Genomic DNA, 138,625 nt, shown 5'->3' with positions numbered 1-138,625 from the left:
AACTCCCCAATGTTTTTTTCTGGGCACGAGGGGGGTAGCCCGTTTTTAAAAATTTTAAATTTTTTTTTTTAAAATTTTTTGGTTCAAAATTTCAGACAATTTTGGAATTTGATTTACCAACCCCATAAAAAAAGGGTTTAAAATTTTTGGGGAATTAACTCAAGTAAAAATTTTAAATACACTTTATTTTGTGTATATTTTGATTAAATAACTCTTGTTTAATATGCATTTAGGATATTGTTTAATATAGTATAGGTAAAGTAAATAAATTTTATATTGTTTCCGTTGTTTTCTGATCATTTTATTATTTTGTTGAGTATATTAAAGGGAGACACAGGCAAAAGTTTCATTTCTTCGTTTTGTATTTTTCATTCATTATTCTGTAAATGTCATCAAAACTAATACACTAGGCAGTCACAGGAACAAAACTTTTCTCCTTATAAAGAATAAAATGGTGGTTTCCTAACTTGACCCACGTGGGTCAGGTTAGAGCATTAAGATTTCATAATAGTTGTCACAGTGAACTCTGGAAACGTTAAAGAACATGTAAAATGAACTACTTAGACTTGTTTCAATCATACAATATCCAAAATATCTGCTATTGTAACATCCAGGCTTTGTTCAAGTCAAATGACTTGTTTTAAAAACCACTCAGTGATTCAGTCGGCGTCTAAATTTCATACAACATATAATTATAAACAGATTTACACTTTAAAACCAAAATTTAAAGAATTTATATCGAAATCAATGCTGGTACTTAAAAATATCATTCTAGTGTGATTTGAGTTCATAAACTCAGGGAGTCTCTTAAACAGTCTCAAAGAAAAGTAAAATTTAAATACCATCTATCTGTCTATATACAATTGTGACTTAACTATATATGAGCCGTGTCATGACAAAACCAACATAATGGGTATACAAACCCGATCGCTTACAAACCCTATAACAAGTAGAGAAACTGATATAGCGAACAGCATGGGTCCTGATCAGACTGCGCGGATGTGCAGGCTGGTCTGGATCCATGCTGGTCGCAAACGCACTATGTTGGTTTTGTCGTGACGCGGCTCATATATATAACTGTATGAAGCAATAATATCTAACCAATTGCAAATAAACATATTTGGTACTTTAAATTTTTGATGTAAATAAAATAAGAATCACTGTAAATCAATTATAATCGCATGTAAATCATATAAAATTTTATTTTATTTTTTGTATTAGATTTATATTGAATCATAATGCTACAAAATAAACTTGAATTTGATGCATTCAAATCCTTAAAATAAATATCATACTTTAAAAAAATATCCATATCCAAAGTTTTTTCTGGTATCAACAATTTTCCGTCTTATTCATGCAGCCATAGAAACGTAAATTTAAAAAAAATGCTGCCTAAAAATCTTCCGTTGGCACTCCATATTTTTTTTACAAAAAAATCTGACACAAGTCTTAATCCAGTTTACTCAGGTCATTATTTTCATTACACCTCAATTTGTCAACACACATCGATTCTATCATGCTTACCATATTTGGCAGTAGGTATAGTAGACACTACGTCAATAGTAATATTTTTAGGCAATTTACTTTCTAATAATTTAGATGTTTTAGGATTATCTGGTTATTTACTTTTTGTTGTTATTTTGATGCAGCACAGGTCAATTCCGAGCTGTATGTCCCTAGATTAGCGGATAAATATTAAATTTATATATCAAGCGTTTAAAATCCCCGTATTTGTACATGCTATATTCAAGAAGATACTATTCTCATATATATCGACCCTATTTCATTGGAGAAAGGATTTATTCCGCTTATTTTGATATAATTTACGTATTTTATTTTTACAAATTTACCTACAGCTATCTGCCGTTATTTATATCATATATGTTTTATGTTCTTGTTTGTATTACAAATATTAGATTTAAATGATTTATACACCGTGATAAGTTTGTTTTCATGTGTTTGGAAAACTCAAAAACTGCAATAGTACTTATAAAAAACCATGATCTAATCCTGCACTTTTATACCCCGAAGTATTCACTTTCCAACTATTGTTATACTTACATTAAAAATAAATACAACACTTATTTGTTATTTGTTATAAATTTCTATCTCTAATCATCTATTTCCGATTACTCACAATGGAAAATACTTTGGAAAGATGACATACGTCCGGAGGTACGCCCCTTTTAATAACTATGATATGAAGTTATATAATTATACTGTTATCTCATTGTCATATAAAAGTTAACAGTGGTCATATAAAGCATAAACAGTTAGGCAAAATATAAAATAATATATATGTAAAATGGCTGATACTACCGTTACATTAGCAACATATAATTTGGTTTTGACTGGGAGTAGCAGTTGTTTGTCAATTCTTGGAGGAATTGTTATATTTTATACATACTACAAATTGCAGGCAATACGTAACTTTACTCGGACATTGCTCGTTTACCTAACATTAGCGGACGTTCTCGTGTCTGTCGGACATTTAATCGCGGTAATACGGTATTCATGTGTATACAGTGGAACTCCAAAAACAGAAAATTGCACTGCCAATAAAACAACCGAATATGAGGCTATATGTATTGGACAAAGTGTTTTGACAACTTTCTCTAGCTTGGCGTCGTTTCTATGGACGAGCGTGATAGCAATACATATCTGGTCGTCTGTTGTAATAAAAACGCACAAAACCGAGGCGCATTACATGCACGTGATATACCACGTGGTTTGCTGGTTTACACCTTGTAAGTATGAGTAAATATAAAGGCTATGTAAAGCTTATAAAACTGCAAGCTTTAAACGTTTATTTTCATGTTTATATTATGTTTATTTACGGCTTTGCAAATTAAAGATTTATTTTGTATTGCTGATAAATCTAAGTAATTTGTGCGATACATGTTTTATAAATTTGTTGTACAAAGACTTCCTTTTGAGTGAATAAACGGTTGTTAATAGTTATATAATCATCGCACATATTATAACCTGCAAACAAAATTAATTTTACATTTTCATGTTTAAATGTTGAATTCTGCTTAAGCCAATGCTAGGGTCTTTCCATCAAAACGAGCATGCAACATTTTCAATTTTGTCGTTTTGGGCGTTCTTTAGGGATACCGTTTTCTCTATTTCATTTTACATCTTTATCTGTTAATGTATTATCATCTACCTTGACCTACATTCAATTACTTCCTGAGACCTAAGGCATTAAATAACTTTAATAGGAACATTAAAAATACATGTTAAAATACATGTCATGCTCCATTTTTACAGTAATAATAGTGTCGATATTGTTACACAAGGACTATCTGGGTGAAGATTACTGCTACGGTACCGGGGTATGGTGTGGTATTAAAAGTAACCTACCACAGGGTGAAATAGAAAAATGGATGTACATTGCCGATATCGGCTGGCAGCTGGCCTGCTATCTCTTCACGTGCTTCCTGTATATTCATCTCAAATTTTATCTTGTAAGTTCTTTAAACAAATCTCTGTTGACAGTTTATTTTATAAATTGATCTTCTTTGAAAAAAATAACAACAACAATTACAACAACAACAACAACAAAACAAGCACAAAACAATTACTACTAGAGTTCAGTTTAAAGGCAAATAGTGTCACTGAAATACATTATTATTTAATTCTCGGAAAACGTGTTTTTAAAATGTTTTAATGATGCTTTTAAAGCAAGTTAGATGTTAAAGTAATACTGAACATGTAGTTCTGTGTCATAAAGGTAGCAAACTGTAAATAAAGTAGTGTTTTGACTGCCATACAAAATACTAACTCACTATAATTATATCAATTGCCATTTGAGCAAAAGATAGTTTATCTACATGGCAAATAAATATTTTTTGGAAACTATAACAAGTTTTTGAGAAATAAAAATGACAGCACAGCATATCTGAGACATAATGGGCCTTTAAATGAAGTACATGTATTTTTGATGATATCATATTTTATATTTTATCAACCAACATCATATGTAATCGTATAATATTTAATAACATACAGTTTCATATCTATGATAATGCCATATCATATTATACATATAGTGTAATACATGTATCATATAAATAAAAATGAAATCACGTTATGATTACTTTGACTGTACATAGCAAAATATAAAACTACAAATGTTGTACAGAGATCAGGTACAAAACGTACATACGGTTACATGTACATTCTAATATTGCTTTAAAGCATTCATCAACTTTGTTAACATTTTGTTGTATTATTTTTGTAGAAATTACACCGCAGACCAATAAAATTGAAGTCAATAACAGATAAACTACGGAATGAGGATGTCAATTTTGTCGCTGTGTGGATGGTGATTTATCTTCTGAGACTTTGGGGCTTTGCTCGATTCTTTATAACAACGTATTCGGATCAAAATACATTGCAGCAACATAACATGAGCAGATTTCTGAATTTTTTGCTTATAATGCAAAGTTACGGAGACAGTGGTCAAGGGTTTTGGAACTTTATTCTATTTTGTGTTTTTGACAAGCCAGTGAGAAGATATTTAAACACGTGGCTTTTTCGAAATTCAGAGGAACCTGAAAGACGGCGGTTACTGAGAGACACATAAATCAACACATAAATCAACACTACAATGTAGTTATAGAGTGCTTTATCATTCTGTAAAGTTACAGAAAAACACAACATTAATTTAACGTAAACACATAACTGTATAAGCTCACCAATAGTTAAAATATGAATATACATGTACATGTTTTGGTCCCTTTCCCATTTTTTGTGGAAAACGGCAAAGAGGGTGCACTTCTTTTGCGTGTTTTATTTTTCTCCACCTCAAACATAGAAATAATACCAGATCAGTATATTATACATTGTATCTTTATATGGTATTTGTTATATTTTATTAAGAAATAAAACTTAGATATGATTAAGAAAGGACCATAATGATAGACCACATTATTATAAAATGAATATTATAAGATTGATTTTTCCCTAAAATTAAGCTCATCATTTTCCTTCGAAGGTATAATACTGGTTATAGTATCTGCCATATGCTGCTGCATTTCCGGTCGGATTATCCGTCCAAGGAAACCCGCCCGTAGGTATGTTGTTGTATTTTATAAATATATTTTTTTGTAATTTCGTTTTTTGTTTTTTTTTTACTTTTCTTTGAGCTTCATTATTTTTAAATTCATTAAGTTGAAATCGTGAACTCACGAAGTTGAAATCATAAAATTGAAAACGTAAATTCATCAAGTTGAATCCGTGGAGTTGAAATCGTGAATTCATGAAACTGAAATCGTGAATTAATTAATTTTGTATGTTGAAATCAAGATTTCATGAAGTTGAAATGTCACCACCTTTCTTTCGGTCATACCTGTGCCACTTTTGCAACTCTTTAAAATGTTATAGCACGGTCGTGCATGTATTAAGACGTTACGTTGTACTAACAGTGTCAAGACAAGGCGATACACTTTAAATGCATTAATGAAAATGACTTTTTACCTTAAAATTTCTTACTTTGGATATGTGATAATTTGATAAATTGATTATTACATGTATATCCATGAAGCATAATTACTATTTATCATTAATATATTAACTTTTATTCAATTCAATTCAATTCAATATTTTATTCGGCAAAAACATATAAATGTTCATCGCCAATATAACATATATACAATGGCGGTACAAATACAAAGAGAAAAGCATGAATTCATATTAATTAAATCAGTCGAATTCTTACAATAACAAAACAAAGAGATACTATATATGATCTATAACATACATAAAATAAATCCATATTACACAGTCATATCATGCCTGATAGTTTTCGCGCCAAAGATTAGCATTGTAAACGTATTTTGCAAGTTTATTAATAGTATTACTTTGTTGACAATTTAAAAGAGATTTGAATTTAAACAAATTTGGCCAATGACAATAATAATTAGGTAAAATATTAAGTCTAATCTGTCTGTAAAAAGGACATACTAAGAGGAAATGATACTCATTTTCTATACTATTCATATTACATTTCGTGCATAATCTTAGACTTCTATTAATGTTTCTATATCTCCCTTCTTCTATAGCTAAATTATGAGCAGAACACCGGAATCTAGACAAAGCAATTCTATAGCTATCATATTTTACACAACTTAAATATTTTTCTAATTCAAAACTGGATTTAAATAAACAGTAAGTATCAAGTTTAGGAGATTCTTTGAGCTCTGAAAACCATTGCGGTAGATATTGGTCATAAATAGTTCTTATTACTGTTTGAATTTGTAAGTTAGTGATTTCTGTATTATCCCATAAATAAGAGTATCCTAAATTATCTAATAATTGTTTAACACTTACAGACCAATTATTAACTAATATTCCATGATCATCACGCATATTAAATACTTTAAAAACTAAAGAATTCGGGGTTTTCATAATTCTGAACCAATATTTTATCATTCTGATTTTACGACATATAATCATCGGAACTCGTCCAAATTCACTGTAAATCGCAGAACTGGCAGTCTGTTGACGAACTTTTAAAAAGTTTTTTAAAAATTTTAAATGAATTTTTTCTATATCGGGTGCCTTATGTAAACCCCAAATTTCACATCCATAATTCAGAATCGAAGTGATCATGGAATCAAATAACTTAATTTTGTCTTTAATGTCTAGTGATACAGTTTCAAATAGTGAAGTAAGCGCAAACAGAGCATTCATAGCTTGTCTAGACAATGACTTTAGCGCCTGGAAAAAACTTCCATTAGCAGACAGAGTAACACCTATCGAACTTGTTGAATAAAATAATAGTATGCTGACCTGTGGCTCACTTAATATTATTTTATTCAGCTCGTTAAATAAATTCAATATTGAACCGTCACTCATATAATGTACTTTGTTCTCGCGTAAAAACAACCCCAAAATTGTACGTTTTTTACCCTCTTTTCGGTATCCTATGTTTTATCACCTACTGATAACATTTTACAAAACATATACAATAAATTTAAATCATCAGGAAAAGTAAAACATATATTTCAAGTCTTAGCTGTATACACATACTTGTAAATTTATATTTATTATACATGTATATTGGATCGTAAAACAATTTTAACTAGGCCAGGACCAAAAGTGTGATATTTTCTTAGAGGAGATGGAGAAATCAGTGAAATACATAATTTTCTTATTTCTTACTGTTATTCATAGGTAAGATGTTATCATCTCATTTATACATTATCATATTTGTAATGTTATCATCTTATGTAAACATTATTATTCTAATATTTGTAATGTTATCATCTTGTGTATTCATTATCATTTTAATATTTGTAATGTTATCATCTTATGTATACATTATTATTTTAATATTTGTAATGTTATCATCTTATGTATACATTATTATTTTAATATTTGTAATGTTATCATCTTATGTATACATTATTATTTTAATATTTGTAATGTTATCATCTTATGTATACATTATTATTTTAATATTTGTAATGTTATCATCTTATGTATACATTATTATTTTAATATTTGTAATTCGAGAGAATTCTTTAAGTTGATTAACAAATTCGAATACTTTTTTATTTGATTCAAATTTCAAGATTTGCATTTCTTAATTATAGCAATGAGATTTTCATAGATATATGAATTAATGATAATGAAGTAAAAATGATTACTATTTTCATTAAAGCAACACATCTTTATTTTTTGTTATTTTTTCTGAAAACTGTTCTCATATGTCGTTGGAAAAATAAATCATGACATAAGGATCTTACTGTCCACAAAAATACATGCTGTACATGTATAATAATATTATTATATACACGAACAGAATGACCGTATCATAGTAACCGAATATGGTCATCACAAGACTGCATACAAATTGATGAGTTATTCTCAGTTCGACTTTAAATATCCATTGTATAATTTCAATTTTCAATATAGTTCTCTTTATTTAGATCCTGTTTTATTTTTTTACATGACGGGGCTGTGATAAATAGGCTTAGAAAAATAACGTTTGTACATAAGCTTACTCTGTTTTTCCAGAAGAGTAAGATAAAACGAAAAACTGAAAAGCGTTGCAACGCTTTTCACACAAATCGGACTGAATAAACAAACATGCGATTTTCGATTTTTTTTCTGAGTATATTTCTTTATCTGTCTGTTTTAACAACCCCTGCTGATCTATTTAAGAAATTCAAATTTTATGTTATTAGGCTTTGGAGCTCAGTGGAGTTCATTTTAGTGTTATTAAGATATTTGTTTAAAATCGATTGATATTATGTTAAAGATTTTAAAAACAATCTTAACCACTTTCAATTCCACTTCAACGACAAACCGATTGTGATTTATTGTGGGGTTAAAACATGATTGTAACCCTAGAAGGTTTCGAATATCTTTATGGAATCATACGTCATACAGTTTAACATCGATTAGTTGATTTTATAATCAGACGAATTTGGTGCTACTACAACTGTGTAAATGTGGTTAATGAGCCACAGGTATATATATTATTCAGTTTAAGCGCTTGAGTTTAAACTCTTTATTTTTACACTATACGTCACAGTATTTTTGCAATGACCTGTATATTTGGCTCCTCCTCCTAACAAGTCATTCAATCTCGTTCGCGCATGCTTAGTAGACTGGGTATATAAACCGAGCACGCTTCTGCAAATTCCTTTTCGATCCAGTCTCCGAGCTCCAGAAGCTGCCGTGAACTAACACGGAAAAATATTGGAGAAAAAATTATGTAGGCCCCCCTAGCGGTTCTGAACAAACATGGCAAAAAGACTTCATTTTTGTGTTTTTAAAGTAGCCGAAGGTACTGTAGAGTTGCTTTTCTTTATTATCTTTAATACTGTGTTAAAGTTATCTAACAAACCAATTTTTCAAATTTTATTACGACCACGAGATTTAGACAATCTAGATCTATTACCGATACTGTAGGCTTAAGGGCAGAGAAAGGTCTGAGAAAAAGTGATCCTACTAAAGACATTGTTGATACTATTTTGCAATACTGCAGTAGGTTTATTTAGCCTAATAAAAACAAATATTATTTGATCGCGTCATCACTAGACTTTATGACGTAACAAATACCTTGTGACTAGACGTGGAGTATACAGTGTAATAAATGCCCTGACAGTATTGTGTTAATGTTTATAAAGTATTGATAAAGAAACTTTATCTACCCATAAATTATGTTGAATGATTGTCCAGGTAGATCTATCCTTTTATATGTAGGGATGCTTCATAATGGTTAGTAATGTCATTCGTAGACATTATAAGTCGTGATAACGTAATACGTTAACCTTGTATTTGTTGTAAACTCAGCATTTTAATTCTGATTTTATTCTACTTTCTTTTACAAATTGCTGGAACCATGCCAAACGACAACCTAACCTGTCACAAGTTTTCTGGCTGTCAAGGTTTCTTTGAAGAGACTGGTCAACATTATGTTCTAGACAATGGCACCAGAACAGAACACAGAAGTCGGTAGAACCAGCAGAAGTTGTGATGCCTAAATCAAGCTAATTGTTGATACAGATTAACCGATAGACAGGTGACGTCACTGTTTTTAAATACAAATTATAGTTAAAATTTAATCTATGCTGTTTGTGACAAAAATGACATTATCAATTAAATACACATATATTCCTTATTACAGAAGAGTTCTTCAAAAATGCAGAATATTAACAAAATGTCGGTATTTAACATAAAATATTCTTAAAAGCAACTGTCACAACTGTAAGAAAATGTTTTAAACTTGGGCGGATACCTTGGAGTGATGGAATTTTTGTAATTTTGCACATTAGTAATTATCTATTACTGTGTCAAATAATACGATAATTTAAAAAAAAATAATAAATATTTCCAGTACTGTCATGTCAAAAATCTCTTCAGTCGAGTACCTTTAAGTTATAAGACATCAAGGACCTTTAATTCATAAAATGGCAATAATAATAAAATATTGGGGGGAGACAGGAAAAAGAAAAGTCAATTAATGATTTAAAATGGGAAAACATGTGACTATTGATACACTTACATCTAGTCATCACAATATTATTCTTTAACTTTTTGAACATTTCCCCTGTCTTCCAGAGATGTAAAATTATGTCTATATTACAATACATTCGAGTTAACATGAACTAGATCTACGCTCTTGGTTTTGCTCTTAAATATAGTTTAAATCTAGGGAATATGCCTATTTGGACATTAAATCTGCATTCATCCTTTGCGGGAACATTAATTGTAAATAAACATTTGCCATTTTATTGGTCGGGTTGCACAATTTTCATTTTCAAAGTCAAGCAATAATTTCTAAAATTTTATAGATATCGTTCAAATCGCAGTAGTTTAAACCTATGACTTTCTGTCATTAGGTTAGGGTTTTCTTACATTATAACATGTGACGTTTAGTTAAGTATTTACATATTAAGCGACTGAAATCGACGCCGAAAACTAAGCCATCCGAATTCCTCAGCATAATTTGCACAAATTCATGGTCTTGAGTGTGAGCATCAGTTTTGAGTTTTATTACTAAATGCAAAAAAAAAAAAAGTATTAATAATTATTATAATATTAATAATAATAAGAATGACAATAATGATGCAATGGTATGGATGCTATTGCTCAACGGTTTCGTCGTATCAATTTTAATGAGTTAAGGTTAAATAAGTTTTTGAATTTTATATTAAATGCGATCATTGGTAATTAAAGGCATGGCTTATGGGGAGAATAGCATTTCTTGAGAAATTTTTCTTTTAAGAATTCATACCAAGTGGAATTGTTGCATGTATACATCTGTTAGGAAACGATGTGAAAAATAAAAATAATATAATTAATACTGCTGAGAAATATGAAATTGTCAAATAGACAAAATATATGGATCCATGAAGAATAAATGAACGTGTGATGAAATTTGCTTTCATCTAATATTGTTTATCTTAGAAGTAAACACTAAAAAAAAAAAAAAAAAAAAAAAAAAAAAAAAAAATGTATTGCTGATTCAATGACACGTTTTCAATGGTCAAGGTTATTCCGGGAATAGTCATTATGGCTATTCCCGGATTAACCACAACAGGCATCTAGGCTTCCCTCCAATACCATTGAAGATCCTGTTTCATATTTTTTTCATGGTTTTTATTTCATAAATATGATGCTCAAATTAAGATCTGTCAATATTGTAAGTTCCAATAAGTATTATTTATAACGATATTACATAATTTAACATTTCATATAAATAAAGGGAGGTAATTAGAAATGTATTTCCTGTAATAAAGTCAAATTTTCCAATAAGAAATGAATGCATATAATTTATTGATTAAATATAATATGCACAAATGTTTGCAGTACACATTTTACATATTCTTCGATGTTTGAAAATTGTTTTATTTGCATAATTATATAGTATATATAATACATATTATGATATATATTTTTTTTTTTTCAAGTGTGGTATACACTCAGTAACAATATCAATTACAAAACATACAGGATCTTTAAGCATTTCTTCAGATATTCAACCGGAAGTAGAAAGATTAGTTAATTATCAATTAGTTCGTCACCCTCGGGCTACAGAAAATCTGGAATTGAGTGATATGTTTATTTTCGGTTCTGTTTTAATATAGCCACCCTCAGTCTTACATAAACTGATATAAATGGCATACCTGCTTTTGCAACAATACGCACGTCACTAACGTTGTTGCATTTGCCTCAATTACCGAATGTAAACTATAAAGCCTTGTTTATAATACAAAGCAATTCATTGTGTGACAGTAGCATATCGAGGTTGAAGAATACTAGTTTGGACTAGAAATTAAACGTAAACTTACTTAGAAAATCTAAAAAAATTACTTAAGACATATTTATGCCTTCAGTTTGAAGAAATTCTCTACTTTTCGTCACGTGTTACTGACAATATCCAAATTTCCATCTTGAAACAACTTACATGTACATGTAAAAAGTACATGTTTGACTATAATGATATATTTATTAATTAACTATAGGCAAAATGTCCGTTTTTTAACCGCACACAAATGATCTAGATTCTAGAGTGTATTGGTACGTTTAATAGCATCGCTTAAACGACAAAATAGAAAAGGAAACGTATTGATGATATACAATTGTATCTTTAATAGATATCCCAATACAAATGATAAAGCTTCAATGGCTGTACTTTCATGCCATTTAAATCTAAAACAGCATGCCTCTAGATTCATGCAAATTTTCATGAAAATTAAAAAAAAAAAAAAAAAAAATTCATGTTGGATACAGCACTTACAACCTATGTTATTCAGCAAAATAAAAGATGTCAAAATATGCAAAATAACCCTCATTGCTTTAGTAACGCAGTAGAAATATGGTGGAAAATACTGCAAAACATATTGCATATTATAAAGATATTACTTCAGTTTTGAATCTTTTATTGTTCTTAAAAATCATGTACTTTTCTTTTGTTTGATTTTCTTGAAATATTTTGATTTCATCTGGGGGAGTGCAGCTTTAATGTAAATTGCATTAAATTTATAAGCATATGTTTTTAATAACATTAAACCCAACTCACTCAGAATAGGCTATGTATCCAGTTGTACATGTAGTTAACTAAAAGGTAGATAGCCGTCAAATATTCGTTCAACTCGTATGATTCTTGTACAATATATGTTTATAGTAGTATTTTAAGTGAACTTGATAACAGGGTGTTTCTAACTAAGGAAGGCACTGCTTTCAAAATTATAAAGAGAAACAAAAGGTTTTGCCAATTGCCCGTAATGATATATTGGGCCGGCAGTCCGCCTTTGGAATTAAATTTGCAGTGTATATAATCAATATAATTATGGGTGCAGTTTACCCACATTTAAATGTATTTGTGATACCGTCGATGGATTACAATGCAGTAATTTAACTTCACTTAATAATTAATATATCACCCTGGAAAAAGAAGATGAATAAAAAAAAAATAAAAAAATTCATAATGGGTGCAGTTTACCCAGATATATTTTATAATGGGTGCAGTTTACCCAGATATATTTCTATCAGATTATCATATTGAACATGGGTGCAGTTTACCCAGTATATTTTATTATGGGTGCAGTTTACTCAGATATATTTTTATTATGGGTGTAGTTTACCCAGATTTATTTCTATTATCATATGGGTGCAGTTTACCTAGATATATTTCTATCAGATTGAACATGGGTGCAGTTTACCCAGACTTATTGCACTTTTTGTTTTGGGTGCAGTTTACCCAGATATATTTTTATTATGGGTGCAGTTTACCCAGTTATATTTCCTAATTTTGAACATATATGGGTGCAAATTACACAAGGATATTCATGGAATTTTGAACATTTATAGCTGCATTTTCCCAAATACAATAATGTAATTTTGTACATTTATTGGTGAATTTTGGCAAGTATTGGTACATTTTTTTCATTGCAAATAATTCACGTAAAAAATTACCAATTAGAAATAATATGTTATAAAATTGTATCGTTGTAAAGAACAAATTCGTTATAACAATAACATGTTTAAAATAGGTTTTCCGGTGACCCAATTCCTTGCATGGTTGGTTGGCTCATCTCTAGTAAAGACACTTTTCATTAGTTTTTCGTTTTGTGTGGCATGTGCTCTTGTATGTGAAGTTTTTGTGTGACATGTGCATTTCATTTCATAGAGCCTACAATTTAGTATCTTCTTATTTAAATCTACCTGCATATTTGCTTGAACATTACGGTGTGATTCAAATGGGTTCTTCTTCGTCAGCGACTGCTGATGAAGAAGAAATTTTCTTTTAAGCCTAGATAAATTCAAATTTTCCTATGGTTGTGCAACATCTTTCCAAGCACTTAATTAATTCAGTCTCAGATTTGTTTGCGAAATTCTTATAGATATATGGCTGTTCTCTTTGGTGGAACGTATCTATAGTGACATACAAAATAGTACAAACTTTATTAGAAATAGGGATTGTTGATAAAGTCTTAAAACCCCATGATCTTTTTGAGTAGATGGTGCCATTAACTCCTGTCTGGTCACAATACTACGTTAATTTATTAAATTTCGTTCGTGGTGTATGCTTAAACACACCAGTATCTGCAATTAAATCGTCATGACTGAGTCATTTATTTTGGTTTATGTTAGCCCGCTGTTGGCGGAAGGCTCTCTCAATTCTTCGAGACCCTTTTGGCGAAAATCTAACATAAAATTACAGGTTTTTGCAATCGATGACGAAGCAAAACCTATTTTATAATATTCTATTTAATATAAAGGTTCAAACTCTATTAACGTTATGTTACTTAATGACCAGTCATGACGGAAATTTTATGCCAACCATAAATAAAATAAGTTAAACATATATGTTGCATTTATTATCATTTGTTCCTTTAAAGTGACTATGTTGGAAAAATAATATTCAGTTTAAGCGCTTGAGTTTAAACTCTTTATTTTTACACTATACGTCACAGTATTTTTGCAATGACCTGTATATTTGGCTCCTCCTCCTAACAAGTCATTCAATCTCATTCGCGCATGCTTAGTAAACTAGGTATATAAACCGAGCACGTTTCTGCAAAATCCTTTTCCATCCAGTCTCCGAGCTCCCAGAAGCTGCCGTGAACTAACACGGAAAAATACCCACCCGCCCTTCCCATTTGCCTTGCTGTTGTCTCTTTTTTCTGTTTTTCAGGTAATAATGACCGCCGCGATACTTAGCCCTTCTTCGTCATGGCTGGAATTATCATTTCAACAATCAATATTTGTTTTGCGACATCCGGAAATTTACCAACGTCGACTGCCAGACCCCTATCATTTGAATCCGACGTCGGTTCAAAATTTACATTTAACTGGCCTGTACATAACCATAAACATTTCGAACACCTGTGGAATGCAACTGACTTTCGGATATTTGTAGAATAGTCATTAGATAACCTGTAACCGATGTCGGTACAAAACAAAACACTGTTAATTAACTTAACCCATGTGTAAATAAAACACATATTGTCTTTAAAAAAGTATTGATATAATGGTTATTATCATATCATTACATTGTTATACATGGTTTCAAGCAAGTTTACTTACATTATATATCACACTACTATTTATTTAAAATAATAATTTTTCTTATAAAGAACGTTTCTCTTTATTGAGCTGTATGTATTTTGTATTTTATATGTTTACTGGCATATCTGAGCAGGTCCGTTGTTCTATATTCCGAGGGATAGTCTGAGGAGGTTTCCTCCGTGCATGCCAACGGATGCTACGGTTCCTCTTAAAAAAAGGGGTTTTACGTAGGCGGCCAGTATTCCTAAGACGAATATACGATCAAACCTGTTGAGTAATTGTTCTGGTTTGGAATGTCCTAGACATTCTATGGCAGTTTTGATCGTGATATGCTTGATAAATGTATTTATATATACAAATGGCTGTAATTTATATATACAAATGGCTGTATCAGTCTTTTCAAAATTTAACTAATTTCTATTGATAATATTTATAAAACATATTTTATAAGCTTCGGATATCAAGTATTTATCATATCTGGCATTGTCAGCACATTGTCTCTTTTTCGAAACATAATTTTAATTGATTATATCTGAATAAACATATTAAGCTACCGAAGCATATATAAGCAATATATAAAATGTCACTTCCGACTGTTAGGATATGAGTATTAGTCATATAATATAATAATTGATATACATGTAATTGTTAATATTATTCTATAACAGATTGTCTGGAATATTTAATGCTCTTATTCAGCGTCGATATGGCGAAAATCTAACATAAAATTACAGGTTTTTGCAATCGATGACGAAGCAAAACCTATTTTATAATATTCTATTTAATATAAAGGTTCAAACTCTATTAACGTTATGTTACTTAATGACCAGTCATGACGGAAATTTTATGCCAACCATAAATAAAATAAGTTAAACATATATGTTGCATTTATTATCATTTGTTCCTTTAAAGTGACTATGTTGGAAAAATAATTGATATTTCACATGTCCAAATAATAAAAAAGGGATTTTTTTTGAATTTATAAAACTTAACAATTACCTTCAAATATTCGATAGTTGTTTTTTTTTAAAGAGATAATTTAAAGGGCGGAAGTATAAATCTTCGTGCGTTATAAGTTTGTATGCTTATTAGGACGGCTGTCAAAATTGGTTAAACTAAGTTTTTGAATGTAAATATACCTCCCGGCTTCAAGTTTTAAATTTTATTGAATATATATCCCAGTTTGCATACTTACAATACATTTTGACTGCTTGATTTATTATGGTTAAACAATGAGTTGGCAATTTTGAAGCGGGTCCCCAATTATATATAATCTGTAAGTGATATATATATATTTACATAGAAATATTTACATAGAAATATTTATATTTAGCCACTGCAAATCCACCATCACAAAATGATGGTTTCAGAACAGCTTTATATACTGTCACAAACTGCATTACACATTGGAACTGTCTCAATTAGCAGTGGCTTTGCTTTCATGACTGTTCTGCTAGACGCTGTGCCGTAATTGGTCTGGTATATCAATTTGGTGGTATGTGTGTATTAATTTTCTCATTTCTATAATAATTTATATTATATATACTTGCATCTTTATTTGATCCCACGAAGGGGAAAGTACAACTGTATTTGAATTTAATTATCTCCCTTTATATATACTTTATCTGTCTAAATTCATTGTATCTTACGGATCTACTTGATCTTGCGGATACAGTTGACTTTCGGAAATAGATATTATATAGCTCTCCTGTCCTAATCAGTAAAGAAGACAGTAAATTGTCATTGTTGATTTGTGAGATATGATAAACAGAGAGAAAAAAACTATATATGTGAATGTTGAGTCAGTTCCAATGTGTAGTGTTGTTAGTGGCAGTATTTAAAGTTGTTCCATCTTTTTTTTGAAATGGTGATAGAGCAGTGGCTTTGATTGCATCACTGTTCTTCCGTAATTGGTCTAGCATAACGTTTTGGTGCTATATTAATTCTCTCATTTCTATATAAATTATAATTAGATAAAAATAAGACTGTGTTGTCACTGTGTTGTCCTGAATATCGACACAAATATTAACTCCTTTTTAAATATGATTAGAACACACATGCTCCCACTCCGCCCACACTTTATTTGCTATCACATTGGCATATTTACATATTGATACATATTTTATCAATTAGTAATATACATGTTTGTAATAACAGTATTACAACAATAAGTTTCATACAAATTATGACTGGGGAAACTCATTAGACAAGTATTTTATGCGTCACCGTGACCTTGACCTAATGATTTTTAAAAATCTTTGCCTTTCCGTCTCAACTTAGTGCCACTGTGCCCATGACCCTTGGTCTATTGACCTTAAAATTAAAAAAGTCTTTTACAAGGCATGACAAATTTAAACACTAAATCTTAGGACTGCAGGCCAAAGATTTCTCCAGTTATTGTTCGGACATGTTTTAGGGATTTAACTCACTACAGCAATGAATCAGTACCTCTAGACGCTTGCAGAAATCATGATCACAAAGTAGAAAAATATCGCTTTTTAGCCATTTTTTTTCTTCATTTATAACCGCATATAAATCGGTACGAAGAGATGAATTAGACGTTTTAAAATGCATTATGCATGACGGAGGGATCGTGGCCACTGTGACCTTCACCGTTGACATTATGACCTTTAAAGCTTTAATGTCATTACCAAGTTACATAAACCGCGGATTATTTCTTCTGTACATAATGAGCCATCAACAAAGGGGAAACGTACATACGGACCGACCTCATCACAAGACACTTCTAAACATGCAATAATTCAAAATTACCTTTTAATAACTAGTAGAAAAGAGTGGTATAATTTAAGAAAAGGCACACAGTACTTCGGACCTCATAGCATTATAGTGACCTCCCAGTCAGCTCGTAACATTGAAAGGACCTCAGTCTTCGAGTACGGACACAGGACATGTCACCAGTCATGCCCTTAATGTGTTAATTCAAGACAAACTGGTGGTGATTTACCGCAGTGCAATTTCCACGGAGTATTAGTGAGAACCTTAGTGTACAGTAACCTAAGACAATATGAAAAGGAGGTAGCCCTGACAAAGGCTGTGGGTGCCAAGCAAAGGGCCTGCCTTTCCAATCGTCACTCTCTGTTCGATTACACTTTCCCCGTTTTTGTTTATCTCCTTTTCTAGAAGATCCCTGGTATCACCTGGAAAAATAGCACTGAAATTGAAAATATTTGTCAGAAGCAAAATGCAAATAAATCAGTATTCTAACTTCCATATAAATTACTAATTCATTGTAACTCTACTGATTGCTAAGAAGCAACAGAACAAATAAAAGGTAAGTCTAATTGACTAGTAAGGTATAACAGGACACCAAAATTATAAAGCTTTTGAGAAATATAAATAAAAGCATTTCTGTTGCAGAATGGGCCTTTTAATATTAAGATATATTTATTATTTTATGGTATTATAGATGTAGTGGAGAAGGTGCGTCTGCCGGGGATATTGTAGGATATGTTTTTGGAGGACTATTTGGACTTTTTACATTGTTTGGTCTGTGTTCGTATTGTATGAACCGATGTGAGGAACGACAACAGATTCATCCTCACAATCAGTACGCAGATTTTAATTATTCTTAACTCAATTCACTAAACATTTACGGAAAGGATATAAAAAAGATCAAAGGTTTTAAGTCGTGACAATGAAAACCTCTTCTAATAGAAAAATGATATGGATTTAACTTTTAAGATAAAAACAAATCTTTAAAATGTTCCTTATTATTAATTTGTATTCATCTTTTATATTGATAATTGCGATATTGATAAAAAGTTTTTTCGTAACAGTACTATTCCATTTTTGCCGTGCCGACAATATTTATACTTGCCATTCATTGCCTTTGTTACAATTTTTCCCAACAAATTGGAAATACAAATGTACATGTTATAAAGAAAGCATAGAAATTATATAAGAAATAAAGACGTGGTAATATTTACTCCGTTATTTTCTTTGTATTCAATGTATATCGTTATGATATGATATGATATGATGATTTGATATGATAACAGTTGTTTGACTATTATCACAATTAATGTATTTCAGGCAGACAATTCAAGTTGAACCGACTGTACCAGTGGATTACACTAACAGATAAAGTTGTAGTGTAAAATTGTTGTTGTTGTTGTTACTTCTACTCTACTGTTGATTTGGTCGCTTTATTGTTGTAGTGAAATTTATATGACTACATGTATTTACATTAAAATTGTGTCTCTCATCTTTCTATCCTTTCCAAATGAAGGCATTTCATTGTTGTTGTTACTATTGTTGCTGTTGTTGTACTATTTTTAAAAATAAGAACATTGACAATAAATATGTACTCTCTCTGTTTATCTATACATGTATAACTTTATATGTTGTACTGACTTTATTCAGTTTTATTCTGCATATAATAAGATATATGTTTTAGTTAGTTGTTGGTGTGCAAAGTTTCCCTCCACCAACTGAATATGGTTGTCAGTTGGACCACTCTACAAACAAATTTATACAACAACCAGATGATGTTGTAGAATTGCTGTGTAACTTGGTCTGTTTGTTCTAATAGTTGTTTTGTTGTGTGAACGAACAAAAATGGGGACAAGCATTCCCATGCCAAGATGGTTTACAGTGATATAATGTGTACTAGTGTGATTATTGATATGCCACATGAGAGATTTATTCTATTGTTAAAAAGCATACTTGAAAAAAATCTAATTCTTTAGAAAAGTGCCAACTTTGTTTCCTTAATTTCAAATCATGTTTTAATCATAGGAACTCGGGAACATGACCGTATATTGCGGCGCAAATTTCTGAACCTGTACCGGCTTAACTTATTGTTTGTCCGACCTTTGATTATCATTTCATATTATCCGAGTGAATATCGTCAGATTTTGCCTCTTTTTAAAGTACACTGTAGCAGATCTAGTTAAAATGATATTTACACTCGGATAATTCGAAACGATAGATATAGGGTTAGCATTTAAATTTTAAAAGCCGTTACATGATAGGAAATATAATCCGCAATTTGTGGTCCAGTTCCCGAGTTCTTATGGTTTTAATGTCATTAAATTTTGCTGTCTATACTTTACATGTATATCTATAACCTTTATTAGTTTATTAGGGTACTTATAAGGATAAGGAAGTTATGGCATATCATGATGGTATTGCAGTTACCTCTACCAAAACCTCTTATTTCACAGTAACATAAGTAACATAAATATTCCTTTAGTTGTCATATACATTTGAGAAAGTCATAATAAAATGTAACTTTTATAAATTTTCAGATATTTTCTAACGTTTATCGTGAAAAAAACTTGATTTGACCTTCTAAAAAGTTTATGATAAGGTGAAAATTTGATACACTTTAACCAAAAGATAATAAGCAGTCAATATTTATCAAAATAAAAGCAATGCTGTTGAATTATGTTGAAGTTTACTATGTACTACATTCAAATCATGATCAGATACATGCATGGTAGAATCGTCAGCATAAAGATCTATTTTATCATTTGTTGTAGCTACAGCGATATCATTAATATCTAATAAAGATAAAAGAGGGTCAATAATGGATCCCTGAGGAACTCCAGAAGGTACAAGCCTGCTATTGAACATGGTACGCCAACTTTAACAACTTGCGTTCTATTTGACTGATAAAATTTGAAAAGATGGACACTTTTATCTGAAAAATTATAAAGTTTTAACTTATGTAATAAAATTTCATGGTCGATAAGATCAAAAGCTTTCCTTAGATCTAAAAGTACAGTTTTAATAGTTCCAACATATTTACCAGGATCTATATCTGTTAACCATATGCTTCTAATAGCCGAATTAGTGCTGTGTGACATGATTTGTACTGTCTAATAGTGTATTGACACTATAATAATAACAGAACCGTCATAGGTCAATTTTTAGCGATTGTACTGTATATTAATTTATCAGTGAATTCATTGATATACTAGTAATTATCATGTACACACTATTAAATCAAATTAATTTTATAGGAATAGAACAAAATAAAAGTATAAAATAAAACAAAACCAAAAACAAAACAGCAACAGCCGCCCCCTTTCCCGCCCGCCCCCCCCCCCTAAAAAAACACACGGTCCCTTCTTTAAAATAAAAAGCAAACATTTCCTGAAGAATGTTTGTAATATAGCCGGTCCTAATTGACTAAAATACTAGTATTCTTTGTTTATGATCCCCCAAGAAGTCAAAGTTAACTTGTAGCGTGCTATTGTCTCGTCTTCAAGTTAATGCGTGTTTATTTTCTTGTATTTGTCTTTTATTGGCCGTTTTATTGCAGTCATTTTGTCTTCTCTCCACAGTGTCTCGTGATGTGTTTCGTTTGCATGAAACATATCAAAGATCTTGGAAGCTTTTTCTTATCTAATGAAACAGGAACTCTGTGATGTTTTATTAATATTTCTGGATATTGTATGACTTATTTCATCTTCTAACGCAAGGTGGATAAACAACAACATTCGTTTTTAACTTGATTTAATACAGATATAAAATAATTTTTAACATGTTTATCTCAATATTTTGTTTACGGTGGTTCTGCTAACAGATTTAGGCAAAAATCTGGAAAAGTTATCTCTCCCAGCACCGGCTTAAACGGTATTCAATATTCAACACTAACGTACTGGAGTCAATGATCACAGCCCCAGAATTATGTTGCAAATATAAATGTTTACTAGTATATGGCTACCAGCTTGTAATAGTTTTCTGATGTGATATGTAGAATAGATCATTGTATGTATAATAGACCAAACATTTATCATCAGTTAGCCTTATTTGTCCGTCAGTGATGCATTGTCCATTCTTTTAACCCATCTATCTCTCGCGCCACGGTAGCCATACCTTGTTTTAATATCATTTGTGTTCGTGTCAAGTATCAATTCAGCATGGTTTAAGCCTCCCAATGGATACTTTCAGTATCATGGTCTGGCACGATATTCCTGATATGTATTAGCATCAAAGAGATCTTTGGGCTTTATTCTTGATAAATAACTAGACGGAACATCGTTGGTGGTTTCTGTGTTTATATTAAGGTGCAATTACTTTGCCGTATCTTTCTCTTGGCTAGATATTTCAATGTTAAAAATTTTCACGTAACGTTTACAACCAACTCATGTAGGAACAAAAATCTAAAGCTGAATATTCTATAAATTGATCGCAGAAATTGATAAATGGCGATATTTTCTTTAGAACACATTAACTATTTTTGTTTAAATATGGATTCAAGTTTAATGTAAATCTTTAACTTTTGGATGGCCGCACACCATACTATAATCGTGCAAACCATATGAGCCAATTCGTTTATTTGAGGCTTATTGCGCAAAACGTATCATTTCTATCCGATATTTTCATGTTGTATAATCTCCAGATTATCCTCCTTAATAAACGTATTTTATAATGATCATATTTTCAAATAAACATTCATGGAGGTGTATTTGATATATTCAAGAACTATTATATACAAATCGGCAGGAAACTGGTCTGGTATGACACCATGTATATCGCAAGTACTATAATTTCGAGTAGCTTAAACGTCAAAGTCTCCTTTACTTACCTCCCTTTATTCATACATATTATTTATCCCTTAAATTCTAATGGCATGACAAAATAAAAAAAAAAACATCTTAAAATGCAACCCAAAGCCTATAGTTCCACTGTTGCGTGTCTTTTTATCATCTGCCTTTACTTGCGTGTTTTATTAATGCAACAGTGTCTTTGAATTGTCGATTTATTAGTGACATTTTGTTCTACCACAGCGAAAAGACCACAGTGTTTCGTGAGGAAGCATTTCTACGACCTAATACATCAATGATATGGGCAGTTTTCTTATCTAATGTAATACGAACTCTGTGATGTTTTATTAATTTTTTTCTATATCTTTTACGACTCGTTTTATTTGATAATGCGATCATGTACAACAACAGTTAGACTTGATACCAGTGTAACTTGATTTTGTAATATTAAGAATGTTAAGTTACGTTCTTTATATTGTTAAATTTCTGCTGTATTAAGATCAATTATTAAAATTGAATGAATAAAAAATAAATATGGTTTATTTGTAAAATAATAAATCAAACATTTAGCCTGCCGGTGGCAACTGCTTCTACTCATGCGACGGCTTTTTAGTCAGAAGACATTTTGACATATTCCCTAAAATTATGAATTGTTTTGTCCAGATCGAAAGATGGAAGAGTCAATTCAAGATATTTAGCGTTGTTAGGGCTAAGAATAATGGTACATGGCTCCGCGTCTCCTTTCCCTTGAATTTGAAAAAATGTTAGTATCTCTGTGGAGAAGTATTTCTACATTGAGATTTATATTATCTTCCGATTCTTGATTAAACATTAAACTTTCTGAATTGTTTCAACTGATTTGTCGAACTTTTAACAGTCCATTCAAAGCTTAAGGGATTTTAATGTCAAAATACCAAAGATGGGCTACAACATATATAGAGCCTAGTCAGATTATACGGTTGTGTAATACTGGTGGCAAGGGCTTATCAGCTGATAACAGCATGTTGAGAGTGGACGTGGTAATAATATCATTATCTCTTACACGGATGTATTCTATCAAGGGGGTCAATAATACAACTGCTGTTTTAGTTAGTAGATTGTGGCTATGGAAGTCACTGGTTGCTGAGGAAAGTCACTAACTGCTATGTATTCCGATGGTTGCTAAGGAAGTCAATGCTTGAAAAAATCGGAGGTTTAAGTATATTCAAACAGTTGCTATGGAAGTCAGTTGTTGCTTTTGAAAGTCAGTGGTTGCTATTAAGTCACTTGTCGCTAAGGAAAGTCACTCGTTGCTATGGAAATTTAATGGTCAACGGTCGATATAGAAAGTCAGTGGTTGCTATTTAAGTTATTGATTGCTTTAAAGTTACTGGTTACCATGGAAAACCAATGGTTGCCCTTGAAGTCACTAGTTGCTATAGGTAGTCAATGGTTGCTATGGAAGTCGATGGTTACAATGGAAAATACCGGTTGCTATGGAAGTCTTTTGTTGTCAAGGAAACAAACGTCAACTCTCAAACAAGTTGTTTTCAAAGCCAATGGTTGCCGTTGAAGTCACTTGTTGCTATGAAAAGTCAATTGTTGCTTGGGAATTTCACTGGTTTTATGGTAAGTCATTAATTGATATGCATGTCACTGGTTGTTCTGGAAAGTCAATGATTGCTATGGAAGTCACTTCTTGCTATTGGCATTTATGTCACTGATTTACATGTAGGATCACTGGTTGCTTTGTAGGACACTATTTGCTATCGAAAGTCAATGATTGCTCCGGAAGACATAGGCTGCTATGGTAAGTCAATGGTTGCTATTGAAGTCACTGGTTGATATACATATAAGGAGCATTTATGAGCCAGGGCGGGCCCTTCTGGATGGAGCCGATTTAGACCTCGTGGCTATAATTTATACTAACTTGGTACAAGTCAACAATATAATGTTTAATGCCAAATATCTTAACTCTTGTTCGCTTTTACTTTATACAAATAAGGAAAATCCATGACTCTCTCCCACCGGAAGTGGCTAATTTAGAATTAAGGGATATAATTTGAACAGACTTGGTAGAGGTCCACAAGAAAGTTTTTCATGTCAAAATCAACAGGGTCTTTTTAATAATTTATCCTGTTTTGCCAGTGTACCTTAATACAAGATAACATATACAAGTATTTTGTTTATCTCGTTTTTTAGTTTTCCTTTATTGTTTAACATGTAAGTGTATTCACTTCGCAGACAGATAAAGTTGTTGAGAGAAACCAAATTTATGAAAAACGACAACAACAACAATTACAACAAAACTAAATAAATAAATTGTGTCTTTAATTTATTTTTCTTGATAAGCGATATGCAGTGATAATATGGATATGGTATTATTAATGATATGGATTATATTTCACTTATGAAATTTAGTAATTCATCTTTACAATATAATAAATATACGTATTAATCATGTTGTTATAAACAATGAAGAAATGTCGTTGTAAAATCCCTCGATAGTTTGTAACAGATGATTGTGTTTGATTTATGAGAAAATTTAATTCAATAACATTATTGTTGAAATCAATGAACTTCACTGACTCTAACAGCCACAGGGGGGAATGAATTTTTATCATTTCATTTTTTTCTCTCACGATAATGAACAAAAGTAATGTCACTTAAGAAACTCTTAATTGATTAAAAAAATAGTTTTTTTTGTTTTAAATATTTTTTTAGCAATATTCATTCTTTTTCCTGGAAACAATTTATTTGTTGCTTTATAAAATCGTGTCTTTACATTTTTATAGCCCAATGTTCCGTGCCAATTTGTCATTTTGCACAGTTTTAGCGTCCCTGTGGAATAACGGTTTCATGATATGCCAAGAAGCCGCTAATATGTTTTAGCATCAAAGAGATCCACTGTTTACTTGATATGTGTTGAGAGTGATTATCTCGTCGTTGTTGTTGTTTTTGTTGTTGTTGTTGTTGTTGCTGCTGCTGTTGTTGTTTCAATACATGCAGTTTTTCTGCTGGCTAATTCATGGAATAAATCTTAAAGCTATTGATATATATATAAGTATTCCATTGTTAATATTTTATGTGGATGAATGAATGAACGAACGAACGAACGAACGAACGAACGAACGAACGAACGAATGATGATGAACGACCATTAAAATCAATAATAATGTAATTTTTTGAAAATGTTTAAAAATATAACAATTATTATAAAAAAAGTTTTTTAATTATTAACATGATATAATTGTGTAAAAATATAATGCACATTAAAGCGAATCATCTTTAATAGTGCGTGTCATTTCTCGATCAAGTGTCAGACTTTGATTGGAAAAATTGATATCAGATATAATTCAAAATGTATGCTACAGTGCTCACTCGATTTTCAAAGAGTCACTAATTTGAGAAATGAATTAAAGAAATTGTTGTAATTTTCTCGCTTATCATCACATATATCGGAGAGATCTGACAAGTCGTAACCCCATATGTCAAGCCCTTTGTCATATTTCACTTTTATTTCAATAATTCAAACACCGTAAAATAGATTGAGGCAGTTTAGTGCCGACAGAATGTTGTTGTTTTATGTAATAAACATAAATAATGGGGCAATAGGTCGTGGCAGCTGCCATTCTCTTCAGTGCTGATGTTTTATATCGAAAATCCTCATTACTGATAATTGGTGAACTGCTCAAAAAGTGATTAATGGTCAACTCATAGTTATTCTCTTTCTTTGAAACAATTTGCCGGTTTTTGGATTGTTGCTCTTTATAGAAAATACTCATTATTAAAATTCATTTAAATACATGTAGATTCATAAAAATTAGAGGTTGATAAACAACATTATGTACCGGTTCATGTGTGTATGTGTGTGTGGGGTGACGGGTTGTGCCACGGGCGCCAAACGAAATCATGGAAAAAAACGACACTTTGTCGTATATTCGTGTGTTTTGTATTTCGCTCCACGGTGTTTCGTTCTGCGAATCACCAATACCTGATGACACAAATTAGCCACAATATATACAAGTTCCTGGGAAATCCTGTATAGATGCATAAAGTCAAAATAGGTATTAAGTCAAGATCATGAGTTTAATATGATGAATAATTTGTGCCATGTCGTATTTTTGCTCCGTAAGGGCGCCAGAGAGAAAAACAACAAGAAAATACGACAGAGTAACAACTTCTTTTTACCATCGCTCCGCGGGCTCTAGGGCAAAACACAAACATATGTTTGTCGTTATTTTGTGATCTCATCTTTCGTCTTCGGGGTGCAAGAGGAAATCACGAAAAAATATAAATACGACACATTGGCCAGTAGTGACCACCACTTTGTCGTCCTTTCTCTCTGAGGGCACCAAGCAAACAGTGTTTACTTTGTTGTATTTTCTTGATTTCATATGGCGCTTTGCTGAGCGGAAAGATGGCACAAAGCAGTCACAATAGTTTAAAGTTTATACGTATTAAAGTTATTTCGTTATTTCGCCAATTAGGACTTATAGAGTCTGTCAAAGAATAATATATTCCAAATGACACTGCACCGTTACCGGGACTCGGCAATTAGGACTCATAGAGTCTATCAAAAAAAGATATATTCCAAATGATACTGTACCGTTACCGGGACTCGGCAATTAGGACTTATACCGTCTGTCAAAGAATGATATATTCCAAATGATACTGCACCGTTACCGGGACTCGGCAATTAGGACTTATAGAGTCTATCAAAAAATGATATATTCCAAATGATACTGCACCGTTACCGGGACTCGGCAATTAGGACTTATAGAGTCTATCAAAAAATGATATATTCCAAATGATACTGTATCGTTACCGGGACTCGGCAATTAGGACTTATAGAGTCTATCAAAAAATGATATATTCCAATTTCCAAATGATACTGTACCGTTACCGGGACTCGGCAATTAGGACTTATACAGTCTGTCAAAGAATGATATATTCCAAATGATACTGCACCGTTACCGGGACTCGGCAATTAGGACTTAAAGAGTCTATCAAAGAATGATATATTCCAAATGATACTGCACCGTTACCGGGACTCGGAAATTAGGACTTATACAGTCGATCAAAAATGATATATTCCAAATGATACTGTACCGTTACCGGGACTCGGCAATTAGGACTTATAGAGTCTGTCAAAGAATGATATATTCCAAATGATACTGTACCGTTACCGGGACTCGGCAATTAGGACTTATAGAGTCTATCAAAAAATGATATATTCCAAATGATACTGCACCGTTACCGGGACTCGGCAATTAGGACTTATACAGTCTATCAAAAATGATATATTCCAAATGATACTGTACCGTTACCGGGACTCGGCAATTAGGACTTATACAGTCTATCAAAAATGATATATTCCAAATGATACTGTACCGTTACCGGGACTCGGCAATTAGGACTTATAGAGTCTGTCAAAGAATGATATATTCCAAATGATACTGCACCGTTACCGGGACTCGGCAATTAGGACTTATACAGTCTGTCAAAGAATGATATATTCCAAATGATACTGTACAGTTACCCGGACTCGGCAATTAGGACTTATAGAGTCTATCAAAAATGCTATGTTCCAAATGATACTGTACCGTTACCGGGACTTGGCAATTAGGACTTATACAGTCTGTCAAAGAATGATATATTCCAAATGATACTGCACCGTTACCGGGACTCGGCAATTAGGACTTATACAGTCTGTCAAAGAATGATATATTCCAAATGATACTGTACCGTTACCGGGACTCGGCAATTAGGACTTATACAGTCTATCAAAAATGATATATTCCAAATGATACTGCACCGTTACCGGGACTCGGCAATTAGGACTTATACAGTCTGTCAAAAAATGATATATTCCAAATGATACTGTACCGTTACCGGGACTCGGCAATTAGGACTTATACAGTCTGTCAAAGAATGATATATTCCAAATGATACTGTACCGTTACCGGGACTCGGCAATTAGGACTTATAGAGTCCATGTCAAAGAATGATATATTCCAAATGATACTGCACCGTTACCGGGACTCGGCAATTAGGACTTATACAGTCTATCAAAAATGATATAATCCAAATGATACTGTACCGTTACCGGGACTCGGCAATTAGGACTTATACAGTCTATCAAAAATGATATAATCCAAATGATACTGCACCGTTACCGGGACTTGGCAATTAGGACTTATACAGTCTATCAAAGAATGATATATATTCCAAATGATACTGTACCGTTACCGGGACTCGGCAATTAGGACTTATAGAGTCCATCAAAGTGATATATTCCAAATGATACTGTACCGTTACCGGGACTCGGCAATTAGGACTTTAGAGTCTGTCAAAGAATGATATATTCCAAATGATACTGTACCGTTACCGGGACTCGGCAATTAGGACTTTAGAGTCTGTCAAAGAATGATATATTCCAAATGATACTGTACCGTTCCCGGGACTCGGCAATTAGGACTTTAGAGTCTGTCAAAGAATGATATATTCCAAATGATACTGTACCGTTACCGGGACTCGGCAATTAGGACTTATACAGTCTGTCAAAGAATGATATATTCCAAATGATACTGCACCGTTATGTGCAAGTTGTACTGGTACGGAATATTGTTCTTTTACAAATGTTTGTATTTTTTTTTATTTGTGTTTCAACTTTGTATAAATAATTTGTTTTGATATGATTAATTTTATTCTATACTTTCTATTTCAATATTAATGCTGTCACTTGTTATATATATTCATGTGAATATTGTTCTTTTGTTATTTATATAGTTCATTGTAATAACAAAAATATGTTCATATGCTCAATAAAATATTGAATATTGAATTGAATTGTTACCGGGACTCGACAATTAGGACTTATAGAGTCTGTCAAAGAATGGAAACAACAAAAATAAGAAGAAAAGTAAACTGATTGCATCATGTAGAGGAGTTATTCAAAGTATTATTTGTCAGTTCAAAGATTCTGTAGTTTGTTTTATTTGGACTATGCAAGAACGCTACAGGCTGGGAGTAAAGAATTTCTAACTTTATTTGAACGAATAGTTGACACCGGATTAACGACTAAGCAGCCACCATCAAAACTTGTCCCTTGATGCTGTCACAAATGCATTATGGTCCACAATTTATGGGGCGCCGAAGGAATGATTCAATGATTACATTTTCTTCTAGCATACAGCGTGTAGTCTAGGCGTCATAGATACGGTCCTCAATGGCCAAGAAAAACAACACAAATTAGAAACAGAAAAATAAAAGACAAAGTCAGTGTTGCTTTGAAATGGAATTTTTATTCATTTCTACCACATAACATTTGACACAAACAACAAAATGCACACTTATAAAAATGTCCTCGTCTAATACAAAACCTTGTAAGTTATTTATAGATAATTTCTCATTCTATTTTTAGATTCTCGTTCTAAACATATTCTCAGAGTGTACACATAAACAAAAATATTTAAATCCTTTTATCCAAGGATGAACAAATTTAACATTAAACAAAGATGGTTAAAAGTCTTTGACCATATTTAAGTTTTCTCCCTCTCTTCAGCATACAAAAGATACCCATAACGGTTGAAGGGGTATAATGTACTGCAAAATACTGGACACTGATATGTCGTCACTACATCGTTAATCAACACCACATTTAAATTTGTTTCAAAACAAGGTTAACTTAAAAAAAATTACGTGAACTCATACGCATTCTACCATTAAACTATGGATGTGGTATAAAACAAATCGCACATTGTTTTAAATTGTAACCAAAACTGAATAAAAGGGATGGGCATCTTTTACTTTTGCAGCAGCTTTAGAAACCCATGCACATGCCTATGATATAACGTGGTTTTTTTTCAAGACAAAAAGTCCCTGTCAAATAGGTATGGCAAATACAAATTAAATTAATGCTAAATAAGAGAAAGAAATAATTTACATCTATACAAAATGTGATTTGATAATGATTAAACATATATTGCGTCTTGTTTTATTTCATTTTTTTTTCCAATGAGAAAGAAATTAAATGAATGTGTATTTATAAATGGTTAGCCATTAAGTTATATTCAGAATTAGGTAATAATGGCTTTGTATCTAATAACATCTGACTGTGCGGTAGGCCAAATTTCCCATCTTTTAACGAAGTCGTATGACTCACATTGTAGTATACAAATATCTTATATATGTTACCGAAAAAAGTGAAGAATCGTACATGAAGAAAAAAATCAACTTAAATACATAGTATCATTTTCTGTATAAAATTAACAAATACTGTCCATGGATTAACAGAACACAATGAAATAAAGATATGATTTAAAACCGATTAATCCAAGATTGCAAATAAGTTGGCCCATGTTTTGAAAATTTTCATATGGTTGCAAATTTATCTAATAATATATTCGGAGTTATAATCTATACCAAATAATCATACAGCAAATCAAAAAGTAAATGTAATATCTGTATAATTATGTTACATCATTATTTGCTGTCCTAATCTATAAATAACATATAAACATTGTAAGTTATCTCTAAGTGTATATGTGTCTATAACTGTTTTTTATATAAAAATATTAGTTAGGGGTGACTTGGCTGCATGGTATTGTGTTCAGTTTTATACACGATAGTAAACCAATTTAAAAAAAGACTATATTCCTCCACATTTTTGTCAAACTTACGCAATTGAAGATTCCAAAAGATAAAAATAGTACAAATCTTTTGTTTGCAGATATAAGTAAGCAAATTACCAAACCTACCTCGATCTGAATACAAGACCTAATGATTGCAAAATTATAAATCATACATTTTTCACCAAGTTATCAGCCATCTTTCGAATATACTTATAAAAACCTGATGAGGAAAAAGAAACAAGTTTATATTTTTAATAATTTAGAAAAGCTTTTTACTATTTAATTCTGTAACAAATTTGGTTTAAAATGAATGATAACCCTTTCTTTATCTACGAACTATAATTTTGCTCTCGTCGTATACAACAAATGATAATAGTTCCTTCTAACGGTCAAATGATAAGCATTAATACAAGCATTGCGTAGTTATATTTGAAAACAGGACTAGAATTGTTTAAGATTGCGTGAAGCAATCGCGTTGGATTAATTTTGTACACATGTGATTTGCGTATGAATCACTCAAAAATAATGAGTATCAACTATAATTACTTTAAGTCCCACCTCGACCTATCTCATGTCATCCATCCTTTTCTTATTCCAGTGTAAAATCTTTCCTGGGATATTATATGTATTGTAACGTCAACCACTCAAAAACTGTAAACAAAACATATTGTCGTATATTTATAAAGATTAACATGTAGTTGCTTTACCCTGAACCTCACAAAAGCCTTTGCTTGTTTGGTACAAGTTAAGATATCGAGTAGATCTACCTTAGTGGCACCACGCTGCTTGACCGTTATCTTTTAGTTTTGTGTCAATTTCGAGAAAAATTTAATAACATTAAAATATAAGCAGATGACATTTTAGCAGACAACATTAATTCCAAACATGTAAAGAGTTAATTTTTAGATTAAAAATGGTCAGAAATGTAAGGAATAATAAAATGAGTCGTGGTGGGTCTTAAAACATTTTAGTATATGCATGTATAATTATAAAGACCCGTTAAATCATCTAAATGAGACATAGTGAAAACACATATATGTTTAAATATGACTTCGACAAAAATGAAAAATGGAAAAAATAAAATAAATAATACATTGTATATAGGCGTATTTATATAATATATATTAACTGTACAAAAGAGATAAAAGAACACATCGTTGAACTATCTGACCTGAACAATGATGAAATAAAGTATTAAAGATATTTAACAAAATAAACCAACATTGTTTTTATACTTAGGACTTTCTGTGTCAATAATCTAATTCGGCTATCTAAACATTTTAATGAAAAAGTGATAAAGGTAACAAGATAAAACTAGAGTTGTTTAGGACTTATATATCAGTATTCTGATTCATATTTGTTAAGAAATCAAAATTATGGTTTGCTCACATACATTAGCCGTTTATATTTAAAAGCTGATGAAGAAAATAACATTTAAAAATATCTCTGCTTAATCTATATTGATCAGCTCAAAACTCTGTCGAAAACAACATCGAAAAAGAAACTGATTTGAAAACGTAAAGAAATGTTTAATGTGTATTATACCAGGTAAATGATAATGACTTGTCCTAAGATTAATAGAGTAGCCGTATTGATACATCGTAGCCATCTAAAACATTGTTTATTTTGTTGAACTATCATTAGCTCACTATTTGGCATATAGTTCTGGCAAGACTAAATAACCTCTGTAAGTAAATTTGGCAAGGCACTGATATTATCTCCCTTTAACTTAATTTACTAAATTATTTGCGTTCGGTATTATTTTTATCATTATCGTTAGTCATTTGAAGTAATATTGCCGAATGTCTTATATGTTATAAGGTATATTCCAGTATTTATCTAAAAATCTCTCAACACTTATGACTGGATTTCTGCTAGCAAGTTACTTGGGTCTATAGTGCAAAAAAAAAACTCACAGTTAAACAAAAACCTTTTAAAATGGCAAGCATTTGTGTTCAACACAATCCATCAACAATACATCATTCCACATATCTATTTTAAACATCTGAATCATGCAACAAGTATGCGTGTGTATGTCTGCACATAACTCCTTGTATCTAATGTGGGGATCAATGATCGATTGGAAATCCATCAATCATCATTAACAATGTCAGTTAACACATTATTTTTTGACAGGTATACAGACATCTGTAAGTCACATGTTTGTTTCCCGAGGTTTTTAATACATTATTGAATAACTCATCTAAATATAGTCCAAACAAACTTTACATTTATATTTGCTTGAACAAAGTTGGACGAATAACCACCCTTGTTGCAGTCCTCATTGAATGTCTAAATATACAACTACGCTGTTAATGCTGTAATGATCGTTTTTTGTTTTTGGTTTGATAAATTCCCCGCAGTATATTTCAGTGGCTGCACCATTATAAATAATGCCGTAACATTTTTGACAAACAAAAACTACAGTGGGCGTCACTCGTCCTTTTCTGTCTTTTTAGGGTCCATACTATTTGGCGCAGCAAAACTTTTGTCCATTATTTTTAACATTTCGTTAAGATAGTTCTGTACTGAAGTTAGTGCAGCAACCACTGCTGGTGACCCAAAACCGTGTGTTATTAAACTGAAATGTGAAAGGTGTCTTTGAATGTTGGGTTCCAAGATTAGCTGAGGTCGAGTATTTCCTAGAGGTGATCTGTCCTGATTTAACAAGTCCATAAGTTCTTTCAATATTTGTCTGAAATGAACAAAAAATACAGAAGTATAGTAAAGTAAAGAAGTAAAGTAAATTATAGTAATGTAAAGAAGTAAAGTAAAGTAAAGAAATGCTATAAAATTCAACTGTTACAAGTTAACATTATAAGACATTAGCTCTATTGGCAGGGAATCGTATCTGTAATATAGGGGTTGCTTGTTCGATCATTTGGCAAGGCGAAATTTCTGCGTAAAAACTGGATTTATCTGGGAAAGTTCAATTGACTGACTGCCGAGGTATGATCAAAATTGTGTTTTTAAACATTGACATAAAAAATAACAGATAAACTAACAAACGATAAGAGTCATATTATCATGTCATGCTGTATGATGGACAAGTTATGCCCGACTTCATCTGTTATATCTTGTCACCAGGTCACTGACTACATCTGTTATACCTGGTCACCAGGTCACCATGACTAAATACCAGGTCACTATGACTACATATGTTATATCTTGTCACCAGGTCACTATGACTACATCTGTTACATCTTGTCACCAGGTCACTATGTCTACATATGCTATGTCTTGTCACCAGGCCACTATGACTTCATCTGTTATATCTTGTCACCAAGTCACTGACTACATCTGTTATATCTTGTAAACCAGGTCTCTATGATTACATCTGTTATGTCTTGTCACCAAGTCATAATGACTACATCTGTTATGTCTTGTTACCAGGTCACTATGACTACATCTGTTATGTCTTGTCACCAAGTCATAATGACTACATCTGTTATGTCTTGTCACCAGGTCACTATGACTACATCAGTTATAGCTTGTCACCAGGTCACTGACTACACCTGTTATATCTTGTAAACCAGGTCACTATGACTACATCTGTTAAGTCTTGTTACCAGGTTCCTATGACTACATCTGTTATGTCTTGTCACCAGGTCACTATGACTACATCAGTTATAGCTTGTCACCAGGTCACTGACTACATCTGTTATGTCTTGTCACCAGGTCACTGACTACATCTGTTATATCCTGTCACCAGGTCACTATGACTACATCTGTTAAGTCTTGTCACCAGGTCACTATGACTTCATCTGTTATATCTTGTCACCAGGTCACTGACTACATCTGTTATATCTTGTAAACCATGTCACTGTGACTACATCTGTTATGTCTTGTCACCAGGTCACTATGACTTCATCTGTTATGTCTTGACACCAGGTCACTACACTGACTACATCTGTTATATCTTGTCACCAGGTCACTATGACTACATCTGTTATGTCTTGTCACCAGGTCACTATGACTACATCTGTTATATCTTGTCACCAGGTCACTATGACTACATCTGTTATGTCTTGTCACCAGGTCACTATGACTTCATCTGTTATATCTTGTCACCAGGTCACTGACTACATCTGTTATATCTTGTAAACCATGTCACTATGACTACATCTGTTATGTCTTGTTACCAGGTCACTATGACTACATCTGTTATATCTTGTCACCAGGTCACTATGACTTCATCTGTTATATCTTGTCACCAGGTCACTGACTACATCTGTTATATCTTGTAAACCATGTCACTATGACTACATCTGTTACATCTTGTCACCAAGTCATAATGACTACATCTGTTATGTCTTGTTACCAGGTCACTATGACTACATCAGTTATATCTTGTCACCGAGTCACTGATTACATCTGTTATATACTTGTCATCAGGTCACTATGATTACATCTGCTATATCTTGTCATCAGGCCACTATGACTTCATCTGTTATATCTTGTCACCAGGTCACTGACTACATCTGTTATATCTTGTAAACCATGTCACTATGACTACATCTGTTATATCTTGTCACCAAGTCATAATGACTACATCTGTTATGTCTTGTTACCAGGTCACTATGACTACATCAGTTATATCTTGTCACCGAGTCACTGATTACATCTGTTATATACTTGTCATCAGGTCACTATGATTACATCTGCTATATCTTGTCATCAGGCCACTATGACTTCATCTGTTATATCTTGTCACCAGGTCACTATGACTACATCTGTTATGTCTTGTCATTAGCGTACTATGACTTCATCTTCTATTTTTTGTCACCAGGTCACTATGACAACATCTGTTATATCGTGTCACCAGGTCACTATCATCTTTTAAAAATTGCTCGACTTATGGGGAACATACCCCTGTGTTACATACCCCAACCATATTTTAAATTAAACTCAGTACATACTTAGTTGCAAGAATCATATTTTTCCTGGTCATTTGGTCGGTAGGGTCCGAATACTGCCGAGTGTTGTATTCTGCACACTGACGAGAGGGAAATTCTGTTTCACATAAATAGCCAAAATCACGTGCAAGACGAATTGCTTCCCCTGAAAAGAAAGAATATGAACTTTTTATTGTCCAAAATAAAATGAGCATGACATATTCTTTTCTCTTAGAAATATTAAACGGCTGGTGGTTTTTAGTATTATTTAAAACTTGATTTACAAACATTTGATATTAAATTAACGTAACAAAGATATAAGTGTAGACGAGTATTAGGAAATGTACTAGTTTAAAGCGTATATGTATGTTTTCTCTAATTTATCTAATAATATCTTCACTGTTATAATGTCTATAACTTTTTTTAAAGTACTTGTGTAGAACATATCGGACATAAACATAAAATATGTCTTCGATTTCATCTTAAATCAAATCAATCATTATGCCCATAAATAAGTGTTTTGCTAGCATTTTAAACGAAAATTTCAACGGAATAAAACTCTTCAATTTCAGTTTTAATATAACGATAAAATCTCGTATTTCTTTTTTGAGAAAAAAAATCGAGTCCAACAAAACCAACGTTAATTCAAAATGAAATCACAACGTTGCGTAATAACTTCAAGTAGTTATATCATAATCGAGTAAAATCCAAACAAATTGTTCCTTTGATCCTTTAAGAGAATACTTTCACAAGCTAATATATTTAGTAATTAAACAAGCAGGGGATATTTGATAACACATGCTTCTGTACTGCTGAAAATAGTGCGATGCGCAAGCATTTTTATCACATGGAGATGCTTCCAGTGGAAAAAATAGTTCTTTTAAATCCAAATTTTCAATAGAGGATTGTCTTTCAAATAAAGTGTAGGTACACTATTTACGCTAGTAAAAGACCGTCTGGAGAAGTGTGAACGCCTACTGAGTTCTTGCAAGATGCTACCCAGAAATAACGCTCACGTGAAATAATATCAGATTGTAATTTTATAGAGTCATAAGCGGCGCAGCATGGTGGCCAAGAGGGTACATAAAATTCCCTTTGAACATATATCCTGCGTACAAATGCGTATTAACAAGCCATATATATTGTGCTAAGCGGTTGAACATGATGAGGGAAATGATTTGCTAAATTGCGCCAGATTTGAATATAATTGCTATACGCATGAGCGCGCGACGCGGCGAGAAATATGAAAATGTCTTAATTAAACATTTAGACTTACAATAATTGGAATGCAGATGTGTACGCCGATTTAATATTTGAAACCAGGCTTAAGTAAAATATTTAATCGTTTTACGTGCTCACGATTTTACGATTTCTTTAAATAGTAAATTTTGTGTTTTTATGATTTAATACATGTATTTGATTTATGCTAGAAAAATAATTCATTTTCTGGAAAAAAAACAACAACAAACAAAACAAGCTAGGTTTTACACACACGTAAAATGGCTGTGAAGGAATGGTTAACTGTGCAAAGCAACACGAAGTGTCAAGTTCTAAATCAACAGGCATATTAAAGTATTCGTTCTAGGCGATAGGCTCCATAAAAGAAATATATTTGCAGGAAAGGTGTATTGTATAGGCCAAACCCCTTTAATAATTTAAAGTTTAGAAGCCTTGATATTTTTTTTTCAAAATAGTGTCTATGTTAATCCACTCGTCCGTGTCATATTTTAAAAACTAAATTCGGTATGTACGTAAGGTGAACATAGTTGTTTTTTTAATTAGATTCTGGAATGTCAATGTTTATTGTAGCGAGGTTTTGGTTAAGTTAGGAAAGGACAACAAATATAGATAGATGGATTTGCTATGAAAACACTACCCCACATACAGCAACAAAAATCTCCATACACCAACTGTTTATCAAAGAATGAATGTACTAATACAAATAAACAAAAAGTTCCTCGTCCTATTCAAGTGTCACACGTAACTTAACAATGACTGATAACTCAGAATGAGGACCCGAATTTCTTACGCCAGATAAATAGGCCTTCATTTAGAAATAAATTACACGTTTGGCGGGCCATTATTTATATTAGATTGAAAAAGCTGTCAATCGGAAAATAGGAAGGTTAAACCGATGTCTCATACAGGTACAAAGTATGTATATGGCGATAGCTATTAAGGTGGACAGCGCCGTAAAAGGATTGGTCATTTAAAAGGCCACTGAAAATGACGTTTAACAATCGATTACGTCACACAAGTTACATTAAAGTCGCATAAAAAGTCTTTCAATAAAGAAAATTATAAACATTGGGCAGAGGAAGGCTGTAAAATGTTGGAAAGTAAGACTACCACTAGTGTAATAAAAACCGAGAAGTTTAAAGTGACTCATTGTTAGGTCACCGCAGTAGTACTAAATTTATTGCACTTCGAAATTAACATCGGTCCTTTACCCATATCAAACATATACCAATAGCAAGAATTAAAGTTACAACTTGTGTATTAGTTTAAAAAGGACGCTTTACTATTGCTTAAGTCTAAAAAAAAGAAGTATATTATTTCCAGTTCTGTGCTGAATTACCTAAAAATCGTTAATATTAATCATTTTTAATTAAGGTCATTTTGATTGGTCCTGCATCCTCCATCAATATGCATTGATGTTTTGACCTGTTTTAGACCAGAAAATGTAATGTAGTACCTTCGACTAGAGACCAGAAAATGTAATGTAGTACCTTCGACTAGAGACCAGAAAATGTAATGTAGTACCTTCGACTAGAGACCAGAAAATGTAATGTAGTACCTTCGACTAGAGACCAGAAAATGTAATGTAGTACCTTCGACTAGAGACCAGAAAATGTAATGTAGCACTTTCTACTAGAGACCAGAAAATGTAATGTAGTACCTTCGACTAGAGACCAGAAAATGTAATGTAGTACTTTCTACTAGAGACCAGAAAATGTAATGTAGTACCTTCGACTAGAGATGTCAGTAACGTAACATTTGCAGCTTTTCTTCGACCAGCGGGTAAATTCATGCCCATTTTGTCTAATTTTTCACGTAACGATCTTCCTCCATTCTTTGACTTTGCTCTGCAAGTACAATATCATAAAACCAAGTTAAACCAATTGAAAGCAACATAATAAACAACAATCAGACTTGTGGAATTTGTTAATATGAATAAGAAATTCAGAAACGAAATGTTATATATACTTGAACGAAAAGTCAAATTCTAGAATGTGATTGGTTGATTCTCGGCAGAGATTAAAATTGTCCAGTGGAAAAAAAAAACGTTATTTGAGACTGGTACTTAGCGGACAGCGGTCTCTTCAAATAAATATGTTGTAAAAAATCTAAGTATAACACCGTGATAATAAGGGGACCATTTCCATATAAAGCCTTTCAATTTCAACCATTAAATTAAATTAAGACATTTTTTCTAATAACAAGAAGAGAACGACTATTTCACCACTAATTATTATCAGCTATGTTTGCATTTTGAGAAGACTTGCAGATTTTGCCATGAGTTCATATTATAAAGTCTTGCAGCCACAATACTGATCTATTCAGTATCATTCAGACGTTTCTATTGTAAGAACTATACCAATTACCGGACACCCAGACGAAAGGAATTCGACACAGAATCCGCTCAAGTTTTCCAAACTAACAGAGAAGACGTGAAATATATCATTTCATAGAATAAAAAAAACAATAGAGAAATTTGTAACTAATCGTTACAAGCTGTAATTTTGTGGTAGTTAATCAATAAAAGAGAGCTAAAGGATTGACGGTGTCGAAGTGTGTGAATTTACGCGAAGCAGACGACACATTGCACAAAGCTAACTCGACGTGAGATTGTATATAAACTTTGAGACATATGATTCCCTATTGTTCATCCCCTGGCCTCCCTTTATTGTGGGCCTGTATGGGACAATGGGAGCGCAAAGACCGAGGCACGGATGCTAATCGAGCCACGCCCCTACGATTAATTACAGGGCAGAAAAGTTATCCGATTTACAAGAGAAAAAAACGGAGAAAATGCAAGAGAAAATGCTACATTTCTTAAAAAGAAAACCCCACTGCAATTAATTCCATTCTAAACTGGGACATTCGTCAGAATGAGTCTTATTTAAGGCTAAGATAATTACATGTAGCTCCCTTTTCAAATATAAAATGTCTCTTGTATATGTTCATAAAACAAACAGAAATATGCACTTTATTGACAAAGAAACAGCAGAAATGTATAGCTGAACTTGAACAATAATAGTGAACTATCTTAAACAATGATTGATAAACAAATGTAAGAAAGAAATACGCAGAAAAAATAAATGCATCACATACTCGAATTGCGTATAATCACAAACATGCTAACACATTTGCAATGGTCATATTGTGGTGATTAAAATCATCACAACAAATGTTATATGTACCTACGTTTATAAGGGACGAATAAAAAGATGTATCGCTGGTGTATGAATTAATTCGTTTAAGCGTCTGACATTAAACAGTAAGACAGATCGATTGGCAAACACTTAACAATCAGATCGAAATAAACGTTTTAATCGAAAAATTCGAAAATGTTCAATCGAAACATGAAGACGAGAAAACGGAAAATGCTAATTAAGATTTGTTTTGAGATTTAAAATACACAAAGTAAGGTCGTGGACAAAATAGTTGTCAACGAATTAAACAAACAAAAGTCGCAATGTTTTATCCAACTAAGTTTGTATCAGCACCTATATCTATCAGGTTATCAGCGTTGATGTCTCAGACGTTAACATTGCTCGAGTCAAGAAGGCTTTAAATTTGTGTAATATCAAGTTAGATGTCAAACTTGGTCTACATCTTTTGAACATGTTCCAGTTACAAAGAGAGAACTTCGCTTGATTGAAATTGATCTCTTGTCCAGATCCATAAAAACTATTACTTATTTAAACAAGTCAAATTTGTTTCTCTTAATTCTTCCCCGGGGTGGAATATTGTCTTACAAAGCCATATTGAAGACTTCATGTAATTATTTTAAATTACAATGCCAAGAAGAAACAAAATGCCAGTATTCTGACGAATGAAGGAAGGTTCGTTGTGGACAACCTTGTAAAAACAACGTTATCATAGTTGTAAAAACGTCAGAGTTTCGTTTTGTTCGATTTGTACGTACTTTTACCTGAATATAGGGTGTGATGTTGAATGTTTCATTAGCAGTGCACGGAGGCCCCGGGAAATTTTGAGATTTAATTGAATATAATTACATAGGAAAAATGTTCCTGCGTTTCTCAAATTTGCAGTATGCGAGCCGACGTTCACTACTTTAATCATTCAAACAATGATTCTGCAAATAACTTGTTACCAAATTTAACACGTTCCTGTAGGCTTTAGCAAAAGGTCTGTAAAAAGCAATTTAATTTTGCACGTGAAAGGTGTTAACTTGACAGAACAACTCGTGCAATGAGCATATACTGCGAAACAATCTATATATTTTTGCAGATATCAAACTTGAAAAGTTGGAAGAAAACGCTATAGAAAGTAAATACAATTTGTGTTATTTGACTATTTGATTTTAATTCGAATTTCTGCACTAAAGATTTTAAACAAATCTCAAGAACTTGAGATTACGCTTATCACAAAAATATTTGTGCTGTTATTATCATTTTTATTTCATAGCAAGAAAAATGTTGACCTTATAGTTCATCAAAGTACACACTTAATGACATTTAAACCCAATTATATATTACGATGAGTGTCATAGTGAACATATACTGACCATTTATGTAAAAGGTCATCTCTAAAACTACAATAAAATCCAAACGTTTTAGACATATTCCCGATGTGACTAAATTATATATGATCCTTGAATTCGGAGTGATTGCTCATATTTCTCTAATTATTAAAACCCTTTCAGTTGCCCATGAATCAATGTTAAAATAAACACTCAGACCCATTAACATTAACATTTTAATGAAATTGCTAGAAATTGATATTATCTTAACAAATGCGAGGGTCCGTACAAGACGCTGTTAAAATACCGCACGAATAGAAGGACATTTAACACCGCAAATAACTGGCTAATAAATACAAAAAGAGTATTAAAGCGTTCAAATACCAGTCGGCCTGGCGAGTCTTCAAATTTGTTCATATTGAAAAGCCGGTGATCAAAGCTTCACCATGGGGTACCGCATGCCTACAATACCAGTTCAAAGCGTGGAAAATTTTAATGAAGTAAAATCAGTAGTCGTTGGTTTAAGGAAAACTGTCAGTATTGAAATAGTAACGAAGCACTCTCTTTATGGTAATAGTACACTAAATGTGTAGGGACATTAAGGGCAGATAAGTGTGTAGTGTTCTAACATCAGACTCCGTCTGTCACCTGCCGACAACGTAGAATGAAACAAACTTGGCAATTACAAATACTTGAAGAAATCACTCAAGCCTTACAAATCACTAAAATGTGTCTTTATCCAGACTTGGACATCAGTATATGATAAATATAAACAAGTTACGATATTACATAAGAGGTAAAAAAAATGACCGTCATTTTATAACCTATAATACAAGCAAGTTTGTAGAATCATTAAAACAGTTACCTTTAATATTGATAGTTGAAAAATGTTTCATACACTTGTTTCAGGAACTGTATGCTTACAATTTATACGAACTAAATAAATGTAATTTTGCCAAACAATTTTGCAAGTGACCAATTAAAGAGGAGTAAAATACCTATAAAGAATATAAACAAATATTGAATAAGACTAAAGTTTAAGTAAAACAGCAAAAAGGGTTCTGATTAACGATTGTCGGGATTATTATTGATTGTCGTATATATTATAAACAACAACGACTTTTTTTAAAACTTCACGTGAATTTACTTAAAATGATGAATTATGATGTTATGATATTATTTTTTCTGAAGTTTGGAAGGCTTTAAGATATTAGATATTTATATAAGTGCATAAATAAGTGCACAAGGTGACCAATCATAATAACATTCCATATTTAGAGCTTCCATCATGTTTAAACCTACAACTTTAACCTATTTGTGTGAACCACGTCAAATAATATAATATTATCAGTCCATCATTTCACACTGTTAAGACACGTTTCGAAAATTATGACCATTTCAATTTTGTTACCGTGTTACCTAACTTATGATTATGTAATAAATTGCAAGTGTGAATAGATCGCAAGAGAGCCTCGTGAAAACTGCTTTGTTTATCAGATCAGATGTATCTATTTCTGCCACTGAATATATTTATTCTGCAAGTCGGGTTATGTCTGGAATGTCACAATAAAAAGATGCTGTATTGTTGATAAAACAAACTTCTCACTTATTTAACCTTCCCAATCTGCATCGGCAATCTTGCAAGTAATAATAAAAATCTTAATGATGAAAGTATTGAATAATCCATATACATTGCAAAAGTATTTTGTATAGATTTAAATGTTTCATAGCAGAATAAAATAGTGGGGGTCTCCACTATTCTTCCTTTGATGTGTTTAATTAAATCTTGTATTAATTGTTTCACCGATGCAGTCAAAGATACGATAAGACAGGTGTTAGCAAGCTAATCTCTCGCTTCTCACAGTTTTATACAACCGTATTTCTATTGTAAAATGACATTTATTTTGTTATAACATTTCCAAAACTATTATTTTATTAAATGCACCCATTGTAAAGTAGTAGCCATTAAAAAGATCTATCAGTATAAACATGCAAACAGTGGAGTATTAAACTAGAGATTATGAATGAAATAGAAAAGCAAAAATAGAACTTATATGTTGACATAATAATGTGTTACATCTGTGGTAAGTGCGGGTTTCGGAAATACTTCAAACAGCAGTCAAAACTGATGTTCAAATTACTATAGGGTATGCTTTGTAGGAGCACATTTGTCTCGGAGCACATTTGTCTTACGTAAGACCGATGCGGTCGCATTTGTCCCACATGAGACAAATGGGACCTCAAATGTCTACCCAAAAAAACTCATTTGTGTGACAAATGTGCTCCGATCAAGTTTTTTAAGGGACAAGAAAGCACATTTGTCTCATGTGTTTTTAAGGGACAAGAAAGCACATTTGTCTCATGTCATTTTTTATGAATTATTTGTCACATATTTCCCCACGGCAGAAATTCTTTTTTAGAATCGAGGTTCGCCGTTTTACCTCAAGTGTAATCATCAATAGGTTTGCTTATGCTTTCTTTATGAAAACCTACAGTGAACTATTAATTATAATATCTCTAATTCAAGAAATTGATTGACTTAACCTGAAGGCGTACACTGAAACATACTAAATCCCGTTCACGATGGTACAATGGTGACAGCGCGATGGCACGATGGTACGTTGATGAAAAAGCGATGGTGCGATGGTGAAAACACAATGGTATAAACGTTAAACAACGATTGTACGATGGTTAAACGGTGAAACAACGATTGTATGATGGTGAAACAACGAAGGCTCGATGATGAAAACGTGATGGTACTTTGATGAAAGACGACGTTACAATGGTGAAAATACGATGGTACGATATGATGAAACTGCGATGGCATGATGATGAAAACGCGATATTATTTTCTCTATCGTGTCATCGCATCATCGTGATTTCATCATCGTGCCATCGTGTTTTAATCATCGTACCATCGTACCATCTCAATTTCACCTTTGTTTCATTGTGCATAGCTGTTCAGGGAGACAAAAATGTTACTTATGTCCAAACGGAACACCATAATCGGTTGATAATGAATGATACAATATCGTGACTCGTTTTGCATCTCGCCGAAATCTTGCGTCTCGCGAAATCTTGCGTCTCGCTTCGCATCCCGTTCGTCGACGCGAGACAAGAAATTGATTCCAGGTCATATACCGCTAAGTAGTATTCCCTTTATAGTCTACATAAAATCACTTAAAGGCCCATTATGCCTGAGAAATGCTTTTATTTGTATTCATCAAGAGCTTTTTATTTTTGGTATACTTTTTTAGCTCCAAAAAGTTACTCATTGGCTAATTATCTGAAGCATTTTTCATCTGCTGCTTTTTTTTGGTTTGTACAGTTGAAGTGATGTAGAATTTTGTATTGAAGTCAAAATACTACATTGTTTACATTTTTCTACTGTTATGACGCATTATTTCACATTTATCGCGAATTTCTTTGGGTTACAAGCATCTAACTTCTTCAGAAATCATTATTTGAATATTAATAAATTCATACTTGCCCTATCTAAAGAAGTAAAAATTTATTCATTTCTGAAATCTCTTGGTACGGGATACTTCGACATTGCGAGATCTCCTGTTACAATATCGTGCCTCGCTTAGTGTCTCATCGGAATGTCGCGTCCCGCCCGATTCTGAGTGGCCCGATATTCCATAATTATGGCATTCCCGGATTATTTTAGGAACTCCTGCATGTTGTAAGTGCCTTTTTAATGGCGAAACTGAAAGCTGCAATTCTTGGAAAATGACGACTTTTTATACATATATTTCTGATGAAAACGAAAAACGTGTGTAATGGTCTTCTTATTTTTCCATGGATCATTTAAGGGCCTCCGTGGCCGAGTGATTTCGAAAAACCACTTGCCCCTAACCGCTGTAGGTTCGACACATACACGGGGCGTCGAACTATTCATGCGAGGATCCCGGTCAGGGTCCAAATGCGCAATACATATGCGCGTGCGCACGTAATAGCTATCGCGTGCGCACGTAATAGTATCGCGTGGCCACGGAAAAGCTATTGTGTGCGCACGTAATAAATAAGAAAATTCTATGTCCCCTTTATGCCACCGTAGATACTACCTTGTTTTTGCTAAGAATATTTCTAGTGCCATAAATCATCTATAAAACTTTAAGCATTGAAAATAGACGTATCACAATTGATAACGATAAGAATAGACTTGCTGCATATGTGTTTAGGTTCTGGATGCTGCACTTGTAGAAATTTTCATTGTGACATGCAGAACAGGGATATTCTTTAATTTAATATATGACTCCTATGCAGAGGCAGGAAGTTTTTGACTGACCGGAAGTGACCTCAAAACGGTATTATAAATACAGAAAACACAGAACAATGGCTGGTAGCCGTTATACAGATGGATAAAATTATTACATTTTATGAATTTTATTGAAAAAATGTGAGACAAATGTGCTTTTAGTGTCCTTTCTATTGTGTGTCGAACACATCCGTCTCATTTCTAATTTGTCACAAATATGAATGTTTACGAACACATCGGTCACACTTCGTGAGACAAATGTGCTCCGAGACAAATGTGCTCCTACAATGCTTTGCATGGTAACCGATTTGCAACCACGACTTAAAGGCTCTCAAAATTTCCAACTGATGACCACTTCTATTTATGGTCTGTGGAAGATGACAATTTATTCAGCAGCAAACACAAAACTGAATGCAACAACGTTTTTCGGTTGTGTTTTCCCTAAAATTCAAGGGAGGGGTTGGGGTGAAATGATATGATATACTCGGTTTACATGAGTCACTTATACAAAAATCTTATGAGGAAAATGAAAATATAAAGTTTTAACCAATTTAAAATCCAGTGGCAAACTGTTACACAAAATATTATCACAAATGTATTCGTTTTAAAAGACATGCATTAGGCCCACACATTGATACAGATACATCGTTACTTTGTAATGAGAGGAAAAACAAGACTTATTTACTAAACGAAACTCAAGACAGTGAAAATAACGACAAGAAAATTGCAATAGCCGTAAAGCGGAAAAATACAGAATAAAGGAAACGAAGATTTAATTGCATTGGGCTCACGTCTGAGGTCATTTTTGAAAAGGGGCATACCTTGCCAGTCAATCAACATAGTTAAAAAGGTATCAAATTCTAGAGGGAAGGTGACAAGGGCTCTTGAGAAGAGCAGAATTATCACTCCATAAACTAACGCCAATTTCTTGATATAGTATTCTATTTTTACAAGGGTGCACGATACCATTGACGGTGACTTCGGCATCAGAATATCTCTTATACAGTGCAGTTGTTTCGCATTTCTCTGTGTCGCCAAGATTTATGTTATCCGTCCGTTCTGTAATGACTACTCTATCCCATTAGTCACCTTATTAAGTTATATTTGATTTCAAGTGGATTTTGACCTTACAGGATCTCTCGAAATTTGTCACAAAGTTCGATTCACGAGCACGTTTTAAGTTTAAGAATGCGAAAAAACTGTTAGCTAAACTTTATCCTGGCAATAATGCATATGTACAGAAATGTCACTGTTTATACTGTTTTAAGAATTGAGTGTGGGCATTCACAAACAAAACTATCAACCTTAATTTATACACTCTAAGATTGTGCGGCCACACAAATTTAAAATCGTTCAAAATATGTATATAAAGAGTTGTGATTACTAGAATAAAGTACATGTATCATACGTAATATATTCTGAATCAATTTATCAAAAGTTCTAAAATGAAAGTTCACTCATGTATGGTTGTGTTTATGGTTATGTAACCATTATTTCCATTTTTATCTTTCATTTTGTGTAAAACAGATTATATGTAGAAGAAATGATTTTTGTTTCCTGTTCCTCTGATTTCCTAACATTATTATTATTTCATATTTCCACATTCAATTTTCGTTTTACAGAGAACACAAATACAACATAAGGCATTTAATAATTCAAAATGCAGACATTTTACAACTTCCACTCGTAATATAGAGTAACTTCTTCTTTAAGCTTTGAAAAATTAATTCTGATAAACTCTTTCAAGACAAAATCAGTTCACTTAGTTTTACATTCAGGCTAATGTGTTTCTGTTAATTTACTTGTTCAAAAACTAATGGTTCTACGTTATTGTTCGGTAAAGAAACCAACCAACAAACAAACAAAACAAAAAAAAACAACACACAAATTTATGATTTTGAAATTTAAAAATGCATTAAAAGTTAAGCAATGATAATCTTATGTTTAGTCTATTGCGATTGCATAATCCCCGTGGTTTGTATTCGGCCAGCGTGTGCTGATCTAAATGCTAGTGTTAAAATAACTGAAAGGGGACAGTCATATTGCAGACGCCGAAGCATCGGTTTAATGTAAAATAGACATAATTTGTTAGCCTTATTAATAACTGACCTATCTGACCTTTTTAACATTTGAATCATATGCAAGCTGTTGCCTTTGTGATGCCTTTCTGATCACATATAGGCCAAATGTAAATAATCAGATGAAAACTTTAAACATTCCCTTGAATTGTCAATAAAATCGAAATCAAACATGAGTAATATTGTACAAAATATGCATGCTCGCATTAAAAACATATACAGTCACACGCAATAGTTAAGATGGTTAGTATTAGAATCTTTAAAGGGATACAAATTCAAAACAGCTTATACAACTGTAAAAATAATATTACCTTCGCAAAACTCCACCTAGTAACGATGCATTGAGACATTCAGGGGGAGACAATCTTCGTTGGACCTCGGCTACTGTGACTTTATATTTTGAGGTTGAGCTTAGGAGAGAAAGACGTCCTGGAACAGAACAGAACACATCTGTGGGGGCGCCACCAGTCAATGAAGAGGTGATCATTAGTTGTTTGCCGTTTTCTAACTTAGGTCGAATACCTGCAATAAATGCGTGCATATTTCAGAATTATGTCAAAAAGTGATATATGTATGCCTGTAAAATTCACTAATATTTACCAGTAATCTAGTGTGTCCATTCAGAAAAACAACGAAAAACAAAAGTAATCATTTCAGGACTACACGTATAACCAAATACGAAAGCGCCTTCAGTCACACTTGTTAACTATACAGTTATGACCACAGAATGGAAGACGTTGTCACTTTGGGAATACAGACAACAATTTATCTCCAGTTTGTAAAGATGATAAAAACATTTTATCATTGAGTAAACATAAGTAAAATAACCAAATATTTATGCAGTTTTAGCTATCATATTTAATAACTTCGTTATTGTGAGTATACATGTATTTCGTGATATATACGCACCAATTAACGGATATAGCGAAATATTAATCCACATTTGATAGCAGCATTATTATAATATTTTCTCATTGAAATAGTTATCCACCTTTTAGCACAATTGCAAGTGTTTTGCAATTGTAAAAAAGGTCACATTTTTTCAGCCGTTTTCATGAATTCTAAACAATAAGATATTAAAGCAATAAAGTAAAATCATTTATTTTATTTAGACAAAGTAATAAGGATAAAGTCACATTAATTAGGCGACGAAATGAAATATTTATTCATTTAGACGACATATTGTACTATTTAGGCAACACATTGTTTAATAAAATAACTGCATAATCAGAAAAGAAATATTTAGATCGTTATTTAAATATTTCGACACTACAGACTAAATTAAGTAAAAATAAATAAATATTTTCTTAAATATTGAATCTGTTCAGCAGCTTTCTTTGCACAAGTAAGAAAACAACATATATTTCTACTTTAGATATTGTACAAATAAAACGTCAAACACTTCAGAATTCATCAGTATATAAATTCAAAGAAAAACAAACTTGATAAACATTTTTACAAAGATTATCTTAATATGTTCCGGTCATAGTGGGATAATAGAATGACTTTTTTTTATCGTATATACGTGTATTGTGTTAGTTTGAGTTTGTTTAACAAGTTCAAATTATTTTGATACTGAATTCTTCAATTAAATACATTTCCATGATTGTTATTTGTATCAGAATTTATTGAAAAGCATTTAAAGATAACATACTAAAATTGTAACTAGTTATTGATTTGGTATGGTAGGTCTATTGTTATTGATAGTTGAAATTTCTCTTCGAGACCTGGGACTACTATATTAAATATATTATATTGTTAATGATTGTCCTTGCTAATCGTGAAAGCGGTTCCTCACACTAATGCACACTAGACATTGTTGCAGTGTACCAAGACTATATCAACACTGAATATAATAAGAGATTAGCCAAACGTTATATACCGGTGCTGAATTTTTTACTGACAGAAGCAAAATGAAATGGTATATGGAATTTACGAAACGATACCATTACAGCGTAACACATCAATTAACCAGTAACAACAATAAAGATTATAAAAGAAACGTAAAGATCAATCATCTGTTCAGTACACAATAAACCCAACGGCCCTAATACCACACAACTCTTCAAAACACTCTCACTACCACTTCAAATTGCTGTCAGATCAGTTTCATATTTTTGGATCATTATGACAACAAGTTTGTCGCGGAAGTGTGAATCCGACAGATCAAATTAAACGCTGCTTCCCAAAGATAATAATTTGTAGAATTAAGTGCTGATCGAGCTGTCGAGCTCCGTTGTCCAATCTGAGATCTCAATTTGCTCTCATTAGATTTTAAATTGGTGCTAATATGGAAATACGGAACTAATTCAATTGCCTCCGTGCTTTCTCTTGCGAATTCCCATTCCATTTTTCTGATTTTTTTTCGGCGTAAGAAGGTTACGACGGAACAATGCGATTAGATGAGAGTCGAAGGATGCTCGTTGTAAATCACAGGAAAGGACTAGATTCTACCAGGAAAATCGATGCAAAGGACCAAGTCTGATTCAATGCTCTAACACCTGACACGGCTCAAAACTAATTATGCAAATTTTGTCGGCGTGATTGATGTTCCTAAATACCTGAAATATTATTTTCTTTTGTTCTAAGCTGCGTTAGCGGTAATTTCACCGTAGTTTAGGGTGTCAGTGTGTCTGTTTGGGAGTTATGATTTATTTTGAATTACGCTTTTATATTTTGTTACTGTGTTATTAGGTAAGGACCTTTTACATTAACTGGCATTGTGTAGTGTCCAGAATACTGATGAGTTTTTCATTTGTCGGGTTTAGGATAGTTATTTTTATCGGCTACGTGATTTACATCTATTTTATCAGTAATTATGTGACTGGGGACTTTACTCTAGCCAAATGACTGAACCAAAAATGTATTTTCACGGGAATAAAATATTCAGTATGCAAACGTAGCTATTTGTTTTACCTAAAAAGCCAAAAAAACGCGTAAATTGTGTCCCATATTAAACGGTCAAATATAAATCTATTTTTTCTGTATCAAAATTTATGGTGATAATCAAATAATTTTGAAAAAAAAATATCACAAAAATAAAATTTGAATCATATACACGTTAATTATTACGATTCCATGTGACAGTGAATTGTTTAAAGGATACAATTTCATTATACAATTATAATGAGGCAGGTGTTAAGAACGCAAGTAAATTTCAAAGAAAGTATATATTATTTGGCTGTTGCATATGTGCATAAGTATTTTATGCATGTGTTTAAAGTGGGATTTTCCTCTAAAGTCACACAAAATCTTGTAAAAATACAATGGCATCCTACATTTTTTCTAGACTTGTTTTAATACATGAGCCATTTTATATCAAAGTATATACATTCGTATCTCTTTTTTTTCAAAACGTAATCATCATGTAATTATCCATCAGACATATATACATGTTTGTCTATGTATCGAGAGCAGGGGTCATAAAATACATTCTTAAACCAAATAAATACTAATATACAGTATTATCATGCACTTGAAATTACGAATGTATTTAAGAGTTGAAAATAGGACAATATTAATGAAAAGGAAAGGGGGATTAAGGTTTGATCAAAGAAATGAAAAGAACAATGTTAAAGACCGAACAGGAAGTGTGAACAGTGTCCGATCCTGTGACTGTACACCTGTTAAAATTTAGACATTTTATCAAAATTTCTTAATCCAACAAATTAATTCAGTCCAGAGGACATTAATATCCTTTAAGTAAACAAAACACATGAATAATCCTTTTACTGAAATAAGATTTTGAGGGCCACACTCCTAACATTGTGTTACTTCATATTATTTGTCAAGACCTTACGAGGTGAATTAAAATCTCGAAATATTGTAAAAGCAAAAACAAAATAAGGACGAAACCTTGTTTTTTTCTGTAAATGTTATGTTTGATGCTAAGACAAGTTTCATGATATTTATATACTAAATAGATAAATATGTTATTTCAAAATAATATCATCAACAACAACAATAATAATAGTATGATGGTGGTGATAATGATAATGAAATACATTAAATATAAAGAAAAAAATTCGAATTCAAATAATTTGTTAAGATATAAATTTCTATCAATGGATTTGTGTATTTTCATATCTTTTAAAGATATCCTATATTTAACATTTCATATAGAAATGGTCATTTGACTGTCGCGAAGGTCCTGACACGAGCTGAAAATTCACATTTATTTGGATAATATCAAAACTTTGATATTTTAATGTATCCTTAAAAAACGTTTCTATTATCTGATAACATAGTTAATGTCCCTTTCCGTCGTATTAGCGACTACAATTATATATATACTTCGTATAGGAAGATTTGCCAAATTTTTGTACACTGTATAAAACCATACTTTAACGCATATGAATAAGTTATAATTCATATACAAAACTTCATTTTACAACGTGTGTAATAGGAATATAAACGAAAACATGCATAACCTCCATAAACTTTTTCATAGTGCTATTTGATAAAGAAAATAACCTGTTTTGTGGTTTTTTAATATTGTTCTTGTTCGGAGGCCAAAATGTGGTTCTAGACACACATAAAATAATATAGTGTCTGATGTAGCAACTTGAGTGCAGGCTGCAAACATTGATTTTATAAGTTCGATTTAATAAACTACAATTGTGTTACGTTTAACATACGATATAAAAGGTGAAAGTGTCTGACTATAGAGAGAACAAAGCAAATATAAAATTTAAAATTATTTCCCCATGGTTCCTATATAGTTAAAAGATACAAAAGAGTAATTTCTCCTCTTTTCAGAAATGAAACAATGTGAAAAGGTAATGTATGCAAAAATTATAGAGGTTTTTAGTTACACATTTATAAATATATATTTGTAGCCGAATAAAAAAAAGATCCAAATAGGTTTAGATATGCAAGATGATATTGCTGTTTATATCATTTGAACCCCACTCCCCTCAAAGAGAACAAAGACCCCAAAACAAAGTAAAACTCAAAAGACGCCAGTTAGCTGTCATAAGAGATTCTCTCAATGAATCAGTATCAAAACATTCAAAAACAAGTGTTTAGACCTATTTCTCTTAATATCTGATGTGTACTAATACTTTTTAGAGTGGAGCAAATTAAATTCTGATTTAAAATGACGAACTAAATTAAGATACGAAAAGTGACATCTCGTTTACAAGATAACATCAAATATGAATTTATAAGCTCGTATTAAAGACCTCATCCATGACGTTTTTATTTCCTCCATTTCAGATGACAATAGTCGCTTTCAGCGCTATTTTATAGCGGTTGACAAATACACTACCGTCTATAAATACCTACCCATTATCAAGAAAACTAATTTCAAAGCGTAATGTCCAAAACAAACATCACCATTGAAAGCCATGCGAATAGTACGCATATATTAATTGTTACTTATTACATTTCTTGGTAGTATTATTATCCATTACATTTGTTCCATAGATGGTGCTTTAAAAATTGTTGTTTTAATCATTACTATTACTTTTGGCAAGAAACGGTCAGAAGCTAAATACTGGCAAACAACAAAACAACAATAAGCACAAACTGATTAACATAATATAAAAATTCCAATTAAAAATCAATGATCTTCCGGTTGGTGTAAATGAAATATTTCAAAAGAAAAAGTAGTTATGCAGTGCAAATTTACCGCAATAATAAATGCCAATGTTTATTGGGTCGAATATGTAATGTATTCGATAATAAACGAAGATCCTGTGAAACAAAACAGAACTATAATTTTATAAGCCAAAACATATACCACAGATTGTGTAATAAAGGACAAGAAACATGTAAGTAAAAAAATCGAATTAGACGAAAGAAGTGCATGCTTCATGTGTTTTGTTAGCGTCTTTTTATGCCGGATGTGCTGAACTAATCAGTTTGATTTGCCAAGTCCGTTATTGTTGTCGTGCAGTATGAAGAAGGCCATAAAAACTACACTAATGTTAATGAAGACAAGCAAGTAGGACAGGCGAAAATAACTTATATGTGGAATGCATGTAAAGGCAGATAGGCAGAAGTTAACATATGCTTTGTTGAGCAAATAAACATCACGGACGTCCGTTTGTAGTAAAATGAACTGTTCTAACGGAAATCGGACAAAAATGCATACAAAGTGACAGAAGAAATTCTTGTTTGAAGTTTAATGTACTTTAATTGTTCCAGCTAAAAGGAAATTACGTGACTCATTGTTTCTTGATCAACTCGATTATTACGCTTAGTTTATGAGGTTGCTATTCATTGCGTCCATAGCAATTATGACGTTTTCGGTAAAGAAAAAGCAACAACTTAAGTAAAATAAGATAATATTTCAGCTAGAGAAAAAAATTATTTAAGCACCAAAATTATCAAAACATTGAATACCTTGTCCAAATGCCTTAAATAAGAAAAATAAATAAAAAAAATCACTGTATGTTTTGAAAATAAAGTGACAACATGCAAATGTAAAGTTCATTCAGATTATATGTCAAGTTAATATTATTTGTGAGATGCTCTGGGCAATTATAGTAAGATCATATGGTTGCCTACGGGGGAGAGCCTTTGGCAAGATGACTTGTCTTGATTTTTGTCTGATATACACAAAACGTTGTGAACGTCATATAACTTCAGGCAATATCTATTCGCTCTAAATATGAAGACAGTTGACTTGTAATCATTTTGTTAACTTACGGACATTGCATTTAGGAAAGAGTTGGACAAACATAATGTTTTTAAGTTTAGTTATATTTTCGACCTTGTGGAAATATACATGTTCTTACAGTGTTTTAGCATTGAAAACTGTGTTTGCGATGCCAATTAATTGAAACTTGGATTTTCTTTGCGCATTTTCTTAGCAAAATGAACATATGTGTAGAATTTCTGAGGGATACCAGTTTATTTTTGGATTTGTATTTTATGCTTTTAAGTTAAAGCATATGGAAAGTTATTGTGACGTCATTGCGATTGTGGATATTTGATTTATGCTAGTGTGCTGCGCCAATATCAGAAATTAGATACATTAATTGTGTTATGAAATAAGATAGCTAATATACAGATGTGTTTGATTTTACTCAAAATATATTGAACTCTTGTTTTAATTTTTCGTTAGTTTATCGTGAGTCTGTAACAACTGAAATACCTTGTCATGTTCATAACATACATGCACATATAACTAACGCCTTTTTTCTCTTCAAAATTATGTGTTTCGTTTAATATGAAGTGTGTGGTGTTGTTTGTTTTTTAAATTCCTCGAAAATTTCCCCGATAATTTAATATCAAAGATAATGTAAGTTTAATTGTAGAAATCAACTCCAGTTTAAATTTTAAATTGCATTGTTTTTTGTCTGATATACACAAAACGTTGTGAACGTCATATAACTTCAGGCAATATCTATTCGCTCTAAATATGAAGACAGTTGACTTGTAATCATCAAAAACGTTTCGACCCAAAAGTCTCCATCACGTATCAAAGATAACAAAGTTTTGAACAGGAGAGAACGTAATAAATTAATACGGGTAATTTACAGCTCTTTTATTTTGTTGTAATTTACAGCTCTTTTATTTTGTTGTAATTTACAGCTCTTTTATTTTGTTGTAATTTACAGCTCTTTTATTTTGTAGTAATTTACAACTCTTTTTATTTTGTTGTAATTTACAGTTATTTTTGTTCGGGTGCATGACCTTTATAAATATTATTTTTATTATTAATCTATTTATGTAACTCTTATGCTTACCTTTTCTTATGACTGACTGATTTTGGTCCAAATATCCCCCAGTATCGTCCATACCCTGAAAAACACACAAGATATACTAATGTGCTGAAATTACAACAAAAAACATTAACAACAAAATCATTATATTTTTTTTCAAAGTGAGGATAACTTTCATTCTTTAACTTTAAGCTGTTTGAAAAGATAAGACGTTTTATATAGTTTTTTAATTGCATACAAAAATCGTCTCCAATAAAGAGACATGTTTGAAAATCTAGATAATTAAAATGAAGATTTTCACCATACGAGTACTAGTATATACATGTAATTGATTAATGATTATTTATACACAAGGGGAAATATTTGGTCGCATTTTATACATATGTGTGTGTGTGTGTGTGTTGACCATTTAATTACATTATATGAGATGAACAATATCGGCTAACTTCTTTATGTTCATATCATACTTCTAGAGTTTTAAACATTTTCTATTGTTATTCTCTTCATTTAGATTTTGTTCTATAAATTGCACGCTTAACTTATACTAGCATTACAAGTCAAAACAATACACACTTAAAAAGTTTTTTTAATTTATTTTTGTATGGTGTCCACGTACACCAAACCTTCTAAAATAAATCCAGTGGGACAAGTTTTGTCTCATCATAGTATTGGTCATTTTCCTTATGCATAATTCAAAGCCGACGATTGCACAATAATTTTCAGTAACACTTTAGTCTCGTACTTGGAAAATTGTAATACAAACTAACCCTCAATGTTTTAATTTTAAAATATAAAATGTGGAAGCTATAACTTTTTGTGTGCTGTTTTGTTTTTTAGATTTTCTTTTCGCCGATTGTAATACATGTTAATATTAATTTTAAGGACATAGAAACTACATTTACTTTGTTTTTACTTTACATATTATTATACATGAGTAAGTTACATGTACTGAAATAAAGCGGATTCTATCTCGAGGGACAAAGAATGGCGCCAAACGTATGACCAGTATCGTTAAATTGTCGTCCCCGTTTTCTAGATCATGTCAACTGTATCGGTTTAAAGCAACTCTCTTTAAACGATGAATATGATAAGGAATATGACGTTAACGTGGAAAATTAGTTATATAAAAAGTCTACTGTATTTTTGTTCATATTTGGCTTTATGTATATATATATGTCATGCTGTATTAATTCATAAGAAAACAAACTTGATAAAATATCTATGTCGGGAAAAGAAAATATAAAATATGTTTTCTGTTAACATAAAATATTATATACAGACTACACAATAATTTGAACCAACATAAAACATATGTTACGAATTCCAAAAACATGAAGTGTTCTTTTTGAGAGTGTATGGATTCACATTTCAAAGAAGTCCAAAATGTGTGGCGTTATACAAACAAAGAAAACGTTGCACTACCCTTTACGAACGTTCGTCCCCACCAAACAATGTATGTCATGAACTGTAAAACAGCCTTTGTTTCATTATGAATAAAGAGATCAAAACATCGTCATTACAGCCTTATTAATATTGTAGCATTCTGGCCATTATAAATCATTTCAATTAATTATAAAAATGCACGTTGAAATAAAGTATAATGTCAGATTTATTACCGGCGATTCTTTTTACGAGAATGAGCCGAGGCATTTCAAACTTGCCACCGTTCAAACGACAAACCAGCTCTCTCGTTTAATATGTATTCTTATTAAATATGACATTGGCAAAAAAGTAACGTTGAATCGGAGCAGAACACGCGGTTAAGTTTGATGGATCGAAATGTACATTACCGTCATCGCCATGACAACGTGAACGTGAATGTCATTTTCGTCTCGTGCAGTCGTTTGTCAAAGCTGACGGAAAATATAACAAGGTTCGGTAAACCAAATGACACAGCTTGGCTTAACTGAGCAGTCTGTTTTTATTTGTTTATACACTACCACCATATGTAATAATATCTATTTATCTATGGAACATGTTTCCGTGTTGCTGTTTTCGCGGTTAGAGAGCCGTGGCATGTAATGTGCATTTTTCTTTTCCAGGAAACATACTGGCGAGACTTTGTTCTTCTTGGAACTTGTAAATCGGACACGCCACATTTCAATTACAACTGCTCCTACCCTGTTTTCAACCAATAATTACTTAATCTTTAGTCACCGTTTTCTTTGAAATACTGAACATATTGGCAATCATATTTTTTCAGTTAACTACGTGAATCTTTCTTGAAGATAAAAACAAGAAGTCAACCTTGACAGTAGTAATTAGTACCATAAAAAGACTTGCAAATATTACTGATCAATTCGGTTTATACTCAAACCAATAAACCGACCATACGGTGGTACAGTACATTAAAAACAATCATTTCAAACGTTCAACACGACTGTAATTTATGATCAATGTCAACTACGAGGAATGTTTTATCTGATATTGGAAAAATCGGAATTTTTTCTTTTTCCAAATTTCGGACTGACTGAAAAGGGGTTGCACTTTTTCAGCTTTGTTCAACAAATTGTATCTATTCACAAGAAATACAGGTTGCAATAAAACACGTTTAACTTTTCTTAATTTCCACTTTTCTTTAAAGAAAACAATTGAAAATATTAGTCACATAATAAATCATAAAAATTTGCCCCACTGGTTTGTTTTGTTTCGTTTGTTTTTGTGTATTTTTTAATAATATATCCCTACAAAAATATGAAAAGGCATCTCTTAATTTTTAAAATAATTTTCTTAAATTATTTATTAAAACTATTTAGTAAAATGATTTTTATGATTACAATCAATTGTACTTGAATGAAATATTGCTCTTGAAACTCGTATGTATTATAGAACATTACAGTAATATAATACAGTTAAATGATGTTACTAATTTACTTAAATATTTAAGTTCCTGTAACAATGTACAGTACTACTTTATCATAGTCAGCGTAAATGGCATGATAAAATACGTGAGATGAGAACATTATACATAATTTATGAACCAAAATATTCAAACATGTTGCATAATAAAGTATCTCAAAGCTACAAGCATATCCAAATATCTTTTAATCACATCATGAAATAAGGCATTTAATGAATATCTACATGAGTGCATTTAACATTAAAATAATATTTCCTTTGAAAAATATTCATTTTTGCTAGTTCAATTTCTATAATCGTTTAAATGAGCTCCTATTGTCTTAATACTCTTAGGATGTTTTAGAACAATGAAATAAATTAGTGGAGTTTGATACAGAAAAAGTAACATAGACATGACATTATTATCTCTTCTTTAATCCTCTTATGTCGCCTGAAGAAGATATACTGAAGGTGTTTACATGTATTAATATATTCAGCGTTCACATTGCAAACATTTTTACGTTATAAAAGGACAAAAGTGAGCTTTCCAACGTTATTCCTTAAGCGTTGCAATGGCATAACATTAAAATTTAAGTCGCTCGGCCACCGGCGCCCGGAAATATCATTACCAGTAAAATAAACCACAATGCTGTAATGCTGCTTCATGCCATTTCTAATAATCCTTCTTGAAAGTTTTCCTTATAAGTGTATAGATAGATAGTGCAAAAAACTACAACTGGATAACAATTATCCCATGTCTGTAGATCTCGAATGATAATATTAATAATTTTCAACCGCAGTGCCTATCTACTGCGATCTACCCGGATCCTCCACACAAGCGTGTTTTAATCAGTTTTTAGCATTTACTACATAATTTCACCTCAGCTTTGAAAAAGAGGTATTTTGTACAATTTACATCTTTATTCAAATTGATCTGTACTGTAAAATAATAGTCGTTGTTTATATGTTATATCAATATTTTTTTCTGAAGATATTTTCAGCTTCCACTTCACAGATAAAATCCAGCGAAATAACGCATATGCGCTTACATATTACTGTAATCAAACTTTTTAGATTAAGTAAATTTAACAATTTAATCATTCATATGTTTAAATCCATAAAAAACTGTCATAAAATATCATATTAGGTCAATTTGATGGCAAAAACATTTACTATAAATATGAGATATTGTGATGGGTATCTTAATTCTGTTTTATGTTTCTATCAAGTCACGTGATTGTCACGCAACATAACATTTATTACACATTACGTTTTCAAAGCATAGCGATAATAAAATAACAAGCTCAGCGCAAAACATACAATCGCCATTGAAGTACGTTAGCAATACATATTTTGTTTAGATCTAAACAGCTAAAATAAACGCTTTTACAATATGTAAATCATTAATATTGAACATTTATTATCACTTTCGTGCCCTGTTATTTTAGAACGATTGTATTACGCTGTGAGACTTTCATAATTTGCTAAATCGTCTAGGATTTCCACAAATGATTCTCACATAATCGTATAGCTCACATGGGGGTCAGCAAAAACGTATAATTGCCGCGAAATATCAAAGATTAGTTTACAGGTCAAAACTCCGTTTAATCACGGTAATTGAAAGGCCGGACACTGGATTTTAACGTCGGCAAGATTGGCTATGCTTTAAATCGCTAATGAATTCATGTAAATATTTGATTTTATACACATCTCTTTATGAAAATATTACTTTTGATTCAACTGGATGACCTCAGAATTGTTTATTAACTAACTGTTATTTGTTGCACTTGTTGAACTGCTTATACAGCAGACGACACATTCGGTTTAGTTCAAAACGCAAATGAAACACGATTATATTCTTGGTATTTAAAATTGGGGTATATTTTACTTACTAAAGATTAACAGGATAAAGAGCTTCAGCCGAATTAAAAGTCGTAACATTTTATTAATTACCCCCATCATGATCATATATGCAGTAATTTCGGTGTTACTTCGTAATTAAATCAAGCGGTTCGTACTCGGCACCTGTCGTAATCAGCGCACATATGGAACAGTATGCAGTAAATTATGCAGAAAGCTGTTATCGCGTTTTATTAAATAATAATGTACACCAAAATTTATCTATACCCAAAAATATTCCAAAAATGAATGTTCTATTTCTTACTTTGAATCTTAGATTCATGAATTCGTGATAGAAACAAGAAGAAAATCTTTAAAGACTATATCTTCCGTTCGAAACTTTTCTTTCCGATGCATATTGTAAATTTGACCGTCTGCTATAAAAAACGGTCAATTTTTATTAGCGTATTGATGATGTTAAACATTTGAAGATTATTCTTTGACATGATAAGACATTTAGTGTTCTACTAGGTTTATACGCATATTTTATAGTTTTCTCATGTTAATATTTAAAACTTTTAATTACTACACCTGACACGATCCCGGTTCATTCGTCTTTACCATATGTCCTCGACATTTTCCCACAAATCGCTAGCAAAAACACTGCTTTCGATTATAATCTATGTAGACATATTGTAAAAAGTGAACTGCATTAAATACTCTCATTTTCTCATACATATAAAAATATTTAATGAAATTATTACAATTGGTGTAACACATTACGACGTCAGACATCGCGTGTGGTTAGGCCTAAGAGATCAGCACATATGTTTCTAAGTCCTGCTTCGGTTTCGAAACTAAGAGTATAAACCAATTGCCGTTAGGAACACACAGTCTCTTGACTCAAATTTAAAGAGCTTCATGGATGCTTTACTTAGAGCGCCCCCCCCCCCCGCACACGCACACACTTTTTTTTTTTATCTATTTGCGATTCTTGGCCGGATGTGTTTCAATTTGAACCTGTGGACCTAGTGAATGCTCCGTTACCTACATACCGTTTACGTAAACACGACAATAAAGATTAATCTAATGGTACATCGCCACAGTATACATAACTGCATTTATATGTATGTTTGATATTTATACGATGCATATTATTTACATATGTATGTCTGTATGCCTGTTTCTAAATGAAATATCTTTATATAGTAGGGCTCTTTATTAAGTGTCATCGTTTCTCAAAATACAACAACAACAACAACATCAACAAAAATACCCGTCGTTTGTTAGTGATGTTGTCTTAGTTTTAATTGTTGTTATTGTTTTTTGTAAGGAATTAATGAGATGTTATGTGAGGATATAGATAAAATACAACAATATTTACTTGTAATGCCTTTCACCCTACAGCCCCGTGCCCCGTATTATTTAGTTAGATATGGTAACAGTATCAGGGAATAGCTCTTCACTTTTTCTGTCTATCTTTACTTATGCAACAAATATAAATGATTCCACTTAAACTTCTAAATGTTAAAATATTCATAAAATTAATGATTAAAGAACACCTAAAGCCGGTCATGTTATGTGTTATTTTGGTTTTATGTTGATTGTGGATTCAAGTGATGATAATTTCTTAGAAAAATAATAAACCTAATTACATTGGTGTGGTCAGTTTAGAATATTTGAAATGACACGAGATGAATTTCCATTTAATTGCTTGTCGTGGAATATGACGCTTTATGACACTAATTTAATAATGATCATTCCAGTAACCATACCGCTGTAGCAATCTTTGGAAACTGACAAATAAGTGGTTAAATAAATGACAAGGAACCGTGTGTGGTCAATGCTTTATCACTTGGTCTATTTATAGCGATCACATGATCCGTTTAAGTCGTTTAATCATTTTAAGAGTATGGTAAATTACTGAAAATAAACAATGTAGCAAACATGTAGTCAAATGTGTTTCAAATTTTGTAACCATAAGTATAATCATGTGCTTTTTTGAATTAACACAACCATAACTGATAAAAATGTAACACACAAATTATTGATTTTGCATTTTCGTTTGAAATCAATTGTGAAAAAAAAAGTTTTAAAACTTTTCTGCCCTTGATTAGACAATCCCAGTATGAGGAAACACGCCGGTCGTAACGCCAGTGTGGCTTTAAAGCTCACAATGTAAGTTCAAAATACAAGATGTATCATTCGTTTTCACATACAAGTATACTTTATATGAATTTATATACGTTGCCTTTTATTTTTTATTCAGTCTATGTATTTGCATAGATGAGAAATTTAGTAAAATTAATGACGAAATTCCTGTTGGCTAGTTCCACGAAACTCTTAATTAAATATTTAATATTTTAAAACGAGTCAGTAAACCATTTTTTTTTAAATTTTTATGAATGAAATTCTTCCAAGGCCAATAATATTTACTTTTGCGTTTTGTATATACTATTAACAATAAAAGTAGTTTGCCTTCAGGCTTATTATTGTAAGAAAGGTTTTGTACAGTCTATACAATTGAATGAATATTATATCATACCCGGGGGCCCATTTTGTCTACTTTCCGGAGCGCGACAAACGCCAAAATTGTGTCGCGAAATTTCCTCAGGATATTTTGATTTGTGTGCATCAACCATGGACCAAATAATAATAATAGTGCTCAACATTGTTAATTTTTCTCACTAATGAAAAAATAATGTTTATATGAAAATAAAATGAAAGTACGAGATTCTATTCTTAACGAGTATCAGTTGTTTCACTTGTTCTTACCCAAGAAATTACCACAATATAGCATGGAGCTAAATATATAATATTGTATGTATATCTGTGAAAATAGGGACAGAGAAAAAAATAATACAAATATATATACCCCCCCCCCCCAAAAAAAAAAAAATAAATAAATAAATTTAAATAAAAATAAATAAATAAATTTATAAATAAATAAATAAATAAATAAATAAATAAATAAATAAATAAATAAATAAATAAATAAATAAATAAATAAATAAATAAATAAATAAATAAAAAGAAAAGAGAAGCCAAAATCCAGTTCCTCTATTAACTCGTTTGGTTTAGAAGTAAGAAAAATCTTCCCTTTAGTGTATGAGATGCTATAACGTTATGTAACTAAATCTTTGATAAATTAACCGAAAACTCCCAATCCGCCGATCACATTTCACGATGCAAATGAAAAATCAGTCCCTTGTTAAAAATACCAGTTTAACAACTAGAGATCGAAGCAATTTCCTATGACTGCAAGACAAAATGAAAACGAAATTAAATTAGGCAACTTTCCACAATATCGGGCAAATATCCGGTGAATTGACAGCCAGGCTGTTCTTAAAATGTGCAGAAGGAAACATGTTTTTGGAATATTTGGTAACCGTTTTGTTACACTTTAAATTTTACTTTATTTTTTTTTCCAGAAAATATTTTAGTTATAAATTTCTGGGTTACCTTGCTTTAATGTAGTTGTTTCTGTTTAATAAAAGAGCTGCATTTAATGTTACGTGAACAAGTAGGAATTAATTTGCAGGCTAATTCATCCACATTTCTTTTTCTATCAAAGCGCCTTGTAAAAGAAATTTAATTCTACATCAAAACTAAAGACGTATTGATGTTTATACATAATTTTTGCGTTAATTACATCATGTTTGTGATTTACTTTAGCGTGGTTGCAAAATAAAACGATTTTTATAATAATATTTTATGTTGAAATTATGTTCTTAAGAATACACATACTTTGTTCTTCTCAACATGTATTCTCAACGCCAGTTTATAGCGCTCAATCTTATATATTATGCTGCAGTTCATTCGAATTTTTCTCGCGCTCGAGATCATGATCAACAACATTAAATATATCGCACAATTATTTTAGTAAATATACAAATAAATATTAAAAATGAAAAACAGTTTACTTTACGATGCATATGTATTATTCGTATTTTAATAATTAAAATCACATGGAATAGTAAGCGTTTAAATATTGAAATGGATCAAAATAATAATAATAATTATAAATGACAAGCCAAAAAAAGGGAGAGAGAGCACACAGTCATAAATCGTTATGCATCACTCATCAAATAAAAATCTATTTTCACTCCCCAAAACACATTCCTGTGTGACATGTACACGACATATGACTTTCGAAATAATTAAACTGAATCATCTAAGATTAAAATCTCAACCCCATAACACAACATCTCGGCGAAATTAGGGGTAAAGTACGAATTGATCTAAAATACAAAATCTCCAATGAATCGGGTACCATATTGTTGACATATTAAAATCTTATAAAGCTTTGGCTTTTAAGATACTATGATTAATTTAGCATACATGAGTAAGTAATTATTTTTCTTTCTAGAAATGTAAAAAATATATTATTGACTACGAGTTGTAAATATAATTTTAATGATTATTTGATCATTATTTAGGTTGTTGTTTTAGTATCGTTGTTTTATGTATAGACAGTTTAATTCTAATGACACTATTTATTATAACTAAAGTAGTGTAATAGTATACAGAGTCGGACCTAAACGTTTGTTTTTCATGTACATGTAATTGATTCTATAAATACATTATTGTTAAACTTTCTCACTATTTATTATAAATCCAATAATCAAATATATCATCTATATTCATTCCGTGTAAATCGCGTATTTGATGCTAACGTAAACAGGTAAATTTATATGAAATTCGTTAGATTTTTTTTTCAAAATAAAAAGAAAAATCAAACAACTCACCTGAGTCCCGTCGTCCATCATGTTTCCCCCGTGTAAATTAAGCAGGGAAGGGTCTGTATCCCCATACCCTATAGACAAAGGGGCCCGCGGCACAAGAAGATCAGTGCGACCCATGCCACCATAGTCTCCCCTATTTCTATCATGGGGTTGGAGGCCACCGGCCATATTGTGTATATCGTCTCTATGGCGGAGCACATTTCTATCTTGAAGTTGATGGTAGTGTTGTTGTGGGGCCTGGAACCCACTTAGATGAGAATAGGGGTCTGCATTCACGTGGTGAGGATGAAACTCCACTGGCTGTTGTGAAATTGGGTTATATGGTGGCGGAAAATATGGCGGCTGAAAATCCGACGTCGGCGTATGTGATAGTCTAGGTGCCGGTGGGAAAGACGCCGCCGTTGATACTGTAGCCACCAGCTGTCCGAGTCCCGCATGGGAGCCCAACACATCCCGTCTCTCCTGGAATAAACAACATAATTCTCACGTAAGAAACTTTTTTCAAATCACTGTGTACTAATGAATTCTGATGCCATTTTATCCACTATTGAAAAACTGCCAAAGATATAATGCATTAAATAAATAACACATGAACACATTATTTTTAAATATCCAAATAACGATTGCATAAACAATCCAGTATGAAGTAGAAACGACAACTGTATAACATAACCAGTATTTCGCTGTATACTAACAAGAAAGCCCACGGCGACATTTGGGAGACCAACTAGAAAATGGAGAAGAAAAACTAAAGATCTGCCCGCCGGCGGGGTTTAGACCTCGTTCATTAACGACAGACAGCGAAAACTCTTGAAAACTTGAAAATTGTTAAATATCTCCATTATTACTTGTTAAATATCTCCATTATTACTAATAGGTTTTCTGTGTAACATCCCTAAATGAAAAGAAAGAGAGACGTTCCCGTATTTCCATAAGTCCATTTATTTTCATTAACGAAAGTATCATTATTATTTATGTAAAATGTTAACCAGAAAAACTTTGATCATGTAAAAAATTGTTACATATTATAAATTAGAAGTGTTTATTAACCCGTGAATTCATATGGTTAAAAATGAAATAATTGTCACAACTGACATTTTAAAAAAATCTTAAATAAGATAGTATCTCCGGGTGAGAAAAAATGTAATTAAAAGCCAGTAACGTCAATATTACGAAAGCAATAAATATATACAAAAATGAAGTAAAACATAGATAAATGTACAAGATAACATGATATAGAAAAAAAGATCGATAATAATTAGCAAATATGTCTTAGAATAAAAGACAAATATCCACCTCCGTGCCATTTGTAGTATTTCCATTCTGATCTACAACTAGGCCAAATGCCGTCGGCATTGTTTCGCGTTTATAAAACGTCGGGGAGACCCTATCCAACTCTGTTAACACTCCGTTTGACTTTAGCACACCGTTTTCTATCCCAACGTTTTCATCGGAGACTGAAGTAAGTTGGGTAGAATCAACGGGGCTTAACTCAGCAGTCATCATCGGGGAGCGTCTACCCGCTAGAGGGAGCCACCCGAGGCTTGATCGATCAGTATCCCACTTTATGAACACCAATATCCGCGCTTTAGGCAATGTTTACATTTCATTTAAGTTAAAAAGTAAATCCAGTCAATGTCTTTGCATACGGTTTCCTGATCCGAATAAATCTTGAATCACTAGTTAATCAGAAAAACAAACTTTGTAACAAAAAAGAAATTAAACTTAACGAAAAGTATCCAGAAAAACAGCGGTCAGCAAAAAAAATGATGAAAAGTCCCTGAAGGTATAAACTTTGGTCAACTGGCCGAAGGTCAGCTTTTCAAAGTATCACTGTCAAATGTAGAAAGTAAAAGTGAACATACTATCAAATAGCCAGAAGCGATACAAAGTCGAAAACGACCCGGAGCGATGTTCTATTTCTGATCGTGAAAGGGGCGGAGCGTAGCGCTCTAGCGAGCACTAATTACTCGATTGCGAAAAGAATAGGCTGGAACGCTCGCCTACTTTTGAGCTTAATGTTTCAAACGTAGTTGTGATTGGTGTTTAACGGTGTACTGAACAAATTGTTCGATTATCTAAACATTCACGGTAGTCCACGGAAATGTCATTAAGAATGTAATAACGATGTCTGATTGAGTAAATCCTTGAGAAGTTTTTTTTCTAAAGAAAAACACTCATGATATTGTTTATGTAAGAAAACATGTATAACTATAAACATAGGTCTATCATTTTGGTCAAAAATAAAGTCGACTTTAGTCAGAAAGTATAACTCTTTTTTTAAAAAATAACTTTAATATATATGATTTAAGTTATGATCAAATTAATACTTACAAAAAAATAATTCAATAAAAGAAATTTCAAACATATTTTTGATATCGCAATTCAAATATTCATTTGACAGAATAATAAATTGGTTGGCGGACTACACTAACGTTATGATATACCGTTATTATCACGTGTTCGCGTGGACGGGAAAGGAAACAATAAAAGTATGTTGAGTTCCAACAATGGACGTGTATGGTCAAATGTGTCCTACATAGATGAAATTAATTAAAATTACAATACATTTTACATAAAAAATAATGATACTTTCGTTAATGGACCTATCAATTAAATATCTAATTTTACAAATTCTATCTAAATTTCGGTAGTGTGTGGTCATTTGTAATGTGGTGAATATTTTCAATTGTAACATTATGTAAGTGATGTCTTTTTCATTATTATTATTATCAACAAAGGTCTTTTGACATGATGGGTCTGAAAATACTTTTTTCCAGATTAAATATATCCATTTGATGTACGTCTAAACCAATAACTTGTGTACACAATACCAGTTCTTCTAGTATTATTACTCTCATAGTGAAATTCAAAACCGTTACAACGATCTTCATTTAAATAATCAAATCAGACTTAAAATAGCACAAAAATACTTTTTTTATATTTTATTTTTTCTTAGTATATTGCTATATATTCTTTAGCATATCTTTCTGATTTGTGGTTTTAAAATTGAGATGTAAATTAATTGTAGAATTAACATATAATAACTTAAAAGTAGTTGTATTTGCTGCAGAAGGTCACTGCATATCAGACCTGACGTCAATTCTATAGTAAAACCATGCAAAAAAAAAAAAAAAAATATACTGTCGAAGTTCAAACAATTAGTTTTTTGTTTGTTTCCAATACAGAAATTGAAAACAAGAAAAATAACAAACATAACTTTAAATTAAAAAGTAATTACGAATTCAATTACTTGTAATTAATGAAACAGGATTATCGAAATGCAAAATGCAGTCCCTTGAAACTTGCAAAAATGTCAAAATGCTTCCGGACACAATTATATTTGTGTGTTTCTTGTCCTTTTTTATGGCACAAACATTATTATGCATGCGTACAAATTGAGAAAAGAGAGATATTCAAATTGAAACAACAGAACAAATCTGTATTAAGACACATGAGGGAATTGACACTCAGATATTAGCCACTTTAATTAAGTAATTTTAGGCATCAGATTATTTACTTTGTGTTTCTTTTAGGTAAACAAGTTAGAAATAATTAATGAAAAAAATCTTGAAAATCTTAGAAATTCACACCATTCTAAAAATTATTTTCGCAGGGAGTCACTTTAACGAAAGAGTAATTTTTACATGTGCACCATATTTCTTTCAGATTCGTATACCATACAGGTGATAATATGTATGAAGGCGACTTTAAGTCGAGGTGTCACTGGTATCTAAAAAGGATTTTCACTACTTAAGTAGATCTTATTTTGTAGCAGAGACAATCAAATTGAATTAAGACACATTCTTTTATACAATTATACACAACAAAAGCAACAAAGTAGATGTGTAAATGTTGTTTTAAAAGCAACAAATAAGGTTATATAACTGAAGGTGTTAGTTCCGAAACCAAATACAATAGAAGCTTCCGCCTTTTGTTCTTAATTCGGATAATGTATAAAGTATGACGAAAGTACAAATATTTATATAATATATGGCCATTTACCAGAAGTATAAATTTGTCGTTCAAATGTTAAATATAATTAAAACATCTTAAAGAACGTGCGCATTTAGAACACCTTAATGAAACTTTTCCTTTCCATAAGTACTACAAGAAGGCGCGTGACATTTTTAATTCCAAAATTTCAAGCGACAGATTTTCGCGTAACTCCGTAATAATTATCTTTCTTTGAGGAAAAATTGTTTGCTATATTTTTTCGTTCCTAAAACGTGTAAGATTTTATTCTAGCTGTAATTGTTCTGCTGAAATAACTCAGTTACGTTGTCTAAATTTCAGGTCAAACAAAATTGAGGGATTAAATCTCTAAATTTAGTTGACGTTAATACATATCAGTGGTGGGCATGTTCTAAACAGCCGTTATCTAACAGAATGTAAAGAAATGGCATACTGATTACAAATTGTAAATTAAAAGAAACAATACGTTCTAGGCTATATTATTATTTTAACATCTGACGCAGACAGAGGGAATCTTCAACAGAAAATAACTTTAAAATGATGTTTCAGCATAAAATGGTTAAAAACATACATTTTCATAAGAAAAAAATATATTATAACTTTATTTGTAATTATTGAAATTAAGACTTCAGGTAAAGATATATCTCCGCCCATTGTTTTTGCTTATGCATGTTTACTTTAAAATGTCCATTTACGGAAACCGCTTACTCATTCACGAGCGACTGCTAACAAAAGGCGGTTCAAACAATTCATTTTAAACATGTTTTGTGTTGTTGTTTTTGTTATTGAACCATCTCAAGCAATTTCCCCCAAAGAATATCAGGTTTTTTATTCATTCTTTTCTTCTCTTATTTTGATTTTCTTTTAGACACCTATTATTCTGGTGCCCCTTGTAATGTAATGAGGTGGCTGGCCGGATAAGTAAGGAATTTCTGTGTAGAAATCTAATTTACAAATCAGACTGGAGGTGTAACTACAGTACTACAAGGGCTATTTCCCTATCAAAGAGAAAAAAGGCAAGTACAACAATAATTTAAGCTAGCGAAGATATCATGTTTATAAATACATGCCATTTCTGTACCACGTAATGGAAGATAGCCAAACATCTTCTACAAGTGTTCAATAAAGTCTGTATTTTTATAGAGGTATTCTCGTAAATTTATTTTGTGGAGTTATTTCAAGTTGTATCCATTGTTTTGCTGAATGGCATCCAACCCCAGTGTTAAAATATAATAATATAACAGCGTTATATTCTGTTAACCCAAATGTTAACCCAAATGAACTTATCTCCCTTTTTTGGACATATCTCCCTTTGACATGATGGAAGTCCATATTTAAACTCCTTAGATAAACTTACAATAAAAACATCAATATCTGTATACACTAGTCTATGTAATGAAATCGTATCCATATGACCTTGTGTGACTTAATTGATAATTTATAATAGTCTAAATTCTTGTTTGATTCTTATACGACCCTTTATGTCGATTCGCTGCAACGTCTAAATAAACAGATTTTACAAAATAACCGAATGTGAAGCAGAAGCGTTTTACGTATAATATTCTAATCATCTGGTATCAAATAACGGTCTTGTCCGACAAAACTATAGCATTGTATCGATAGTTCTCGACACCTTTCTTTCATGACGATATTTTTTCATGCTGGGATTTCACGGCGATCACATTAAGTCATGCCGAGAATCCACGGAGAAAATTCGTAATTTTTAAAGACATCAATCGGTGAGAAAGTTTTCTAATTCCGTCATCTAAGATTACACAAATCACCCCGTTTAACATGCCTACCGCTTTGAACATCCGTTTTATACATGTTGTGTAATTAGCAGCTAAAGTAGGTATTTAGGAGTAAATTGGCTCTCACGAGTCCTATTAATTTCAGACGGAATTTATATATGACGCGATGATTCTTTGATGATTGCGTAATCTTGAGAACGAATTCAAATATAACAGAACAATAAACAGTCTCTGCTAAAACGGGTTTTAAAATATGTAATTGAGAGTCTTTAACGTGATTGTCAACACTGCTTATAAATAAATCGTAAATAGACCATTTTAACAGATATATTAATGTGTCGTAGCCTACACCTCTAGCCAAAAGAGCAGTCGGCGGTCTGTTATTTTCTTTAACAGTGACATAATTATATATGACCAGTTAAAAAAAACAACTAAAAAAAACCCTAAAAAACTTCTAGTATTTTTATGGAAAAATTTAAAATCAGAGATACAGCTATCAGTAAATATGCTAACATTCTTTGTCTGGCCAATCCTAATTTTAAGGTTAAATACCACAATCTAATATGGTTAAGAAGAAAAGGGTTACATACCATTAATATTTAAGAGTATTGTTCCCGTTCCTTATGAAAACGAATGGATTAAGTTTCAATAAACTCTTGTCTGGCAGTTTCTGGAATTTTCTTTAAAAGGGATGTAGGCAATAGAAAGTGGATAAGTGATACCACAGACACCCCCCCCCCCCCCTAAAAAAGCACAAAAACACGTTGAGCTTGTGTATATATATGAAGCTTTATTTCACACTCAAATGAACTTTCAACGTTTGATCCTCGTGCTGTTTCCAAGAAAAAAACAAAAACATTATTGGATCCAATCTCATCAATTTAAGCTCGTTTCCATTAAAAAAAATCCATATCAAATGTATATTGTACCGTATATAGCCTCGTTTGCATTACAGAGTCTAAAATATCTGTATCAAATGCATATCGTATTCTATCTAGCCTCGTTTTAATGTTCAGAGACCAAACAATCATATAAAAACATATTGAAGGAACAAAATTCTGTTAAAATGTCTTACAAGGATGGTGTGTGAAATAACACAGCTGCAAAAACTTATATCAGACTCCGCTAGCGAATCGTCCAATATAGGTTTAACAGCTGTATACTCGTCTAGTAGAATTCAATATTGTACTCAACAATGTACATGTATAATAATCTTTTTTATTTTATAGCACGGGTTTATACTCGGTTGTAGAAAGATAGACCTTCATATTTTTCATAAACAAATTACATTTTTTTAATTTGTCCTCTTACTTCAATAGAAAAATGTATCATCGGTATTCAGTTGTTTCTGCTAACACCTATATAGATAACAGCTACTGTAACTTCATTAACAGATAGCGGTAGATAAAAAATCAACGTATTTTTAAATAATCACCGAGAGAACAACGAAAACATGTCTATGATATAATATAGATGTGGTCGCCGGGTGTCCGTATAGTTTCAGTAGGACCTATTGTGTGTCCGGTTAATTCTGTTATATAAACCAACTGGGACATTGTTTAGGATAAGTATCAATTATTTAAAGTGAAAAGACCCAAACACGTTCTATTGGATGATTGTTTCTTTTTTTTTCGGTGGGAATTTTGGACTATTTTTGTTAGTATAGTGGATTTTGGTGTTATGTTTCAAGATGAGACGCACTGGCGACACAGAGCGTAATAATACAATATGGCCGCTAAGCGTTAATCAAGAGTCCATCTCAAAGAGGTGACAATATCCATTTGGTTGTGAAATTTTGACAATAAAATTAATCAAAATGCAGACGGTGAGTAAGATATAGAAACAAAATATAGTAAGTTGAGCACCTGGTTACTTGGAAATTCTGTATACATATATGAGAAAAATAGTGGCAAATTTGGTATCAATATTAACAAAAATGTGTTGAACATACAATGGTTTAATTTGTATTGAAATTTGATAATTATCAGAATTTGGGTTTTGGAAGGGTTAAAAATAAAAGTTGCAAAATTGCGATGTATAACACTTTTTTGACTCGTTATACGTGACCATTAATGTTGCGTTCATCTCATCTATAGACCAACGTGTTCGAGACTGTATGGACCTAACGTAGCATCAGATGGACTTGGATCTGAATGTGTTCCATTCAAAACTTCAAGTATCCAATGGCATAAACGCATTTTAGAAAGGTACAAGTCTGCAACATTTGTTTTTCATCACTCAGTCATTTACACGTAATCAAAGTTCTGATGATGATCAAATTTCAATTAGATGTAAACCATCATGTAGTTTTACATTTCTGCAAATTTTGATATCAAATATGCCAATATTTTGCTTAAATAAGTATACAAAATTCCCTGTAATCAAGTGCGCACTTTATTTTGCAATTCAGTGTTAAACGGGATGATGGGAGGTTATTTATATGAAATATTTATTACACTGTCTACAAATGTGCACAAAGTTTAGCAAGTATCACGTTCAGTATGCATCAATACTTAATGTAGCGTCCGCTACACCCTACCCTAAAATATCTTATATATTTCTAACAATTATGTTAGCAATTTTAACTTAGAATAAATATGTGCTAGTCTGCTAGATAATTATGATGGCTGATTTGGAACGCTTTTGGGCGTCATGTTGTCGCTAGCGACGCATTGTCGGACTTTCGTCTTGTCGTCCTGTCGCTAAAGATGCACGCCAAACGGCCCGCTGTAGTGTGGCGTGTTGTCGCGATGTCACATTGTCGCTCGGCTCAAATCGAAGGATCGGCTTATAAGCCAAGCGACAGGGTGACATTGCAACAACGCACCGCACGTCAATGCGCCGTTTGACGTGCTTCGTTAGAGAAAGGACGACAAGACGGCAGTGCGACAACGCGCCGTTTGGCGCTTATCAATAGCGACAAGACGAAAAGGCGATAACGATATAGGTTGTGTTGTTGCTATCGACAACGCAATCAGCCACCATAGATAATCCACATATGACATTCTGTCATCTTTTATGAATGAGCTGCATACTGGATGACGTCAAATGGTTTAAGATTCTTCTAATATTATAAATTATATCAACTGATATTAAAAACGATAAAATTAAAAACCTGTGGCGTTAGTGTCTTCGAGTTTTATTTTAACATTATATTAAAAGAAAACTATATTAATAAGAACGAAACATATCAATATATGTATTTATTATAGTGCCTTTGTTTTATCGAAGAAAGTATATGTAAAAAAGGACAGCAATTTTCACTGTCAGATTTATACCGGCTATGTATAGTGACAAAACCACGAGTCATGTTAGATGACCCAACATGAGAGCATATGCATGTTGAATATGCACATATATCTTACGTGCACGTTTTGATCTGGCATAAAGATTTCGTGTATCATGTACTTAAAGCACGCAATAATCTACAATGATATATATATTTGATTGTGCTTATCAATTAATATAAGAATATTGTGATTCTTGTTATGAAACTCTATGAGAATAAACTTTTTATGGCGAAAGGCATTTTACCAAGAATATTGAGTGTGGTACATTTATTTTCCAGGAGTATGTCTTTTAATCAATACGAACGATTTTTTCCGGGAATTTATGTTGCGGTGTGGTATAAAATGATGCGCATGTGAAATGAATTATGAAAATTCTATCCAACTTTGAATATGCCAGTGTTGATTACCAATTTTCGGATTTCAAAGCATAACCCTGTCTGTAGAAACACATACTAATAATACGTCTGCAGACATGTCTGCGGACTATTTTATGATATATTGTCTACATACGCCACGATATAATATAATTATTACATCTTTTTACCGTTTATTATTTGTTCAAGCGAACGATGTATAAGTAAGGCCACGCAGTACTTAATATTGTCTTAGACTTTTTTGTTTAACGCTGTCGTAGAAATACAAATACTAATGATGGTTGTTTAATTTCCAGTACAAATGCTCAAACATAGCTTGTAATGAAGTGGCAAATGTACCAAATACATACATTCCAATTATAGTATGGCTTTAACACAGACGCAAGCACATACACACAAAAGAAAAAAATGGCAGCCAATATCAAGTTTCCTTTTATTATTGAACGCTAGTTTCAAATTCACAACCTTTGATACAATTGTTCTTATATTTTATTGTTATAAAAAAAATGAATATGCAACATATACATGTATACATTTACATGAATAGATTATAATGTACTTTGTATGACGAGAGAAAGAAGAATGTATACCTTTTAAAATTTAATAAAATTCGTGTCAAAAGAACTTTTTATATATACAAGAAGCATCAGTCAGTTCGTCTGATATAATTCTAGTACAGATATATTTAAAAACCTGTACACTCACGTAAATCCTGTACAACTCACGTTAAACCTGTACAATCACGTTAAACCCGTACACAGTTATCACGTTTAACCTATACCAATCGCGTTAAACGTGCACAAATCACGTTAAATCTCTATCAATCACGTTTTACCTGTACAAGCACGTTAAACCTTTACCAATCACGTTAAATCTGTAAAATCACGTTAAACCTCTATCAATCACGTTTTACCTGTACAATCACGTTACAACTGTACCGATCACGTTAAGCCTGTACAATCACGTGAAACCTTAACAATCACGTTAAACTTCTACAAGTCACGTTAAACCTGTACAATCACGTTTAACCTCTTCTAATCACATTTTACCTGTACAATCACGTTAAACATGTACAATCATGTTAAATATGTACCGATCACGTTAAACCTGTACAGTCACCAATCACGTTTTCTTGTACAATCACGTTAAACCTTTACAAATCACGTTAAACCTGTACAATCACGTTAAACCTGTACCGATCATGTTAAACTGCTATCAATCACGTTTTACTTGTATAATCACGTTTTACCTTTATAATCACGTTAAACCTGTATAATCACGTTAAACCTGTACCGACCACGTTAAACCTGCACAATCACGTTATGTTCATATTTTTGTGATCGTTTAAAGAATTATTTTCCTGAATTCATTAATAAAACAACAGAATAAAAAGGTCCTTAAACAAAATATTTTCTGCTATTTTCGTAGATTTAGATGATGGTTTCGCGCATACACATTTCACTAGGTCAAAAATCAGTTTTCAATTTTTTGTGCTCAATTGCATGCGTTTATTAAACAATAAAGAATCTACAAATGATAAAGAGCCCAATATAGCAAACGAGAAAATAAATCATATATTATTATTATCAATTATTATGTATATGGATAATATTATATTCTTCTTTATATTCGATTTTATAATAACCTTGCAAATGTAAAGCTGCGTTCTCACTTACTCACGGCAGAGCCCAGGACCATCCCGGTAAGTTTCCGGGACGATCCGGGGTGAAATTATTGTTCCGGTCACACTTACCCCGGCAGCACTACGGTAGTTCCTAACTAACCACCCAGGATGCGCTCCGGATAATGCAGGCAGAGCCCAGGTGAAGCTACGGTTCATGCCGGTGCTTCCCCGGTCGTTCTAGGATGACGCCGGAAGAGCCCCGGTTGACCCGGTAGAACTCTACCGTAGCTCTACCGTAGCTCTACTGGCTATATCATACCCTGGATCATCCCCGGTTTGTGCCGGCAGAGCTACGGTGCTTCTCCGATATAACCCCGGTCGTTCCCAGCAGAGCTAAGGATGAAGCCGGCAAAGCTATACCTTCCTGGATCATTCCGGACCACCCTGGTGATATTAAATATTTTATTCCATCCGGGGTCGAATGCCGAATGTTCCCGGGGCTCTCCCGGGATGTAAGTGAGACTGTAGCTTAAGCCGGGAACATCCGGCATTCGACCCCGGATGGAATAAAATATTTAATAGCACCGGGGTGGTCCGGAATGATCCAGGAAGGTATAGCTTTGCCGGCTTCATCCTTAGCTCTGCCGGGAACGACCGGGGTTATACCGGGGAAGCACCGTGGCTCTGCCGGCACAAACCGGGGATGATCCGGGGTATGATATAGCCGGCAAAGCTACGGTAGAGCCCCGGTATATGCCGGCAGAGCCCCGGTAACTGCAGGCAGAGCCCCGGAGGATAAAGGTAGAGCTACGGTTGATCCCGGTAGAGTCCCGGCAAAGCCCGGATCATTTCAAAAGAATAACGACAATTTGCGATGATTGCACTTGCTTGTATTAAAACCCTTCCCATTTCCCTTCTATCAGGTATGGCATAAGGATTTTTCAGAAAATCATCATGAATTACTATTCTGGAACAATAAATATTATATTAAATAAAAAAAATGTATCAATGTTATCATTTTCGGGCGTTTTCATTCCACCGGGGTTCTACCGGGGCTCTGCCTGGATCGTCCTGGGCTCTGCCGGGGCTCTGCCTGGATCGACCGGGGCTCTGCCTGGGTCAACCGGGGCTCTTCTGGCGTCATCCTGGAACGACCGGGGAAGCACCGGCATGAACCGTAGCTTCACCTGGGCTCTGCCTGGATGATCTGGAGCGCATCCTGGGTAGTTAGTTGGGAACTACCGTAGTGCTGCCGGGGTAAGTGTGACCGCAACAATAATTTCACCCCGGATCGTCCCGGATCATCCCGGTAACTTACCGGGATGGTCCTTGGCTCTGCCGGGAGTAAGTGAGACCGCAGCTTTAACAAAATATTATCTTAATGTATCTATCAAGGAAGTATTTCCATTGAAAATGAAGAGACCTGATCATGGTTGTTCAAAAAAACCCGAGAAGTATTACTTTTTTGATAGTAGAGTGAATTGTATTTTCTACTATGCTATAAAAAATATAAATTACTCAAAAATAGACATAAAAAGATCATTAGTATAATGTGTCTCAGAGTGAAAATTAAGGTTCAACACTGCATTGACAAATAGACATAATTACCCAAACAACTGTAATTTCTTATATTCAATTACACTACGCATGTAATGTATAATGCTGAAACAATGTAGTTTATTATCACTTATAAAAATTGAGATTCCTCGTAGAAAATCTATTGCTCGAACCCAGTTTCAATAGCAAATTTTTGTTCCGCTTACAGTTGAAAGTTAAATGGTAATTATATAAATATACCATATTACAAAAAAAGAAAAATATAGTTTGTTGATTGTAGGTGCATTACTGTCTATAATTGTCTAGTGTGTTAGTATAATCGTGAGCGTTTTCTGTTGATCACTGATTGATAGAGGCGGTAAACTAAAACATTAACGCAATTTCTTAAAGGATTGTTGCATATCAATATACGTTACCTTGCCTACATTATTTTAAAGCTGTTGTCAAAATCGAAGAAAATAAATCTTAGATTTAGATGATACCTTTCAAAGATTAGGACTGAGGAAATCAATTAAAAAAAACGTTAATGTAAACTCTATGTAAAAAACGATTCATTTTGTTTCTTCATTTCGTCATTCAAGATGTTACTTTGCGTTGCTTTCGGCTATCGCTCACGGCGCGATTACGGCCATGCACGGAGAGTTTGCAACCAACTAATTCTTTTTATATTGTTAGGTAGACAGAAAAAAATATTGAATCGAATAAAGTATTTAGTTTTATTTTTCGTTTTTATACATATTGGCTTTGAGTAAATTATATTTCACAAAATATTAGTTAGGCTGAATTACATGTTGTATTTAACATTGTTATTTTCTGAAAAGATGTCAACTTCGAATCTAGTAATGTTGAATTCATATAGTAAAAAATTTAACTGATAATTTCAATTAAACATCTAATCGTAAGTATCATAAGGATTTATGCAATGTCGTCGGCTTCTTTTGGGCTACACGTACATTCAGAAAAAATAAATTTAAATACTAGTATAAAAGTTTTTCCGGAGAAAATTACAAAATTTTTCAAATTGTTTATTTAAAGTAAAAATAGTTAGCAAAGATAATTTGTATGTTTACGGGGCGAATAAAACACATTTTACAGGACCGTTAAAAATAAATCCATTTGATCCCTGAAAGTGGAAGATTAAGGCTGCTATGGTCTATTGTAGAAAAACGTTTAATTTAACAGATCATGGCAAAGTTTGTCGCATATGCGATCACTTGAAATGCATAATTATCATGAAAATCAATGCCTTTCTTATTTATCTAGCTCAAAGAAATTCTTAAAATATCTTTTATACTAAAAAATATGAGAGATCCTTCCAACCGAAGGTGTATTTTTATGTAAAAATGATGTTTTTTTTTATTCAGAAGTTAAAAAATGGATTTCCGTTAATAGGTGTCAAACGAAAGAATCCATTATGATGTACATATCGATCTTCGCTGATCGAGTATCAAATAAAGTTAAAAGGTAGAAGGGGGAATATATCTATTAAGACAAGCTGTATCAGCCGTTTCATATAAACAAGATAAATTTATAACGTCATTAACTTATTTAATATATTTTCTTTTAAATAATAATATCTCCTGAAAATATAAGACATTGATTTTCGGGGATTATTTTCACAAATGTGTTTACAGCAACATAGTACTTATTTTGACACAGCGTTAATATTTCAACAAATTACACTCCGGATCTAATTTTATAGTAGGTACCTTTAAACTTACTTAACTGGCAAAAATTATATTCTGTTTATAATGAAAGTCCTGAAAAGAACTGTAAAAACGTGTATCCTACAGAAAATGGTCATAATTTCTTTAATGTTATCAATTTCTTATATACATGTACATACATATTCTGATTATTATTATTATTATTATTATAATAATAATAATAATAATAATAATAATAATAATAATAATAATAATAATAATAATTATAATAATAATTATAATAATTATGATGATTATAAATGAATAATAATAATAATGTTATTTATTATTATTATTATTATCATTATTATTAATATGACGCCCAAAAGTACTTAGTGGTACGGCCACAAAGGTGACCAGTTAATTTGGGAAAAGTACGCACAAAAAAACAAGTAAAGCTATACAAGGCGTAATGATTTGAAAATAAACATATTAGTATAGTTAAGTATGAACATTAGTAATCCAGACCCAGGAGCTTTATCATCGTTTCTAATGGTTTCCTCCCTTTACAAAAACTCGCTGCATTGGACATTGACAAATGACGTACGCTGTGACCTCTTTATCAATCAACAAGTTCGTTTCTTTTTTGTCATGCAACAGGTGTCTCGTTTAGTCATTGCCCGAGTGACATAAATAATGTAATACACACATAATGGTGCGGCCTAGACTTTATCATTCTAATGACAAAATATACATTACATAATCGGTACAACATATTATCTACACCCGAGCTTTTGTTTTATTATGAACATCTATAAATATCAATATTTGCCTAGCAATACATCTTTTTTCTGTTTAAAACGTTTTCAGTAACGCTAAAACATGAAGGGTGTTTATATTTATAAAACCTAAACATGTATTTTAAAAAGTTCTATGTCACTGATAATTATGCTCAGTTGCAAAAGGAAGTGTGTACCTGGTTACTTGGAAATTCTGTATACATATATGAGAAAAATAGTGGCAAATTTGGTATCAAAATTCGGAAAAATGTGTTGAACATACAATGGTTTAATTTGTATTGAAATTTGATAATTATCAGAATTTTGGTTTTGGAAGGGTTAAAAATAAAAGTTGCAAAATTGAGATGTATAACACTTTTTTGACTCGTTATACGTGACTATTAATGTTGCGTTCATATCAGTGTTTGAGACTGTATGGATCTAACGTAGCATCAGATGGACTTGGATCTGAATGTGTTCCATTCAAAACTTCAAGTATCCAATGGCATAAACGCATTTTAGAAAGGTACAAGTCTGCAACATTTGTTTTTCATCACTCAGTCATTTACACGTAATTACAGTTCTGATAATGATCAAATTTCAATTAAATGTAAACCATCATGTAGTTAATACATTTCTGCAAATTTTGATATCAAATATGCCAATATTTTGCTTAAATAAGTATACAAAATTCAGGTATGTGAAGTTGGCTTGTACATTGTACATCGTAGTTCAGCTAGTAATTCGCCAATATTTGAATTACTAGCTAGTAGATCGGTATTCAGCGTGTAGTTCGGAACAAATACACTAACATACATAATATTTGAATTACTAGCTTGTGGTTGGGTATTCAGCGTGTAGTTCGGAACAAATACACTTACATACATAATATTTGAATTACTAGCTAGTAGATCGGTATTCAGCGTGTAGTTCGGAACAAACACACAAGCATACACAATATTTGAATTACTAGCTAGTAGATCGGTATTCAGCGTGTAGTTCGGAAAAAATACACTTACATACACAATATTTGAATTACTAGCCAGTAGTTGGGTATTCAGCGTGTAGTTCGGAACAAACCCACTTACATACATAATATTTGAATTACTAGCTAGAAGTTGGGTATTCAGCGTGTAGTTCGGACCAAATGCACCAGCATACAAAATATTTGAATAGTTAGTAATTCAAATATTATGTATCTTAGTGTGTTTGTTCCGAACTACACGCTGAATACCCAACTAACAGCTAGTAATTCAATATTATGTATGTAAGTGTGTTTGGTCCGAACTACACGCTGAATACCCAACTAATAGCTATAGTAATTCAATATTATGTATGTTAGTGCGTTTGGTCCGAACTACACGCTGAATACCCAACTACTAGCTAGTAATTCAAAGATTATGTATGTAAGTGTATTTGTTCCGAACTACACGCTGAATATCCAACTACTAGCTAGTAATTCAAATATTGTGTATGTTAGTGTATTTGTTCCGAACTACACGCTGAATACCCAACTACTAGCTAGTAATTCAAATATTATGTATCTTAGTGTGTTTGTTCCGAACTACACGCTGAATACCCAACTAACAGCTAGTAATTCAATATTATGTATGTAAGTGTGTTTGGTCCGAACTACACGCTGAATACCCAACTAATAGCTAGTAATTCAATATTATGTATGTTAGTGCGTTTGGTCCGAACTACACGCTGAATACCCAACTACTAGCTAGTAATTCAAACATTATGTATGTAAGTGTATTTGTTCCGAACTACACGCTGAATACCCAACTACTAGCTAGTAATTCAAATATTGTGTATGTTAGTGTATTTGTTCCGAACTACACGCTGAATACCCAACTACTAGCTAGTAATTCAAATATTGTGTATGTTAGTGTGTTTGTTTCGAACTACACGCTGAATGACCAACTACTAGCTAGTAATTCAAATAGTATGTATCTTAGTGTGTTTGTTTCGAACTACACGCTGAATACCCAACTACTAGCTAGTAATTCAAATATTATGTATGTAAGTGTATTTGTTCCGAACTACACGCTGAATACCCAACTACTAGCTAGTAATTCAAATATTATGTATCTTAGTGTGTTTGTTTCGAACTACACGCTGAATGCCCAAATACTAGCTAGTAATTCAAATAGTATGTATCTTAGTGTGTTTGTTTCGAACTACACGCTGAATGCCCAACTACTAGCTAGTAATTCAAATATTGGCGAATTACTAGCTGAACTACGATGTACAATGTACAAGCCAACTTCACAGACCTACAAAATTCCCTGTAATCAAGTGCGCAATTTATTCTGCATTTATAACGGAGAGTATAATACATTTCGCTCAAAGATATTTATCAACTTTTAGTTCTGGTAATTTTTTTTTTTAATTTCCGAGTACAAAATTAAAAACAGTTTTATAAATAAGTAAATAGCGCGGTTTTTACTGGGCGGCAAAATAAATTTGTCACTATTATGAATGGCAGGCTCGCTAGTGATTTAGTAATTCGGTCCAGAACACTGACACTAAACAAATGGACGCTCGGGAAGTATTAGTTACCCGCCCTTGCAAGGTGTCCAGACGCTTGATTATTTACATTGATCATCCGTTCGACGTGGGCTGTAAACACAAGACCTCTTGACGCCCAGTTTGCAGAAAAGTAAAAGATTCACAGGATATCTGTATCCTTACGCACCCCGGACTATTTGTTTACATAATGATGCAAGAAAAAAATGATCTGGCACGGAAAGGTAATTGATAAGGGATGAAATCCACAAAATCGCTCCAAGGCTAGTGTCAAAGCTGAATATTCTATCATATAAACATTATTGTAAAACACAAACGTTTCCAAAAATCACATCATAATTATCATTAAATAATAGCGTTACTTCAGTAATCAAGCTAAAATCAGTTGAATATTTAATTGATTTCAACTTACATAGATTTATTTTTTACGGTACATTTTGTGGGCTTTAGACGTTAGTATCTAACCATTAAAATTATCTTAGAATCCCATTTAACTTTGTTTATCAAGATTAAACATAAAATAGACAAGGATTTTTAATTACTAATATAAGGTTCATGTATCGCCAATTCTGACTGAGAAATAGTAATATTATCACACAGACACACATATAATGAATGAATCAGAGACATATTATATATGTGTTTTAACGTCTCTGAATGAATGAATGAATAAATAAAAATAAATAAATAAAGAGGACATCATTGGTTTATTAGTCAGTATGTAGAATGAAAAAAGAAGAAATGAATATATAATATATTTTATGAACAAAATTTTAAATTGATAATTTACTAATTGAAAGTAAAGCCTATCAAACTGGCTTATGTATGTAATCATTGGAACTATTCTTACTTAGAATAGCTAAAACGGGTACAAAACGCGTTTTTACTCTCGAAAATATATGGGGTTTTTCTTCGTTTTTTTGCAGAATTATGTATCATCATTTCTAGAATGTTTCTTTATATTTTGAGATTAAAACAGAAAAAAAGTTAAGAGTTGAAAATACGTTTTTATTTTCCGTAAGTGCTTTTAAGTGCGGGAGATTTTCCAGGAAGACATTATTCAGATATTTATTCCAACTCTGAAACATTCGGACCAAATGGCTAACACAGACAAGTTCACCATATTATATAATATATTGCAAACACATTTGTATATTGAAGTTGTTTGTAACATAGTTTGTACAGTATTTATTGTTCTGTTTTATTCTTTTTGTTTATACGCATCCTTTTCCCATTCTATATGTTAAATTCTGCTGAGTTGATGGAGTTTAAATACAGTAAGAAATGTTTAATTAAACTTATTATAAGAGGGAAAAAAATAAGGCCAACATTTTTAAATTCCACGTAAGAAAAAAAATTGCAGTTCTAAATCAATGACAATTAATATTGTTAAGGAGTCGTTAACCTTCGGACATATTCATTGAGATTGTCCAGCATACACATACAGTAGCGTGAGAACTAAAGAGTAAATGTGGGCGGAGTTAAACATACACCAAACGTGTCACCTGCTTGACCCTTTGTTGTAAAAACAACTGCCGTAGGGTGTGTCAATATTGTACGGTGAAATTATCAACGTCAGAACATACATTTTGCAACTGATTCCTTAATGCGGAATATATAGTAAACGATACGTCTAATATAGGTAATCATAAATATAACCACACATTTCATCTAAAAAAATCAGTAATATTTCCAAAACACCCAATTATAGCTTAGATTCCAAAACACCCAACTATAGCTTAGATAAACTGAACGGAAAATATTTACAATGGAAACTGTTAAATTTATACCAATTAAACTTATTTCTAAATATATGATCTCATTGACTGAGGCATCGGATACATGAGTCTTACAACAGTGCTATTCATTATGCAGTTCATGAAGCACCAAGGGCATGTATTTCTATACTACTTTATGCTATTGAATACTATTACACGAAAAAATGAGAACAACATAAAATAATACCCCTAAACGTAAAATTGCCATTAACAGGAAAACATAGATTCCATGGGCAATACGATGCGTCGATTTCTCGAAATGTTGCATTAAAGAGCCACGCAACGCAATTGGTCAAGTAGTTTCAGAAAATGCGACATAATAACACAAATTGCTACAAACTTTTAACATTAAGTTTTTTAGATATAAAATTCCCGGCAGGAAAAATTATTCCTTTTAAGTATAATTACTCTCATTAATAAGGCTTACCATCCATCCTGAAGCCAGCCCATCCATCCATTTATCTACACATCCGCACATTTATAAAACCTGTCTTCCACAGAAAAGCACTTCAACACTTGTATCAGCAACAAATTTCTATTTCACTTGTCAGACTCCCAGCTTTCTACCTCATTTGCATATGCACCGCCTTTATAATTTTATCAATATTCATGTAGAAGGTAAAACCCGCCTACCGCGACGGGAAGTTTAAGGGAGGCTATCAAATTTATGATATTTCCAGTATGGCCCAAATTATGTCCCTTGATGAAAGCTCTGCGAACAGATTGGTTAGCACAACTTGTGCGAAATTTATGACCACTGTGTAACCAACGGCAATGCAAAATTCTTTGATGCAATGAAATTAACATGCATAATACGTGCTAAAACTGTCATATGATATGTAAACACATCAAGCAGATTGGCCTACTGGCATTTTGAGAGAACCCCCTGGTAGAAAACCATGCATCCTCCGTCCTTTAGGGAAATACGCATTATTGTTCTTTTGCATTAATCTAGTTATAACAATAACATATGCATACATATAATTGTAATCATTTTCAATTCATTCTAGTTTCAACGTCCTTTGCGTTTGTTTTTTCCGGGAATTTGAGCACTTTGAGTCTATCTGTTTTTTTTTGTGCAACTATAATTTCATGAACCTAAATTAAATACATGTATCGCATTAATTAAAACAGTGTGTGAGCAACATGTATAAAACACGCTCATTAACTGCACGAAAATCCTTCAAAATGGTGAGTCAAGAAAATATCTTCACATATGAATGGTTTTGCTTTCTAATTTGTATTAATGTTAAGCAACGAAACTCATTTTTACGACTTAAAAGAAGAAAATAATAAATGTAACTACGCGATTTTATACGAGAAATGACTCATTTATTGTTGTTGTTGTTTTAAGAAAGGTAGTAGGGTTTGACCCTGAATTGACTAGCTTGTGATGTGACAGTGAGTACTGGGAGCTTTAATGCAAAACAAACTTGATACATGAAGCTCATTTGTGGCCCGCCACAGGAGGGTGTTTAAAAATGATGTAGGTAACCGCACATCAATGGACACCGTCAACTTGTAGATGTCTGTATGGTGTGACAAAAACGTAACAAAATTAATTAGAAATCACAGTTAAGTTGCCATTGCCACCCTAGAGAGGGCAGAGAGGTTAGCAGATGATGAGTGTAAAAGACAACCTCATAAAAAACAAAGTAAGACACACAAGAGAAGAATCGTTTGAAGGAAAAAGAGAATTATTCAATATTGTTTACACAAAAATAAACGACAAATCTTCAAAGGAAATGTGCCACGAAGACAAACAAAAGTATTGTGTCGGCGAAAAGTCCATGCATTTACGCGCTTGAAAAACAAAATAAGTTTTGTTATTGATCTATACGTTGAGCCTATCAAGTTAGAAAGTATAGGGATACGGAGGCAAAATGCTGATCATATTCCATCAGTTTGATGCGCCAGTACCCCAATCATTTCAAGTTTATTTTTATATAAAGATGGAAATGATTGTCGTCCACTAATAATGAATATATTCACTTATTATCATACAATCAATGGTTTGAAATTAAAAAAAGAAGATATTTTCTGGTCTGTTTTGATAAACTTTTACATAACTTAATACATGTACAAACATTCCTAAATCGAACGATTAATGCAGGAACAAATCAGTGTACAAATGGGGAGAATGAATGACATAAACAGACTTTATAAAGAACAAATTTTATAATGCTATCCGAAAAACAGTGGTGTATAAAACGGATACTAACGGAGACAGACACAATTCACAGCGGCAAGATTACATACCTATTGATTGCCGACCACAAGTGGCACCAAAACCCCTCTTCAGATATTTGATTAGCTACTAAAATAAGAAGATGCATAACAAAAATATACTAAAATAACATAAAAATACACTTAAATATCTTAATTACATCAACGATTATCGTAAAGCAAAAGGTAAAAGTATTATCTACATAGGTATGGCGTTTAAACCAGGAATAAAGTCTCAGGTGAATTTCATATAAATTTACTAAATTAAAACGAGTTCGGTATACATTTGTTTCTTGATAATCGTTGATAAAAGGTGATTAAGTGCGTTTATTTTGCCAAAATTTGTTGCTAAGATTCCAAATAATGCTAGATAGTATGTAATAGTTTGCGCAAATGTTAAAATTATGATCTTGCAAGGCTGATAAGCCATTCGGCTGCTTGTGGGGCGAAAACTTAATAGCTCATTTAAAAAGTACATTGTCAGCTGTCGCGAATGGACTTTACAGGACTGCATACACAATTTTAATATTGTCTAAATTCTCATTTTCCTTCTATTTTTTTAGCTAGCGGATATGTAAATTTTCAGGAAAATGGGAGACCCCTCGAGAGAAGTGAAAATATAATAAAATTTTAAAATGCTTATTTGGGTTGAGTTCGTTCACGAGAGACAACACAAAGTGTGCATTCTCTATGACCCCCTAGCACCGGGTGAATCAGATTTTACTCTAAGACCTCCTAGCACCAGGTGAATCAGACCCCCTAGCACCGGGTGAATCAGATTTTACTCTAAGACCCCCTAGCACCGGTAGAATCAGATTTCTAAGACCCCATAGCACCGGGTGAATCAGAGACCCCCTAGCACCGTGTGAATCAGAGACCCCTAGCACCGGGTGAATCAGATGACCCCCTAGCACCGGGTGAATCTAAGACCCCCTAGCACCGGGTGAATCAGAGACCCCCCTAGCACCGGGTGAAATCAGAGACCCCCTAGCACCGGGTGAATCAGATTTTAATTTCTCAGTGAAAGAACAAGAAAAATAAAACATCTAACATGGACATTAAATACACACGAACTTGTTCAGCTGCATTATACTCAGCTGTTGAGAGTATTAAAATAGAAGGGGCACACACTTTTTTGTTAACGCACAGATGTCAATATATCACACGATACGAAACTGACCGAATTTATACGAGTGTTACTTCTAAATTATAACATGGACGGCCATAGACTAGATTCACTTTAAATATAGAAATATGTGTACTAAATGAACTTGATGTTGATGATGTAATGGAAATGAAGACCACATTATCAGATAATTGTTCAAAACATTTTATTTTGTCAGATCAAATGTAATTAGAAAACTTTCAAAAGCCTTGAAATGTTACCCATTGTAGACTGAGCTGCGTAAATCTGTATATTGTTATAAAAAAAAGGAAACCGCAAAATTTTGCAAAATCAAAGTAAGACTAGTATGATAAAGTTGATTGTTGCGGCATAATTACTTATTCAGATCGAATAGTGCTTATATGTAATACTATAACACATTTATTTCAATTTAACTGAAAACAGGAAAAGTCTTCCTTTTCTACTTAAAAATCATACTTACAGGAAAAAATGTCACGTTGAAACAGATAAATATATTCAAAGTCATGTCGCCGTGTGTGCAACATTTATGTCACTATCCAATTAGCGTCGTAAAACGCTTCAATTTATAGACAAAATACATTTGCTTGCACTCAGCTGATCAGTAAAGAGCAGGTGAAACTCGTGCAAAGCACTAAACTTCACCAGACATACACTCTCTACATTTGTTGCAATTTGCAATAGAAGTTATTGTTATTATAACATAATTTAAGAATATGTATCATTCAACAATAATATAATGCTTTACCGTTTTGTACACATAACGGATTATTTAAGATACATTTTGTTTAGAAACCTAACAGTATATAGGTCTTTAACTGAGAAATATATATACATTTTTTACTACCATGCCGATTATTGGTGCAAAAAGGTCGACGGTATCCAGTTGTAGGAAAAAGCACGGATTTGTGTGTTTTACTCCTTGACAAAAGCTGGTACATCCCAAAATATGTTACACTTCGACTAGACATTGAGATAGGGGATAGTGAGGAAAAATACTACGTAATTTGTACAAAACAAATTGATTTAATGATTATTGTCGCATTTGTTTGCCCATGAATTTCTCGCAGATGCCCGCATATGATTTTAGAGCGCCGCCAGTGTTTAATCTGATAGCAAAAACACCCCTACGTTCTTTCATTATCCTTTCTATCTGTTTTAAAAATAGAAAATAAATAAATGGCACGTGAAGGACGGTAAATAAAAAGAGTTAATAATAATAACTTTATTTATTTACTAAATATCACGAAAATGAAATCTGTCTTTAAATGTACTAAATAACTTTTAATTTAAGTTTCCTTAAATTTTCTGTAGCGGCATTTAAACCCCAACTCAATCTTGAATTTAAAAATTAGAACATAACAGACTACATTTACACGTGATATACCTTAAACTATTTTCCAAATCATCAGGAGTGACGAAATATAAATAAATACTGACATTCTAAGTATGTTTGCAAAATCATGCATCTAGTAAAACAAAAGACATAAAAATGTATTTTGAATGACTTTCTAGGGGTAATGAGTGCAATAGACATCTGGTTTTAGAACAACTCGGTGTCCCCGCCACATTATCATAATGATACAGCGGGATGTTTTTTTCTGAATACAGATGCATGTGTAATTTGACTAATTTCAGTATAAGATATTTTACCTGTATTATGATTTAGTGAAGTTTGGCGGCTTTGCGCCGTCAAGTTGTAGGCCTAAACTTTTTTAAAATTTCTAAAGTTTCTAAAATTTTATAAAACAAATAAAACGGCAGTTAATAAAGTTATATATTCTTTAAATGACAAGAAATGACTTAAGAACTTCATTAAAAGCCGTTCTAATTGTTTTTCAAAAATTCTCAACAACTTAAAAGTTTAGGTCGTAGATCACTAGCTTCATGCTGCTAGGCCGTCAGGCTACTTGGCCGCTTAAAGTTCATACTTTGTATTATTCATGGTATGTAAAATCTCCTAGAGTAGTATAGACAAGTTGTTAAACTTTAAACAATATGCCCATAAAAATAGCCTTGTATTGTTCTGTAAACTGACGTACTAAAACGTATTGTTCATCTAAAGATCTTGAACTAATAATATGAAAGGGCTTGTTTTCTTTATCAAGCCAAAATGTGTTATCAAACTGGTGGTTTTATTCTTAATAGAATAAGACATATAACCAGTGTAATTACTACATCATTTGACTAAGACGTGGAACAGCTATTCTGTTTATGAAACAAAAATATCATCACATATTGATACCGACATAAACTGTTAAAATCTTGATACTTATGCATTCACATGTTGATATTTTTTTAATGTCTTTATAAAAAAAAACAAAGTTTTATTCAATTTGGCATTTTGTCTGGATTTTGCTATTGCCAGAGACATCTACATCTCTGCTATTGCTGATTGTTTCTTTGTCACGATGATACTTATATTCTTTAACATATTTTGTTCAACGAAAGTTTTGTATCCAATATAAACAGTATTTTCTTTTTTAGTAAAGAAAGTGCCATAATAATTGTTTGACATGTACTGTTTAGATGTACCATTGCATACGCATGTTCAATGCTCCAGGACATTTCCCAGTTACCTCCCTAAATCAGATCACATTCAGCTTAAAACTAAACAATTTTTATAAACATTATGATTGTAAGAAATATTTGTCAAAAACTGCAAACAAAATATAGAACGCCCATAAATTAGCATACAATTTCAAAATAAATCAATTTATTACCGACAAATAACGTATTTTATATCTTCATATATATTTTAAACCTTTTTTTTCGTCATGCAATATTAGCATATTTTGCTGGTTTTTTGGCAAAGGAAAAATAAAACCCATGGCTTGCAGGCGACGACAGATTCTACCTATGCAAACATTGCAGACAAAGTTGGCACAACCGTTCTTAACAATCACGATTTGCACTCTACTCGGTAAATATTCTGTCATTTTCCTTAAAATGAGAAATGGTTTAGTCCAGATTGTAAGATAGACAAGTCTGTATGCAGTAAGGGTTAAACAACAAAGTAAAACAATTAAGTATATGACCGAAATGATGATTAAACCTGTTAATAACGATGACAATATTGTGGGTAGGGGCTATATGGAGGACCACAGTGGTCAACAAAAGAAAGTGATAACAAAATCTGATATATATTCTTGCTGTCACAATGACATAACAAATCACCAGGTGGACACTGGACGCGGACATCTACAAATTAAAGGTGAGTGTACTATAATTTTATTACCGTCACAAACTTCCGTTACATTTGTTAAATTGTAAAACACCTTAGATGAAATATATGATCCTATAACTACATGTATAATGTTGTTGTTTTTTTATGTGTTTTTGTTTGTTTGTTTGTTTTTGTTGTCTTTTTTTTGTTCATATGATACATATTTTTCAACAAAAACAAAAGGATTGTCTTTGAAAAAAATAAAAAGCTATACAAAGTAGTTATTATATGATATTTGAAAACACCACTGTTAAATGAATTTACTAACAAATAGCTTATTTGAGTGCTTGAGTCACTATTTAAAATAAGTCAATTGAATGAGTTTATCACTCTATTAAACGGAAGAGAAAGTAACATATTTGATTCACATATAATGGTGTGTCAAACCGTGTCCATTTCGCAATTTATTAACTACAAATACACGAAAAAAGAAAGACAATTAATGCAGATTCTGCTGAAAACAATGGAAAATGCATCGCTGGAGACGTGCTTTATTGGGAGAGAAAAATACAACAAACGGTCCAGACTTTGAAGTACCATCCTTGTGGCCTCAGGCCTTAGATTTAACGCCAGAACAAATACTTTTTTCCCCATTGTTACAGAGTCCATACCGCACTGTCCGATGAACGCCGATTGGCATTCTGAATTGTTAATGGCGGTTCATTGCACGTGCTAAGAAAAAATGAATAAAGCATTTGGGGGAATTTTATCTAAACAGTTGCTTCTTATGTCAGTGAACTGTTTTGAAAATTTGAACACGTTTACTTAGAATATGCAAACTATCTGACATGGAAATTATTGTTACAGTCCCGTCATCACTTTATGATGTTTCAATTTCATTTAAAAACGGTCGAGGAAGGCATTTGCATATTCATTCTTAATTCAATAAAAATCACTTTTAAATTTGAATACAATATGAAGTGGAGTAGGATAATTACAATGTAAATGATTAACCGGTTGACAGCAAATAAATAAATAAATAAATAAATAAATAAATAAATAAATAAATAAATAAATAAATAAATAATAAACGAACGAACGAACACGTTAAAAAGTCGTCAGCGAAAAGCAATTTGTTCAATATCTTTAAAACTCAATAAAAGAATTATTGGATTTCCCATTGTAACGTACACTTAAACATTAGATGTATCATTTATCAGGAGTTTATTTCTTTATTTAATTACTGTCATTGAGTAACAACTTTTATATGAAAACCAATATAGTAATTAAAATCCATTTACTTGAACATCGCGTTATCTATGAATCAAAGGCGAAACATAATACATGATCAAATTTTTATGATTTTTTAAAAGAGCTATCGTTCCAATGGAACCAAATTTTAAAACTATTCGCTTATGAAGATGTTTGGTCAAAGGACAAGAAAACATTTTGCGATAAAAATATCAATTTTTATGATATATAATTAACATCTTTATGTAAGGAAAATAAACTGATACGGAATGAAAGGCACATTTGCAATGGCTGATTATAAAATCAAATCCCCGTTTATTGTTTAATTTTTCTTCCGATAAAACATGTAAAATATTATACTTATATGAAGCTTTTGTCACATACATTTGTTTTCAAATGCACTGTTATTAATAAACAAACATTTCAATTTTTTAAAGGCTTTATAAAATTAAAACCTTTTAAAGGAAAATTTTATTTGAAAACCCCAATTTAAATTTATTTCACAAATTTTTTTTGGTTTATGAAATTTTAACATTTACCTTTGGGGTAGGTGATGTTATTTTTTAAATGAAAAATTTTTGGTGTTCTTGGGTCGGGTTTAGTATTTTTCAATTTAAATTTCATTTTTCAAAAGGGAATTTTTCTTTTGAAATTTAATTTTTTCCAAAATAATTTTTTGACAAAGAACCCAAACATGTTTTCCTCCTTGCAAAAAGTACTTAAAGGGTATTTTTTAACTTCAATGATATAAAAAAATTTAAATTTTGGGGAAATTTTTCGTAAAATAATTTTAAAATTTCCCCCCCAAAACATTAAAAAGAAAAGCCCAAATTCAAATTATCCTTTAAAATTGGAAAAAAAAAAATTTTTTCCTGGGATGGGCCCAAAATTAAAAAACACAAAATTTTGAAAAAAAAGGGTTTTCCACAAAAAAACAAAAAATATTTTAAACAAAAAAAACCGGGGGGGCCCTTGGGGGGAATCAAAACATTGGGGCCCCCCGTGGGGGGGAACCCAAACACCCCCTCGGGGGGGAAAAATAAAATTTTGGACAGTATCAAAATGGCTACTACCGGGCTAATAATTGTTTCCCGATGTGATATGACTTCTGTATCAATATTAAGCCGTCATTTCATTGTTTCTTGTTCATGTCGCAAGCCAGTATTATTATCAATTAATTAGAATTACTGAGTTCAAAGAGCAAATTGACACGGACGTTTGCCATTATGAAAAATCTTTAATAAAATTGCTTTTAAATATACCATGTACAATAACAAATTGGATGCCGCGCTGAAATGTTTTCCCAAAGAAGGTTAGAGCGATCGTAAGGGCCATGTGCTTCTTTTTTTTCCATCTAATTTACAAATAGAGACTCCGCACAGAGCTAGTTACATAATTATTCTCGGGGGCTCCAATAGAAAGGGGTACAAATTTGGCTCGGGCAAAGGTTTTTTTGTAAAATTTGCGGGTTTGCTATTGTTTTTTTGCAGAATTTCATTTTTAAAGTAAAATTTTACAGAGAGGCTAAAGGCTTTTTTTTTTCCCCATTTTTTCCTTTCCCCTATTTACAAATTTTCTTCTTGTTTTCTTTGACGATTTTAAGTGACTTTGTAGACCTTAAATAAAATCTTTTGGTTTTAAATTTTCCCACAATTTTATCATATGTTTTTTTTTTTAAACCACACTTTGGGTACGTGAAAGGGGCATAATAAAGCAATTTTTTTAGAAAATAAAATTTAAAACCAAACAGGGCATTTAAAAAAAAAATTTTGGGTTTTTTCTTTTTGGCGGAGGGTTTTTTTTTTTTTTGCTGATAAAAATTGTTCAAGATTTAAGCAAATTAGTTATGTATCCATTTGTTATTGTTATTAAACTATATTTTTTATTTTTCTTATTGACATGGCTTCGCGTTGTCTTATAAAGAGTCATTATTGTATACTCTCTGTTAAATGGGTATGTATTGTTTCATTCAGAGAATATGATAAGAATTTTGCATTTCTTTTTAAATAAGATATAAGCTACCTTTATGTGTTTTACAAAAACCCATCAAAGTTAGACGATTTAACAACATTATGCTTTCTAAAATAACGCGCAAAAACACCCTTAAACATAGTAACTGTTAGTCAATTCATCTTGATTTCATCTTGATTTCACACTTTCGCGCTTATAATAGCGAAATATTTACATAAGTTTTTTTTAATGTAAATAATGCTAAGAAATTTCGAATAGATAATAGAAATTTAACTGCAAATATAAATCTTTAAAGGTGTAACAACACCTCCCTTGATTATCTTATATTTTAAACATAGTGTCTATATTACCTTTATTCAATTTTGGAAAATAAATTTACTAAAATATGTAGAAATCCTTATACTAAAAATAGTGAAACTGTATTTTCATTTTAATGTAAAGTAATTTCTTGCCTTTATTTTTTTATATTTTTAAGTGAAAAGATGGGACGAGAATGTGATCAAAAAAGTACAAAAGCAGAAATTTTATGACTAGACGAACACGAAGTTTGAACAAATGTAAGAAGATCATGCTTCCCAACACCTCAGAATGTTATATATGATAAAACTTGGTAAAGCGGTGTTGTCTATGAACCTTCACCCGTGCACTAGGTGGCATAAAATATGCCATTTATAGTTTACCTGACTATTGTCAATGTCATTCTGATGCATGTACTTGTCGTGAACATTTGTAGGAATAGTCTGAAACAAAAGATTACTATAAATGTATAACTGTAATATGTAACTATTCAGAAATATTTTGGGAAAAAAGAAAGAAAGTAATTACCATTTGATACATGTTTGTTTGTTTGTTGCTTTATTCATTTATTTGTTTATTTATTTATTTATTAGAACATTATACGATTTTTTATATTAAGCACTGGTACACTTCTGATTGTAATTAATACAAGAACCGTGGGAAACTATATTAAATGTATATTAATGTGCTATTCCCCTAGACTTTCTTATACTTTCTGAACAAATAGTACATAAGGGACACAGTAAAACAAAGAAATCAAAGAATCAACAAGACATCGTAGCAAATACAAATACCTTCTATGTTAAAAATATTATACAAATGTTAAAAAAGATCAGACGGTATGCTCTGTAGGAGCACATTTGTCTCGGAACACATTTGTCTTACGTAAGATCGATGCGGTCGCATTTGTCCCACATGAGACAAATGGGACCTCAAATGTCTACCCCAAAAAACTCATTTGTGTGACAAATGTGCTCCGATCAAGTTTTTTAATGGACAAGAAAGCACATTTGTCTCATGTATTTTAAGGGACAAGAAAGCACATTTGTCTCATGTCATTTTAAATGAATTATTTGTCACATATTTCCCCATGTCAGAAATTCTTTTTTAGAATCGAGGTTCGCCGTTTTTCCTCAAGTGTAATCATTAATATGTTTGCTTATGCTTTCTTTATGAAAGTCTACAGTGAACTATTAATTATAATATCTCTAATTCAAGAAATTGATTGACTTAACCTGAAGGCGTACATTGAAACATACTAAATCCCATTCACGATGATACAATGGTGACAGCGCGATGGCACGATGGTACGTTGATGAAAACGCAATGATGCGCTGGTGAAAACACAATGGTACGAACGTGAAACAACGATTGTAAGATAGTGAAACTACGATTGTACGATGGTGAAACAACGAACACTCGATGATGAAAACGTGATGGTACTATGATGAAAGACGATGTTACGATGATGAAAATACGATGGTACGATATGATGAACTGAAAAGGCACTTACAACATGCATGAGTTCCTAAAATAATCCGAGTAATGTCATAATTATGGAATATCCGGCCACTCAGAATCGGGTGAGACGCGACATTCCGATGAGACACGAAGCGAGGTAACGAAGTTCGGGCCATCGCCTATGAATGTGTTAATCTGAAACGCGATAGTCGATAGTACGATGGTGAAAACACGAAATCACGAAACTACGATGGTGAAAACGCGATAGTGCGATGATGAAAACGCGATAGTACGATGATGAAATCACGACAGTACGATGGTGAAAACGCGATAGTACGATCATGAAAACACGACAGTACGATGATGAAAACGCGATAGTACGATGGTGAAAACGCGATAGTACGATGGTGAAAACGCGATAGTACGATGATGATAACACGACAGTACGATGATGAAAACGCGAAATCACGAAACTACGATGGTGAAAACGCGAAAGTACGATGGTGAAAACACGATAGTTTATCGCGCTTTCATCATTGTAGTATCGTACTGTCGCGTTTTCATCATCGTACTTTCGCGTTTTCATCATCGTGCTTTCGCATTTTCGCCATCGTAGTTTAGTGATTTCGCGTTTTCACCATCGTACTATCGACTATCGCGTTTCAGATCAACACATTCATAGGAAATGGCCCTAACGGCATTCCGTACTTTATGCCACCGTAGATACTACCTTGTTTTTGCTAAGAATATTTCTAGTGCCATAAATCATTTATAAAACTTTAAGCATTGAAAATAAACGTATCACAATTGATAACGATAAGTATACAGTAGACTTGCTGCATATGTGTTTAGGTTCTGGATGCTGCACTTGTAGAAATTTTCATTGTGACGTGCAGAACACGGATATTCTTTAATTTAATATATGACTCCTATGCAGAGACAGGAAGTTTTTGACTGACCGGAAGTGGCCTAAAAACGGTATTAGAAATACAGAAAACATAGAACAATGGCTGGTAGCCGGTATACAATTGGACATCATTATTACCTTTTATGAATTTTATGGAAAAAAATGTGAGACAAATGTGCTTCGAGTGCCCTTTCTATTGTGTGTCGAACACATCTGTCTCATTTCCAATTTGTCGCAAATATGAATGTTTACGAACACATCGGTCACACTTCGTGAGACAAATGTGCTCCGAGACAAATGTGCTCCTACAATGCTCACCAACATTTATAACTGTATTGTACGGTAAAGTTTCCCTGGTTTAAGGCCTCTCTAATAGACCCGACAACTATTTATGATAATACACAGTATTTAAACAGAATGTACTGGTCTAGATCAACGCAAAAGTAAAGCCTATAAATATTAATCTGTCTAATACACATATAATTATCGCCAATGGAAAAGAAATTTGACTTGGGTGACTGAAACACAACAACAACAAAAACAAATAGACAGGTCGAAGGGTCTTAAATTCGTTTCAATTTTTCCGGAGTATTACGAACGTAGTTCACTGAGTTCCATAACAGTACGGAAATAGTGCCACGTGATCTTATTTGAGTAAGCGAATGCGTGATCGCCTGATCATTTCAGATTCAGGTAGAAAAATACAAAGAGTTGAAATGAAATGAACTGAGGTCAAATTGAGAAACAATTTGCAGAGAACCAAAAATGATGTTGACATATAAAAACAAACGTGTTTCTTTACATGGGCGATTCCAAATCGAAATGTAAGGAGAAGAACCATAATAAGTGTACTTACAAGGAGATTTTGTAATATCAAATTCTAATCGCCTAGTGGTATAGGGGTTGAATGTTTGCCTTGTGTTCAAGCAGTTGTTGATGCGAGTCTCTTTTTTTATTAGTATTATTATTATTATTATTATTATTATTATTGCAGCAGCAGCACATAAAACAATACTAGAGTAAATCTTATGATATGTCTTATTTATGTTAAAGATTCTTATATTTATTATTTTAGGTTAAGCAACACTTTATAATAAATATAATATTTCATTTACACAGCGGCGGACAGTAACTGCCAACTATTTCTTTGGAATCAGATGTGTAGTACGAATTATTTTATATAATATGTTGCATTTCAAAGTTTAATGAGGAAGGTGTACCTCGCCAAAAGCTCAAGCTCAAGAACTCTCCTTAAGTAAGCTAAGCGGTGAGCTGAACTTCTTATAAATGTTTAATGTTGAGTAGGGCAAAGACGAAACATTTACTCACTAAAGTATAGGTTATATATGAACTATTGTAATTGTATATGAAATATATTTTTTAACTCCGCTAGCGTGTCCAGCACCCTAAAAGTATGAACTAATCCTGTAATTTCCCAATTACACCAACGCGGCAAAAATACGATTCCTTCCGAAAACTAAATACTGGCAACGGACGTCTGCCAATTTTAAAAGCACTAAAATAGATCCGGTTTCATCGGCTCTAAATGTAAATATTTTTGAAGATTTTGATTCTTATATGTCATATTATTGTTTCCAGTGTGTTAGGACATGGCATTATACATTTAATGATAATTATACTGTTCATATTGTTGACCAGTATTATCACTTTAAACACTACATATAAGGTAAGGCTTTGAATTCAGGGAAAAGGGGCTCTTTTCATGTGGACAATATTGGATTAGCCCTTTGATTTTTACTTTGATTATTTACTATTTATATTAATTGAAAACAAATGATTAATTTAAAGACACCAAATAGCAGTACTAAGACAATCAGCTAAAGTCATTCAGAAAACTGTATTTTCTTTTGAGCCGAAAATTTGTCTTACTCTAATTATTAATTTAGGACCACATATTTACTTTATCTCTTCATTCGTTCTTGATTACATATAATAAATTTTCACAAATTCCACCAGTTTCAGTCATTTTTCACACGTTGTAGTATAGCTATATAGTTAGCAATGAGTCATTCATAAAAGTTTACTCGTACATCTCCTAGTTATGATTATATCTCACCTCACACTGATGGTATATGTCAGCATGGAAAACAAACTACAAGCCATAACCCTTTGTCGTCAGCCCTGCTCGTTCTTACGCATCTCTGACATACTTCATTATTTTTCAAATTTAGTTGATTTTCCAACAAGGCTAGATTGATGTACATAAATAGCAGAACTGTGTGTCATTTTTAAGATGTTTCATCGTTTCATGGTACATTGTCCACCATCATTCACGTTTATAGCTGTAGATAAATAGTTTACTCTGCTGTACCTTTTCTTCCTTCGTGTACGTAGACACACACCCTCTTTTACATGGCAATACATTATTAAATTCACCGAGACCATCAAACTGAATGTAAAATGTTTCCCTTTTTAACAAATTTAGTTTAGTATATTGACATCATATTTTATTTAAGAAATAATATATCCCAAACTGTGATTTTATTGCTCAATAACATCACTGTTTGGAGTTCGGATGCGGGGAATTATATCACGAGGGCGTAGCCCGAGTGATATAATGATGCGCATCTGAACGACAAACAGTGATGTTATCAAGCAATAAAATCACCGATTTGGATATATTATTTCGATTCTAACACGACATCAACAAATAAATGCTGCCGTACATGATAATTAGCTAAATTGCACCTGATTTGTTTCCGTACTTATTGTCAGCGCGTCACATTTTTAGTGGGTACGTCACGTGTATAATGATTACGTCACATGTCTAAATATAGAACGTCAAACAGTGATTTTATAGCAAAATAACACACACTTTTGGTTCTTCTATGTTCAATAGGGAAAAATGCGGGTCGTGTTAGAATAAATGTTAACCGATAACTGTCTAGATTGGTTGGATTTAATTGCAAACAACTTACGAAATGAAGAACTGCTATAAGATTTGTTGATCTACTTTATCAAAAATTACAAATTTGATAATAAAAAGTATCATTAATAAGTTTCAAAATGAACGTTGAACAAAATTTCATTTCGTCAAGAATTCTTCGGAGACTTTTTGATATGACATAACAATGAAATTTAACCAATCAGATGACAGCGCTGTAAAGTGCAAGATTTGTATCGTTGAAAACCAGAATCTAATAGAAATGGAAACAGACGTTCGGGCAAACTTTTTAAATGACGTTGTGTCGTGACATTGCTTGATTACCGTTTTCTGTTTTTACAAACATTTGTTTCGGGTATTTGTTTTCATAATTAATCAGTTTGTATATGTTGGATCATGCCCATCACGACTCCTGCTGATGTTTTAAGCATGTCATGGCATCAGTAATGACACGAAGATATAAAACTAATTAGGAGAGCAACACTTAAAGAGACATCGCTGGTGTTCTATCAAATGAAATAGTTCGTGTTGTTATTGTATTGAAGCCAGTTAATGAATATCAGAAATACATACACACTAGAGTTAACGAGAAAAAAACACATCATCATTTGTTGCCTTGTAATATCACTAACGAAAACAGACAGCTTTTCAAAACGAAACAACAACAACTACTACTTCTACTACTGCAACAACAACAACAACAACAACAACAAGACTAATAATAATAATAATAATAATAATAATAATAATAATAATAATAAAATCTTTGTTTCGAAAAGGTAACATATAAGTGTATAAAGTTAAATTTAAGTTTGCAGTTGTACCATGTTTGTTATAAAATAGACACATGTTTTCTGTTATAACTGCTACCCAAAATGTTCGAAATGGTGAGCTTTTCTAACAAATTCGATTAGTTTTCATTCCTTTGCTTTTTTCAGATAATATTATTACAATTTACTGTATTTATTCTTCACCGTGTAATTTTGAACATAAGACAAATGCAATTTCTATCTACCTTAAAAGCATTGCCCATATTTAAAGCATGTCGTATTTTATTTTGCACCCTTAGAATGACAGTCGGTCACTTTATGTTAACTTTAAAAAATTGAAATCTTTGAAGATATTTATAAATTTTGACATTTCTATAAACTATCCTATTATAAAATCATTAAAATATGTTACTTTCCCTCATCATCGACCGCTGTACTTAACAGTAGCATGACTACTTGAACGATATGTAAATTTACAAACTTAATGTTAGCCCCGAGCTATTTATCCGTTACGGCTGTTATCGGCATATAGTGCAGCCGGTGTTATCAGTTAAATCTCGGTTGGTCAAAGGTAACAATGATGGCAGGCTTGATAAAGGTATATTCTCATCATTTGATAGGAACATATTTCAAGGATGTACATCTTTTTTCCATTGTGTCATACTCATGTACATGTATATGAAGGTTTTCAGTGAAACATGGACTCGAACTTCCTGCATTGGCAATATTCCTCATTCCAAACCGCTTAAACTAAGTTGTAAAATAACAACATAAGTAAATAAAAATCATAAGTTATCAGATACCATAAATGTAACAAGTTTGATTTATAAAGCCACCACACAGAATTATTTAACCTTCTTCATAAGTTAAGTTGGAGTTCCATTTTATATACCTATAATGATACATTATCATCAATTACACATTTCAATATACACTTGTTATTAACAATGTGTATCAGGTTTATTTTCATTTTTCCTCTACGATATCTTTTTATGCTCATATATCTCATTGTTTCATATACATTATATATGGGCTGTCACTCATATATTTTAAATTTTCGCATATATCACGTGATTTGTAAGAGAATATCGTTAAAATTATTCCAAGTCTCAGACATGTTACAAATCTTTTCATGGTTTACATAATTTAACCTTGACATATGATCTCAAAATTCCTCATGGAATTATGCTCTTCTATTTTCTTTGATTTTTAAACGATCAATATTATATTGCTATTTATAAGAACGTTATTGTTGTTCTATGCTCATTGATGTATTGTTGTATACGTAGAATTGTATTTCATTTTTTGATTAGATATATAGAGATTTTAAGTCGTTTATGTCTGTGGTATTCATTATTAACTTTAAACATACCTGACAAAGATAGCAAACAAACCTATTTTTGAACTACAACAATGTCTTTAGAATAACTCTTCAAATTGCGCATCAAAACGACATGTTTTTCATTACATTGCCTAGTTCGGTAATGTTTCATTGTTTATAAAGTACACGTGCCTTGGGCTATTGCCTTAGCACGAGCAGCAATTTGGACACATGATATTATTACTCTAAACATCCGCTAATAGTAATATTAATATAAACATCGATAATAAATAGATGATATTGTTTAGATTACCAGTCAAATATTGCAATCTCAAACATAACACACATCACGATATTTCCGCAATTTTTATATTTTGTCTGAAGCTTTACGAGACACCCATTCACTGTTCTAATTGCAAATTAAATATTTTTAAATGATATATTATAAATTTATAACGCAGCACTTAGAACATTTAAAACATTGTCAATTGATTGACATGCTAATCAATTATTTGGAATGTTTACCAAAATTGTTAATGTGAGAACAAAAAGTGATGTTTTGCAGAAATGAATGATTTTAAGAAATTTTATTTAGTCTATTCGTATTAACCTTGAATCTTTTGTGATTGTTAAGTGTTAATGCATAGTTTCAGGAACATTATTTAAGAAGTTACTGTTTGTTTGCTTTAATTTGCATTAGAGGATTGAATACCTATGACGCATGTAGTGAAACAATAAAACTATTTAACTGATTTTATATATCTTACTTATATCTTGTAACTATTATCAATGACACATGCGGGCTTCCTTTTTATTACATATCAAAATTAACAATAATGCATATTATTTATTTGATCACATACTTGGTACATCTTACTCGTTCCCTGTTCATTTGTTATATTACATGATATAATGTTATTTGAGACTCATAAAGCAAAACAAAATAAACATACATGTGTTTAATCTATTATTGCAAACTAATGTGTAGAGCCTCGTACAAAATTTGCGACATGGTGACAGAGCATTTACTAACAGTACCTGAATGACTATAAATTGTATGTATACAATTTTATGTTGAATAAAATATATGTTATGTTATATGTTATGTTATTAACACTATTTATTAGCACCAATGGTATGTCCATTTGTTTACTAAACACTAGTCATTTACAATGTGCTTATAGTAAATCATTATACATCATCAGAAAATACAGGACGCGTAGCTTCAAAAATTTGAAAGTGACATTTAAGATACTTAAAAAGAAAAAGAAACTATGAATGACAATTAAAGACTCCTTTTCACAGTGTAAAAAAAATCCCACAAACGACATTTCACATAGAAATACCCCAAAACATTGCTTTTTATTCTCATTTAATTTCGGCGTTTTCTTTAAAAGATGTAATGAATAAAATATATTTTAAGTATGCTGCATAGCATATACCTGTATGATACAATTTATTCGGTCAGAGTACGAAGTATTTAAGCAAACTAGTATTGATGCAAACTAATTTTTGAATTATTACTGGATGTACATAAATCATTCAATTTGTTGACTTACATGCTCAATTAAAATAGTTTAATAGTAATTCATTTTGGATATTTGTAGTGTTATATATTTTTTATGTTTATTGTATAATAACGAGACATTTTGGTATGAAGAAATAAACAATGTTAACTTGTGACTAAATGTTTCTATCGAGAGTATTCACGAGTATTTTTACTTACAGTTGGACTGTTTATTTCAATTAAGATATAAAATTGGTATTGAAAAGCTCATTACAAGAAATACATTAACAAATCAATTACGCAACTAACTTAGGGGAATGGGGACCATTGCTCCACGTGATGGCAGTACCAATTCATCGAAACATATGGCTATAAAACTTGCTTTTAATTAAGAATATTTTTTCGTTAACTTTTATTAAAAAATGTTATTTTAAGATAAAACTCTTTCAAGTTTTAAGACAATCTAAAAATTATTTTGATTCATTCAAAACGAACTTGTATTTTCAAATTTGTATTTGGCGTACGGCGCCCTAGGCGGTTCAGGAAGGCGATAAAGCCTTCGAGAACGGTAAGTGATACCCCGGAATGGTATATTTAACCGGCGGTGACAAGCTATGGCGGGAATTATACGCTAATCACAAGTAATCGCTTATTATTCGTTAATGTATTGATGAAATATATACTGAAGATATAATTAATTGAAAAAATCATCAACAACAATTACTCTATCAGATGTGACCATCAAAAACATCACACGTTTCATGTAGTGAGTACACAAGCTTATCACAGCATCGGTCAGCAGATAAATGATCTTACTAAATTATTCAATACTCTACTCTCCTAAGAGAACACCCTTGTTTCCGTATCGAGCACCGCTTATGTCAACCAAAATGGCCGCTTGCGTAAGTACCAGGCTTTGCACTGATTTATGTGATGACATAGCAGTGAGCAAAGTAATATTTTGTGCATTCTCCAGGTGTTTTAGTGGTACAATCTTCTTTTATAGTTCGCATTTTTACGTGTTGTAATTGAATTTAGGTATATAGATATGTCTGTCAACATAAACGCACATGAATAATTAAAAGTTTTTAGTACAAATTACGTTTGTGGTTTTTATTTATATCTTTACAAATTGGCCCATGTTTTGAATAACCTACAGTGTAATTTGGACATGTAGCGTAAGGATCAACATATCATATTTCGAATTATAATCTTTAATCCTTAAAATGATACAGAAACTAAATTGTGAAATTCTGATCAATACAGATCTGAGAACGGGACAAAATGGAAGATCACAGCCTTATGTTGAGTCTGTGTGTGTGATATAATAAAAACTTCAAAATTTCTCCTTTTAGCACAGGCTTGAGCAGAATGGAACCTTCAGTACTTAAAAGACTGCAATCACTATCTCAGAGAAAAATAAGTAACAACATAAAGTAACGAAAAGTATATCGTTTTGTCACCACGTTATATGCAATTGTTGACGAAATGGTTCGCAATTTTACACTATTTTAGCTTTAGTAAGGTATATATCTCATTGAGTTCGTCTTTTTGTCTTCAATAGACGACATTGGCATACATATCATAAGGTTTTCCTGACTTAATCAGGGTCATATTAATATTCTTACACATAAAATTGGACATTTAAAGAAAAAAAATACATCGTGTATTTGTAAATAAATGAATAGGAAAGGGCCTTTCACAAAAATTTGAAGTCATTGAATGACAATATATATATATAGAAAAAATAATAATGTTTAAGAAATAACAAATACCATAATAATAATATTCGCTACCGCTTTCAATGCTGTCTTATCATATCTTCAGCCGAAACTTTAATATACTATATATACAAAATACCCTTATTCATAAGTTCTTCAACGAAACAATCAAAGGAATATATTTTTCTGTAATTTTTGACAAATATTTGATTTTGTCTGGGCAGGAGTAGATAGTATTCTTCAAAAAATATGAAAATTACAGTTTTGCTTATTTTCCCTACAAATATCAACAACAGCGACAATAAATAAATAAATAAACAAACAGAAAGTTTACATCAAAACACAAAATGTTTGAATAAAATGTAAAATCAAATTGTTTGATTTAAATGAGTTTATTTAAATCACGAGATTGCACGAACTCTTAATTGTTTTAATGCCCCGAGACTATATAACACTGCCTAAGTTTTTACATGTATATATAACCTCCTTCAAAAATGTAATGACATCTGTGTATAATTTTCAGTGTAATACGACTGGTGTAGATGCAAATTGGAACATGTCGAACAAGTGTGTTGAGAACTGAATTGTTTCTATGATTGAAAGTACTGAGGCGATATTTTAACGCCGAACATATATGTTCGCTACACAACTTCCCGGACAGGTGAGATATGATAAATTGCTTGAAAATGAACTAATGAATTTTTAGAAAATATAGAAATATTAAAAGATTTTGATTACAGACAGTAAGCAATGACAGTGAAAAATTAAAAGAAAATCAAGAAAGGATTTCTTTGCAACAAACTGGAAACTTGCAATTTAACATTTCTCACCTTAAAGACAATTAATTTTTAACTAAAACAAAACAAACGCAAGCGCTATGTATGATTTCGGGTATACTGCATAGTATGGGTATTACAGAAAGTCATTTAATGTCCTAATATCCTCACAATTATTTGATCTCTATTTAAGCAAAGAATTCTCATATATTAGAATATATTTCATTTTATTGATAATGGAAGATGATATAAATTAATCAATACAAATAACAAATTATAAAAAATAACATGCGATGAAGCTTTATTTCAATAGTACAAACTAAACATACTACCAACTAATGCATCAAAGTTCACTGGATACAGATATAATGTTTATTTTTGATTGATGTTTTCTATAAGGGATTATATGTCTGATTCCGCAAGGTAGTGTCTTATTTCAGGTAGTGAATTATATCAAACATACCAAAATGTATAACATACAATTTCTATTTCATAGATATATCCGAGTTTTAAAAGGATAAATATTTTTAACGAATATTTCAAGAATGAAAATAAGCAGAATAAAAACAAACGAAGATAAATAATAAAAAAAATGTTTATGAATCTGTATACATTTATCTATATGATTATGACTAAGGATCTAACATAATATTTGTGTTAATGGAATTAGGACCACGAGATACACTAAGATAAATGAAAAAGCTTTTATAGTAATACTTATATTTTATAAGCTTCATTAAAAAAATCAACCAAATAACTCTCATGTAGCATTGCTGTTCATCAATTATACATATATGATGGTGTATAGCTATTCCGATATCTAACTATTTGATATTTTACTCTAACCACATCACTCCAAGTTATAAACTATGATTTGGTAATAACATTATCTGTATAATTAAACATAATCAACCACAGAAATAATATGTCTGTGTTTTTGGGCAAGTGTTATACAATATAAATCTAGACATGGTATAGAAAATTAGAAAAAAAATTTGCTGATGCTGTGGTCTACAGAAAACCACGCAGATAGCAGAATAAAATATGATGTTAGATATTATTGAAAGATAATGTGATCTGTTGTTTTGTCAAAAATGAGAATATGAACAAATATGTTACTATTGACAGTGTTTTTATTCGCTCAGATTATGGTTGGAATTTCCAAAGATATGTAAAGATTACAGTAAAGACCGGAATTGGTTTTAGGCCATATCAAATTATTTTTTTTATATTTTATTTTGAAAACCAATTAAATTAGAAGATGTGAATTAGTAGGGTCAATGTACTCATGAACTATAAACATGTATACGGAGAGAATTTGTCAGATATTTTAGGTTCCATATAACTGATACTTCCAACATTTGTAATTGTTTTCTAGCGTCTGATTTAAAATAAAAGTACAAATGAAGTTGATAATTTAGAAGAACATGAACCTGATTAACTGAGAGAGGAAAATGATTGATAAGCAACATTCAGCTCCGTGCTATAATCATCATTAGGCAACGGTTATTATTAACACAAACTGACATTGGAATATTAGCACTGGATAATGGAGTTAGTAATGCAAACAATTTGATGATTTTACAAATCAGTCATGGAGATCAAATATGAGATGCGATGAGATAATGAAAATGATCCCTTCGGGAATATTTAAGCACCATTCATTAAAATTTCTAGCTGAATTTGTAAAAAAATATAACTAAACAGATTCAGAGAGTGTCTTTCGAAACGTTTACTCATTAACAGTGGAACACCTCAGTTTTTGGAAAAAAGAAAACAGACTGATTATTCCTTAAACGGTTATGCAAACAATGTCCATGAAAACCTTTTAAACATTCAGTTTTTTTCCAGTAGAAATGCAAACATAGCTGTAATTCATCGAAATCAGTGTAATGTATCTATGCATTTACACATTATTCTAAGAATTCGTTGAAAAAAATCCATTTCAACTAGTTACAAAGGTATATATTTTATTTATTGATTCAAAATCAATTTCCATTGACCTTATTGCGTTATGATTTCGTTTTAATTTCATGTCTAAATGATCACTTGTGATGGGTCTTGAGCTTTTGTTCATTGTGATTCCATCAAAAGGTTTATTTTTATACCTTTGAATAGATAAATATGAATATTATAACAAAGTCGTTACTTGAGAAATAGTAACAAATTGTTCTATAATATTATCCAATATAGCTAATTATTAAATGATTTGTATAAATTTAATATGTACCTTCTAACGTTACGCCATGCATAAATATTCCATACCGTGTTAGAATTCTATAATTCTTGTTACTTTTATACTGCCTGCAAGAAACAGTGTTAATGAAATGATTTCAGTTGAAGCCTTCATTTATTTTATCTGCCCGTTCAATTAATTGCCAACTTCTAATTTACTAGTTAAATTGAATATCTTGAAGGTGTTTGTACAATATATCAAAAGAGACTAATTCACCATAAGTGTTTCATCATATATTAAATGAGATCCCCTAGGGACGTAAACACGGTAGAGTAAATAATCTTTTAAAAAGCCTTAGAACACCTTCTAGAAAAATCGAACTATTTTTGCCCTAGATTCCAAAAACAAGAAAAACCAGTAATTTACTGATACTGCCGGGAGTTACTGGTCTGTCTAATGCACAGCGCACGGATTTAAGTAGCCAAGGGGTCTGCAATGTTTAGAAATCAACCCACCTGCCAGGAGTTAGCAGCGTCTAATGCCAAGAACGACATCTTGTCATGAGAAAATCCACCCTCTGCGAACCGGTAAGCCACTTTTACTGATTTAGGTGATCTCCAATGATAGAAAAAGTTGTATTTATCCCTAGGATGCTTCCGTGTATTCCGATCAGATAGAACAGTAAAACTCTCCACAGATAAATATTGCCGACTCTACAAATCGAGATGATCTTACAAAAGCTGCTCAAATTGTCAAACACAGATATAGGCTTTCTGTCTCCCTTCCTTGAGTAACATCTCTATCCTAAAGGGCTATTGTTTTAGTAATCCTTAAGCATATATGTGAACTTAGTTATCTTTCAGTAATTGAATGTGATTTTGATTCAAATTTACTTTTTTGTTATTAGTATAACGCCGCCGCTATTGGATGTGATCACTAACGTGTTATAACTGGGAGGCGCTAAGTAGCGAACATGAATCGCGCGCAGAGCTAGGGGCGGTTTACATTAGTTGCTTGTCATAATATACGTTATGCTAACTGTTGACTTTAACACTCGTAGCTATAACCTTATAATATTTCATTAGAACGTAAACAAATAGATGATTATCTAGGTGGTTTCACCCACTTGTTTGTAATGAAATATAGATCCGTCAGAAAAACTACGGTTTATAAGGGTTGAATTGATAGCTTTTCTTGTAAAAATGTTTCTACGTTTAATTTTTCAAAAGTGTCGGCAATCTCTTTCCCTTTTAATATCATTAAGCTTACAATCAAATTAGTTTGAAACAATTAACATCACCAGATAAACGGTTTTAAAATGAAATATATCTCATTAAGCGACTAAGTGTACACTTTTTGATCAATTAATTGCTATAGAAATTTTATCAAATCCCGAGAGAGTGAACTAGAAAAGCAACATAAGTGATACGCGCTTTAATGAAACGATTGATTGTGTAAATTAATAAATTGCATACACTAAATTATTTTATACGTTCTTGCTTTCAATAACAATATTAAGTTGATGTCTGAATTTTCAAAAGAATAAAAAAGACGAGTTAATAGGTCTCTATTGAGATATGTCCATGAATAGCATTTTTTAGGTAAGAAAGCTTACTAAATCTATCGGAATTACTTTGTAAATCACATTAAGTTTTCAGTTTTCTAAAGCTTAATTTGTAAAGGTTGATCGCGAGGGCTCCAGTGTAATATTACCTTCTCTTGACTACTCCATACTCACCCAACAACATGGTCATGAAATTTTAGATATTGTGAACAAGGGGAGGGGGGGGGGGGGGGCATATTCATGAATATAAAATCAACTTGAAAAAATGTGTTTGTTTGATTACACGGAAGATGTTTTCTGTAAATGAAAACCTACAGATAATCTTGACAGTGGTTTTGACATTTGACAGCTGCCTATATATATGGCCGCAATGTTGAAATACTTTAAAACAACTAATATTTTATAAAAACTGTCAAACTAAAACTTAATAATGATAAAGTTTTTTTTGTCTTATGTCATGCAATCTTTTAATAATTTCTTTATCACAACATATTAACAATATAAACATATTATTAATTGATAATTATTTAAACGTGATAGATTGAAAATAATTTTTAATGATAATACTGTAGTACTGACTTTAAAGATAACCACCTTAAACGTTTACATAGTTTTAAAGGCCATAAAATTTGGTATGTCAGCCTCTATACCCTTCCTGAATGTCTACTTTTCCATTAGTGTACATTAACTGATGAATTAACTTCATAATTAAACCGCCACCTAATGTAATATAGAATTTATTATAACAGAATTTCAATTTGCGACAGTTTTAATGATCAGTTAAGATGCGCTTGAACATATCAAACTATTCCTTGGAGCAAACGTTTGAAAACCAATATAAAATTAATTGCTATTTCTTCAATCACAAGTCTTTAGGTCAGCTGTTTCGCCGGGGGTATGTTTAGAATATTTACAAGTAAATATTATCTACTCTGTGTTTAGCGTTGTAACATATCCGCCGAAGGGGCCTGCGTACGTCTTATAGGGACCTGGAGCATTAGATGATATAAACTAAACTTCGTGCAAAATGCACCTTCAGGGACCAACAATTTTCTGATAAACAACTAATTTCCTTTATCTTATTTCATTTTCTAGTTAGCCTCGATCATTACCGTTTGTGTCTCTGTAAAATGTAATTCTTTTAAAAAAAATTCTTCCAATTCCTGTGTAAAAAGATTGCATGAGAATTTCCTAGTAAGAGTTTCAGTGAATTCTTGGAGATTTTCTTGCATCAGGATTAGTGTGTGTTGTGTTCTGTGAGGGATCAATTTTGGATATAAGTGATCTTTTTGTTGCCTTTTATACTGTTCGGATTATGTTTATATACACATGTATTTTGTATTTTTATTGTGTCGATTATTCAAGGAGACGACAACAAGGTTTGAGACAATGAGATAGGCATCATGTTAAAACAACAAAATATGTTCATTTACATAATCAAGTAAACATTCTTATCCGCTATGCACTGCTATTTGAGGACATAAATCCATACTATGAAGGGTGGGAAATTATACAAAAATAGGAAATAAAATAGAATATGACATAAATGAAAATTGTAACAAAAAACCCCCAAAAAAAAACAAACAACAACAACAAAAAAAAAATAGAAGATAAAAAGACATCATCAGCCTTTCGGGAGGATAAATAAAATAGCATTTAAGTATTTTACATTTTTACATTATTACCGTTTTGTAACAATTTATTCTCTATGATATTAAGATATAAGTTTTTTTTTCAAAAGCATATCACAAAATGGTCTTTCGTATATTTAAATCTCTTAAGGTTCATCCGTGTCTTTCCCTCTATTTAAAAAGTGTATATCATATTTTAAAAAATGCGTATTTATTTCAACAGAATAAACAATGAAATATCTCTTATTAAAATAACAAAACTGGAAAATTTCTGCTCACGTTAACATTGAAAATGTGTGTTTTATCACCCCCTCTCTCAATTTATAAGGATGAAACTGGCACATTTAACGGAAACGTTATTACATTAATTTTGAAAATGTTTGTTTTATCAGCCCCTCTCCCAGCTTACCATGTTAAAATTCAAAAAGGGTAAATATTGACACGTTAAGTAGAATATATCTGAACAGCGCTTATTTTCTTATCTTAATATAGCATTGCTATCTAGTAAATGATTTAAATTAACTCGATAGGTAATTCGTCTGAAGAATAAGAACTATTTTATATGGATTAGCGGGTGTAAAGATAAATATCGCTCTATATAAAAATTTGTTCAAAATAAGTAGCATTGTATCATCCGGGATTATTTTTATAAAACAAAAACCTAGATATTTAGTCAAACAAAAAGAAAATAAATAAATAAATAAATAAATAAATAAATAAATAAATAAATAAATAAATAAATAAATGCTGAAAATCTAATCACATTCATATTATGATTTGATGTAGTTAAATCAAGATTCTTAAAAAAGTAATTATAGGTTTTATTTATTTTAAATTCAAATCAGTTTTAAAACAGCTCTGCTGTAATGATTATTGTTTTAGTTTTTGATTTTCCTTTTATATGATATTAATATTTTCGTCAATACTAATAATTCATATACAGCATCTTTTTAAATGTAAATTAAGCATGTTTTGTGTACACACAGAGAAGAAGTGTTATGTTTGAAACTGTACACACTTAGATTAACACATTATAAATACAACGTGTCGTTAAAATTTGGCAGTTTTTTAAGAAAGTACCAAATTAAATTGATGAAGCTTGCCAAACATAAATTTCTGCAGTGAAAGTATTTTACTCAAAGATGAACATAGTGTAAAGTCTTAACTATCTTTATACCAAATACAATGCACGATATCTGACGGGAAAACAAGAAGACAACAATTTAGATCTTTTGGGAAATATGTAAGTTATTTATATACTCTAAACTAAAATCCCTGTAGTAATTTCTGGACGGTTTTCACACGATCTATAAGACAGCAGTTCGTACAGTTTAGTGATATCATTTTCAGATGCTACATGTAAATGATTTTATAAACCTTATAATCATATTTATGTCAACGTTTCAATTTGTTTCATTTTTGTCTGATGAGGTTTTCTCTGCTATTTTCAATAATAACAACTGCGCTTTGAAATTGAAATGTCCATTAAATAGTAAATGACGGACAACATATAATACTATTATGAAAGTAATAAAAAATAACATAAAATGGTGAAATGACCATTTGATAACAAATGACGGAAAATCACACAAAACAATGTTGATATGAACGTTATAATATAACAAAAAGCAAGCCAAAATTTCTGAAAAATATATATAAAATTATAAACACAAATATCCCAAAGGTTAGGTTATAAGAATATTGCTTAAAACTGTATATAAAAATACATACACACACATATCCTGAAGTTTAAAGAATAATCATTTGTATATAGAATTATATACATACACAAACACCCTAGTGATGTTCATAAATTTTATTATGACAATATATGTGGAAGTATATTATATGCTGAGGTATGATCATTTGAAATTGCGTACAAAGCACGTTTTTCTGTTTTAATTGAGAATTATCTCAAAACGATAGTAGTTGTTTTTAACACAGCATTCTGAAATACAATTGCATATCATGTATTATAATTGTTATTATTTTTGTTTTTGTTGTTAAAAGTTTGCCATTTCTACATGGATGTATTTTAGTTATATAGATTAATACACTTTTAAAGCAGTATATAAATGAATAAACGCCCCATAGATATTTTTCATGTGAAATATGCTTGTAATGTTCCCCGGGAGTTATCATAATGCATTTTCGGTTATTTCCGTATGTTTGATACGTGTTACTTACTTCAGTCTGCAAGGCTGTCAACTTTATGATCATCATTGTGTGTGCTATGATTTCGTTACACTTATTGCTTTTTAAAAATGAACGCATAATATTAACTATATTATCAAAGTAACCTGCAGATAATTGCGTCTGCTTTAATAGTAAGATCGATCGTGATCTAAGCACAAATATTTCTTTTAAATGTAAAATAAATGCTAAAATGATCTTTGTATTAAGAAATAAAAATAATGACTGCGAAGTTTCTGTAGAAGTCAACAATTTATATATCAATAAAACGATTAGCTAAATTACTCTAGAGTACAGTACAAGTCCCAGACCCGCATTTTCATTCTTTTTGAGAACGGAGGAAAGCCAATCCAATTTACTTTAATATGAACAATTTTATCGTCAAAAGGCAGCCGGTTACCTGGGGCTATTTTTCCGATTCCCTAATATTACTTTAGTGCTAACAGATTTGAATCACCACCAATGAAGAGATTGAAATTTTCTCTGCTCTCGATGATGGAACAAAAACTGATTGTCGGTCTGAATATCAGATCGGTAATTGCTTCTTGCGCGGCCAAATTTCCGCACATTTCCTGAACTTTAGCGGACCATTATCAATGTGACAAAATTGGAGTCCAGAGCTTCATGAAAACGACAGATTCAATTGAATAATAAATGACCTGAGCAAGATTTAAATAACATAACCAGACTAACAGTGGTAAAAGCCGTATTGTCCGTTTGCCTTGCGTAATTAAGAGGGCGTGGTCATGTCAATTACTGCGTTACTGCAGGTGCTTGTCTGGCGTATAAAAATTAACGTGCAATAAGCTCGGACGTAATTCCCTATTCGGTAACACAGCCATACTATTTCTCACGTTTTATGCTATTTCAGTTAATATTTCTAGAAAGGTGGCCGTAAATATGCCCACAGAACAATACTTTTATATCAATTTTATTCATGTAATGTCATTAATCAACTAATTTCCATTTTACTCCGGGAGGAAATTAAAAAGAAATCGCAAAGAGTTATGAGAATGTAATGTTATAAGATTTAGTATCTTGGGGGACCAATGGCCAGACAATTTTATATTCTGGAAATATTTTCATTATGCATTAAAACTTCTGTATGAGACAAAATGGTACTTTTTATTACATTACGTTTTTCCCTTTTTTTGTTTTTCCGAAATAAACTTCTGAGTTAGCACCCCTTTTCAAGATATTTATAAATTTGTGCGCTTAAGAAAATGCATTTTTCAAAGACTTATTTTATTTAAGAAAGCTAAAGAAATGCAGGAAAGAACTTGTTCAAACATAGAAATATTCGTATTCATTAAAAATAAATCGCAGCTTTACATACAACAGAAACTCAGTATTTATCTACACACAATATTTGAAATGGCATTGTATATTACAATTTTTGATACCTGTTTTACCTATGGAGTCAGTCGCTACAAAATTTAAAATGTCAGTTTTAACTTGTTTCTTCTCCTTTTTTTATCCTAAACGAAACAAAGTTATAAAAGCGTATGAAAAACAGTTGTTTACTTAAATGGTGAGTCAAATATCTGTACACATTTGGAGTAGAATGTAATTGTTATATTGTTATCTCATTTCTTAAGTTGGAATGTTGAATATTTGCTTACATTTTGTACGTTTTTATTAATTTGCTTGTGTTCGTCTCAAGTGTGATACCGATAACCTTGTTGGGCACTAAATAATCCACGCAGTCCTTTTCATAAAGCTCATTCACCACTTCAATAGTGTTTTAAGGTCAACTGGGGTGAGGCGGGGATGTCCTTTCAGCCCAAGGCTGTTCCAACTCAAGAATCATTTTACATCGCTGTCACTTGATTATATTGTTTTCTATAAACTCATGTCATTCAAAAATATTCTTTGTGCGAAAATTTAATCGTATGGTAACGTTTGATGAATTCTGTAGTACGATATGAAGCTGAAAACCCAGCTAAATTTCCGTCAATTAAAGCTTTTAAAAATGCTTCAGATCAAGTTCTATTTATTAAGGATTTTAACACTCTTTTTGGTTCGACAGCTTAAATACAGGCCACTGAATATCATCACAAAACCCCTCGATACTGTGTATAATTTGTAATTTCCAGCATTTATATTTGTTCATAGGGAACAAATTGTTTTTTCTATGTAAACAACTCCTAGACGTTTAAACTGATAATCTTGATAGAAAAATAACAAGGCGATGTGGAAAAAATATTATTCCGTTTTTGAATTTATTCTTTTGAGCGGAAGGAAAAAATTCAACAATGGATTTATTTGGATTTTTTCCACAGAAATAACTATGCCGTGTTTTTTCTTTTTTATGAATAGTCAGTTCATTTTTAATGTTTTCTTTATGAATAATGTACACTTTTATTTTATAAGTGGTTATTAAATGAATATATTAATATAATATAAGATATATTGATTGCAGATCGTGATTGCCCCGCTTTATCAAATACAAAGCAAATAGCATAAAACGACTGATTGCGATATAAATTCATCAGCATCAGAATTGTTCAAACAGACAGGCAATATTATGTTTCTTAAAGACTTAACAGTATTGTTAAGATTCAGACATCAAATACAAATATACAATGATGTCATACATAAAACAATTTTATGTCATAAAGTATGTAAACAGTTTATAATAATATTATAATAAAATAATATTTATAATCAATAATATACACCCTATGATGTCACATTTAAAAACAGCACGTTGATAAAACTATTGTAAAGAAAATTTATAAGAAAATCATAAAAGTAAAAAAATTATCTAATATCTGTTAGCCTCTTTCAGTATATGAACAATCATAAAGTGGGCCATTAAGTTAATATAGGTTAATGAAACAATTATCTTACAAAATGTGTTGATATCATCGGAATCACTGTAATGATGTTAATTTTACATGCGATAAGTTATACCAGGTAAAATAATATTTATAATCTGGATCTATCTAAATACCAGTTATAGTAAGTTCATGTGATAGCAAACTATTTTCAAATCGCCAACAATGTTATTAAGGTGTAAAAGATTTATTTACTAAATATTAATGTATACATAAAATGATTGATTCAATATCTATAAATTATAAAGAGATAACGAAAACCGATTCAGTAATCAAATTCGCAATACTATGAACTTACTTACAAAGCAGCCTGCAACATATCATATTGACAATTCAATGTGTGTTTTTGTTGTTGTTGTTTTTGTTGTTGTTGTTTTTGTTTGTTGTTTTCGTTTTTTGCAATTTGTCACAAACAAGACATTTTCTGCGAAATACGCTTGTATCTTTAACACGTATATCAAAAAATTGAATTATCTATCATGTGATATGTTTAGAGAAATCGAAAGCTGAGAGAGAATTGATAAAGATTTTATCAACACTATTTTTTGAAACATTGAAAATACACTCCTTGCATCTGCAAAGAAAACATTTGGTATACAATAAAAAAAGAAAACAAATATTTCAGATGGTTATAGACAGCCTTGGTTTGATAATTAGACAGCTTTGGTTTGATAATGATTGCAGAAAAGCTAGAACATATATCATAGATGAAAGCGAAAATACCAATGGACAAAAAATAAACGTAACATGTCTGATTTATATTATTCTAGTAAAAATTATAAATACATTATGAGAAAAAGTATTGTCAATTTTAAAAGGGAGCAGAGAAAGAAAATAAGAAACATGAAAAATTCACCGCCTAAAGAATATTGGAATTATATCAGTATACAACAAATGATTGATGTTGATATTTCAGCATTTTATGATTTTTATAGACAGCTAAATACAGATACTCTAGATGCAAATGACAACCAAGAAACAGATTTTCCAAATATTAATTTTGATAATGGGCTTAATGATAGCATAACAATCTCTGAGATACAAAGAGCAATTGACAAACTTAAAAATGGTAAGGCGGCTGGTCTGGATCAAGTACTAAAGAATATATTAAGGGAAGCAGTACTTTACTTCACAAATTGTTTAACTGTCTTCTAAACACTGTTTTTTTGCCAGATTCTTGGTTGACCAATCTATTCAAATAAAGGTAATATTGAAATGCATGAAAACTATAGATCTATTACATATCTTTGTTGTATAGGGAAATTATTTACAAGTATACTAAATGAAAGAGTCACAAACTATTATTTAGAAAGTTATTATTTATTAAATTCAAACCGAGCTGGATTTAGGAAGCATCATTTAACTGATAATATTTTTATTCTCCACATGTTAACAGATTACCTTAAACATAAGAAAACAAAACTTTTTTGTGCTTTTATTGATTTTTAAAAAGCCTTTGACTCTGTATGGAGAGTAGGCGTTTGGTGTCAACTTGTCAAATATTATATTTCTGGAAAGATCTTAAATGTAATGAAGAACATGTACAGTGAAATCGAATCATGCGTATCTGTAAATGGCAAATTTTCCATTTTTTTTCCGTTGCAATAGGGGCTTAAGACAAGGAGAAAATTTGTCAACGGTAATTTTTTCTCTGTACCTTAATGACTTAGAAAATTACATGTTATGTAATAACGATGCTTCAATTATACTAGAGGAAATTAGTTGTTTTGTTATATGCTGACGATACCATTCTTTTTGCTAAAACTGAACAAGATCTTATATCTGTGTTGGACACCTTTTCTAATTGACACCTTTTCTAACTATTGCCAAACCTGGAAATTGAATATAAACTTTGATAAAACAAAAGTAATGGTATTTGGTGATAAAAGAAATAGACATAGGAATATTACGGTAGATAATCACGTTTAAGAGATCGTAGACACGTTTAAATACCTTGGTATAGTTTTTTCTAAGAACAGACAAGTTGCCGTTGCAAAGAAACATATTGTTGATCAAACAAGACGGGCAATGTTTAGTTTATATAAGAAAATAAGAAATCTAGATTTACCTATTGATTTTCAATTAAAGTTAATCGATAACACAATTGTACCAATTTTAACTTATGGATGTGAGGTTTGGGGTTATGGTAAAGAGTACAAATGGTTATCAAATGTCAAGAGCATTTTTGACGAAACAGGTATGAGTTATATTTGGTTAAATCAGAAGTTTTCTGGTTCTAAAAGCTTATTGTTAAAAACCCTTGGTATATCAATGTGTAACCAATATGTGCAAAAATGGCGTAGTGATGTCGATTCATTGACAAAATGCTTAAATTATAAAATGTACAACATTGATCATTGCTTTAAACCGTACCTTTGTTTACTGTCAGACAAATATTTAAAAACGTTTGTTAATTTTTGATTGTGTAACAATCTCCTCCCTATAGAAAGAGGAAAGTATTATTCGAAATGAAAGAAAATGTAGTCTTTTAACTCAAATGATATAGGTGATGAATTCTATTACAATTTTTCATGTAGTTATTTTGAAAACAAACGAAAACGACTCTTTCCACAAATTAATCACCAAACAAAAATATGTTTACGTTTAGGAAAGTCATGAATGAAACAGATCCACAAAAATTAGCAACCTAGTAAGATATGTTTATGCTATACTCGAACACTTTAAAGAACCCGCCTGGCTAGTCACATTGCTTTTTATTTTTAATCTATAAATATTTTCTGTATACAATATCACAGTTAGTTACATTAGATGTTATGAAATATTATAGTTATAAATATTTCTTAACCCTACAATAGTTCATTTAATTTGTATACACAACCTGATTACACATTTAGTAAATTTGTTTATATATTATTGTACACCTCTTAACATATGTAAATATGCTGAGTGTATCAATAAAACTCGAAACTTGAATCATGCTAAATTATTGCTGATTGTCTAATTTGTTACATTGATTATTCAGACATAGGTTCATGAGATCGAGAATTGGTGCTAGTATCAATAAGAAATTATAAATGTACCTTTTACAATAATTTAGTAAAGGTAAATTTCATTCGAATTTCATTACTGACGGAGTTGCAATGTCGTTTTACAATATTGCACTTTTTCTTTGCTTTATTTTGGGCAAAAACAGTCAGTCCTTGTAATTTTTAATAAACACAAGACTATTGGGAAAATATTAACTAGCTGAACACCTTATAGTTAAGCATTGTTTTTTCTGTTTTGTTTAGTCCGGTGTGTAAAAAAATCAACCACCTTGAATTAACGGAGGTGTGGTCCTGCAAGACAATGTATATGCTGCATTATCAATTAACAAATGTGGCTGACAAAGTTTGAAATTTTCTGTCCGTCTACATCATAAGAAACCCATTCATCTATTTAGTTTGACTGGACTGCATCTAATTCATGTACAGCAAGTTTCACCTTGTTTTTGCCAACACAACTTTTGCATTATTGTACCAAGTTCAATGAAAAATTGTCCATAAATTATTATTATACCTGTAAATGTTAATTCTTTTTGTATATAATATGTAGAGAAAATCTTTAGTTGTGATAGATAAAAGAAAAGACATTTTTGAATGAAATTAAACTTTACTCAATTATAGTAAAAATAAAGAGAACCTGACTATTGTACATAGTCAGGTATAGACGGTTGCTAAGCATATATCACTGCCGTCCATGAACATGGTGAATCATACCGGGTCTGCAACATTTTCAAATTGTGCTGAATATTCACTTTATCCTATTCACGAGTAATAAGACTGAATTTCAGCAATAATTCATGTATAACAGGCTATTATAAAATACTCAAATGACTACTTTTACATCCACAGAGACGGGAATATTGTCTGGAGAATATAACAAGTAACATGTCGGTAATATATGCACTTTAAGTAACATGTTTTCATATATATTTTACTCAGTGTTTTAATAAAGGTTTAATGTTGCGCACATGACGGCTTTATATTATTTCCCTATTAGATTGAAATAACTTATGAAATGTTACGTTCTACAGACTTTCAGAACAATACAATGAATTGCGACGCAGTGCTTCGAATTTCAGATAAAATTTGTTGTGTATATAAGTATAATCGTGATAAACCTGTTACAAAATTCAACATAACATAACCACTATGTACACTCTTATTTAAATCATTATCAAAGTTGTTCGTTTTACACACGAGTTAAAAATTATAAATCATTATAGGGATGAATAAATGTTTAATGGAACATTTTATTCAACTCTGACTTTCACTCCTTTGTGACTATCAATCAATGAATTTGAAAAGTTTCAGTCATCAACTTCCTCAAATAATTTGCAAACTTAACCACAGATTCTGTAGATATATAAAGAAAATGAATATGCGTAGAGCATTCAGTAACTACTGGGACATACTGGTATATTAACCCGGCCGTTCTCGTCCTGGCCAACACCAACAAGATCTTTGATCTGTAACCTGTGGACTTAACGAACTATTTTGCTAGTTAAATTGATTCTGACTAACACGAGAGTGGTATACTATCATAATTAGTCATGTGCTAATATTTTATTTGATAAAAAACCAAAAGTATTTTCCCATAATAATAATTTATCGACGGACAAAAGAAAAGCGATACAAACCGTTTATTTGTTTAACTATATATATAATTTTCTGTTATTGCTTGACACTTTTCGTTCTCTTTTTACTCTTTGTATACAATAGTCTTTTAATATATTTATATCGAAAACTATATCGAGGTGTAAATGAGGAACATAACTATTGAGTCAATTAAGAATGTTTTTTTTTCTCGAAATACTACCACATTTGTGCAATTCAATTGTTTTTCAGTATATAAGACTAACAACTAAACATTTATTTTTGTTAAAGAACATTGTTTTTGTTTATGCTTTATAACAATGATGATGATCTCTTAACCCGGTACGTGCACGAATATCCTCTGTAACGTGCAAGACGCTTTTTACAGCTCGGGTTACGTTTCATAGCCTAATTATCATGTATGAAGTTAGCTGCCGATATCCTGACGAGAGTAAGTGACCCTACAAAGAAGGCAGTGGCGACGATAAATGGAACTAGGGTTCACAAGTCCCTAGTATGCAGTGATGGGTTGATCTAACCTTATTATTATTTCTTAGGTTACTGTACGTTTAAGTGCTCGTTGACTTGTTGCTTCCTTGTGCTTACTACTGAACAGACTCGAAATTGTGTCTTTAAGCTAATATCTTCCTTACACAATCGAACTACATGTAATATAGATTCTGTATAAACTCAAGCTTATCACTTTTCACTCATTACTTAGTACTGATTCGTTTCAGGAGTAGTGTGTATTTATAAAATGAAAACTTCCATCAATTAAATTTTGTATAAGCTAACACTTAAAACGACTTTGTGTATAACCCAGAGTCTATGACCTTTACCTTACTATTGCTGATAAAAATAAGTCTACATCAATACGTGGCCGAAAGAATTTTGAATGCATACATTTTTGTTATAACCAATAACTAAAGCAAACGCATGAATATGTTATTGTGTAGTTTAATACATTCTGGATCTTTTTTATGAGTTATTAAAATGCATTATGAAATAAAGGCATTTTGTTATAATTATTATAATTATCTGACATATAAGTATTTTGTATCGATGCATGATTTTGTGTCAAAATTCATCCTTGCAGTTAAAACATAATACAACACATATAATTGAAACGATTCAAATATTCTGAACGATGCATAAAAAATTAAATACCTTGTTCTTTCATTATACTATTGTCGCATTTTATAACAATTATCTATTTCTTCAGCCATTTACAACCACCGACTTTCTATCTTTTTCATCATCAAGATACCTTAAATGCTGCGATACCTTGATAAGAGTTTATATTTTCATCTTCTGCCTTAAGGTGGTATATTATCATCATTAAAATAAGTATACCGTAAAGATGGCTGTAAAAATGTTTATGGTTTTTATTCACGTATCTCATAAGATTGCCGCTTCATTAATTGCCATTCCTCTGAAGTTATTAAAACTCAGATTATAGAGATACAACAAGAGTATGGCTGATAAATAGAAAAACAAAAAACTTAACATCATTGTTGTCATCTCTTATTATTGTGATTGTATTATCAAAAACAGAAAGATTCTTTCTGTAAATGCGAAAAATAAGTTAAATTACAAAGAACAAACGAAATAACGAAATCAAATAAAAAAGTATTTTTTTATCAAAAGCAATATTTCAGCAAAATATATATGCCTGTAAATGAAAACTAAGGAACATTAAAAAACTGATTACTTTTCATTGTTTACCTCCGTCTATAGATTTGTCTGTGATAATGATAAGAAATGCTGACCTAGAACTTATCACGTGGCTTAAAAAAACCTCAAAGCATTGCAATTCTTGGTCATGAATTTACAAGTTTTCAGATGCTTTTGTTTTTAACTGTTTAGACCATTTTGTAATGTCGAGCATTTGATAACTATATTAAATTCAGTTTTTAACGGTATTAAAAGTTTTAATCTTAATAAAAGCAATAGATTAACAAGAGTTTTCTAGGTCATAGCATTTAGAATATATGTATGTATATGGTAAAGGAATTAGTATTAGAACCGTAAAATAAGGAGAGTTTGTTTTGTGTTATACAAAACAATGCCATGTCATAATTTTGACACAACTACTGTTGATATAGAATATTAAAGGTTGGGTCTGCACAATACAAAATGAAATCTCTAAGCTATTTTGTTTATGGCACTGGTTTTGAATTAAATTTTTAGCCGTATTCTATGTGATAGGCAGATTGGTATTGAATTTCTAACTTTAATCAGATATGACATACTTGTCAAGATCTTTGACTTGTCAAAGTTATGATTGAAAACAAAACTCAGATGTATTTTAATTACAGTTTCCGTATGTGAGTAGTAAGTGGGTAGTCATGAAAAGATGTGACAGTGTTCTTATTTTTAAGTGATAAAATGTATAGTACTTTATAAGTCTCTAGTAAAACAAATATTTGATTGATGACTGGTTTTATAATATGTATGCCATTTGTTTTTATCTTGTATTTTATATTGATTGATATATACATATTTGTTATTGAGACTTAAATAAATATGTTAAGAAAACTGTATATTGCCATGTGGTTTTGATGGAATCATGTTAATATACATGTAGATATATTGATATTTATGTTTTATATTCATGATTTACAACATCATTGTCATTTTAACTTAACATATGAATAATGTCATCTGCTGAATGGAAACTTATACGTTGTTGTTTTTTCGCTTAAAGGGAAGCCATTTGTATCCAAATATTCAAGCTTTCACGCAAACAAAACACTTTAAAAATAAAACAAATCAAAGTTTTTAAAATGAATGAAGTACAAAGGTATTTCCATTGTATCGTACGCAATATGGTCTTTTTATGAAAAAAAGGTAAAGCAATATCTCGGAAAAAAACTACAAAAATTTAAAATCTGTACAATTTTACTTTTATACCCATTGATCAAATTCATACAAAATTAAAGAAAATGAATTTAATAAAAATAATTATTGTTGATGTTATTTATTTTCATTTATATCATGATTGAAATAATAATAATGATAATAATCATCATTATCGTTGGCATTATCATAATTATTCTTGTTATTAGTATAAAATGATTATTATTATTGTAGCTACTAGTATCATAATAATTATTGTCGATGTTATAACTATCATTGATATTATTATTATTTTCATCATTAACATGGATATTACGTACATGTTTATGTAAACACAATAAGATTTTTTAATCAAAATATTCAACTCCTCTTATTTTATCAGTGAATAAGGGGATGTAGCAAACATTCTTTTATATAGAGCAAGTTGACCATGATTCGCATAAAGATATCATTAATATTCAGAGCAGGTAGGTTTATTATTTTTTCTGTCAGTGGGATAAACATGAATAAGAATGCTTCATTTTCATGTCTTCTTTAACTGAACGCAGGTTAGAAACATTTCCTCTCTCGCCCAGTCTAAAATATTCCATTATATATAAGATTGCGGTTTCTGCATTAGGCCAAAGCTTTCATTAAAACTTTCCATATTGTAATAAACACCGAAACCGGATATGAAACATGGCGGTGTTTCCGGCAGAGTAAATTGTATCTCTCTATATAATAAGATAATTATCCGCGATTCCTTCATTTTCTTCCTACAAGCGCGACTTCTCTAGTATTAGATAGGACATAATTGATGCTGCAAGAGGCTTTATTAATTTGAGAAAATTATAAGCACATTATATCGACAGAGTGTTACTCAATAGCGTACCACTTTGTGCCCAAGGGTTTCCATGGGGACCTCATGCCATTTGTATACTTAGGGCGGATGTTCCTCCTTGTCGCCTTAGGAGACCTCACCACCTCCGTCTCCATTATTAATTTCTACGTAATTACAGAGTTAAGAAAGCTATGGACTTTACTAGAAAATATAAAGGGATATAGCTAGCAATGATTTATAGACCTAATGTAAACACTGTCAACTAGCTAGTCATATATTTTCAGTGCAGAGCCTTAACTAGCGTTTATAATGAATGAATCCTTTCACTTAATAACTTCTTTTTAAGCAAATACTAAATTAGGCACTCAATTTTTAATCAGTGTATTCTTTTACTGTTTTAAGTATACTTTAGTTCATAATTTGCATCTTTTAATCTGATTTTTTTACGAACAAACAAGCAAGCAAACTAGTTAGTTAGTTAAATAGTAAGTAAGTAAGTTAGTTAGTTAGTTAGTAAGTAAGTTAGTTAGTTAGTTAGTTAGTTAGTTAGTTAGTTAGTTAGTTAGTTAGTTAGTTAGTTAGTTTAACTAACTAACTTATTAACTAACTAACTAACAAGAACGAACTAACTGACACGAAGGAATGAACTAACTGACTAACTAACTAACACGAACGAACTTACTAACACGAATATATACAATGGAAAATTCAAAAACTATTAGCTGAATCCACAGCGATAGTTTTATGTAATTATTTTCGGAAGAAAGGAAGACATTTAGAAAATTTAGAGTATGTTCTGACCTCAGCATATTATTAACAGTCAATATACATTGTTTTCATCTTTTAGATGGCTCAGCAGATAGCATTGTTTGTTCAACTAGTACATTATACTAAAATCGCCCTACAGGCTAAACTGATTCAAATGAGAGATCGTAAATGATAAAAACATTCTTCTGCTATCCTTTTATTGTTACTTTCAATTATATGCTTGACACATTAAACTTTTGTTATTTCACTAAGCACTGTAATCATTATGATTTAAAAGCATTGCTACAGATTGACTTTAGTTTTATACATAAATTTATATTTACTGTGATGGACACATTTCCTACATGTCAAAATAATTTTTTTTGTATTGCAAGTATTGATGTATTTATAGAACAAATTGTTGTGACAGACTGTTTAGTTTACATTTATTGTTATTTCTTAAGTTTATTCCATAGTTATAATATTGATTTTCAAATTGAAACTTATTTGTAGATCATTTTAAAACAAATCTTTCTGTAAATATCAACTTTATTTTTTTTTATCTTAGCACATCGATTTGTATATTAAGCAGTTTGATATGGTGGCTGATTTGTGCCATTCGTGTTTTCGTCCCACGACCCCGCCAAGCGAAAAATCGAGAATAAACAAGTTAAAACGGCGGGGTCGCGGGACGAAAACACGCTAATTGGCGGGGCGCGAGGCAAAGTTAAAAAATAAAACTTAGCCCCGAGGGGGCGGGGGACGAGATTTAAGAAATAAAACGGCGGGGCGCTGAGCGAAAACACGCTAATTAACGCCCCCGCTAATTAGTGTGTTTTCGCTCCGCGCACCCTCCATTTTTACTTGTTAATTATCGACTTTTCGCTTGGCGGGCTCGCAGGACGAAAACACGATTATTAGCGGGGGCGCGCGGCGAAGTTTTATTTATTAAACTTCGCCCCACGCCCTCGCTAATTAGCGTGCTTTCGTCCCGCGACCCAGTCGTTTTATTTCTTAAATTTCGCTCCGCGCCCCCGCGGGACGAAGTTTTATTTATTAAAATTCGCCCCGCACCCTCGCTAATAAGCGTGTTTTCGCTCCGCGTCCCCGTCATTTTGACTTGTTAATTTTCGACTTTTCGCTTGGCGGGGTCGCGGGGCAAAAACACGAATGGCACAAATCAGCCACTATAGTTAGGTACCATAAAGTACAGCATAATTTTGAAATATCTCATTGTTGCCATTGCCTTCTCATTTTAATTGAGAAAAACACCCTGACATGTTTTTTAACTATAATAAATAATGCTTTAATGTTAAATGTCAGACAGATAGGGCAATCAAGTGCATTTATACGATTTTAAATTATGCACAGCATAAAAACGAATGATTACTTGCCATATGACGTCATATGACGTCAATAACCAAATGACGTACGGAAAATTACTTCTACTGAAACGTTTATTTATCAATTCTCTTTTTTTAATTAGCATTTTTAGAATAAAAATAGATATCAAGTCTAAGTGCATTTTTGTTGAACAATGTACGGTTTGAGCTCAAATTCGTAGTCCTGAAGTTACGAGGCATGAGTGATTATAAAAGCAGTGTATTGGAGTTCAGGTAGTGAAGAACATTAAGAATAATGCAATCCTTGTAAATACAACCTAACATTTTCGTTATATATCAAAACTATATGTATGGCAGTTTTATGGTCATTGTAAATGTACGTTTTCGATTGTAAGGGACGGGTTATTCTGACGGGGGTAGTTGGGGAGGGGGGTGGGGCCGGGTTCTATCATAACCATTCTGTACATATATTCGTCTTAAACTTAGTTACTTTACAACACCACTATAATTACTAGGATTATAACAAGACTTCGTTCACTTATTGTACATCTAATTTTTTATTATGTACAAATTTATTTTCTAATTGAATAAATAAACTTAATTTAAACACAAAGTTTGTCAGCGTTTTCTTTATCATTTACTTTTATACCGTATTGCGTTGCAAATTATAGAAACAATTGTTTTAAACGCTTAAGTGACAATTGTTGAGCTGTGGGCATGCTTTATGGACGAAAAACTATCCATTAAAAGTTCAAAAGAAGTTTTGTCAAAGTGGTTATGCCCAAAGGAACAGTAATATAAAAGATATAATGATAGCTAGTCAAGAGTTAAGAAAGATAGCACGTGAGGAAATGAATCCGATGATATATGTTACAAAGCCCCACGGGAATTCGACACACCAGATGACGGGCACGTAGAACGTTTAAACCTAACTTTCATAAGACTAAGGCTGATAATAGAAACAATAAAACTAATCGAATGAAAATTGAGACGGCAATAAATTTTAATGACATGAGTATATTTTCCAGACATAATTGTGAGATTAAATATCTTACAATCTTCTCGCCATTTAGATGGTATCAAAAACGCGCAGAAGGAATAAATGAAATTTAATCATTATATTTCACCTTTTACGTCAGGTTATGTGTAACATAGGAAATAAGAGGGAACTATTATGGATTTTAATTTCTTTTATAAAGATTACTTTTATCAGAAATACAAATTAAAATTTTAATTTCAATATGATAATAGCATTAGTTGCGACTTTTTCTTTACGTTCAGTCATGTATAAAAATAGTTTTCCGCGAAATTCTAAAACGTCTTTAATTGGTTATAAACTGCATTATTTACTATGTCTAGAAGATGAGCACAATTTTCCATAACAATAGATGAATAAAAAGAAGGATTTATGACTCGGAAACAATTTTAGTAAATAATAAAATAGCACCGATACTAACCCTCAAAATATAATGATGTCATTACAAGAAGTTAGAATATAAATCATCATACATCCGATTTTTTACATTTAGCAACTAACAATATAATATTTGTTTTCCTTTAAGCATACGGTAATAGCTAAAATCAATTAATTAATTCAATCATTTTTTATTGCATGTATGTAGAGGATATTCCAGTTTTTTCCTCTAATTTCATCGAGTGGTTAGACAATAAATACAAGAAAAATAATAATTTTCACACCAAGAGATGAAAATAAATCTCGTATTTATTACCATTATCCGTTATGAAGGGATTTTGTTGCTGGAATAAGAAATTACAGTCGAATGTTTTAAAACTGAAAGTTAACTAATTATATTTTTACTAGATCTACTTAAGTCTTGTATACCTGAAACGTATCATGTTCTTTAATACCAAGAACACGTATTTGTCACTTAGTTACAATTTAAATGTACAAGCCGGAACAATACAAAATGAGCTTTAATATCAGTTTCAACTATCTTTTGTTCTCTTTTCAGGACTAATTGACTTCCCTTTACACCATATAGTTGAAGAAGTTATTTGTCTGAAAAGTGTCGAAATCCTTTTCAATTCATCACGATAAATTGACGAAGCGAAAGTAACGCGCATGTTGAAAATAATGATGTTCGGTAAATCGGTCGCTGAGCCCGAAAAAACGGAAGATACTCCGCGAAAAAATGAACCAAATATTAATTTGCAATCCGTCCCCTGATTGGCCGATTAAAAACATAAGACTTCTTCAGGAAGACGCGTGAAGATAATGAGCAAGTTTGTCTTTTGTAGGAACGAATCTTGTGGAATAAATCATCTCAGATTTCTTGTTAGATTTAACACCATGCGACCCCCGTTGACCTCTTCTTCATTACTAGGTCGTGCGAAATATCATCTGCTGCGGACAGACGGTATATTTCTCTTAAACATTAACAACAGTTTCGGATGGAGTTATTTAGACATTGTATGTAAGTAACAGCGAATACGATATCAAAATTAAATTTCAACTAAATTTACAATGATATCCGTTTTTTCTTGTAATTTAATGTCACGACATAGCAGCTCAACAAATATTCCAAGTTCAGTCATATCTTGTCATTTCAGTGCTATCTCGTACACTGGGAGATTCATAAATATGCATGATGTATGTAACGTTATGTTTTATTCATTTCACGCACTTTACATTGAAGTCGTTTGTATATTTAAAAATAAATTAAACGTTCAAAGAAAGGTGGCTGATTTCATTACAATGTATTGTTTTGTAAAATAAACAGTTAACAGTTCTCAATTATTGCAAAATAATCTTAAGAGCTTATGAATATTAACATTTTGTTTCAAAAACAAAGAGTAATATGACACAAATTTTCACAAATAAAAGCTCGAAATTGGTCCTAAATTCGCACTCGGTAAATATGCAATTCCGTAATCATTTTCATATCATACATTTTATAGACGCTGAATAACTTAACTTCATATTGGTCACTATAAGAAAGTAACACTTATTAAGGTAAGGAAAGTCACAGTAATTCCGTTTTAACTAATGCCTGTACCAAATCTCATTTAGTAAACAGTAAAAACGATTATGGGCTAGGTAATCAAAAGCAATCAGCGTAGTCACTTATTGGATGGCAACTTCAAAAAGAGCCGATTTTCTTCAGATTACTTCGTCTTGATTATGTCTGAAGCATTCCGATCAATCCTGGTCAAATGGTATCAGCAATGATATTAACAGCACATTGCCTTTTTCATATAATTGAATTTCGATCAAATTCTTTGCTCATATTCCGAAGTTATATTATACCTTAAGGCGAAGAGTTAATGAAAATTCCCAGCTCGTGTCAAATACAGTCATAAACTTTTCTAAGCTCAAACAGATAGTGGGAGAGAATCGGAGAGCTATGCCCATTTGTTTTCTAGATGATATCGACAAAACCTATAAATTTATATGTTATCTGGCAAATGCATGTGTTCCTATTGAGAGCCCTTGTTCAGTTTTCAAAGAAGGCGGAGATATGGATGGATGAAAATAACACTGAATATAAACAGATATAAATAAAAACTGAAACATTAACGAAATGTTTTTCTTATCTTTTTATATGCAAATAGTAGTGACTTTATGCTTATATAAAACAACACAAGGAATATTGGTCTAGATTGCCCTCATATAAAACAACACAAGGAATATTGGTCTAGATTGTTCTTATATAAAACAATACAAGGAATATTGGTCTAGATTGTCCTTATATAAAACAACACAAGGAATATTGGTCTAGATTGCCCTTATATAAAACAACACAAGGAATATTGGTCTAGATTGCCCTTATATAAAAACAACACAAGGAATATTGGTCTAGATTGCCCTCATATAAAACAACACAAGGAATATGGGTCCAGATTGTTCTTATATAAAACAACACAAGGAATATTGGTCTAGATTGTCCTTATATAAAACAACACAAGGAATATTGGTCTAGATTGCCCTTATATAAAACAATACAAGGAATATTGGTCTAGATTGCCCTTATATAAAACAACACAAGGAATATTGGTCTAGATTGCCCTCATATAAAACAACACAAGGAATATTGGTCTAGATTGTTCTTATATAAAACAACACAAGGAATATGGGTCTAGATTGTTCTTATATAAAACAACACAAGGAATATTGGTCTAGATTGCCCTTATATAAAACAACACAATGGGTATTGGTCTAGATTGCCCTTATATAAAACAACACAAGGAATATTAGTCTAGATTGTCCTTATATAAAACAACACAATGGGTATTGGTCTAGATTGTCCTTATATAAAACAACACAAGGAATATTGGTCTAGATTGTCCTTATATAAAACAACACAAGGAATATGGGTCTAGATTGTCCTTATATAAAACAACACAAGGAATATTGGTCTAGATTGTCCTTATATAAAACAACACAAGGAATATGGGTCTAGATTGTCCTTATATAAAACAACACAAGGAATATTGGTCTAGATTGTCCTTATATAAAAAACACAAGGAATATGGTCTAGATTGCCCTTATATAAAACAACACAAGGGTATTGGTCTAGATTGCCTTATATAAAACAACACAAGGAATATTGGTCTAGATTGTCCTTATATAAAACAACACAAAGAATATGGGTCTAGATTGTCCTTATATAAAACAACACAAGGAATATTGGTCTAGATTGTCATTATATAAAACAACACAAGGAATATTGGTCTAGATTGTCCTTATATAAAACAACACAAGGAATATGGTCTAGATTGCAAAAAAGGAATATTGGTCTAGATTGCCCTTATATAAAACAACACAAGGAATATTGGTCTAGATTGCCCTTATATAAAACAACACAATGGAATATTGGTCTAGATTGCCCTTATATAAAACAACACAAGGAATATTGTTCTAGATTGCCTTATATAAAACAACACAAGGAATATTGGTCTAGATTGCCCTTATATAAAACAACACAAGGAATATTGGTCTAGATTGTCCTTATATAAAACAACACAAGGAATATTGGTCTAGATTGCCCTTATATAAAACAACACAAGGAATATTGGTCTAGATTGTCCTTATATAAAGCAACACAAGAAATATGGGTCTAGATTGCCCTTATATAAAACAACACAAGGAGTATTGGTCTAGATTGCCCTTATGTAAAACAACACAAGGAATATTGGTGTAGATTGCCCTTATATAAAACAACATAAGGAATATTGGTCTAGATTGCCCTTATATAAAAACAACACAAGGAATATTGGTCTAGATTGCCCTTATGTAAAACAACACAAGGAATATTGGTCTAGATTGCCCTTATGTAAAACAACACAAGGAATATTGGTGTAGATTGCCCTTATATAAAACAGCACAAGGAATATTTGTCTAGATTGCCCTTATATAAAACAACACAAGGAATATGGGTCTAGATTGCCCTTATATAAAACAACACAAGGAATATTGGTCTAGATTGCCCTTATATAAAACAACACAAGTAATATTGGTCTAGATTGCCCTTATATAAAACAAGACAAGGAATATTGTTCTAGATTGCCTTATATAAAACAGCACAAGGAATATTGGTCTAGATTGCCCTTATATAAAACAACACAAGAATATTGGTCTAGATTGCCCTTATATAAAACAACACAATGGGTATTGGTCTAGATTGTCCTTATATAAAACAACACAAGGAATATTGGTCTAGATTGCCCTTATATAAAACAACACAAGGAATATTGGTCTAGATTGTCCTTATATAAATCAACACAAGGAATATTGGTGTAGATTGCCCTTATATAAAACAACACAATGGGTATTGGTCTAGATTGTCCTTATATAAATCAACACAAGGAATATTGGTCTAGATTGTCCTTATATAAATCAACACAAGGAATATTGGTCTAGATTGTCCTTATATAAAACAACACAAGGAATATTGGTCTAGATTGCCCTTATATATAGACTACAAGGATAAACGACTACAGAACAACCTATACATAATTACCCTACGTGGAACAAAAACCTTTTTACTGCAACAGTATCGCTTTTATCTTTTTCTAAATTACATCAAATGCAATATGAAATTTAATAAAGTATTGTTACCAAAATACAGTGCACTGTACGCTATATAGTCAGTATAGTTTTGGAAATTTTCACTATAAATGATAAATGGATATTATTATCCATGTTGAAAGATGACCTAGTTCATTAACATACTTAGAATGGGACGGTACGGTATAGATTTGATTAATGAACAACAAATAACAAAACAATAAAGCAGAACCGAATTTGAAGCTTTTACCTTTTTAATTCAATTGATCTTGGGAGTTATGTAAAAGTTTATGAACATAAATCCTGATTAGAGGACGCTCTAGAAAGTACACACGGCAGTGTAAAAATGTCATCGCAAACAAATAAAACGTTTTTGACTAGAAATACAATTATTTTAACATTAAAAATACAGGATGATGTATGAGCAAGTCCATAACATATGGTGTATCACTCTAGGCAACAAATATTTACAAAATATGTTTTATATGAATTATTACAATTGCTTAGAGCATGTTTAATGTTTTTTGTTGTACTCTTTTTGCAAATAAGCAATAATACCGTTCAATACAGTCATCCCTGAGCTATTCAACTCTGTAACTAGGTCAAAACTATTAATTAAACATATCTAGTAAAATATGAGCTATTTATTCAAATAGGGCATAAAATCACGGATCCTTCGTATTTACACATATAATGACTTAAATTTTTAGTTGCTTAATGTTGTTAAATACCAACAGAACGTCCATAACAAATTCTGTCATTTACCTTCAGAATTTATCCATTACTCTTACTCAAATAGTAATAGCAAATTATCTAATAGTAAATTATCAAATAGTAAATTATCAAATAGTAAATTATCAAATAGTAGATTATCTTTTATTTGTTTATCAAACAACTTACTTTTATATTACAATGTATTTTTTCATAATAACGAAACATAAAAAGCAGAAACATACATTACCATTCTAAATTAAACATTGTCAGGGAATACAGAATACAATCATTTTACATACGAAACTTCTAACAAAAGACATGTATATCCTCGCACATAATTAATAAAAATGCAGTACTAAAGTAACATCGATCTAGATTTCGTTTGCTCTGTACTTACGATTCATTTATAAAATTATACCGGTCTTAGCGGGGTTAATTTTCTATACAACACCGGTTTGGAGTTTTGATGTGTATGCGTGGTTAATTTTTTCGGACCTAAAAGACAAACCGGTGTTAAATGGCCGATAAACACCACTTGTTTATGAAGCATGAATGATTGCTAGACCAAATCCATATCGGAGAGTCTAAATTAAAACCGCGTCTAATAGAAAAATCAAGAACTTTTATTGGTCAGAAATTATGAAAATGTTAATTTTAGGAACAATTCTCATCACGCATGTCCCCTAGAATCGTGCACTTAGCCCGCATTGTTCAGTAAGTTTATACTTTATCCTTATACTGAAATGTTGTATTATTTTACTGTTTATGAAACAAATTTATTATTTAATATTCCTCACATTAGTATATGAAATTTTCTTTCGTCAAGAATTAAACATATTCTATTTTGTTAAAGAGATTTATGTTAATGGCATATTAACTTTAAAACATACCGTGGTCTATTATGTATTTCAAACATATAAACGAATTCTTATGTAAATATTTTGATTGAAATGGCGATAAATATATCAAGAAGCAAGTTACTTATATTACAGACATCTTTGTTTATTTTACCACAATAATTGCGAATTTTAACACGCATTACCAGCTCTTTCATCTTACACTGTATTTATGTCGTGGTAATGTATGCTGTAAACACGAAGACAGAAAACAGAACAGTACCACAGGAAATAGAGGCCAAACACGGTTTCTGTTTAGGTTTCCTGCAAAGTATATTGTATTTATAACAGAAAAAAATGATTTGAAAATGAACCTGTAATGCTATTTATATGGTTACAGCATAATAAGTGTGAAAGGGTTGCAGATGATTTTCTGGGTCACAGACTCAAATGTCGAGATCTCATTTACCGTGTACATGTTTGCCAAAATGGTTTCAAACCAATAACACGACAACTCATGGGCCCCTGGTTCACAGACTACATAGATGTATTTGTCTTGGGCTGTAGATAGCCCCTTTGCTTTTGGGGTCCAGGAGTCAAAGGTCAAGGTTACTGTGGCCTTGTATAAGTATACCAGAACAGTTCCCATCTTAATAGTTCTGTTTATATTTCTTTGTTCACTTCATGCTTACTTAACCAGCATTGTTATGCCCCCTTCGTAGAAGAAGGAGCACATTTTTGCAGCATGGTATCGGTCGATCCGCCAGTGTTTTCGATCAATTGTTTTAGAACGCATTGGCCTACTACAGTAAAAATTCATAGGTGCATTGGTCTTGGGAAGTAGATGAGCCCTAACAATTTTTTGGTCAAAGGTCAAGGTCACATTGACCATGTTTGCCAAATTTGTTTACAAATTACTCAGCAGTAATAGGCCCTTGGCCCAAAAACTTTATCGGTTCACTGTCTTGGCCAATACATGACTCCTAATTTGATGTCAAGAGCTCACATGTCAAAGTCACATTGACCTTGTATGTCGAAACGGTTTCCGGCCAATAACTCGACAACTTATTGGCCCTGGGCGCACAAACTTTATCTGTTCACTGTCTTGGCCAATACATGACTCCTACTGAGTTTGATGTCAAGAGCTCACATGTCAAAGTCACATTGACCTTGTATGTCGAAACTGTTTCCGGCCAATAACTCGACAACCTATTGGCCCTGGGCGCACAAACTTCACTTGGACATTAGATGACCCATTTTGACCTTAAGGCTCAACGGTCAAGGTTACAATGGCCTTGTATGTCAAAACGGTTTCAGAAAAACATGCTGACGAGTGGACATGCTTGTGTAACAAACATCTCTTGTTCCGTTATGACCTTGGTGAACACATACTATAGTTAACTAAATAAATAGAAAACACTGAAAGTATCACGTGCTAGAAAACACTTCTTTCTCATTTAACTGTTTTAACCCATTACGTCATATACACGCCTTTTAACGCCTTTTTCACCCCCCCCCTTTTTTGTTGTCTCAAATGGTGAAAAAATGCCTTATTTAGGCCCCCAACACTTGTTTTTGTTTGAGAAATTGTTAAAAAAAGTGACCACTTTTTCGGCGCGGCCCCCCAACCAAAAGATACATCAGGGGGTTGCCAGAAGGGGGATGTGCCCCCTTCTGTTTGGGGGGTTTGAAGGGGGGCGGAGTCCCCCTCATCGCCAAGAAAATTTTGGACTTGTGAGAGGCTATAAATGACCCCAGATTGATCATAAGGTAACGTGTAACCAACGCTATTGAGAAGTTGCAGCACTTTGAAATAAATTATGATGGAAAAAATCAACGCAAAATAGTGATTTTTGGCAATTTTGAGATGTCCCCTCGTTGCCATGGTAACAGAAAATTTAAGCCTGAGCATGTTGTTGCAAGGGCAATGGTCCAGTCAACATTTGTGCCAAGTTTGCTTAGTGTTGAAGAAGTTTTTATAGTATTATAGCAATTTGAACTTGTAACGGGAGACTTTTCAATGAAAACAGCCATTTTTCACAAAATGCTCATGAAGTAATGGGTTAAAAGAACTTCATATGTGCTTAAACAGAAAGTTATAGAGGGCATTTGAATCAAACTCAATTGTCAATTAATTTCTGTCTCAGTAGAAAAGTGGTGCCGTTACATGTCACAACGGCGCTAAATGTCGCACTAACCGCTAAATGTCGCGCTTTAACCGCTAAATGTCGCAACTACCAATAAATGTCTCATTTTTTTGCCGTTAAATGTTTCAATTATGACGTTAAATATCGCAGCAGTTTCCTTTATCGTTAAATGTCACAAGACTACCGTTAAATGTCACAATAAAACAATTGGTATAAAGGTCAATATTAACGGTATGTAAGTGTTCTGGGGACTTGCTATCTATGAGACAGGAAAGGATTTATGTACTAAATAATTGGTTAAATTTGAAGTCATCTGAGTCGATATTATAAACTGACCAGCTTTACTGGTGGAGGGAGACCTCTGGTGCCCCTCCGTGCACGAACGGGGAACCTGATTAGAACCACCGACGTTCCGTAAGCTACCTGGCTAGCTTCCTCATACGTCAGAATCCTAAGTCCATGGCGGTATTTGAACCCACAGCGATGTGGGCTAAGTAGATGGACACTAGTCTAGTTATAATCTTACAAAAGTAAAAAAAGTAATATACTTAAAAGATGCACCTTACATCTAGCGTCGTTCAATGTTTTTTACATTTTAATTTGCAAACAAAAATGACATTTAAAATGAATTGGTCTATGATGCAAAGTATGCAATACTGTTGATAGTACATGTATCACGTATCATGTGTATTAACAAACCATGAAAGAATTATGTGCGGATGTTGGAACACGTCATATTAGATAATCTTTTGTCAGAAAATCCAAATGATATGTTTCTATTGATTTTATTATTTGAACTATTTCTTGAAAATGTGCGCATTGTAAACCAGTGTAGTATGTGAAGCAAACTTGATGACGTTTCAACAGAAACAGTGGAACTTGGTAAGACACCAACATTAAGAAACAACAATTGGAACTAAAAGCGTAAGACCACAAGTTTGGGACACATTCAAAGTATGACATGGGCGTGAAGATTTTGTTAAAGAATGTGTTAAGATATATATCAACACTATGATTACCATTTAATTGGTCTGAATAAATGTATATGTTCTTCGATTTATATTGTTTTATTTAGAAAGCCGCCTAGTAAATAAGATGTTACAAATCTGTATACATGTATGTCATAATTATGTGTTTCTCTCTGTAAATAAAGCTTTCATTATCATTTTCATTATTATTATTAATTATTATTATTAATAGTATTATTATTATTATTATCAAAATGGTATTCTAAATAATAGTTTTTGGTTTTAATTTTGCTGTTAAAAAATCACAGTTTTAGCACAGTTGATATATTTGTATATCTGGGAGGAGAATCCAGAGATCAAGCGATGAAACTAGGGTCGCATTTTGTTTGGCTTAGATAACGTCACATTTGACTCATCTTGGAACACGTCAAGTGACAACGCCTATAACGAACAAATTGTCATTGCCCAAATACTAGCAGCTGGCACGTATGTCCTCAGTGTGTGTAACATTCAGTCTATTTAAACATGTTTCCCTTTCTACAAGTGGACATGCGATCATAATGGTTAATAGGACTATAGCGGCGGGGATGTACATGTTCTAGGATCAGTCTTTTAAAGTTATTGTTGTTTAGTTCAAAGCAGGTGATGTCGTGTCCGATATCAAGTGATGGAATTTTCGGTGATTCCTATAGTTCATTCAGTAGATCTAGTGGATTTCTGCTCTATATACAGATGACTCAACAAGTTCGTTTGTTGCGTAAATGGTTGAACTGATTACTTTTTGTCATATACACGACATTGGTCTTTTTCACACTGAATACTTGGTAATTTTATTGAATTATTGGAAGTATAGTTAAAACAAATTGTGATTTAGATTTCATTAGGATAGGTTGGTACAATTTGAATTTTTCAAAAAACAACAAAAAACAACAACATTTTTTAATGAGTCTTATGTATAATTTAAACACCCTCTATAACGTCATCAAACTAAATGAAGTATTTATTCATTTCTGAACTCTGCCCAAATACTCAACAGTCATAACAAATACCGTTATGTTGTGTTGCAGATCATTTGTTTTCATTTATGCTTTCTGAAATAAAATTTCATCAGTGTTTGTTAATTAAATTTCGTCATATTGATAGTGTGGTGCCTGTGTGCAAGACCAAACAAAACTAATCTATGCAAAATTTTGCTTACTTAAGCTGTGGCTATTCATATTCAACT

At 31.8% G+C, this 138,625-nt stretch overlaps 2 protein-coding genes across 5 annotated transcripts; one reads left to right on the top strand and one right to left on the bottom strand.

The window, feature by feature from the left end:
- Positions 1-2,211: 2,211 nt before the first annotated feature.
- Positions 2,212-4,914, top strand: LOC132719606 (G-protein coupled receptor 157-like). The gene is made up of 3 exons (XM_060703401.1): positions 2,212-2,747; positions 3,274-3,470; positions 4,247-4,914. Exons 1-3 carry the CDS (start codon positions 2,306-2,308, stop codon positions 4,589-4,591), a joined length of 984 nt encoding a protein of 327 aa, XP_060559384.1. The 5' UTR covers positions 2,212-2,305; the 3' UTR covers positions 4,592-4,914.
- Positions 4,915-29,819: 24,905 nt separating this feature from the next.
- Positions 29,820-108,940, bottom strand: LOC132719605 (transcription factor AP-2-beta-like). Of its 4 annotated transcripts, XM_060703398.1 has the most exons (8): positions 108,628-108,940; positions 94,952-95,011; positions 65,211-65,669; positions 55,810-55,864; positions 48,424-48,634; positions 39,031-39,149; positions 36,088-36,229; positions 29,820-33,863 (listed from the first exon to the last, which is right to left on the bottom strand). In XM_060703398.1, exons 1-8 carry the CDS (start codon positions 108,664-108,666, stop codon positions 33,602-33,604), a joined length of 1,347 nt encoding a protein of 448 aa, XP_060559381.1. In that variant the 5' UTR covers positions 108,667-108,940; the 3' UTR covers positions 29,820-33,601. The 4 variants fall into 4 exon arrangements, with proteins under 4 accessions (XP_060559381.1, XP_060559383.1, XP_060559382.1 ...); XM_060703400.1 differs by lacking the exon at positions 94,952-95,011 and having other exon boundaries at positions 108,628-108,936; XM_060703399.1 differs by lacking the exons at positions 94,952-95,011; positions 108,628-108,940 and adding an exon at positions 84,941-85,061.
- Positions 108,941-138,625: the final 29,685 nt, after the last annotated feature.

Source organism: Ruditapes philippinarum, unplaced genomic scaffold (assembly GCF_026571515.1).
Source record: "Ruditapes philippinarum isolate M1 unplaced genomic scaffold, ASM2657151v2 ctg434_1_1_1_1, whole genome shotgun sequence".
NCBI lineage: Eukaryota > Metazoa > Mollusca > Bivalvia > Venerida > Veneridae > Ruditapes > Ruditapes philippinarum.
Note: the sequence above shows the minus strand (reverse complement) of the source record. Positions and strands in the feature narration are given on the sequence as shown.

What these genes read in the sequence shown, in the direction of transcription:
- LOC132719606 (XM_060703401.1), top strand. Translation starts at nt 2,306, where the DNA reads ATGGCTGATACTACCGTTACATTAGCAACATATAATTTGGTTTTGACT. An exon ending in GGTTTGCTGGTTTACACCTT is followed by an intron (nt 2,748 to 3,273) that starts GTAAGTATGAGT and finishes CCATTTTTACAG; the next exon opens with TAATAATAGTGTCGATATTG. An exon ending in TTCATCTCAAATTTTATCTT is followed by an intron (nt 3,471 to 4,246) that starts GTAAGTTCTTTA and finishes TTATTTTTGTAG; the next exon opens with AAATTACACCGCAGACCAAT.
- LOC132719605 (XM_060703396.1), bottom strand. Translation starts at nt 66,713, where the DNA reads ATGATGACTGCTGAGTTAAGCCCCGTTGATTCTACCCAACTTACTTCA. An exon ending in ACTGACATCTCTAGTCGAAG is followed by an intron (nt 36,230 to 39,030) that starts GTACTACATTAC and finishes CTTTCTTTTCAG; the next exon opens with GGGAAGCAATTCGTCTTGCA. An exon ending in AATATGATTCTTGCAACTAA is followed by an intron (nt 33,864 to 36,087) that starts GTATGTACTGAG and finishes TGTTCATTTCAG; the next exon opens with ACAAATATTGAAAGAACTTA.